Source organism: Capra hircus, chromosome 2 (assembly GCF_001704415.2).
Source record: "Capra hircus breed San Clemente chromosome 2, ASM170441v1, whole genome shotgun sequence".
NCBI lineage: Eukaryota > Metazoa > Chordata > Mammalia > Artiodactyla > Bovidae > Capra > Capra hircus.
In genome coordinates, this window is record NC_030809.1 from 120,604,568 (window position 1) to 120,748,746 (window position 144,179).

At 39.6% G+C, this 144,179-nt stretch overlaps 1 protein-coding gene and 1 long non-coding RNA gene across 5 annotated transcripts; both read left to right on the forward strand.

Annotated features, from left to right (window-relative positions):
* On the forward strand, nucleotides 5,222-99,758 carry UBE2E3 (ubiquitin conjugating enzyme E2 E3). Of its 3 annotated transcripts, none has more exons than XM_018065310.1 (6): nucleotides 5,222-5,611; nucleotides 6,639-6,857; nucleotides 8,629-8,679; nucleotides 92,950-93,082; nucleotides 96,886-97,033; nucleotides 98,985-99,758. In XM_018065310.1, the coding sequence occupies exons 2-6, from the start codon at nucleotides 6,664-6,666 to the stop codon at nucleotides 99,080-99,082; spliced, it is 624 nt and encodes a 207-aa protein (XP_017920799.1). In that variant the 5' UTR covers nucleotides 5,222-5,611; nucleotides 6,639-6,663; the 3' UTR covers nucleotides 99,083-99,758. The 3 variants fall into 3 exon arrangements, with proteins under 3 accessions (XP_017920799.1, XP_017920805.1, XP_013823979.2); XM_018065316.1 differs by lacking the exon at nucleotides 5,222-5,611 and adding an exon at nucleotides 5,877-6,012 and having other exon boundaries at nucleotides 98,985-99,626; XM_013968525.2 differs by lacking the exon at nucleotides 5,222-5,611 and adding an exon at nucleotides 6,042-6,196 and having other exon boundaries at nucleotides 98,985-99,626.
* Nucleotides 106,541-113,620, forward strand: LOC108638309. 2 transcript variants are annotated; one of them, XR_001919764.1, is made up of 2 exons: nucleotides 106,541-111,051; nucleotides 111,386-113,620. It is a non-coding gene; the product is annotated as an uncharacterized LOC108638309 (long non-coding RNA). The 2 variants fall into 2 exon arrangements; XR_001919765.1 differs by having other exon boundaries at nucleotides 111,389-113,620.

The window sequence follows — 144,179 nt, forward strand, 5'->3', positions numbered from 1 at the left end:
ATGGGACCGGATGCCATGATCTTCATTTTCTGAATGTTGAGCTTTAAGCCAACTTTTTCACTCTCCTCTCTCACTTTCATCAAGAGGCTCTTTAGTTCTTTGTTTTCTGCCCTAAGGGTGGTGTCATCTGCATATCTGAGTTTATTGATATTTCTCCTGGAAATCTTGATTCTAGCTTGTGCTTCCTCCAGCCCAGCATTTCTCTTGATGTACTCTGTATATAAGTTAAATAAGCAGGGTGACAATATATAGCCTCGATGTACTCCTTTTCCTATTTGGAACCAGTCTGTTGTTCCATGTCCATTTCTAACTGTTGCTTCCTGACCTGTATACAGGTTTATAATAAAAATAGTTCCTGCTTATTTAAAAGAAGAAAATTACTGAATAAAAAAAGAGTTAAAAAGATTTTTCAGAGTTGCTCTAAAATAGCATAGTTAACCTTTTAGAGTACTTTCCTTTTAGATATTTTGGTCTTGCTAGTTATAAAGATATGGTACAAATTCATTTTTGTGCCATATTTTGCACAGATAGTTACTGAGCACTTATTTTGCCAGTTTCTTCCTAGACATTGAGTCAAGCTCTGGTTTCACAAAATAAAGAAATCCTGCCTTCATTTATTATAATAATAAATGATGTCATCATAATCTGTTTTTGTAGTTTTGCATAATCTTCATATGCATTACTGTAATAACTGCAAATTTCATTGGGTGAATCAGTTTCTATAGTCATTTTCTTATAGTTGTGTGTTAGTTGCTCAGTTGTGTCCAACTCTGTGATCCCATGGACTGTAGCCTGCCAGATTCCTCTGTCCATGGAATGCTTCAGGTAAGAATTCTGGAGTGGGTTGCATTCCCACCTCCAGGGGATCTTCCTGATCCAGGGATTGAACCCAGGTCTCCTGCACTGCAGGCAGATTCTTTACCAACTGAATCACCAGGGAACTCCCAATTTTTCAATGTTATTTTTTCTGTAGTTAGAGTACCTTTTAAGACACATTTCTTGAAATGGAGTAATTTGGCTAAAGGACATGGACATATTTAAGACTCGATACAAACTTTGAAGTTGTTTTTCAAACAGCTAGTACCAACTCTCATGCCACTGAAAATGGACAATGGGAAATTTTTTTTTTATGAATCTGTCAGCAATGATTGTAAACACTGAAAATTTTTGTCATTATTTTGGTAGGTACTTCATTTTAATTTTCCCCTTTTTTGCTGCCTAGCAAGGTTGAGGCCATGGGATCGCAGAGTCGGACACAACTGAGCCACTGAACTGAACTGAGCAAGATTGAGTTGTATATGTGTGTTTTATTGGAGGACAATTACTTTACAATGTTGTGGTGGTGTGTGTGTGTGTGTTTTAAGTAAGGTTAAATAAATGTATTTCTTTTTAAAATTTATCTGTTTAGGAAATTCCTTGGTGGTCCAGTGGTCAGGACTCTGAGCTTCCATTGCAGGGGGCCGAGGTTTGATCCCTGGTCTGGAAACTAGAATCCCACAAGCCCCATGGTGTGGCAAAAGGGAAAAAAAAAATTATCTGTTCATGCCTTTTGCTTTATTAAGGTGCTTATGCTTTCATTTCATGTGGACAAGCTCTTTATGGAATAAAGACATAGAGGATATATATTCCACATATTCTATATGGAATAAAGACCGTTTTGGTATATACTCTCCCTCAGACTTATGTCAAAGGAGAAAAGGAGAAAATGATAACTGAGCTTTGTGCCCTAAGGTCAAATAGAGGTTTAAGCCATCTTCCCATTTCCAGGTTCCAGCCCAGCCTATGGCACATGGCAGGTTTTGTACACACGACACAATGGAGGCACACTGGATACCAATCGGCAGATTGGACTCTGGAGGTCCAGAGACACTGAGAGTAATAGCAATCTTGGCTTCTTAAACTAAGCCTGGGCCAAGAAATGACTTCCTAATAAACCAAAATCTGTTTTATTTTTTTTTTAATGGATAGAGAAAGATAATTTTATAGCCAGAGGACAAATGGGTGCACGTAATTGGATAACATCTGAAACAGCCTAAAAAAAAGAAAGGTAAAAGGAAAGGATGTTGAGAAAGGTTGTTGTGTGGAAGGAAATAAATGAAAGCAACAAAGCAAAGTAACAAGTATTCTACATCCATTGTGTATAAGGTATGTTGTTGGCCGTGGTGGGTGATTTTAAAAGATCTGTGGCCCCTCTATAGTTTATATACTCACTTCAGAAACTTAAGCAAATCAAATGTGTATTCCTATAGAATTCTTGGTTATACACACACATACTTATGTACACATATAACACTAAGACCTATTGAAAAGCATGGGAAAAAGCAATTCCCAAATCAGGGAAGTCTAAAGGATTCTGGAACCTGCCTCGTCTCTCCTCGTAATGACCAGTTACTTTAGGTCACGGCATTTGTGAGAAGAAGGGAAGAAGAGGTCTTCATGGCAATATTGAATTTTGTATCTTTCCCTCTTACTTCTGACTTTCTCAAAGCTGTGAGCCAGAAGCTGGCAGGACCCCATACCAAGAAGAGAAAAACAGGAAACCAAGAGGGAATGATCTTCTTGCAGTAGCTGAAGTCTACTTTGTGGTACTATTTTGAGGGGTCATATGGGAAAATGTTTATTGCATACTTTATAGAATAATTTGCGTTAGGCAAATTCTGTATGCCAACATGAATGCATATAAGACATGGTTCCTATTTTCAAGGGTAAAAGTAGCTGCTTACCTACTATTGTAGGGGCATGCCCCTAATGTCCCTAACCTCGACAGAACCATTCATTTTCTTTCTGGTGACTCTAACAATTTTGTGTAGGCATGCATGCTCAGTTGCTTCAGTCCTGCCCGACTCTTCGCGGCCCTATGGACTGTAGCCCGCCAGGCTCCTCTGTCCATGGGATTCTCCAAGCAAGAATACTGGAGTGGGTTGCCATTTCCTGAGTACTATTTATTGAACACTTATGTCCTAGATAATTTGCCCAGAGCACTGGTTATATTATTACTTAATGATCCTTTCAGGCCCAGTTCGTTGTTGCTTTTATTGACCCGTACATAACCTCAAGTTTAATTAATAATTTATTCCATGACTAATTTTAATTGATAATTATTAATACATCACTCATTCTGTTCACTCCTTTAATGCAGCACTTCTCATTCTGTAGTCTACATTCCCGGCTGTCCCACTATACATTGAGCTCAGTAAGGGCAGTGTATTTCACTCCAATTTCTTAGCGTTTGGTAGTTCCTAAGTATTCTGTTGTGTGAATATTGTGTGGAACTCCATGACTTCAAACACATTGAAGAATCATGAAATTTTTGAGCCAAGAGAGGAGAAAGATTTGACTGGAAAATGTAACTTGCCTGAGGTCACATGAATCTGGTAAAATGAGATTAGAATCTAGTTGCCTTGCTTTTCAGTTCACTATTGTTTCTTCTATCATGGAAAATGCTACCAAAACATAACTAAATATCTTTTATCTCCCAGTCTCCCAGCTCCACCCAAACCTCTTCAGTTCATGGCCTTTGGGCCTTCAGTCTGCTTCTTTGATATTAGATTTCCTAAAACAATGGTTTTTTTTTTTTTTTTTTTTTAAATATATAGCTTTCCTTTCACAACTTCACATTCCAAACAGACAAAAATCCAAACTCCAAATTGGCTGGCTTTTGCTAGCAGTGTAAAAGTTGGGAGAACCTTCTGCTGGTATTCTCACTAACAAGCTCTTTCCACAAGTACACTTTAATCCAGCCCAATCAAACTGCTTGTCAACACACACACTGCGCTCTGTCTTCAACATCTGAGACTTCACATTCGTTCTGACTAGTGTCCTTCCTTCTAACCAACCTGGTGCACTTTAATTACCTGTTCCCCTTCTGGATTGGTTGCTTCTAATACATAGTAGAGAGATGTGGCTTTAGTCATGCAGTAGTTGAACTGAATTTTGCAGTCCAACACCTGGGGCATAGACCTCCAAAATGTGCACTGAATGATTGTGTCTTAGGAAAAATCACAGAAATGTAACTTACTCATTAGAATTGTAAGCAATCCTGTACCAAAACTTTTCTATTTGGAGGAAAAATAAGCATATTGGCTCACTCAGCCTTTTTTTCTTTCTTCCTTTAATTCTATTTCATCTGTTATGACTCTGCCATTCTCTGTGAACTCCACATTCTCCCAGCACCCCTGCCCCTGACACTTGTGGGAGAGGAATCCACAAATTCCTTTGGGGCTCCATCACTGGAGCAAGTTCTCAGGAGCTGGAGAAGGTCTGGGCTGCAAACAGGAAGTGTCTGTACTTCTGGCCACTTTGTCTCCTGGGGCAAAAGCTGCAGAGTCCACCTGGAGACAGAATGACAGAACAAGACTAACCTTCACTATCCCCCATCTGCAGCTTTTCTGTGTGGACATTCTGACCCAGTGCCACTTAGGGGTTTCGCTCTCCACAACTGGTATCTAGCATGCACATCAGAAGAGCACCCAGCAAAGCATCAGGTATGAACCCTCCTTACGTTCCCCTTCACTTTAATCGTTTTGAATTTTTAAGTTTTGAAAGCATCCATAGGAACTTTCTCTTTGGAAGGCCGAGGGCCAAAGACAAACAGAGGCTGGCCACCTGGTCTCGAAATCCTTTTTTCTTCCCTCAGTGTCCAAGACCTCATCTTGCCCCCTGAGCTCTCAAGAGGGGCAGGTGGCAGCTTTCCTCTGCCTCCGTACCTGGCCTCGTCAACGACACCCATTAGTCTCCAATCTTCCAGGGCAGTGGGGGACTACCGGCCACGCGCCCCAGGCCCTTGCCCAGGCACGGGGACCCCGTGGACTACGCTGGCCAGTGCGTTGGAAGAGGGGAGTGGGCCAGCCCGGGCATGACCCCAGCTCCAGCCAGTGGGGGCGGGTAGTGCAATGGGCAGCCTCGCTCCGGAGGCGGGCTCAGGCCGGAAGCCACCCCGCGGCACAGCGGCCCCGCGAGACGGCGCCCGCGCCCCCGCCTTCTCCGGCAAGGGCTCCGCGGCCAAGGGCGGCAGGGGCCAGTCCGCCGGGTCCCCGCCGCGCTCTTTGTCCGGGCCGCGCGCGGGCGGACGCGTGCGCCCCCCGGGTGAAGGGAGGCGCGGAGAGACCGCGCGGGAGCGCGCAGGAGCGCGCGGGAGCAGCTCGCGCCCGCCGGCCGCCGGCGGCGCGCGCCCCTCCGCCAGGCAAGCAGCGAGCGAGAGCGCGCGCCGTCGCCGCGCCCGCCCCTCCCCCCGCGCTCGCCTCGGAACTTGCTGACTGCGCGGCCGGGAGGAGCCGAGCCGGGCGGCGGCGGCGGGAGGCCACAGCGCGCGGGGGTCTCCCGCGTCCCCTCAGCCTCGCCGGGAGCTCGCGCCCTCGCCCAGCCGGGCTCCCACCCCCCCTTTTTTCCGAAGGCGCTGGGCGGCGCCACCCTCCGGCCGGAGCCCGGCACTGCACAACCCCCTCCGACTTTCAATGTTCCACACTCCCCGGCCAGAGCCTCCTCGGCTTCTTTTTTTCCCTCCCCCCCCTTTCCCCCCCCCAGCTGCCTCCATTTCCTTAAGGAAGGGTTTTTTTCTCTCTCCCTCCCCCACACCGTAGCGGCGCGCGAGCGGGCCGGGCGGGCGGCCGAGGTAAGGCGGCGGGGCCGGGGGGCCGCGTGGGGGGCGGCCGGGGCGGCGGCGGTGGGGGAGGGGGCGGGGGCGGGCAGCTTTGTTCGCGCCGGGCGCCCGCGCCGCCGGTGTCCGCGAGCCGCCGCGGGGCCGGCCGGGCTGCTCGCATCACTTGGCGCCCGGCGCGGCGAGCGCTGCCCGCGGCCCCCGCGCGGCCCTCCCCACAAAGGGCCGCCGAGCTGCGTGGCCGCCGCCGGCCGCGGCTCGCCTCGGCGGGCGCGGAAATTTGTTGCACTTCTTGAGGCTTTGTTTGTTTGTTTTTGCTCTGAAAATTTTTTTTTGTTGTTATTTTGGACAAAATGTCGGTCCGTGATGTAAAAATTGAGCGAGGAACCTTGATGGCATGGGGAGCTTTGCAGAAGGTGCAGTTTGAATTGTGCTTTTCCCAGGGTGGCAGCTTGGTCTTGGCCGGATGAATCTTCGCTGCTGGCCGTGGCCAGAACAGCTTGTTAGTTGATTTTTAAAATTCCTAAGTGTTGTATTTAAAGGCTTACGTGCACAGAGGAGGAATCACCACCTTAAATAAGCATATGGGCGATTAACAGGGTATGTTTTCCTCTCGGAAAAGGAATTTGGTAGCTTTGACCAATGTCAGTGTGTAAATATTTAGACGTTATTAGTGACTTTTTAACATTTTTCAGCGAGATCTGTTATTTACACCGTGTCATATGTTATTAATGCTCGTTCCCTAAGTTCCCTGGCAAATCTGTTTCATGCCTTCTGAGAAAGTAGACAATTGATAGATTGTCCAAGGGATGGAAAAAAATGTGAGTGGGTTTTCTAACTTGAGTTCGGTAAATCCCTGAACGCTGCCGTTGTGAGACACATCACCTCCCCTGTAACCTTGCTGTACGATGAGATAAGTGTGAACACTTTTGAAGCATTTTCACTAAAACACGATTTTAGGTGAAGATTAAGAGAAGAAAATGCTATTGGTTTATTTCTTTAGACTTACATTTCCTTTCTTTCCCCGTTTTTTCCTGAAAAGTTTTCCAAGAAATAACTTCACCAAGATGTCCAGTGATCGGCAGAGGTCCGATGATGAGAGCCCCAGCACCAGCAGTGGTAGTTCAGATGCAGACCAGCGAGACCCCGCCGCTCCAGAGCCTGAAGAACAAGAAGAAAGAAAACCTTCTGCCACCCAGCAGAAGAAAAACACCAAACTCTCTAGCAAAACCACTGCTAAATTATCCACTAGTGCTAAAAGGTAACGTGTGAAAAAAGGATTAAGCACGTTGTCAGTTTGTCTTCCAAATGGACGCTTTTGTTGATTTAACATCAGCAGCAATAGTTCAAAAATATTTCCTTGGCTGTCGGTTTTGTCTGGACTTGAATGAGTTGTCATTCTGCTTAGGTGGTATATAAGCCACCTCCCTGGAATGAGACTTTTAAGCAAACTTGTTCTGTGCTTTGGTAACTTCAGAGAGTGTCCTTGAGTAGAGACTGGAGTAACATCTGACAGATTCAGGAGTTGGCAAGGAAAATTTGGTGATCCCAGATTAGCTGGTACATTTGAGGATGTTGTCTTTTTATCAGTAATATTCATCTTCATTGAAGGTGACACTTGGAGAGATCAGTGCCTCTCTTCATGAAACTTAATGATCAGAAATGGTCATGTTTGCTAGAAAATTTTTAAAGTCGGGGCCTTGGCTGTATTTGAAGGCAGATTTTAAAATTGTACTTCAAGTGTGTTTTCAGTTTTTACAAGCGTGACCTTAAGTCATTCATCTCAGGTTTTACTTTTTCTAATTAAGCTATGGTCATACCTCCGTGTCCTTGTGAGAGTAGGTAAAACTGAAAAGTAGCCGTTTACATGTTAGGTGGCACTTGGTGATTGAGAAGTTTGCCATTACGCCTCTTCACTCTAAAATTTGTGGATATGCTTGACATGTTAATACTCAACAGCAGGAGAAGCATATTTTGTTGGATATAAGTGAAAGATCATTTGTTTTCTGTTGATTTATATTTCTGTGATAGTGAAAAAAAAAGATGCTGTCAGTGGGACTCCAATCAATGGTAGTAGTAAGTGAATACCTGTGAATTTTAGTAATTACACATCAGGTGTTCCTATAGCATTAGCCGATATCGACATTTTATTGATTTTTGTTGATCTCAACCAAAAGAAAAAGAAAATATAAAAGCTGATCAAATGTTGGCGTTCTGTTAGTGATAGTCTGTGGATTTTCACCTCTATTGTATCAATAATCAAGTGTTAATAACTAGAATATTTTATGAAATAACAGCAGTCCATGAGATAATTTAAAATCCTTCTCAGTTTCTTACAATCTTGTTGATGAACATACTAAACATATCTTAAGTTTTGAAAGCATTGTAAATTTGAATAAAATAAGAACTGCTCTTTTTTCTCTTACCTCAAGGCTGTCTATCTTTTCTCCCAAATTTATTAAATTTAAGTGCTGTACTTAAGGTCAGGGGAAACAGATTTACTTAAATACAAATATCAGAATTGTTTGAAAGTTTTTCACTGGTAAGAATATTTGTAAATTTCAAACTTTTTTCTGACAGGTAAAATATTGTCAGAATTATTAGTGTGCACTTGCAGTAGCTTGTTCGTTTTTACCTTGGTAAAGTGTCTTGGAGTCATTGTCAAATATTCTAGTGCTTTCCCTCCTCCCTTGTTGTCTCATTTGCATATAAGCTTGAAAAGAGAATTTATCTGGTAAAAAGTGCTTTAAAATACATTTTACATCCTTTTCTGAGTACAAGTGGAGGGCTAGTTCTCAAATCAGGTGTGAATGTCTTCCTTACTTACAGTAGCAAGTGAGAAAAAAAGCTGCGAAGTTTCTGTTAAGGGATTTGGGTTATGCCTCTGAGAACAAAGAGGGAGCAGCCATGTTAGCATTACTGAGGGCGAAGCCAGCCTTGCATTTAACTGCATGGTGGTAGAGGGCAGTGTAATTCCCCGGTTATTCTGTAGACTCTCAAATCCTTTTTGTCTGCTCTCATTTCACTAACAGAATTCAGAAGGAGCTAGCTGAAATAACCCTTGATCCTCCTCCTAACTGCAGGTAAGAAACAAATGGTGTTGTTTTAATTTCAAACTGTGGAAAAATATCCAGAGATTCATGTATCGTTGTTGGATATTTGTGCTGCAGAAGAGGCTACATTTGCTTCTTTCAGCTTTGCAAGTGGATTGAACAAAAAATTGCCTTGGGTGAATCAAATAAATTTGGGAGGAAAAAAACCTTTTTAGAGTGTCTCATACATTTTGAACTTATGAATATATTGATTTTTGCTTCTTGCTGGGATTAGTATGAACGGTGCTGATTTTTATTCTGTTGTAATAGTTCTGTAGTGTGTTTATTCAGAAGTATATTGCAGAAACTTCTAAAATTTTGCTAAGCTTTAAAGTTACTGCTTGTGTGCAGTCTGAACTGACCTTCCAAATTTAGAAATTGCTGAATGTGGTGATACAAAAATGTGAATGCAGTAAACAGGAGTATAGTTATTTCTGTTTGATTTATTCAGTAACTTGCCTTTAGGACAGAGTTTATGTGCTAAGCTAATGGTTTTAGTTGCTGTTTTCTAGAGAATGCATTGTTGGAATTATTTACATTTTAATCAGATGGTTTAATTACTTGGGAAAATCCTTAGTATTTTTGGCACTAGAAATATGTGTATAAAAGACAGTGAATGAGTTGGAATTTGTGGGAAGAAGTCATTTCAGTGAAACTCATGTAGAATGATTTAAGATTGTTGGTTGGTATAAGGTGCATTAAAAGTAACTGGTTTGTAATTTTTTCCCTGAAACATTTTTTAAATTCCTCTTTGCACTCAGTTTTTCATCTGTGACTGTATGACTTCTAAAATTCATCAAACTTAGAAAAACTGTCTTGTAGATAATTTGCATGGAGATAGGTACTCAGAAACCAGAATGGCTACTAGAAATAAAGCAGTGTTACAGTTTGATATGAAAGTGTTTTCTTGTCTTACCTATATTTTTCTACAAGTGGTGTTCACTAGTGGTGATCAGACCTATTTCTGAAATCTACTTGAGATATAATAGGATGTAATCCAACCGCTTCTTATTGTGTATGTTAACTGGGTCCTCTGATAAGGTGATCTGATGTTTATTTGCTTATATTAATATTTATAATCAGACATTTCAATTCAAAATGGAAACATGAATGTAAGCTAATTTTAAACAGATAGTAGTATGTCAGATATCAAAGTAGTACTTAGGAGCTATCTGTGCTGTCCAGTAATGTAGCCACTAACCACTTGTGGCTATTGAGCGCTTCGGTTGTAGTCCAAAATGAGATGTTCTGTAAGTGTAAAATACACATCAGAATTTGAAAACAATATGAAGAAAAGAATGCAAAATATTTTTACTGATTTTCAAAAAATATTTATTACATGTTGAAATACTGATATTTTGATACGTTGGGTTTGGGTTATTACGGTATGTAAAACGTTTTTAAATTCTTTTTTCCTGTTTTAATACGGTTACTAGACAATTTAAAATTACATATATGGCTCATGTTGTATTTCTGTTGAACAGCACTGCTTTAGAGAATAAATAAATCAGTATTTCCTTTCAGGCTTCTAAATGGTGTGTCAAATCTGTAGCCATTTAAGGAGGTCAGGTTAAATTTGCTCTCTGGAAGAATTACTTAACATGGAGAGTGTATTCTGGTATTTCTCATTATAGAACATGTAAAGATCTATCGGTTTAAAAGTCTTTATTGTTTTAAAATTGCATATGAGGTCAAACATTTTTTAAAGGTTTTTGTTGATTTTCTGCAAATGGCACAAACTATTAAATAGTGTTCGTGTGTGAATCTAGTAAGCCCAATAGACACGTGCTGGATGCCCTGAGAACAATATGTTGCAGTTGCTGAAGAAATGTACTCTGCCTGTTTAACCCAGGAATGTTTCCACAAGGTCACTGACGATTATTGTAGAGGAAGTATAGTCTGTCTTAGAGATAGAAAGTTTAGTTTAATTTGCTTTTATTTTTCTCTTCATATACCAGATTTCCTTTCAGTCCATGAAATAATGCTTCACATTTAGTGATTAGACTGGTGCACTGGTGATCCTTTGGGCTTGCTCATTGAGCAGTAACTTGGCATACGTACATCATCTGTGCTTTCTCTCCTCACAACTTGTGATCACTGTCAACTGCCGCAAATGACACTGTTCAGTTCTCTGCTTTTTTTAATGTATGAGTTCTTTTGTGACTGTGTGAGTGATTAATAGAGGGGAAAAAAAAAACGAGAAAACATCAGTCTTAGTAGGAGACTGGGGTAGTTGTTTTTGTTTTTATTAGTTTAGGGACAGTCTTCTTTCGTATGCTGGACAAGTGAAACATTCACATATTTTTATGTGTTTTTCTGTAAGTCTTCAGATTCTTTTGGGTGGAAGAACATCTAGGTCTTGTTCTTGAGCGGGAATTTGGAATAGTAAGGGTTACTGGAGATATTTTTAGGATTTTTGACAGCTAATTTAAAATTTGTATTTTTACCTTTGTGTCAAATACGTATTCGTGGTGTTCTTGTAATTCACAGGTGAGAATTTTAGCTTTATGGTGATTGTACAGTTTAGATTTGTTAATTTATGTTATAATTAATAGTGGGACTCTATTAATAAATTCTAGAAAATATGTGAATTCATATTGTCTGAAATCTATGAAACCTAATTATTTTGACTTTCACGTGTAGTTAATTAATCAGAATTCCATTATGGTTTTGAATATGATTTTTACAAGCTTGTCAAAGTATGTGATACATTTAATTTTTCAGAGAAGAATGTAAAGTATGTCTGTGTACATTGAAAAGAAAACTTGAATGAAACACAAGAAAACACAACAAAATCAAAATTACTGACTTAAGATTTTTTCTTAAATCTTTTCCTATGTTTAATTAATAAAATATTTTTTAGTTATTTATATAGCTGTGTCAAATATGTATACACCCAGGGTGATAATAGGATAGACTTAATTATCCAATTAAGTGTGTGGCTTTAAACCTATCTGAATATATTTGGGTAGTATTGATATTTCTTTTCCTGATAGTATAAACGTGTGATAAAATGTTATTTCCAGTGATTCGATGGCATTTCAATTTTCAGGTATTGGAATGCTTTAGGCCAAAGCATTTACAGATATAACACTTAGTGGCTTCAATTTGTATTCTTTATTCTAGATTAGAGTGTGAAGAGTTGATGTGCCAGTGAGAATGAAGGGAGATGGTATTATGTGCAGTTCCTTACCTGTTTTAGAGAAAGTTATTAAGTAGAATTGAGTGATGTGCTATAAGACATTTATGTTCCATCTGTTCCCCAGAGGGTGTCCTCTCAGGACTTGACAGGTGGTGGAACTTTAGAAAGGTGCTGGATTTTTAACTCAGTCTCTTTAATTCTTTTCATATCTGAGACAGTACAAAAATATGCTCTAAAAATATCCTTTAATATGTTCAGGTTGAACCTATATTAAAGTAGACATTCAGGGACATTGTAAATAGTTTTTGGATGTTAGAAAGGCCTTATTGAGAGGGAGGCGTTACAGTACCAAGTTATTGTATTAACATACGAAAACCTGAAAGTGGGTGCTATGATGCTTGCAAATTTTGCTCATTTCCTTCTTTCTAAAAAATGAACAAAAGCAATTAAGTTTTAAACCAGTAGTTGGGAAGCCCTGATTTACTCATAAGCCAACTGTCTGTGGATGAGCTCTGCCTCCTTTTGCGGATTACTACCGCCTTGCACCATTTCTAGGCAAGATAGAACTTTGGTGCTCAGGGGTGGTCTTCAGACCAGTAGCATCTGCATCACAGGTGAGATTTTAGAACTGTAGAATCTTTTAGAAATGTAGAATCTTGCCTACCCGCCCTGCAAAAGTACTGAATCAGGATCTGAATTTCAACTAGATTTCCAGATGGATTGAATGTATTTTAAGGTTTGGAATAACTGGTACTTGAGCTGGACTGAGTACAAGCCCCTGCTCTGGCACTTAATAGCTGTGTTGCCTTAGATAAGCTATGGAATATTCCTGTCTTTCTGTTTCTCATCTCTGTAATAAGAGATTAAAATTATACCCCCTTTATAAATTTGTTGTGAAGATTAGATGAATTTATATGTTTAGAAATTCCTTAATGTGAATTGCGTCAATAAAGTGGTTGAGGCGTGGTTAAAGAGCTAGCTTAGCAGTATGCCTTCACTTTTGGTGGCATTTTCTCCAGTGCATCAGCATCCAGCTATCGGAATAATTTTATCTTAATCAGCTCTGCACCTATTGGGAATGTCAGGCAGCTAGTTAAAAGCAGTTCCTTGGAACTTGAGTAAAAAAGAAAATAAACCTAGGAACACTGGACACGGTTGAACAAATAGTATATCCTCTTTAAAGAAATATGCTAATGGTTAATGAAACCTAATTCAGCAGAGAATGCTCTGTCCAGTGGATTATAATAAACTACTTTTAAATAGTGGTGATATGTTTTCCCTTTTAGTATTCCACTGAGAATGAGATTATATCAATAATTTTATAAAATTGATTCTGAATTGATATAATTTGCTAGTTATCTGAACATAGCATTCTTTCCTTCACTGTGATCTAAGGAGAGATTTTGGAAGCTTTCTCTAGTTGACATATAAAGGCAGGTCATGAAAGTGACATGTGAATCTACATAGATTGGTTGCTTATATAATGGTTTTAAATCCTCCCACACATATGGATAGATTGCTTTTTCTTTTTTATGTATACATTTGATTGTTGTTTATGTTAACCGAAATGTGCTATGTGAAGGTATGCCATTTCATAAAACAAAATTGTTTCATTAATCATCTAGCCCTTTTGTTTTCAACTCTTGAAAAAAATCCTGTAATGGCCTTTTTATAAAAATTAAATCTTGGTTGGATGCTCAGTTTGTAAAATAGATAAGAACAGAACTACTCTGACTGAAGGTGTTTTCCAATTGGTCTGTCAAATTGACAGAAATAGAAATTCTAGACAAAATAATGACTTTGGATTAGAGATCTATGAAGTATCCCATATGTTCTTTACTTTTTCATAATTGTGTGTGTTTTAATTTTTGGCTTCACACTGAAGCATATGAGATCTTAGTTTCTCAACCAAAGATTGAACTTGCACACTCTGCATTGGAAGGCAGAGTCTTAACCACTGAACCACTGGGGAAGTCCCCATAATTGTTATTTTTAATATGATTGTTCAGAGGTGTTTGGCTACCATTTGTATTATTAAAAAGAAATTGGTTTGCAGTGAAGCTAGTTATTTCCCTCATACATGCTGGTGTAGCAGAAAGATTCGGTACTTTGTGACTGAAAAGTTTTTCCAAAGGAATGGTATAATTGAAAATAATATTTTCCCCCTCAACAGGTCACATTTTTATTAGGGATCTGTTAAGTTCAGTGCAGATAATGTAATCAGAAAGTGGGTGAAAACTGTGCATTTAAAAAGTTACGTGGTTACTTTGCAGCTGCATGCAAGACTCAGATTGTTTTGTTCTTTTCTATAGCTAACCAGCTGGTACCTTATTCCATCCTTGAATGAGTAGCTGTAACAACAGATGGATATGTTTAGTTATAAGAAGATCAACAAGTCATTGTTCCTTAGAGTACAGGGGTGCTCCAGTGGATTCTCGTCTTTCATATAAAATTAAGATTAAAAACAGAATAAAACCACCTGTAGATCTAGAGAACTAGAAAGATTTCTTTCCCCTTTCTATACTGCTCTAACAGGGTAGCTTATTTGGCATTTTAGAATCTAGAAGAAGAAACATCTTTAAATCTTTAATATTTCTCTTTCTCCAGTTCTCATCTGGGGGCGATTTTTGCCTTCTTATTCTCACACCCCACTCCAGTTGTCCTGTGGAACAATTGGCAACGCCTAGAGACTTTTCACAACTGGGGAAGAGGAGCTGCTATTAATAATTTAGTGAATAGAGAGAGGTCAGGGATGCTCTTAAATACCCTGTAATGCCTAGGTCACCCCCTCCAACAAAGATTTTATCTGGCCTAAAATGTCGGTAGAGGTTGAGAAATCCTGCTGTAGATGTTAACTCCAATACCTTTGCCTCTTTAAGTTTTATGTAGTTCATTTATTATTATTTTCCTATCTCAGTAGTGATGCCTAGTGAATATACATTCTCCTGTACTTTCCTCAGAGCTGGTATCCCCATCTTCCCCTACTCTTGTGCTGTAGTTTACTATCTGATACATGTCTTTTTTTTTTTTTTTTTAATGTGAACCTACAGGAATGGCTATGTTGAGTACCTTTTAAATTATGGTCTACTGAGGCCAGAAATACTTACAGCAATATTTTAAATTAATTAACTAGTTCCCTACTAGTTCATTATACCCTCTTCATTTTTTAGGTTTAGGCTGGTTATATCTGTATGCTACTAGAAATACTGAAGTATCATCGAGTGTAAATAACCATTGGGAAATCATCAAAATTCAGTTTGATTCAGTACATTGAACTGCAAACGGTTTAGAAAGCCATGCTGTTCATCTGATCTTGATTTTTATCATTAAGACAATGCAGAGATTATCCTATTATTGTTACAAGTCCCCAGTCCTTTATTTCTAACCTGTGGGGCCAGTAACATTTCAGAATGTGAAAGTTTTCAGGTTTTAGAAAGGGAATGTGATGTAGTTTATATAACACTGCCAGTGGGATCCGGGTCAGCACTCCATAATCAAACACATTCATATTTCTACACCCACACTGTACGAATGCTCTCACTAAGTGGGATACATCGGCACTACAGATAGTTTCAGGTTAGTTCATGTTTGGTGTTGCTGCCAAATTATTTTTCAGTCTTTGATTTTTAGAGCTTTTGGGATATTCCAGAATGTGGGTGGGCAGCCGTGGCCCTGTACTACTGCCGTGACAGTGGCAGGTGACGCCAGCTGTTTCACTACATGGTGCACGGGTATTTAAAGTCTTGTTCTGCTTTTCTTTCTTTTACCTGTTTCCTCATAGCTGTTTTTAGTTTCTCAGCTTTTATTTTTGGAGCGTTGCTTTTTTTTTTTTTTTTTAATTGTCTAACCTGTGATTAAAAGAGTTTAGATTCTTGATTTTAGAGTTTTTTTCTCCTTTTCTTTTGAGGTGAAACTATAAGCATCAGTTTCTAAGTTATTCTGTGTATGTTGGATTACTTTTCTGCTTTGCTATCAGTATTCTCTCTCAATTATTCTGTTCATTCTGGGCATACCAAATTACACAGAAAGAAAGATACCTCTAATACCTAAGCATGCATGCCTACTAAGTTGCTTCAGTTGTGTCTGACTCTTTTGAGACTCCATGGACTATAGGCTCCTCTGTCCATGGGATTTCCCAGGCAGGAATACTGGTGTGGGCTACCATTTCCTTCTCCAGGGGATTTTCCCCACCTAGGGATCAAACCTAGGCCTCCTGCATTGTAGGCAGATTCTTTACCACTGAACCACTGGGGAATCCTATGATACCTAAGCATAGGACTTGCCGTCTTTATGTATGCATTTGAGTGCAGTTAGGCTATAAAAGGAGACATTAAATTTTGCTAAGCTGTTTTGTGTTGCATTAACTTCAACATATAAATGTTGGACTCCTGGGTGGCTCTTCCATGTGTTGGCTGGGGTCTGTGCAGCTTACAACTAACTTGTAGCTCTGCCATTTTCAACATGTCCAGGCAGGATAACTAGAGGGTCATGTGCTGTCTGTAAGTACATTGGTCTGAAAGTAAGATACGGATTTAATCACATGACCTCAAGGTGGAAAATGTTGGGGAGCATATGGATATTTAGAGAGAAATTTCTCTGCCTATATTTTGTACAAAGTGTATGTGGTTCATGAATAGGCAACTTTCATTCTCACTTCAGAAAAGGAAAGAGGAAATAATTGAGCACCCAGCCTGATACTCTACTGGATTTCCATACTATAGTGTCTATTAATATGCTGTTTTATTTAATTCCCAAAACAATTCTATGAAGTATCATTCTTGTTAAGGTTTCAAAAGGTAATCTGAGAGTTGTCACACATGTAGTGCATATATATACATAACAGCTCCAGGGCAAAAATCTAGGCTTAGTTTTGATGTAAATGTAAGCACTTGCTTCTGTACACTGCTGGTTGAGAAATCTGGTAAAAGCATTCAGAGCTGTTTTCATGGTCTGTAGGTGCGTTCTTAGTGTGAGTGTATCCCATCTGTTTGCTTATAGTCTCTTGAAGGATCCAGCATACTCTTTGGTTTTAGAACCTGGCAAGTGAGGTTCAGTTGGTGAATTGGAGAAAGAAGAGTTTTCTTTTTTGCCTTGGGGGTGCTAGGCTTGCATTAGTGTTTTGTTGTTTTTTTTTTTTTTTAATCATTCAGACAGAATCATTTTCTTTTTTAGGGAGCATTCCCCAAGTTGCCAGCTCAGCTCTCTTCTCTCTTTCCTTGTAAGGAAGAAGGTCAGGGAATGAAGATGATCATAACAGAGAAGGCAGATCTTTGTTTTCTGACTTGTAGCTCCTTAGCAAAGGAATGACTTTAAATCTACCTCTCTTTTTCTCGGCCTATTTTGGAGGGATCTGGACCAGTTCTGCCAGTCTGAAGTTTCTTTCCTGCTTCACTGTCCCAGAGTAAATATACTTTGTCATTCTGTTTAACTTCTAGCTTGTCTGGGGAAAAATAAAGACATCTCTAGTCTGAAATTGCTTTTGGGAGTATAGCTCCACATATTTTGGTCTGAGTGAAGGGCCTAGGGAAACATGAATTTTGTTACCTTTTTATTTTATTTTCCTTTACTTATAAATCATCATGATGATTCTCCCTTTACATCCATGGGACTTGCTTTTTATAAACACCATTCATTCCCTTTCTAAGGGTGGTTATTTGTAGTGTGTTTGCCATTTACAATCTTATGGGTCCTTTACAAATGGACCATTTTTTTACATTAAATTTTAGTAGGTCAAGAATCCATTTATTTAGGGTCCCCAAGAGAATCCATCTCAGAAGATTGTGGCTACATGTTTTTTATGGCTTCCTGCTGCTTTCTGTAGTCTTCTCAATTTAAACAGTAGTAACAACAAAATTTAGAGGGCATCTTAAGGCCTTGGCTTTACGGTTTTCTTTTTGTTTCACACTTGTTTCTAAGGAGATTGGTGATATTTGTTGGATTTGTAATATATATACTTGTAGTAAATTTACCTTCAATCACAAAGAGGGAAAAAGGCAGCATTTGAATGGTTTGAGCAACTTTAGATGCATGTGACCACGTGGAATTCAATGACAGTTTTAACTAGTGCACCTTTAGATTTTCTTTATTTTATTTACACTAGTGTCTGTTTAAAATTTTTAAAGACCTCTCTGTTACATCCTCCCAGATGCTTTATATCCCCATATCCATTAGAGGACTATGCTAAGTATTCATTTTCTTTTATAAACCCTAAATAAACATGTTGCAAATGATTGCTTTTCCCTCCTGCTAAGGTTTCTTAATTTTTTAAAATTAACTTTTATTATGGAGAACTTGGAACATCTACAGAAGTAAACAGGCTAGTGTGATAAATAGCCATGTAGCCTTCACCTAGTTTCAATTGTTAACAACTCTGAGCCAATCTTATGTCACCTATAACCCCAATCATTTCACCCTCCTATATCATGCTGAAGCAAATCTCAGACATCATTTAATCTGCATTTTTAAAGAACAGATATTTCAGGTGCATTTCCAAAAGATAAAGACTTTTAACTTAACCCAGTATCACTAACACATCTAAAAATACCAAAATTCTTAAATCAGTCATGTTCAAATTTACAAATGTCTTAAGAATTGTCTACCTTCCTTCTTCAAAGGTAATTGGAATCAGTGTCCGAATAGACACATTGTAATTGGTTGATGTGTTTTATATATCATCCAATCTTTAATTTCTTTCTGTTTTTGTTTTTGTCTTTCCCTTTTTCATTTTTGCAGATTATTTAAATGAAACAGGGCTGAGTTTTTAAGTCTAGATTTTGCTTGTTGCACTCTGATGGCTAAGTTTAGTATCTTTTTGTTCAGTGTTTCCTGTAAATTTGGGAGTTAGGTCAGTAGGCTTGTTAATATTCAGGATTGATTACCATCCCCCCCTCTTTTTTTCTTTTGACAAAACTGCTTCATAGGTGGTAGTGAACTATTTCTTCAGGAAACACCTAAAAATCTGGTTGTCTTTTTGTGATGCTGGTAGCTACTGGAATACTTGTCTAAACAGAAACTTGCCCACATCTTCTATTTGGTTACCAGTCTGGTAAGTTCCATAGTGAAGGCAGAGTAAGTGCGTAATTCTTCCTCTTGTTTATCAGATTAATTTTTTTCCTCCTTTTCAAAATAGTGAGTTGGTTACCTATCCTTTTCTGATTCGTGAACTTGTATTTGTTTTCTTTCATTCAATTGCAGTCCTTCGGTATATGGCCACTGTTAGGAGACTTTGCATGCATAAAAGTTGCCTGGACATATTTGGTGGTAACATAATGCAAAGGCCTGTTATTCAACTCAGCCATTGCCCTAGGTATTATTTTGGAAACTGAATACTTTTTTTTTTTTTGAATACTTCTTGAAGCTGTCGCTTTAAACATAAGATGTTCTCCTCACCATATCTTAATTTGTGAAGGGATAATCAATGTCTTAGTAACTAAAATTCTTATATTAGAACTATATGTCTGTTTTTAAGTTCTGAATTAAAATAGATTAAGGTGGAATGCAGAGACCTTTATCAGAATCAAATTAATCACAAGAAAATGAACTTTATTTTATCTAAATCTACAAGAAAAGCAACGTTCTCTGTCCATCTACAGTGTTTCTTACCAGCGTCCCCTTCGGCATTTTGGACTGCATTGTGCTTTGCCTTGGGCTTCCCAGGTGGCACTAGTGGTAAAGAACATGCCTGCTAACGCAGGAGATGTAAGAGATCCAGGGAGATCCCTTAGAAAAGGAAATGGCAACCCACTCGAGTATTCTTGCCCGGAAAATCCTGCAGACAGAGGATCTCGGTGGGCTGCAGTCCGTGGGGTTGGACAGAGTCAGACACAACTGGAGCGACTTGGTGCGCAGCAGCACGTGCTTTCTTTAGAAGACACTGAGCGCTTTTGGGCTTCATGCTGGCAGGGCCTCTCCCAGTTACTGTGGGCCCCAGGATGCAGCTGCTGCTCCCTTCTCCAAATGTCCAGGGGGTGACTGCGACCATGAAGTTAAAAGACGTCTGCTCTTTGGAAGGAAAGCTATGACACACCTAGGCAGCGTATTAAAAAGCAGAGACATCACTTGGCTGACAAAGGTCTGTGTAGTCAAAGCTATGGTTTTTCCAGTAGTCGTGTAAAGATGTGAGAGTTGGACCATAAAGGAGGCTCATAGCCAAATAATTCATGCTTGTGGACTGTGGCACTGGAGAAGACTCTTGAGAGTCCCTTGGACTGCAAGGAGATCAAACCAGTCAATCCTAAAGGAAATCACCCCTGAATATTCATTGGAAGGACTGATGCTCTGATACTTTGGCCACCTGATGGGAAGAAATCAACTCACTGGAAAAGGCCTTGATGCTGGGAAGGATTGCAGGCAGGAGGAGAAGGGGGTAACAGAGGATGAGATGGTTGGCTGGCATCACCAACTCAGTGGGCATGAATTTGAGCAAACTCTGGGAGATAATGAAGGACAGGGAAGCCTGGCATGCTGCATGGGGTCACAAAGAGTCGGAGACAACTTAGAGACTGAACGACAGCAGCGGGAAAGGATGGACACTTCCAGTTGCAAATTACTGCTCTAGATCCCACACTGTAATGGTGTCCAATCATAGGATTCTAATAAAAATATTGTTGTGTGGCATTGCTTCCAGTAATGTATAATTTGTAATAGATTTCTTATGTAAAATCCCTTATGACCAAATATGTATGATTTTACTACATATGAAATTGTTTTTTATGCAAAAATTATTTTCTTCCTGTAGCATTTTACTTTTTGATATTTCCCCTAAACTCTGAAATCTTATACTAAATTTAAGCTTTTTGTATGATCTTAACATGTACCTATACACATTCTCTGGCAAATACGTTTCTTTACATATTCTTTTGATCTTTTTATTATTAGTGAGTTTAGTTTTATTTACAGGAAAATCTGAAAATAAAAATGGGATTTTTCTGCTAGCCCATTGCCTCAAACTGGGCCTTTTCATTTATCTTGTGTCTCTAATTATTAGCCTCATGCTGTTTCTGAGGGGTTTTTTTTTTTTTTAAAGCCCATTTAATTCTGTCATCTTTTCTTATCCACTATCTGTCTGCCCATTTATGTTTAGTTTACTGAGCCATGTCTCCCACTTTTCTGTCTTTTTTTGTATTTCTTTCATCTTTTTGTAATCTGTCTTTTCCTCTTCTATTTTACTTCTAAGGCTATTTGATAATCTAGCTGCCAGTGTTTTCTTCATGTGACTTATTTTCGATTTATTTTCAAGTGCCTGCCTTCTTACATTTCTTTACTTTCAGCTTCTTGTTGGCATTCCTGAGGTGTTTCTTCTTTCTCCTAATGACTCTTCTTTCCATTTATTATTATTTCCTTTTAGAAATGTATGGCGTGAATGTGCTGGTGTAGTGTGTATTCTTTTTTCACCCTCGTTTCTTTTTTTCCCTTCTCATCTCCCCTGGGCACTCTTTGCTCTCTCTAGTTGCGGTGAATGGGGGCTACTCTGCAGGCGCGGTGTGCGGGCTTCTCACTGTGGTAACTTCTCTTGTTGTGGTGCCTGGGCTCTAGGGCGTGCGGTCTTCAGTAGTTGCAACTGGCTGGCTCCAGAGCTCCAGCTCAGGACTTGTAGCCCACAGACTTAGGTGCCCTGCTGCATGTGAAATCTTCCCAAACCAGGGATCGAACCCCTGTCCCCTGCGTTGGCAGGCAGGTTTTTAACCACTGGACCATCAGGGAAGTCCCACAGCTGCTTTTTGATCATGGAATTCCCTCAGGAATTTTAGTGGGTGTCCATCAAAATGTTCTTCATTTGGTTCCTAACTTATCTTTATCTTCTGTTATGTATAAAGGCTGGGCTCCAGCAGAAGTGGTCTGCTTCCCATCCCCTGGCCATAACAGGGGCTTCTAGGCTCTGCATCTTTGTTTAGCTTCTCAAGGTCTCGAGTGATTTTCACCCACCAATCAATAGTGCTCCTTTAAGACCCATTTTAAATCCTACATCTTGTAAAGCTTTTGGTGCACCTCTGTCTTTTGAGAGACTTGGATTTATTCTCTGGTGCTTCGCGCCTCTTGTCACATCCCCTTTCTTCCCAGCTGAACCGGGCACCAGGACTGGGTGTGGATCTTGCGTTTCTTTATATTTTCAACTCTTAGTGTAATACTCTTGTACTGCACTTCAGGACAGTGTTCGTGAGCTCCTAAGTTGAAAGTAGTACTGAAACTAGCCACGTTTTCAAAGGTGCGGCGTAACACAGGAACCTAGTTTGACCGTACATCCTGGCTTTTATCTTTTGTCTTAGTGTCATTGTCAGTGGCATTTCCTTTCACTTTCAGAAATACCCCAGTTAGTATGATAAATTGCAGGGTCACCTTCACCCTGATAGTGTATATGTGGGTGGTGTTCTGGTTAGACTTGGTGAATCAGGAGATTTTTTGTAATCAGCCCTTATCCAAAGCAGAGATTCTAATTCTTGGTCCAAGGGTGTTCTGAGAATGTGCATTTTGAGAAGCATGTCTTAGTATTAGGTACTAGCTGCACTCTAATCAGTGTTTTTGAGAAGTGGTGCTCTGAGGCTTAGGGTCATTGTTGGAATGAGGAGAATTGGGAAGGGGCAGAGGAGATAGTGAAATACCATTTAATCTATGAGGCTAGAGGAGAACAGTTAAGATCGTGTTCTTGATTTTTAGTGACTGGCTGTTTCTTAATGTAAGTACCCTCTATACTTTCGATTGCTGTGTCATAGTGCAAGAGATTAATAAAGCCTGTGGGAGGCGTGTGCAAAATCAGGGCCATGTGTGTATGTATGTGTGTGTAGCTAGTGACTTAATGAGGGCATGACGTTTTAATGCAAACAGCTGAAACTAGAAGTAAATCAGAACTTGGTAAGTTACAACTTTGGAGGAAGATACCTTGAGCTAAAAGTACCAGAGACATCCCTAAATCTTACTAGGTGTTTTTACTTTAAAAAAGGAAAAAACTTCAACAGCAGCCCCTTAAACTAATTGACAGAGGATGATTCATTTGAAAACATGGATTAGATTGTTTTAGAAAAAAACTTAAAAAAATTTAAAATTAAAAAATACTTGATACTTTTAATAAATTTCTCTGTAGATTTGTACGTAAGATGTTTTAAACCTCCAAATGGCATCTGTTTACCCTGGTTAGGGCACAGGAAAAGAAGATAAACTACCTTAGACGTGTTTGGAGGCAAATATCTAAATGACACCAATACTGCCAAAATGACAGTGCTCTAATTTCATTGATGAACAGAGTATTAAAATTATAAAAACCGGTAGAATTCACTTATTAGAAGAGAATACCCTGGAGAGGGAAGAGGCTACCCACGCCAGTATTCTGGCCTGGAGAATACCATGGGCTGGGTAGCCTCCATGGGGTCTCAAAGAGTCAGACACCGCTGAGCAACTTTCGCTTTCACTTTCAGTACCCCTCAAATAAAGGAAGTTTGTTGCAAAACTGAAGAATGTTCCCAGCCCTCTGACATCACAACAGTAGGCTAAAGAGGAAAAGTTATTGAGCATTTCAAGAAATGCATAGTGTGACATAACCAAAGCAAGGAAAAGAAACAGCCTGACTGGTAATGGGGAACAAATGAATGGCTACGGAGCAGGGGCAGCAAGGGTAGGGGGTCAAGAGGTACGAGCTGTGAAACGAGCTGTAAGGATGTATTGTGCATGCAGGGAATATGGCCAGCATTTAAACCTGTACATGGAGTATATAGCCTTCAAAAATCGTCAGTTACTGTATCGTACACCTTTAATTTATAGAATATTTTATATCAACTGTAATTCAGTTTTTTGAAAAAGAAACACACGATATGAAATAAAAGCACTTGGTACATTTTCTCCACTCATCAGTTATGGACGTTTTGGTTGTTTGAACATTTCGCCTGTTGTGAACAGTGTTTCTGGCCTTGTGTGTCCAGGCATTTGTTTAAATATGTTTTGAGTTCTTTAGGGTATTCCTAGGAGTGAAACTGCGATGTCTTGCACTTGGCAAACTGCTTTCACAAAGTCTTTGCCACTTTACTGTCTCACCAATAATGTATGAGGGCTCAAATTTCTCCACATCCTTGCCATACTTAATTTCTGTTTGTTTATGAGAGCCATTCCAGTGGGTGTGAAGTGGCATCTCATGGTAGTTTGGATTTGCCTTCATTTGTGATGTTGAGCACCATCTGGTGTATTTTAACTGATTCTCAGTGAGGTAGAAGAGAGTTCTTCCTTAAAAAAATAAAATATGCTCCCCATTAACAAAAAGCCAATATTCTATTTGTTGAAAATACTTGTGAACCGTTCTTTTAAATTTAGGAGTGAGGGGAACCAAGGTACCTGAATTGTAATTAGGTAACTAACTGTGACTATAATACAAAGTTCCGTACTGGAAAAGCAGAGCTGGATCACCACCACCCCAGCGCCTTGCCCCCAACACAGAGGAGGCAAGCTCACACTGTCCTTGTATATCGCCAGGGAGTCCAGCTGACCCAGGTAAAAGGCTTTGCAGTTAGACAAATATGAGTTCAAGTCCCAGCTCCGCAAATTAACTGTGAGGTTTTGAGCAAGTTATCTAACTCCTCAGAATGCGGATAATAATGCAATTTCATCTTTTTTTTTTCTTTTTAGTGAGCTAGATATTATATAACTTATATGTTACATGTAATGGTAAGTAGTAGTTTTATGGAAAAATAAACAGGTGTGTTTATGAAAGGACATTCTGATAAAATGAAGTATTAGAACCAATTAGTGTAACAAAAAATAGTGCTAGTCCACAAACAGCAATGATGAGTAGAACAGAATAAGAAAATACACAGCATGGTAATTGACTTATTTCTCTGGTAAGACTAAGATTTTTTTTGTTCAGCGATCATCTTTTGCAATCTTCATTATCCGCATTTAGCCCAGTTTCTGGCACACGGGATATATATATATGTATTTTTTAAAGTGTTGTTGAACAGACACTCAGATTGACAGTGAGTTTAACAGATACCTTAAAAAAATCTGTTAAACTTTCCAAAACATGAAATTACAATTACTTACTAAGTGAAGTTCGGATAAATGAGTCGTGATTTTTTAAATTGTCAATCACAACTTCATAAGCTCCAGATGGGTGAAAATCTTAAATATGTCATGAAAAGTCAAACTGTTTTTACTTTGGAAAATGGGCATCTGTATTGGTGGTTGAACCAGAACATCCACGTTGTACCACTCCAGGGGGACCATTCACACTGTACTACTCTGTATTTAGGATAAATGGAAAGCTCTGGGGCTATATAGTGCAGTGGCTGTGATTAGACCTGAAAATTAACTTCCTTTTTTTTTTTTTAATTTGTTGAAGTATAGTTGATTTATAAGGATTAATTTTGAATCCATTAGCAAAAGTGTAAAGGAGATGATTGAAATTACAGTATGTTAAGTAAAAACTTTTGTGCTGTGAAAAGGAATGAAACTTTAAACACACAGGGAAAATGTTTACCTCAGCATTACAGGCTAGGTATTTATTCATAAAGAGATCATATCAGTAATAAAAATATCAAAAGTAGAAATCATACTGATACAAAGCAAGGTTTACAATGGTTAGGTGAAAGATACGAGCTTAAGCTCTTAAAGAAGCGAAAACTAGAAACGTTGTTAGAGGGCTTGCCTCCTTGTGCACGCGTGCATGCTCAGTCCGTCAGTTGTGTCCAGCTCTTCATGACCCCAGGGACTAGCCTGCCAGGCTCCTCTGTCCACGGGGTTTCCCAAACAAGAATACTGAAGTGGGTTGCCATTTACTCCTCCAGGGGATCTTCCTGACCCAGGGATCAAACCATGTCTCCTGTGTCTTCAGTGTTGGCAGGCAGATTCTTTACCACTGAGTCACCTGGGAAGCCCTTTTGGGCTGCTTCAAAGATGTGCTGAAAGCCTGCAGGAAAATACTTAATGCATAACCTTTCAGGAGGAACATTTCATGAAGTTTGGGGACCACAGAGTTCTTTCCAAACTTCAGAGTTTTAGAAATGAATTATTGCATTTAATGTAAATTAGTATGAAGAAACATATGTTACTTATTCAGGAAAGATAGTTGGATGAGAAATAACTTTATACCCTTTTGAAAGTTGAGAGCTTGCATGTTGAAAGTTGAATTTAAAGAGCTTCTTAAATAGCTGGGGAAAAGAAAAATAAAATCGTGTTTTGTCTTGAGTCGTGTAAATCTCTTTCCCCATTATGAATGTGTGGGGGAACAGGAAGTAGAAATACAATAAAAGAGAAGATTTGGAGAAGGGGTGGGTTAAAGCAGCACCAGATAAAAGTAGGTTTGTTCAAGCACAATGGAATGAAGTAGGCAGAAAAGTAGAGAAGAAAATAGAGATTAGCCTGATGAGACTCAACTGAAGGTAAGGATCCTGACCTGCAGTGGCAGTAGGAAATCTCTGCAGTGTTGAAAGGAGGGGTTGGTGTTTAGAGGTGTAGCAGATGAGCCCGTAATGTGAATTGTAGTGGTTAAAGAAACTTAGAACTAATCGACAAATGGATAGTTCTAGGGGGAAATGATCTGGATGCAGTTCATCCTTCAAACCTATTAATATATTACTTTCAAATATGAATGAGGAAATTTTATAATTTTACCTTTTTAACCTTCTAGTAGGACAGTGCTCGTCTCACTTTTGTATATCCAGTGACTAGAAAAAGTGATATTTGTCTTAAGTCTTTGTGTTTTAATAATGGAAGTTTACAAGGAAGCTGTAATTTTCTAGCTGTTGCACTTTGGGGATTCAAAGGCTTTGAATATCACAAGCAACAGGCATTAATTACAGTATCATAGAAGCCCAGTTGTCATTAGCTGGAACCACATGTGGCCTTCCATACCTAGCTGGTGAATAAAATTCTAGGAATTAGGTTGACTTTATGATTGGCTTATTAACCACTTCTTGAATTGGATTTGTATTAATGGATTTCTGTTTTAATGTGTGCGTTACAAAGCACTAATGTATTAGTAACAGCATAATGTTCAAGTGTAATCTATATTATATATTAATATGTTTACTCTGATTTGTATTGTTCACTGGTATTAACAAGTCCTGAGAGATTGTATGAGAAGTATGGAGGTGTGACAGGAAATGTAGGTTATGTAAATCGGCAGATGCTTATCTCTTTTAGGAATGGTTTCAAATGAAGAAAATGCTCTAAACTCCGATTTAAAAGCTATGACTTAGAACAGTGCTGTCCAATAAAAATGTAATGCAGGCTACAAATGTAATTTTCAATTTTCTAGTAGCAATACTAATAATTAAAAAGCAATGTGAAATTAATTTTGAAGTTTATATTAATGCAGATATATAAAATTATTATTTCAACATGTAAATGATATATGCTGTATCTTTTAAATTCGGTCTGTGTTTTACACTTCCAGCGTAGTTCAGACTAGCCACTTTGTCAGTACTTAATAGCCACATATAACTAATGGCTACTGTATTGGGCAGCGTGGATTTAGAATGTTTGCCATGTCTTTCTATCTGTCGTGGGTTTACTTGTCTTTTACTCCCTCTCACCACTTTTTATTGTGCATAGATTTCAAGAACTGGGGCACACCCCACTTTGTAAAAGGAAGATTAAAAACCCTTCTTGGCTGGAGGTAATTAGATGTGAAAGGTCCTAAAGAAAGCTCAGTACCCAGTGTATAAATACAGGCTGTTTTCCAAGGGATTCTGCCTTGAAATATATCTTGCTGCCTGTGATTCTTCACTATTGCTGTCTTATGTTAGTATGTGCATACTTTTTGCTTGAGAAGGGATCTTTTTGAGAATGGGGAGTTTATCTTTTTTTTTTTTAATTTTACTTTATTTTACTTTACAATATTGTGTTGGTTTTGCCATACATCAACATGAATCCACCACGGATGTACAGGAGTTCCCAATCCTGAACACCCCTCCCACCTCCCTCCCCATACCATCCCTCTGGGTCATCCCAGTGCACCAGCCCCCAGCATCCTGTATCCTGCATCGAACCTAGACTGGCGATTCGTTTCTTATATGATATTATACATGTTTCAATGCCATTCTCCCAAATTATCCCACCCTCTCCCTCTCCCACAGAGTCCAAAAGTGTTCTATACATCCGTCTCTTTTGCTGTCTCGCATACAGGGTTATCGTTACCATCTTTCTAAATTCCATATATATGTGTTAGTATACTGTATTGGCTTGAATATCACTTTTGTAACAGGAAGCATATTTGATTTAGTTAGGATTCCTAGGTGGAGGAGTTTATTTAGTAAGGAGGTTACAGAGTACTTAAAATGTATTTTTATTGCCCTTCTAAGTTGAAATGTCATTTGTTATGAGTTTAATTTTTTACATTAACACCTTTTTTTTTTTTTTTTTACTTTTTTCATATCGGGAGTTGACTTTGATTTATTTTTTTTTTTCAAATAGTAAAAGGTATATGCTCAGTACTTTACATTGATACCTATTTTGCCTTGTGTCATATGTGTTTCTTTTTTTTTTAATTTTATTTTATTTATTTATTTTTTTAAAAATTTTAAAATCTTTAATTTTTACATGTGTTCCCAAACATGAACCCCCCACCCACCTCCCTCCCCATAACATCTCTCTGGGTCATCCCCATGCACCAGCTCCAAGCATTATGTATCCTGCATCAGACATAGACTGGCGAGTCAATTCTTACATGATAGTATACATGTTAGAATGTCATTCTCCCTTTAAAGCAAGGGTGAGTGTATGGGGCTGGCGAAAAAGTTTGTTCGGGTTTCCCTTATCTATGTATCTTATACAGTGAAAACCAAGGCTGCTGCTTCTTGGCCTTCTGCTACATGTAGTCTTGAAGGTTAGTACTGGTTACTAAATGTTAAGATATACTGTGTCTTACAATGAAAATATTGTGTAAAGAATATAAATAAAACCAAAGGGCTGGCATTTGCGTCTGCTTGTACACTGGCAGCCTGTAAGCCAGTCGCAGCACTGTGTGTTTGTGTGAACTGTTTTAGAAAACGGATTTTGAATGCCTGTGTTAGGACTCACTTGGTTGCAGTAGTAGAAACTTTAAAAAAATTAATGCTTGAGAAAAGCATTAATTTGTTGGTATTAACTGAATAATGGCACAACTAAATAAGTTGTCTTGCAAAACTGAAAAGTTCATAGTCGAGTTGGCCTTGGCATGACCTCAGCATCTGACCTAGCGCTCCATCTGCTAGCTCTGCTTCCTTTCAGTTAACTCCAGCACTGGACACACTTTCTCGTGGTTGTAGGATAGCTGCCGGGACCTCCCTGTTGCATCCTGTAGGTTCAGGTGCAGTAGGAAGTGGAGTGAGATTCCTGGCTGGAGTTGTTCTGTCAGAGGTCCAGCTGCATCTCCTTAATCAATTGAAATCATCGTTGAATCAGTCACAGTGGGGTGAGTGGAGTAAGTGTGGAATGTTATGCACTTACGGTTCATGCCTATCCCTGATATATCGGGGTTGGTGTATAGGTTATGAGAAAAGTTGCAAATGTTAAGTGGCTTACCACAAATCAGGTGAGTGGGGTTGAGTTGCAAAACCAGGGTTTATCAGTTTTGGGGTGATAGATATTTATTTCACCATAACACTCTTTCCAATGTTGGTGGCTCATTAAGTAATTTACATTACCTGCTTGGTACTTGAGAGTATTTGGTTTTAATTCTTCTGGTTTATATCTTCCCATTATCAGAAATTATTGAAGAATATGTTAATATTTATGTAAATGTGTATTTTTCCCTATTTCTTAGAATCCAGTTTTAACTGGAATTCAGTTTAACAGGTCTATTTTTATAGTTTTAATCTTTGAGATATCTGTGACTAAAAGTTTTTGAATAGGAAAATACATTTGAGTTTGAGTTATGGAATGGCAAAGCTGTTTACAAATGTTAATTTTTTAAAATGACTACCAGAACCAGTTTTTAAACCTCAGCTAGATAACCTTGAGCTGCTTATAGCAGTTGTTTTAGAAGACCGTAATGCCAAGGCTTATGTGATAGAACTAAACCAGGCACTGCTCATCTGAACAGTGGATGGGCTGCCGCAGTTGGAAGGAAGAGGTTCAGAGTGTAGTCCTTCTGTAGGAACAGAATCAGAGGCGTTTCTCGAGCCCCTCACTCAGAGCAAGCCAGAACCCAGCAGGGTGCAGAGGCTCAAGTCTGTGGCACAGTTTGGGATTTGTGTCAACAGGTTAAAATTAACAGGCTGGGATCTAGAATTGAGTACAATTAATGTAGAAAACTCTTCTGACGAGATTCTCTTGCACTCTCAGAGCCTTAAGGTTTGCTCTCAGGCATGCCTTTACATGTTTTACAGGCACACCTCTCCACCCATTGTCTATATTTACTCTCTCCATATTGATTGTGGTTTCAGATTTCGAGGACTTCCACTCGTTGCCTTTCCAGATGCCATTAAGGCTAATCCTTTGGTGTCTAGGGTGACCAGATAAAATGCAAGGCATCTAATTAAATCTGAATTTAAGATAAACAACAAATAACTTGTTAGTGTATGTCCCACATATACATGGGCTATACTAAATATTTCTTGTTTATGTGAAATTCAATTTTAACTGGGTATCCTGGGTTTTTCTTCACATAAACTTTTATTTTGAGATAATTATAGATTCGTATGCAGTTGTGAAAAATAATTCTGAGAGACCATTCTGCATTTTTACTTGCTAAATCTGACAACTCTCTCTGGGTCTCTTTTTATCATAAAGCTACCTGACCTCAGAATAGTTGTGTTTTGCTAATAATAAATACTAGTTAAAAATCTTTGGGGGCCCTCTAATACTTCAGAGAAGATTGATTTTTGAAGGAATAATGTTTGATGTATGATACTAGTACTAAAAGTACTTGAACATTTTCAAAACTGCAGAATAAAATTACTTTAAAAGTTATGCAGGATACTGCTTTGGAAATGTTAGGAAACAGTGAAACTAATTTAGCTTGAGGCATCTCTGAACAGGTCATATTTTGAGCCAGGAATTCTCAGGTCTCTTTCATAGCTCAGTCCTTTAAAGTTGTTACAACTCCCTTGACCCAGATTTGGCAAGAGAGTTTATAGTTCTGTCTTTTCTAATCGTTTGTGGTGATTTCATAACTGTGGAATTATAATTTGCCTGCCACACCTTTGAATAAAATGAGAAAGAGAAAAGAAGGGACCCTTCCGAATTTCAGAGTTCTTGGGTCAGATTGGAGCAGCTAGGTTCCTTGTCCTTTTTCCTCGTCTTGACAGTCTCGCATGGGGAGAACCACGGCCAGCTTGCTTGTCACAGAGCTACTTCGTAAATCCCAGCTGTTAGTCGCCATTGGGAAGCAAACTTCCTAGTACCTTTATTTTAGAATAGACTGAACTGAGGGAAAGGAGAGGACGTGGAATGTGAAGTAAAACTGTGTACTAAGTAAAGCTGTTAACTTAGTAAAAATTGATCATCTCCTCTTTGCTTTATGCTTAAAACTACTTGGGCTAATAGCTGTAGAAAATTATTCTCTGATGAGGAGATGGAAATTGGAACTGGAATTAATTAGTCTGCTGGACCTTGCGTGGGGTCAGCTCTGGTCTCCGGCTTTCCCTCTCCTGGAGGTGCGCTGGGTTAATATGTTTGTGCCATAGTGATGAGTGGAGCGTCATAAAATGGGGAGCTGAGGCCATTGCAGCGGTGGTGCTGCTGTGGGGCTCTCGCTGTACCGGCATTGTCCGGGGAAAGAGCTTCCTACAGAGGTTAAAGTACTTAATCTTCCACATATGGAAACTGTGTTTCAAAGATGACGTGTAAGAGAGAGGAACTGAAGTTGTAACTTAATTTTACTTCATTTTTTAATTGAAGTGTAGTTGATTTACACTGTTTTCCAGTGTACAGCAAAGTGATTCTTTTATACACACACACACACACACACTCTTTCTTTTTCAGATTCTTTTCCTTTATAGAATATTAAAAGATATTAAATATAGTTCCCTGTGCTATACAGTACAACCTTGTTTATCTTTTTTATATAAAGTAATGTGTATCTGTTAAACCCGAATTCTTAATTTATTCCTCCTTCAGTTCAGTTCAGTCGCTCAGTCGTGTCCGACTCTTTGCGACCCCATGAATCATGGCATGCCAGGCTTCCCTGTCCATTACCAACTCCCGGAGTTCACTCAAACTCATGTCCATCGAGTTGGTGATGCCATCCAGCCATGTCATCCTCTGTATCCCCTTCTCCTCCTGCCCCCAATCCCTCCCAGCATCAGGGTCTTTTCCGATGAGTCAGCTCTTCTCATGAGGTGGCCAAAGTATTGGAGTTTCAGCCTCAGCATCAGTCCTTCCAACGAACACCCAGGACTGGTCTCCTTTAGGATGGACTGGTTGGATCTCCTTGCAGTCCAAGGCACTCTCAAGAGTCTTCTCCAACACCACAGTTCAGAAGCATCAATTCTTCGGCGCTCAGCCTTCTTCACAGTCCAACTCTCACATCCATACATGACCACTGGAAAAGCCATAGCCTTGACTAGATGAACCTTTGTTGGCAAAGTAATGTCTCTGCTTTTCAATGTGCTCTCTAGGTTGATCATAACTTTTCTTCCAAGGAGTAAGCATCTTTTAATTTCAGGGCTTCAGTCGTCATCTGCAGTGATTTTGGAGCCCCCCAAAATAAAGTCTGACACTGTTTCCACTGTTTCCCTATCTATTTCCCATGAAGTGATGGGACCAGATGCCATGATCTTCGTTTTCTGAATGTTGAGCTTTAAGCCAACTTTTTCACTCTCCTCTTTCACTTTCATCAAGAGGCTTTTTAGTTCCTCTTCACTTTCTGCCATAAGGGTGGTGTCATCTGCATATCTGAGGTTATTGATGTTTCTCCTGGCAATCTTGATTCCAGCTTGTGCTTCTTCCAGCCCAGCGTTTCTCATGATGTACTCTGCATATAAGTTAAATAAACAGGGTGACAATATACAGCCTTGATGTACTCCTTTTCCTATTTGGAACCAGTCTGTTGTTCCATGTCCAGTTCTAACTGTTGCTTCCTGACCTGCATACAGGTTTCTCAAGAGGCAGGTCAGGTGGTCTGGTATTCCCATCTCTTTCAGAATTTTCCGCAGTTTATTATGATCCACACAGTGAAAGGCTTTGGCATAGTCATATCCCTCCTTGCTGCTGCTAAGTCACTTCAGTCGTGTCCGACTCTGTGCGATCCCATAGATGGCAGCCCACCAGGCTCCCCCGTCCCTGGGATACTCCAGGCAAGAACACTGGAGTGGGTTGCCATTTCCTTCTCCAATGTGTGAAAGTGAAAAGTGAAAGTGAAGTTGCTCAGTTGTGTCCGACTCTCAGCAACCCCATGGACTGCAGCCTTCCAGGCTCCTCCATCCATAGGATTTTCCAGGCAAGAGTACTGGAGTAGGGTGCCATTGCCTTCTCCGATATCCCTCCTTAGTTTTTCTTATTTTTAATTTTAGTAACCGCATGTAGCTAGTGGCTACCATAGTGAAAGGGGTCTTAAATCTTTAAGTTTCTTCAGGAATAGACATGTCAGTTTGTGTTTGTTCCCCAAGCATATCCTGAAAATAAAATACAGTGTGTGTTTAGTCTCTAGTCTGGCTTTTTAAAGTAGGGGTTGACAGGTCAAGATATAATCAATTTAAACTTTGGCCTTAGTGATAAAATCACCAGTTGTGACATCATGGGTCTCTACAGTATAGATACATATGATTGCTGTACCAGTCAGGCAGTTATTTTGTATCAGGGTTTTGTTTTTCAACGTGAGATTTGGCTGGATTTCTTGAACAATTACTATTGCTGTGCATTATTCCAAGTCTCGCAAAAGTCTTATGGATGTTATTATCACTTTAAGAAAACTGAGGCAGAGAGAGAAAATAATTGTCTAGGATTACACAGTTGATAAAAGATGGAACCAAGATTTGGACTCAGGCATGCTCGCTCCAGAGTTCATGCTCTTTAACTGCTGTGCGGCACTGCTCTTGTAATTTGTTAAAGTGGCTGTAGATGTTTTAGTTGTGTGTGTGGAAATTGAGTACTGTTAGAAAATGCGTTCTTAGTTCCAGCTGAGGTTCAGGTATGTGTACTGCAAACCTGATTGTGTAAGGAGAGGTATCCCAGAGCTCAGCCATTGAGGGGAATGAATACTGGGGCAGCTCTGGGTTCTGACCAAGTGGTAGCTTGGGCCTGGCTTGTGTGGTGAGGAGGGCAGTGCAGTGGGAAGGGGATTCCTCGTGGCTTTAAGTTGGGGAAAGTGTACTTAAAGCAGGTCAAAGGGCACTGAGCATTTTTAAGGCAAGTCGGCTTCTTACAGGAGACATTAAATAGTTACTGGGAGGTGGCAGCTTAACCTCTTGAAAGCTAAACTTGAAATAACAATTTGATGGATTATGACCATATATCTTTGACAAGTCATTTAGTCTTATATTATTTGTTCCTCAGAGCAGGCCATAATTTGATTTATTTTACAATGGAAATGTAAAATTAGTTGAATAGAACAACATTGGGTCTTGATGCATTAAATACTATGGCAATGAAAAAAAATACCATAGCAGTGTTAAAGGTGGTTGTTCTACAACAGTATATTTTATACTATTCGTATAAAATGAAGGAAGAAGTTATTTCTCTTAGCTAACTTTTTTTTTTTGCCATACCTCGTGGGTTCTGCACAGCTTGTGAGATCTTAGTTCTTCTAGACGGGATGAAACCCATGCCCTCAGCAGTGAAAATGCAGAGTCCTAATCTTTGGACCACGAGGGAATTCCCTTTTTTAGCCAACTCTTGACTTTTTTGTCACCTGTCTACTCCTTTTGAAAGAATGCTTTATCTAATTCCTGATTTTCCTCAGTGATTAATACTAATGTGATATTTTTCCTAGGCATGTAATATTTTTAATGTTGAGTCATTGAGCACATTATAAAATAAGTGAATGAAAAATGAATTATCTTTTCCTCCATTTATCTTCAAGGCCACTCTAAATTACTATCATATTGCCTTAGTCTATTGTATGTAGTATATAACTGCCTGAATTCATGAACAAATATAAATTACTTCCTTTCAGTGTTTCTCTTTTCAAGTGTTGATTGTGAACGTTCCTTCTGACTCCGGTACTGTAAAGTATGTGCTAATACTCATTTATTTAGGAAATGTAAGAAACACTATTTTAAGGATTTGCAAGGTGGTATTTCAGTTTAGTTCAGTTCAGTTCAGTCACTCAGTCGTGTCCTACTCTTTGCAACCCCATGAATCGCAGCACGCCAGGCCTCCCTGTCCATCACCAACTCCTGGAGTTCACTCAGACTCACGTCCATCGAGTCCGTGATGCCATCCAGCCATCTCATCCTCTGTCGTCCCCTTCTCCTCCTGCCCCCAATCCCTCCCAGCATCAGAGTCTTTTCCACTGAGTCAACTCTTCACATGAGGTGGCCAAAGTACTGGAGTTTCAGCTTTAGCATCATTCCTTCCAAAGAAATCCCAGGGTTGATCTCCTTCAGAAGGGACTGGCTGCAAGGTGGTATTAATAAAGGAAATTGGCATTTAGCTATGTTATAAATGCTTTTTTATCATAAAAATACAGTTTACGATTTTTAATGAGCTTTCCAGCTCCTTTGATACATTTTTGTTCATCAGCTGTCCTCTCAACGCGTTTGCATTTTCAAGTCGTCAATACTGTTTTTGTTCTCTTCTAGACAGATACATGGTTGAAATGGGTTCCAGTCACATTCATTTTTTTTTTTTTTTTTAGTTCTATGCTTTTTGAATCTTGGTAAGGTGAAAGTCTGCTGAAGTATTAATTCTGGCATGGTGCTGGTACAGTAATTAGAGGATATGTATTTGTGGTAGACAATATTCTTGTATATTATTACTTTATGTTTCTCTGTATAGTTGTAATTTTCATTCAGAGAGCAGTAGAAGGGTCAGTACCCTAGAGCTGTTAATGGCTTAGTTGCTAAGTTGTGTGCAGCTCTTCCGACACCATGGACTGTAGCCCACCAGGCTCCTCTGTCCATGAGATTTCCCAGGCAAGACTACTGGGGTGGGTTGCCATGTCCTCCTCCAGCGGATCTTCATGACTCAGGGATCAAACCCACGACTCCTGCATTACAGGTGGATTCTTCACCACCAAGTCACCAGGGAAGCCCCTAGAGCTGTTGACTAGCATATTATTATACTACTGTTTTTTGTTTGTCCTATCCTTTGTCATATTGAAGGATTATTTTTTGAGGTAGTTGCTTTTAGATGCTTTCTTTTTAAAATAAAGAGATGAGGGTAGTGGCTGATATTCTTGGCTGTCAAAGAAGTCAGAGGGGTGTTCACGTATTTCCAGGTGTGCCTGCCTGCCTTCTCTGAATCTTTCCGTGTGCTCCTCAGGAATAACACTGCTGTTACTGCTAAAAGGGAGATCCTCTGCAGGAGCTATGCAGGTTTTTAATATTTCTATCAGATTGAAAATCTTCCTCACTTTGGTGTAAAAGTGCTATTAGGATTGGCATTGTTTTAGGTTTTGATCATTGTTTTGTGGCTCCCAAGAATGGTTTCAGAAGTTGTATGTGAACTTGATTTTCACAGTTAGACATAAAAGGAAAACAGTAGCTACTAGAATTTTTCTCAATATCATGTTCTATTTTTCCTTTTTCTCTGTTTGGATAAATAGTACTTCCTAGTGGGACTTAAGAATAAAACTGCCTGTGACTGTTAGAGGGGGAAAACGGCCCTTTCTGATAAAAAGTGTGATGTTACAGAGGGTTGACTATGTACCTGCTGTGTGTAGTTTTTGTTGTATTCTCTTCTTTTTGCATTTTACATGGATGCACTTACTGGCAATATTCATATCCTTCTCAGACTGCGTGTGTCTTGGGTGCCTCTACAGAAGTGAGCCTACTGATTTCTTTATTAGTGAGTGCCCTGAGTTAGGACTTGCTACTGAAGACTTGGTACTTCAACTGCACATCATAAAAGACAGGGCCTTGGTGGACTTACCTACTATTAGCCCCCAGTGTTGTTAGTAAGTAGAATCAAGGAGTGATTTAGTGACTTGGCATGAGGTCTCCTTTTTTGATCAGAGCCAGAACAAAAGCTCTAGACCAGTGTTCTTTCTAGTGCTCCTCAAGCAAAATATTCTTTTAGCAAGATAACCCAGTAGCTGCAAAGAAAACATGATACAGAAACGTCATTTCTCCCTGTATTAGTTGCCAGGTAATGTTCTTCCATTCTTTAGCTTTCATCTTAATGCCAGCTTTGTATGAGCTATAACAGTTTAATCACTGAGATCCTCTGGCAAGTAGTGTTATAAAAATTGTATCATACCATTATTTATTGTTTTATTTGTTTGAAGTGAATGAGCCATGTATCTTACTTTTAACTGCTTTTAGGAAGAACAAATAATAAAGATTGGCTATAACATTTTTTCCAACTATTTAATTTCACAATATGAACAGTGATTTCTGTTTATTTGTTCTTAAATTCCCTGAGGGTTTTATTAGGAAAGCTGGACTCCATAGAATACATCATGTTTTCCTGTTCCTTTAGTATTTTCAGAATTAAACTTTGATTTTATGTGTAAGGGCAGCTCTGTTTTGTTCCACTCTGAGGTAAAGGACTCAGTTATTAGGTTGGAGGGGAGAAATTAATTATTGTCTTCTTTTGAAAGAAAGTAGTGTGATTACCAGCTACAGATTTGTTTTGTCCTTTGCCAAGAATGACCGTTTTTAATAGTATATGTATTCCTTTTTTGTGAGGCAATCCTGATTAGATTAACAACATCAATTAGATTGGGTTTTTAACATTATGTTACATATAATAGTGTGTGCTGGGAATTTTCAGACACAAGTCCGGCATATATTTTGTCTTATTGAGTAGATAGAGCACCACGATGTTTGTCCCTTATAGTTGTCATTTGAATCAGTATTGTCTGCTGATTAACATTATTTCCTAAGTAGTTTTCTGTATATTTAGGTACTTCACTAACCTTTAAACAAACAGTCATGGTTATGGTAGGGGGAGGGGTGGGTGTGTTTGTATACACAAACATACATGTGTGTGTGCACTCTCATGGATTCATGCTTATGTGTGTATAATTGATTTTAAGTCATTTGTCTTACAACTACACATTGTCAGATAAGTGCACAGAGGTTTTAACGTTTAACAGCACAAAAATATCTTTGTTATGCCTGAAGACAGTTTGGAAGATCTGACCAGTTAAAAAAAAAATGCAGTATATTCTATGTATACTAATAGTTTGATAAACACACATGTATACCCCATATCATATGTATGTTTTATATACATATGTATATAATTAATATCTCCATTTTGGATTAAGGTCTTAAGTCATTTGATGATGTCACACTTTAGAATAAAGTTTTATTATTATCTAATAACAGATTTGTAGTCATGAATTTAGAGATATTGATTAACATTGGCCTTTCTCATATTGAATATTTCTGGAGTGCCTGATATGGTATTAGACATCACTTGGTGTTGAGAATATAGTAGTGAACAAGTCAGGCTTTGTTTCTGTGCGTATGCTTCTTCCTGTATAGTCAGGAAGACATATATATTAATTTTTCATTGTAAATGTGTTAAGCGCAATAAAGGAAAAATATGAGACATGCCATAAGGCGTTTTGTTGGCTATGTATTGCTGCTTAATAAATTACCCCACAACTCAGTGGTTAAAATAGCAAACATGATTATCTCATACTTTCTAGTCAAGAATTTAGAGAGGATTAGCTGAGTGATTCTGGGCGGTTAAAAATCTTCCATGAAGTTGCAGTATCAGCAGGCTGTAGTTGTTTGCAGGCTTGATTAGATTGGAGGACCCATTTTCGAGATGGCTCAGTCATATAGCTGTTGGCAGGAGGCCTTAGTTCTTTACCACACAGGCCTCTCTATAGGCTGCTTAAATTCCTTATAACATAGCAGCTCACTGCCTGCAGCATACGCGATGGGGGGAGGGAGTTGGAGTGTGGCTTCTCCATGTGGCCTGGGTTTCCTTAAAACATAAAGGCTGAGTTTCAAGAGCAAGCATTCTGAGAGAGGCAGAGAGAGAGAACTCTAGATGGAAGCTACATTGCCTTTTCTGACCTAGTCTTAGAAGTCATCCAGCATTATTTCTGCTGCATTCTGCTCATCAAGGTAGTTTCAAAATCCTACCCAAATTCGAGAGAAGAGAAACAGACCATACCTCTTAATGGGGAACAGGAGGGTTCTGGAAAAAGTATTTGGACCACAGCACCGATGGAGGCATTTTTGAAAAATACAGTCTACTGCAGAAGGGAGAGGAGGGGAGGACACTGAGAGATCAGTGACGTCACTTCCAGGAGGGAGATGATAGTAGTGGCAGTGTGGGTGGGAAGAAGTGAGTACATGTAAGAGGTATGCCAGAAGGATGGACAGCACCTAGTGATTGAAAAGCTATGGGTGGTAAAGACGGGCTGTTAAAGAGGTTCCTGTGTTCAGACGTAAACAGTCAAGTGGATATGGTGCTGTATTCTGGGATGGGAAATCTTGTATGAAGACCAAAGCGGGGGTTTGGAAATTCTGTTTTCAGGGGTTGTGGTTGTGATGGACTGAGTTGGGAAGATTCTAGGTTCATTTCTAAACATTCTGAGTTTGAGTGGTAAGATGAGGGACATTCATCAGGAATGGAATGCTGCAAGTCTAGCTCAGAGAAGCAGTTTGGGCTGGAAATAAATATTTGAGAATTTCAGGTATATAGATTGCAAAAGGTATGGGTAAGTTCACGTGGGTAAATGTAAACTGAGAAGATAAAAAGGCTTCTAAGGAATGTCATCTTTAAATGACTGATTAGAGACAGCATCAGCGAATGGACTGAAAAGAACTTGCCTGAGAGAGAGGAAGAAGACAAGAAGCATATGAGTATGTTAAGGATGTCTAAGGAAGATAGTATTTCAAGAGTGCATAAAGGTCAAGTAACTTGAGGGTTGAATGTGTTTTGTGGATTTGGCCTCTCGGAGGTGACATTAGCAGAATTGCTTTTGGAGAGGAGTGGAAGTGAAGACGCTTTAAGCGGTGTAAGAAGTGAATGGAAGGGCAGCGTGGAGATGTCTGGTGAGGCGGCTCTTTTAAGAAGGACGGTTAGGAGGAGGGGAGAGGGGCTGAGGCCAGTAGCTGTAGAGGAAAATGAAGGAAAGAGTTTCTGTGTTTTTTGTTTTAATTAAAAAATTTCCCTTTTAAATGGAAAGGGCTTGACACTTTGAATGTTTATTTAGTAATCTAGAGAGGTGTATAAAAGATAGGATGAACCAAGGGCCCAGAGAGAAAGAAATCTCTTTGTGTTAGAGGCCTGAGCCTGGAAATACCAGGACAGTTTAGAGAAGAGGTGGGTTTGGGACTAGTGACTTGGATCCCATCTTAGGACTTTATCATAAACAAGAAGATGAGGGAGAGAGTGAGGAACACCTGGGTCTGATTTAAGAGAGCTTAGAGTGGAAGACCGAATTAAACCATGGATCAGTTCGATTCAGTTCAGTCGCTCAGTCGTGTCCAACTCTTTGCGGCCCCATGAATTGCAGCATGCCAGGCCTCCCTGTCCATCACCAACTCCTGGAGTTCACTCAAACTCACGTCCATTGAGTCGGTGATGCCATCCAGCCATCTCATCCTGGGTTGTCCCCTTCTCCTCCTGCCCCCAATCCCTCCCAGCATCAGAGTCTTTTCCAATGAGTCAACTCTTCACATGAGGTGGTCACAGTATTGGAGTTTCAGCCTTAGTATCAGTCCTTCCAAAGAAATCCCAGGGCTGATCTCCTTTAGGATGGACTGGTTGGATCTCCTTGCAGTCCAAGGGACTCTCAAGAGTCTTCTCCAACACCACAGTTCAAAAACGCTGATAATAGGAAAGCCTAGAACTGAGGGTAGAACACTCCCTGGGACAGGGAGAAAGAGCATAGAGCCTAAAGGAGGGCCAGAGGAATTGGGAAATCTGGAAGAAGCATAGTAGTGGGAGCTCAGATTAGAGCAGGGCAGTGGCCAGGACTCTCAAGAGATTGAGGAAGCATTCAGGTGAAGTCTGAGGCCCAAGGGGGTCCCATGGAACGAGTAAGGGTAGGACCAGTGAGGGCAGCTCAGAAATAAAAGTTTAGAGGTGGATACATCAGATTGGGACATGTCGGGGCCTAGGATGGGAAACCAAGTATGAGTCTCTCTTGTATGAGGCCAAGAGTTTTCCACTAAGACTGGACCATGGATTCTGCAGTTTGGGCAGTTTTCTCCAAGGGGAGATAGTTGGCATGTTGTTCAGTTGCTAAGTCATGTCTGACCCCTTAAGACCCCATGGACTGCAGCACACCAGGCTTCCCTGTCCTTCACTGTCTCCCAGAGTTTGCTCAGACTCATGCCCATTGGATCGGTGATGCCATCCAAACATCCCAACCTCTGTCTCCCCTTCTCCTCCTGCCTTCAGTCTTACACAGCATCAGAGTCTTTTCCAGTGAGTCAGCTCAGGTGGTCAGAGTATTGGAGCCTCAGCTTCAGTGTCAGTCCTTCCAATGACTATCCAGGGTTGATTTCCTTTGAGGTTGATTGGTTTCATCTCCTTGTTGTCCAAGGGACTCTCAAGAGTCTTCTCCCACATGACAGCACAAAAGTGTTAATCCTTTGGCATGGATACCGTCCAGAATTATCACTTATATATGTAGTAGTATATACACTACCCTTTTGGTAGTGGTGACTGATTCTAGATTTGTCTATCATCTGTCCCTTTCAGCTCTGGGTTCTTTCTTGGTCTGTTTTGTGTAGAAATACTTATGCTTTTGTTTCATATATTACTTACTTAAAAAGTGGTAAGTAAAAAAGTTTTTTTTTTTTTTTAATCTTGTTTAAATAATACTTATATCCAGGAGTGAAAGAGGAGAGTGAAAAGGTTGGTTTAAAGTTCAACATTCAGAAAACTAAGATCATGGCATCTGGCCCCATCACTTCATGGGAAATAGATGGGGAAACAGTGGAAACAGTGTCAGACTTTATTTTTGGGGGCTCCAAAATCACTGTAGATGGTGGTTGCAGCCATGAAATTAAAAGACGCTTACTCCTTGGAAGGAAAGTTATGACCAACCTAGATAGCATATTGAAAAGCAGAGATACTGCCAACAAAGGTCCGTCTAGTCAAGGCTATGGTTTACCCTCTGGTCATGTATGGATGTGAGAGTTGGACGGTGAAGAAGGCTGAGCGCTGAAGAATTGATGCTTTTGAACTGTGGTGTTGGAGAAGACTCTTGAGAGTGCCTTGGACTGCAAGGAGATCCAACCAGTCCATCCTAAAGGAGATCAGTCCTGGGTGTTCTTTGGAAGGACTGATGCTAAAGCTGAAACTCCAGTACTTTGGCCACCTCATGTGAAGAGTTGACTCATTGGAAAAGACTCTGATGCTGGGAGGGATTGGGGGCAGGAGGAGAAGGGGATGACAGAGGATGAGATGGCTGGATGGCATCACGGACTCAATGGACTTGAGTATGAGTGAACTCCGGGAGTTGGTGATGGACAAGGAGGCCTAGCGTTCATGGGGTTGCAAAGAGTCGGATACGACTGAGCAGCTAAACTGAACTGATATCCAGGATACTCCTTCAACCTGCCCCATCTTTCAGCTCCCAGCTAGAAATGGGGCTTTGATAGCTAGAGAATATGGGACCTGGGCTGCCTTGTTAAGAGCAGTTGAGTCCTCCTGATTGCTCCTGACTGCTGATTTTCTTGGTTATAGAAATCCCATCTTTCATGTTGTCAGATATCGTCTTCCAGCTTGCAAGCTGGGTTTACTTTTTTCTCCATTTCCTTTCAGCAGTATCTGTGCTTTCTGGTTTCTCTTTGTACCTGGAAGATCACCCTAGTTGGTTTTGTTGTTCATAATGAGACTGCCACAGTGGCTTTGCTTTGGTTTCATTCATGCCTGTTGGACTTTCATTTGCTTTGCTATTGGTACAGGTTGGTTATCTCTAAAATGAATATTCTTAAATAACTAATAAAAAAGGTTATATTACACTAGTGCTTTATGTCAGTAACATCTAAAGAACACTGTTTATATTTAAAGATTCTGTCCCTCAAAGGGCTGTGATGTACATGCATGACGTACTTGCAGATGTGATGTTCACGCATATGGAAACACACAAGCACCCACGGTTACACATGTGGTTAATATTTTCACCTGTGCACATGCATATTTTACCTGTAGGAAGACATAGTGTTTATACTGTGTGTCTTTGGGGTTGGATGTGGGTATGTGTGCACCTGTATCCACATGCACATATTTCAGTGTGGGTGATCCACTCATTATTAACTTTTTTGCTGAAGGACCCAGGGGAGTGTAGACAGTTAAAACTGTGTGCCTGTCTTACGTGCTGACAGCTTTGTATTTTGTTTCAGTTTTTTAATGTTTGTTCTTTTAGTAGATCTTTCGATAAGAAGGTTCTGAACAGCTTGAAGGAAGTCTTTTTAATTGCAGGAGTTAGGGCTTTTCCATTCTGATATTCCCTTTTGTTCGGTTTCTTCATCTTTGATTTGATAACAATGGTAATCAATTAACGGACATAGTGTAGTAATACAACATATATAATTTTTTCCCCCAGTATCTGGAGGATCTGGAAAAGCTCATGCCTCTTGCATAGGGGAGAATCATTTTCCAGATAGACGATTATCTGGGCTAATTAGGAGCAGGAGAGATCTGGGTTCTCTGGTCTCAGATTTTTTCATTGTAAAATGAGGAGATTGGAAAATTAAAACTCTGAAGTTTCTTTGTAGCTCTGAAATGTACGAGTATATGGGTTTGTGTGAAATTCTTAGTTGACAGACATTAAATCATTGGAACATGTTCAGCTGTTGCTCAAAATTTACTCCCGGTAAATGTTAGTCAGAAGCATATTTACTTTTCATTAATCTCTCTTTCTTGTCTACAGTATATACTTTCATACTTTGAAAATGCACTGTGCAGTGGCCTTTTTAACTTCTTGTTTCTGGTTGTTACTTTAGAAAGCACAGCATGGGTTTTATTTTCATTTTGCATTTTGAAGGAATCATAGTAGCTACAGAACTTTTAGTAGTAGGGAGCTTCATTTATAATTACAGAAAAATTTATTTTCATCTGAGGGTGCAGTGTACCTTTTTTTTATTAGGTTTTTTTTTTAAAAGTTGATATATTAGTTTCTTTGGGCTGCTGTAACAAAAATATCAGAAACTGGGTGACTTTACACACAGATTTATTGTCTAACAGAGACAATAGAGACTAGAAGTTCTTGAAAACAAGAAGTAGGCAAGACCATGCTCCCTCTGAAACCCGTAGGAGAGACTCTTTCCTTGCCTAGCCTAGTCTCTGCTGTTTGCAGGCCATCCTTGGCATTCCTTGCCTTGATTTTATAGATGCATCATTTCAATCTCTGCCTCCATTATCACATGGCCAGCTTTTCCTTGAGTGTCTCTGTATCTCTTCTCTTCTCAAAACGCTAGAAGCCCTATGGAATTAAGGGTCCATTATTCTCCAGTATGACTTTGTCTTAACTAATTACTTCTGCAGTGACTATTTTTTTTTTTAGTATCATTTTTTCTAGATTCCATGTATATGCATTAGAATACAGTATTTACCTTTCTCTTTCTGACTTCACTCTGAATAATAGATTCTAGGTTCATCCACCTCATTAGAGCTGACTCAAAGTGTTCCTTTTTATGGCCGAGTAATATTCCTTTGTACGTACCACAACTTCCCTGTCCGTTCATCTGTCGACAGACATCTAGGTTGCTTCAACGTTATAGCTGTTGTAAATAGCGCTGCAGTGAACAGTGGGATACATGTGTCTTTCTCAGTTTTGCTTTCCTCAGGGTGTATGCCTAGGAGTGGGATTCCTGGGCACATGGTGGTTTTATTCCTAGTTTTTTAAAGAGTCTTCATACCATCTTCCATAGTGGCTGTATCAATTTACGTTCCCACCAACAGTGCAAGAGCATTCCCTTTTTTCCACACCCTCTCCAGCATTTATTGTTTGTAGACTTTTCTTTGATGCCCATTCTGACTGGTGTGAGGTGATATCTTATTGTAGTTTTGATTTGCATTTCTCTAATAATGAGTGATGTTGAGCAGCTTTTCATCTGTATGTCTTTGGAGAAATGTCTGTTTAGGTCTTCTCCCACTGTTTGACTGGGTTGTTTGTTTTCTTGTTTTGAGTTGTATGTATATTTTGAGCTGCTGTATATTTTGGAGATTACTCCTTTGTCAGTTGTTTCCTTTGCTACTATTTTCTCCCACTCTGAGGGCTGTTGCTGATTATGGTCGCATTCTGTGGTACTGTAGGTTAGGACTTCAACTTAGAGGGGATGGGGACAAAGTTCAACACATAATAGTTGATAAGATTATGATTGTAAGTACCAATGTGCTAAAGCCAGACTATTGTTGTCTTGCTCCTTATTTCATAAATCTTTCGACATTACCACTACCACCTTTCCATCTGCTGAGCAAATGTTACTGAATTCCCTTTGGTTCTGGTATCTAAGAACAAGTAAAAGGCTTAACTGTAGATTCAGAGAAATGCTAAAACCAGTTTTCATATAAAGTTAACAGAAGGTGAATAGTTAGAAGTAAATAACGCACAAGAAAACAATATTAGGTAGTTATAGGAAGTAGAACGCTTTAAATTCATCTTAACATATCCAGGAATTCTTAATATATCCAGGTATCCTTAACATATCAGGAATCCTTTGATGTGAGTATAAAATCTAGTGATACGGTTGTAGCTGACAGGGTAGATTACAATCCTAACTAAAATTGTAGATTCAGAGAGTGATAAAATGTGGAAAAGAAAAAGGGGACTTTATCCTTCCTGTTTCATAATATTTTATTTGGGAATGTTTCAGTATTTGAATGTATAAGCATTTGAAACTAATGAAAGGGTTATTGTATACTCTGTGTCAATAATTTTATAGACTTCTGTGCATAGAAAGCAGTAATTATTTCAGGAAAGGTGGTTTAATGGGTACGACAATATGGAGTAGTTAATTGCTACAGCAGTATACCACTCTGTGGATGTACACGTATAATAACATCATCAGAATTTAAAAACCATGAGATTGGTTAAGATTGTGGTGTTTACTGGCAGCAGGCTATTAATTCCAGTGGAGTGGTGTTCTCCCTCTTGAAATTATTTATTCATTTAAAGTACATTTTTCTGTCCTTATTCAAGTTCTTAAAGTTAATTATTCACGTAATTGCAAACCCCAACCACCCCCTAGTTACAATTTTTCTTCTTAGATGTGCTGTTTCTACTGTATCTGTGGTCGTGGAACCAAATAAAGGAATTCAGTAATGTTTTGTTTTAAATTCAGTAGTATTTGAGGCTGTGGGTTTCTTCTTGCAGACTAATTATCTGCTTCTATTAGTTTATACTTTTTTTTTTTTTCAAGGTTCATATGTAGGTTGGGAAATGTTTTTTGGATTTTTTTTTAACCTAAATGATTTCTAAGTGTATCTGCAGGTTCAGAGTAACAGTCCTGAGAATCCATGACCTTGGTCTTCCCTAATGCGTGAAATCACTAGTTTTTCTCTTTTGATCACTTCTTTCGTTAAGAGTAAAAGCTACCCTGTGTCACTCACACAGGGTAAAAAATAAAATAATAGTGTGTGTATCATTTTGGAAATTGTATAACATAGTAAGATGTTGTTAATGATATTAGAACTTAAATGAGAATGTCCTGTGTGATGTCCTGTGATTAAGGTTTGTTATGGTGTAAATATACTGTAAATCTAGGAATTATGGACTGCTTTTTAAAAAAATGAGTATTTAATACTTACATGATGATTGTGAAATTTTAACATTTTCATTAAGATCGTCTTTAAAATAAGGCTAAGTTTACCAGTTCCATCATTTGAGGATGATTTATCAGATGGTTTGAAAATGAAATTTGGTCGGTTTCCAGCATTTGCAGTGGTTATATTCTTTAGCATTGCCACAAACACTGAATTAGTGAATAGTGAACCACTGTTCCTGAAGTAAATACAATGTTAGGTTCCTGCAAACCTCTGGTAACATTTTCATCAACAGATGAATGGGTGACTTTGTATTTTTATTTAAAGATAACCTTATCTATAGTGTTAATCCATTAACCTTGAACCTGTGGCCAGTAGCCCTGCAACTCATGCCTGAAGCGAGCGTATGTAACACATATATTTTCTTAGGGCATTTTAGAGCCTTCTTGTATTTAGGGATAGACACTAGATGGACTTTGGTACTGTGTTTGGGGACCATTTCAAACAGCAAGGGCACCCCCCCAGAAAGCGCAAAAAATGGGAAAAATAGGTGCTAAATAGACCATGAAAAGAGCACTTGTTTACAGTATGAGAGCTGAAGCAGGAAGGCAGGGTGTTCTCTTGTTTTGTCTTAGCTGAAACAATCTTTTTGCTACTGCACATGCCTTGATTGACTGCAGAAGCACAGCTAGTATAGATTTTGGGGAGTAGGTGAATTCAGATACAGAATCCATGAATAAATGAGCATCTGTCTTAATTGCTAAAATTAAGAAATTAAAATCATTTGTCTTAATTTCTAAAATTTATGTTTAAAGGTAAATATTACATCTTCTGTCTTTGTCTCCTGATTTCTCAAACGATATAGCCACAAAATATCCATTACCAACGGTATTATATTAAATAATATAATGTTTCACCTTTTCATTTGATGCTAAATCTGACAGAGGGCTCTGGCCCCGTGGCTAGTGTGGGCGTCCCTTACACTGCTCCACTCGGCAGTAGCTAAGCAACTCCACTCTGATACCCTCTGGGTAATTGTGGGCATAAGCATCAGAGACATCCATTGCGGATTAAGAGCACGGACTCTCTCTCGGAAGGATCAACTACTAGATGTGTGACTTTAGTTCTGTGAAGTTTTTGTGTCTCAGTTTCTTTTTTAAAATGAGAATAATAATACAATCATGATTTAGGTGTGAGAATTAAACAGACCAGTACATATTATTGTTGTGTAGTCTCTAAGTTGTGTTCGACTCTCCTGCGACCCCAGGGACTGTAGCCCGCCAGGCTCCTTCGTCCATGGGGTTTCCCAGGCAAGAACAGTGGAGTGCCTTGCCATTTGCTTCTCCAGGGGATCTTTCTGACCCAAGGACCAAACCTGCATCCGCTGCACTGGCAGGCGGATTCGTTACCGCCCCCAGGGAAGCCCCGAACTAACACATAGAACATACTTAAAAATAGTGCCTATCATTTAAGTTACTGCTCAGTAAATGTTAGCTGTCATCGCATCATGATTACTATTATCATCCTTAATTTAAGGACACCCTTTTTATCCCTTGCTGCCCCTCACTGTCATGAGTGATATATATAGAGCAATTGGAAATCTCCTTTGTAGATAATTTGTCATACTTGTAACCTCTCCCAGCACTCCTGTTTATCATCCATCTGATTAGTCACTCCCTACTCTTTTAACCTCTTTCTGTAAGAGGTTAGGAAGGGGAAGAGAGAAAGATGTATGTTCAGTCCTCCATTATGAGCCAGAAGTTGATATGGGGACTTTAGCAATGAGTCACCAAAAGATTATTTAAATATATATATTTATTAATATGTTCATCTTTCTTCTCCCAAGAGTAGTGTTTTGACTGACTTGTTCTTAGAAAATGGTTGACAGTGTATAAAAGATTGACTCTTAAAGTGAATAAATAATGGCTTATATGTTAAGAGTTGATCAGGGAGGAGTGAGAGACTGCATCCTTCTATCCTGCCATCCTACAGTCATTTAGCATGTATGAAAAATAATGCAGAGAAGTTTTCAATAGGAAGGAACATTTAATGAAGTATTTTAGAGACTAAGTTTCAGCCATGAAATGAACAGGCAATAACGAAATTAGGTAAAGCGCCAATAAAATAGAGTTATAAAACTATAAATTATACTTTGACTTTTTTCCCTCAGTTTATTTTTAGACTTCACATCATATATACACACAATATTATTGTGTATAAAATATTATAAAGTTGTAATTGTGATATGCTACAGTGTAAATAGGAGTCAGTGTAACATCCAGTTTTTCTCAGCATTTTATTATGAAAATGTTTAAATGTACAGCAAAGCTAAAATTCTGTAGTAACTTCTTGTATGCCCACCACTTAAAGGTGTCTATTTATTTTTACTTAGGATTCAGTTCAGTTCAGTCGCTCAGTCGTGTCTGACTCTTCGCGACCCCATGAATCACAGCACGCCAGGCCTCTCTGTCCATCACCAACTCCCAGAGTTTACTCAAACTCATGTCCATCGAGTCGATGATGCCATTCAGCCATCTCATCCTCTGTCATCCCCTTTTCCTTCTGCCCCCGATCCCCCCCAGCATCAGGGTCTTTTCCAATGAGTCAACTCTTTGCATGAGGTGGCCAAAGTATTGGAGTTTCAGCTTCAGCATCAATCCTTCCAGTGAACACCCAGGACTGATCTCCTTCAGAATGGACTGGTTGGATCTCCTTGCAGTCCAAGGGACTCTCAAGAATCTTCTCCAACACCACAGTTCAAAAGCATCAATTGTTCGGCACTCAGCTTTCTTTGCCATCCAACTCTCACATCCATACATGACCACTGGAAAAACCATAGCCTTGACTAGACAGACCTTTGTTGGCTAACTCATGTCTCTGCTTTTTAATGTGCTATCTAGGTTACTTAGGGTAATTTGCTTAAATTATACTAATTCAGATGGAGTAATTTCTGATGTGTGTTATCTTTCAAAAGTAGGTCTTTCTGATGTGTGTTATCATATTATTTTATATCAGCTCCACTAGTAAAAACAGAAAAATAGCAAAATAATTCTCATGATTCCATTGACAGGATAGCCAATTTTTAAAAATTGCTAATAAAAATTTTTAGTAGAGTCCAGCATAATCATTTTTTGTGGCTTTTGTAACACGTGGATGGGTTCTGGGATCAAAGTTGGAAGTATTCAGAGTTAAAAACATCAAGTAATTTTTAGAATCAACAGTATTTTGAGGTGCAGTTTTGGCTTTAAGGTGGGTCTAGGCATTAGTCTGGAGAAGGCAATGGCACCCCACTCCAGTGTTCTTGCCTGGAAAATCCCATGGACGGAGGAGCCTGGTGGGCTGCAGTCCATGGGGTCACACAGAGTCGGACATGACTGAGCGACTTCACTTTCATGTGTTGGAGAAGGAAATGGCAACCTACTCCAGTGTTCTTGGCTGGAGATTCCCAGGGACAGGGGAGCCTGGTGGTCTCCGTCTCTGGGGTCGCACAGAGTTGGACACGACTAAAGCGGCTTAGCAGCAGCAGGCATTAATTTATAGAGATCAGACCACTTTGCTCAATATGCTCAACACTCTCTGAAGTAAATGTGAGAGTTAGACCATAAAGAAGGCTGAGGACCGAAGAATTGATGCTTTCGAACTGTGGTGTTGGAGAAGACTCTTGAGAGTCCCTTGGACTGCAAGGAGATCAAATCAGTCAGTCTTGAAGGAAATCAGTCCTGAATATTCATTGGAAGGACTGATGCTGAAGCTGAAGCTCCAGTACTTTGGCCACCTAATGCAAAGAGTTGACTCATTGAAAAAGACCCTGATGCTGGGCAAGACTGAAGGTAGGAGGAGAAAGGGATGACAGAGGATAAGATGGTTGGATGGCATCACTGACTCAATAGCCATGAGTTTGAGCAAGCTGCGGGAGATGGTGAAGGACGGGAAGGCCTGGCATGCTGCAGTCCATGGGGTCTCAAAGAGTCGAACATGATTGAGTGACTAAATAACAACTCCTAAGTAGACCAGAAACCTTACACTTAATAGTATATAAAACAGTGTAGTAAGTTTACTGTTTGAAAATGTTTTCATTTTTGTTAGTATTTTATTTACAAATAAGTACAGTTTGCACGGTATCATTGTGCTGATCTTCGTCGCTGAGGATGTTCCCAGTTTTTTGCCCCTGATAGCAGATGTTCATTTGTGTTCAGCCTTGTTGGGCAAGATAACGTCAATAGTTTCCTTCAGTATTTATTGTGAAAACAGATATAATTGCCTGGAATGTATGCATTTAAAGATTATTAAACAGTTATCTAAGAGGTACCTTTAATCATAGTTGTTAAATGCCACTAGTCACTTTTTTCCGGTTTTAAGTGACTTACATGCTGTGTGACTGAACTTGTCTCAGAAATGATAGAAATATAGGGTCATCATATTAAATTAATTCTGGATTTGAATCATATTATTGTCTGTTATACTCTTCCAGAGTCACATCTACGTAAGTTACCAGTAAAGAATTATTTTAGTGACAATCTGTTAGACTTAATAATAAAGAGAAAAAAAAAATCAAGTTTACAATTTATCTTCTGTAAATAGCTCTAAAGTCAATGTACAGCTCTTCTTTATTTTTAAAACTCTAAGATATTTCAAGAGAGCAGGAAATGGATTAAGGAAAGTTGTACTTAATGTATAAAAATTATTTTTAATATTCAAAACTGTTAAAATTTGAATAATACTAGGAAGTAGTTTTATTTTATGTAGAGGATCAACAGAGTAGTTAATAAAAGAGACTTTTGCTATAGGATCAAGTGTGGTGGTATAATGAATAGCTTTAATTAAAATGGCAGAAAAACTGAAATAGCAAACTTATATTCTTTGTGAGATTCAGTCAAAAATTGTGAGTAATAATTTGAGGCTAATACTTTAGATGTTTTCATAGAAACAGAAAGACAAGTTTTTAAGGATAGCAAATGTAGATCATATATTCTATAGATTGTTTTGGCAATCTCTTGTAAACGGATTTTAAGATGACATGAAATAAACCTAAGTAACTTTTTTCAGTTAAATTCTGTGAAAAGACGCCTGTGGGCTCTCATAGGAAATTTTTGTTTCTGGTACTTTCTCTATCTTGTTTGTCTGAAGATAAGAAAGAGGCACCTCTGTGGGTATGTATTTTCTGTAAGGTGGATATTGGATCTTTCAACCATTGTTTGATAATCCTGGGGAAATGCCCTCCAAAAGTTGAGAAAAGAGAAAGAGATGGGGGTAAAGCTGCATATCAAAGGGGTTAGATGGGATAGATTTTTGTTTAATAAGCCATTAATTTAAATGTGTGTGTATGACATTTGTTTCATCACCACTTCAGGTAGATAACCTTACCTTGATTGGACTGCCTGTATCTTTTGTGTTGATGAATCTGGTTATGTTTAATTAACTCTGTGGCAGTACTAGGGTTGGACCTGCTGTATCTATCAATAAACTGTCACTGAACTTGTATTTGATATTGATTGAAATTCCTGTCCAGCTTGAGTCTGTTGACCATGTAACATTTTGTATAATTTCTGTGGTTATTATAAACATAAAATTGATAACTAGTTACTTAGGAAATTGTGTTTTATCCAAATGTTTTCATTTGGATTTTACTAACCAGTCAGAAGGACTTCCCAGGTGGAGACCGGCCTGCCAATGCACGAGGCACAGGAGCCTAGGGTTCCATCCCTGGGCCGGTAAGATGCCCTGGAATGGGGCTTGGCAGCCTACTCCAGCAGTCTTGCCCAGAGAAGCCCATGGATAGAGGAACCTAGTGGGCTACAGTCCGTAGAGTCACAGAGTCGGACACGACTGAGGCAACTTAGCACACACGTATGCAATCAGTCAGAAATCTCTCATTTATGAAATCTTTCATTGTTTTTTTTAAAACTTTATTCAGAACTTCTTAGGTAATCTGTACTCCTTTAAATGTTAACTGCTACCTTTGAAATTAAAGATCATATATTTTTATAAGTCACATTAATTTCACATTTATAGCAAATATACATGTGTGTATATTTACATATGTACATATGTGTACAAATTAAATCTTAATGTATAAGATGGACTACAACAAAAAGTGTAGGCAAGTTTTATATGAACAGTATCTTGCTTTTTGCTTCTCTGGTTAAGATGTTCATATATGCCTCCTGGCTAGCCAAACCTCTTATTTGAAATGATAGTCATGGTTAACCATGATTTAAAATACTAAATAAATTTGAAAATAGAACTGTCCAACCCAATAAGTGAAAAGACCTTACTAGGAATTCTTAGATGTAAAACCATTTAATTCTGAGATTTGACTTAAAAAAACAGTTCTTTTATGGATAGACTTAAAAAGGTTTGTCAGTGGAACATTATGTAGGCCACACTTTTTTTTTTAAGGTCTGGGAGGGGGAAGTGTTATATAATTAAGAGATGAAAGACAAGTTTTAGCATATTGTATGTTTTAAAGGCTTTTAGAGTGACTTAAAAGCCCAAATTCTCTCCTAGTATCACTTTTTAAATAAATTTTTACAGCTGAATGTAGTTCAGCTAGGTTTTGTTTGTAGTTTCCTACTCTAACATTGCTGTAACTCTGCTTTCCTAGTCATGTTTCTGCAGAAAAAGTATCCTCTTCCATTTTGCTTGTTTAAGTATACTGTAATTGAGTATTCATACACATAATGCATGGAAAAAAGTTTCCCCTTACTCTGAGATTTTTAAAAATTATTGCCTTACTACCTTAAAAATACAGGTTCTCTGTATATTCCTAAAAACAGTACGAGCGCTCAGTCACTTCAGTCATGTCTGACTCTGCGACTGTGTGTACTGTAGCCTGTCAGGCCCCTCTGTCTGTGGGATTCTCCAGGAAAGAGTACAGCCATTCCCTTCTCCAGGGAGTCTTCCCCACCCAGGGATCAAACCCAGGTCTCCTGCATTGCAAGCAGGTTCTCTACTGCTGAGCCGTATCTTTTGCTTATTCTTGAGCATTATATTTTGTTACTGTTTAGTCACTAAATCATATCTCAGTCTTTGTGACCCATGGATTGCAGCACACCAAGCTTCCTTGTCCTTGACTGTCTCCCAGAGTTTGCTCAAATTCATATCCATTGAGCCTGTGATGAGATCCAATGATCTTAACCTCTGTTGCCTGCATTTTGGTTATATACTTGGTACCATAACATAATTCAGTTCAGTTCAGTCGCTCAGTTCTGTCCGACTCTTTGTGACCCCATGGACTGCAGCACGCCAGGCCTCCCTGTCCATCATCAACTCCAGGAGTTTAACCAAACTCATGTCCATTGAGTCGGTGATGCCATCCAACCATCTCATCCTCTGTTGTCCCCTTCTCCTCCCACCTTCAATCTTTCCCAGCATCAAAGTCTTTTCAGATGAGTCAGCTCTTCACATCAGGTGGCCAAAGTATTGGAGTTTCAGCTTCAGTATCAGTCCTTCCAATAAACACTCAGGACCGATCTCCTTTAGGATGGACTGGTTGGATCTCCTTGCAGTCCAAGGGAGTCTCAAGAGTCTTCTCCAACACCACAATTCAAACGCATCAGTTCTTCGGCGCTCAGCTTACTTCACAGTCCAGCTCTCACATTCATACGTGACTACTGGAAAAACCATAGCCTTGACTAGATGGACCTTTGTTGGCAAAGTAATGTCTCTGCTTTTTAATATGCTCTCTAGGTTGGTCATAACGTTCCTTCCAAGGAGTAAGTGTCTTTTAATTTCATGGCTGCAGTCACCATCTGCAGTGATTTTGGAGCCCCCCAAAATAAAGTCAGCCACTGTTTCCACTGTTTCCCCATCTATTTGCCATCAAGTGATGGGACCAGATGCCATGATCTTCATTTTCTGAATGTTGAGTTTTAAGCCAACTTTTTCACTCTCCTCTTTCACTTTCAATAAGATACTCTTTAGTCCTTCTTCATTTTCTGCCACAAGGGTGGTGTCATCTGCATATCTGAGGTTATTGATATTTCTCCCAGCAATCTTGATTCCAGCTTGTGCTTCATCCAGCCCAGCATCTCTCATGCTGTACTCTGCATATAAGTTAAATAAGCAGGGTGACAATACACAGCCTTGACGTACTCCTTTCCCGATTTGGAACCAGTCCGCTGTACCATGTGCAGTTCTAACTGTTGCTCCCTGATCATGACGCAGGTCAGGTGCTGTGATATTCCCATCTCTTTAAGAATTTTTCACAGTTTGTTGTGATGCACACAGTCAAAGGCTTTGGCATAGTCAATAAAGGAGAAGGATATCTTTTTCTGAAACTTTCTTGCTTATTCAGTGGTCCAGTGGATGTTGGCAGTTAGATCTTTGGTTCCTCTCCCTTTTCTAAAACCAGCTTGAATATCTGGTTCACGGTTCACATATTGTTGAAGCCCGGTTTGGAGAATTTTAAGCATTATTTTACTAGCGTGTGAGGTGGGTGCAATTGTGCGGTAGTTTGAGCATTCTTTGGCATTGCCTTTCTTAGGGATTGGAATGAAAACTGACCTTTTCCAGTCCTGTGGCCACTGCTGAGTTTTCCAAATTTGCTGGCATATTGTGTGCAGCACTTTCATAGCATCGTCTTTTAGGATTTGAAATAGCTCAACTGAAATACCATCACCTCCACTAGCTTTGTTCATAGTGATGCTTTCCAAGGCCCACTTGACTTCCCATTCCAGGATGTCTGGCTCTAGGTGAGTTGATCATGCCATCATGATTATCTGCGTCATGAAGATCTTTTTTGTACAGTTCTGTGTATTCTTGCCACCTCTTCTTAATATCTTCTGCTTCTGTTAGGTCCATACCATTTCTTTCCTTATTGAGCCCATCTTTGCATGAAAAGTTCCCTTGGTATCTGATTTTCTTGAAGAGATCTCTAGTCTTTCCCATTCTATTGTTTTCTTCTATTTCTTTGCACTGAATACTTTGTACTGAGGAAGGCTTTCTTATCTCTCCTTGGTATTCTTTGGAACTCTCCATTCAAATGGGTATATCTTTTCTTTTCTCCTTTGCCTTTCGCTTCTCTTCTTTTCATGGCTGTTTGTAAGGGCTCCTCAGACAACCATTTTGCTTTTTTTGCATTTCCTTTTCTTGGGGATGGTCTTGATCCCTGTCTCCTGTACAATGTCATGAACCTCTGTCCATAGTTCATCAGGCACTTTGTCAATCAGATCTATTCCCTTAAATCTATGTCTCACTTCCACTGTATATCCTAAGGGATTTTATTTAAGTCATACCTGAATGGTCTAGTGGTTTTCCCTACTTTCTTCAATTTAAGTCTGATTAGACTTCTACAATCTTGTGTTTCTGTTTTGTTGATACTTTGAAAAAACTTTTTAGTGTGATATAATTGAGGGTTAACATATTAGCTTTGGGTGTATAACAGTGATTTGAGTTATGTATATATAGATAGTATGAAAGATCACTGCAATAAGTCTAGTTAACATCTGTAACTACACATACTTAAAGTTTTTTTCCTCCTGATGATAACTTGTAAGATTTACTGTCTCAGCAACTTCTAAATATAAAATACAATATGACTGTAGTTAACATGCTATGCATTAAATATAACTGAAAGTTTGAATTTATTGACCACTTTCAGCCATTTAGCCCACTCTCCATCCCTTCTGCCTCCAGCAACAACCAATCTAGTCTCTATCATTTTTTTTAAAATTTCACCTGTGAGATCATTCAGTGTTTGTCATTCTGTGTCTGACTTATTTCACTTGACTTATAAACACCTTCAAGTTCCCTCCATTGCAAGATGTCATTCTTGTCTGTGGCTGAGTAATAGTCCACTTATATATTTATATATATATAAAATAATGGTCCATTTATATATTTATAGTAATATATGTAATTATATATAAATTATATTAAATTACATACAAAATTATATATATAATATATATTTAAAATAAATATAATATATTATATTATATTATATATGGACTTCCCTGGTGGCTCAGATGGTAAAGTGTCTGTCTACAGTGTGAGAGACCTAGGTTCAGTCTCTACGTTGGGAAGATCCCCTGGAGAAGGAAATGGCACTCCACTCCAGTATATTGCCTGGAAAATCCCATGGACAGAGGAGCCTGGAAGGCTACAGTCCATGGGGTTGCAAAGATTCGGACACGACTGAGCGACTTCACTTCACTTATATATTATATATTATATTATATTATACTATATTATTATAGTATTATAAAACTATAATATAAAAATTATAAAATCATAAAATTTTAAAAATCTAAAAAATTATAAAATTATATAAAAATTTAAAATTATATTTTAATAACATTATTTTATTTAATTTTAAATTATTTTAAAAATATTAAAAACAACTTAAATATTTAATTTAACAATAATTAAATATATTAATAATTTAATAATTAATAATTTAAAATTATAAAGTAAAATTTTAATATAAAATGTAAAATTATAATTTTGTAATATATAGTATAATATATAATATGTATTATATATTATGTGTTATATAATAAATAACATTTATATATATAATCATACATAAATAGTCCATTTACGTACTTATATACCATGTCTTCTCCACATACTTCCCCATCAGTGGACATTTCGGGTGCTCCCATATCTGGTTACTGTAAATGATGCTGCAGCGTGCATCCTGCTGCGTATGTCTTTCTGAGTTGGCATTTCCATTTCCTTCAGATACATATTCGGAGGTGGAAATGCTTTATCACGTGGAAGTTCTGCTCTGAATTTCTGAGGGTCTGCCGTGCTGTTCTCTGCTGTTGCTGCACCCATTTGCTTTGCCGGCAGTGGTGCATAAGTCTTCCTCTTGCTTGACGTCCATGCCAGCAATCGTCATCCCTTGTCTTATTGACAGTAGACGCTCTAGCAGGTGTGTGATGGTAGCTTATTGTAGTTTTGAATTGCATTTCCCTGATGATTGGTGGCAATGTGCACTTTTTCTTGTATCTCTTTGCCAAGTATATGACTTCTTTGGGAAAATATTTACTTAGATCCTTTACCCATACTTAAATCATATTTTTTTTTTGGCTGTTGAATCATATGTGTTTTAAAGTATATTTTGGATGTGAACCTTTTGTCAGATATGTGATTGGCACATATTTTGTCCCATTCGGTAGGTTGCCTTTTCGTTTTGTTGATGGTTTCTTTGTGCAGAACTCCCTGTCAGTTTGATGTAGTCCTACTTGTTTCCTTTTGCTTTGGATGCAAATCCACTTGTTTGTTTTTACTTTTGGTGATCCGCTGGAGGAGCTTCCTGCCTGTGTTTTCTTCTGGGCTTTTTATGGTTCCAGGTCTTCTGTTAAGACTTTAATCCACTTTGAGTTGGTTTTTGTATTTAGTGTAAGATAGTGGTCCAGTTGCATTCTTTCGCATGGGACTGTCCAGGTTTCCCATCACCATTTTGAACAGACTGTCCTTTCCCCCATGACTCCTGTGTTGCATATTAAATGACCATATGCGTATGGGTTTATTTCTGGCTCCCTATTCAGATCCATGGCAGAGCCATACTGGTTTAATTACTGTAGTTTAGTAATGAGGTTTGAAATCAGGAAGTGTGATGACTCCAGCTTTCTTTTTTCTTTTTCAAGAGTGTTTTGGCTATTCAGGGTCTTTTGTGGTTACATAACAAATCTTAGGATTGTTCTGTTTCTGTGAAAAATGTCATTGGAATTTTGAAAGGAATTGTGTGGAATCTTTACGTTGCTTTGGACTATATAGACTTTTAAACTATTAATTTTCCAATCTGTGAGCACAGAATACCTTTCTGTTTGTTTCTTCAGTTCATTTCATTAGTGTTACAGATTTCATTGTATAGGTCTTCACCTCCTTAGTTAATTCTTATATATTTTATGCTTTTTGGTGCAATTTGAAATTGAATTTTTTAAAATGTCCTCTTCCTGATAATATATAGAAATGAAACATTTCTGTTAGCCATTATTTCTTCAAAAAAGTTTTCTGTCTGTCTGTCTCTCTCTCTGTCCCCCTGTGATATTTATAGTGACCCTCTTGATTATCTCCTGTAAGTCCCATAAGCTACTCTCACTCTTTCATATTGTCACTGTTTTGTATTCCTCTTTTCTCCTTTCTGCTGCTCTGATTGGACGGGCTTCAGTGCTTCCTTTTGAGTTTGCTCATCCTCCTCCTTCATTTAGTCTGTTGTTGAAACCCATCTATTGTATTTTTCAGTCAGTTGTATTCTTCAGCTCTGTGATTTCTGGTAGCAAAGCTCAAAATCTTCCAAGGTAGGCTTCAACAGTACATGAACCAAGAACTTCCAGATGTACAAGCTGGATTTAGAAAAGGCAGAGGAACCAGAGATCAAATTGTGAACATCTGTTGGATCATTGAAAAAGCAAGAGAATTCCATAAAAACATCTGCTTCTGTTTCATTGACTGTGCTAAAGCCTTTTACGGTGTGGATCAAAATAAACTGGAAAATTCTTAAAGAGATGGGAACACCAGACCACCTGATCTGCCTCCTGCAAAATTTGTGTGCAGGGCACGAAGCACCAGTTAGAATGGGATATGAAACAACAGACTGATTTCAAATTGTCAAAGGAGTACGTCACGGCTGTATATTATCATGCTGCTTATTTAACTTATATGCAGAACACATCATGCGAAATGGCAGTCTGGTTGAAGCACAAGCTGGAATCAAGATTTCTGGGAGAAATATCAATAACCTCAGATATGCAGATGACACCACCCGTATAGCAGAAAGAGAAGAGGAACTGAAGAGCCTCTTGATGAAGGTGAAAGAGGAGAGTGAAAAAGCTGGCTTGAAATTCAGCATTCAAAAAGTGAAGATCATGGCACCCAGTCCCATCACTTCATGGCAGTAGATGGGGGAACAATGGAAACAGTGACAGACTTTATTTTCTTGGACTCCAAAATCACTGCAGATAATGACTGCAGCTGTGAAATTAAAAGACGCTTACTCCTTGGAAGGAAAGCTATGACAAACTTGGTGTATTAAAAAGCAGAAACATTACTTTGCCTACAAAGGTTCGTATAGTCAAAGCTATGGCTTTTCCAGTAGTTCTGTATAGATGTGAGAGTTGAACCATAAAAAAGGCTGAGTAGCAAAGAATTGATGGCTTCGAACTGTGGTGCTGGAGAAGACTTGTGAGAGTCCCTGGACAGCCAGGCGATCAAGGAAATCAAACCAGTCAATCCGAAAGGAACTCTACTCTGAATATTCATTGGAAGTACTGATACTGAAGCTTCAGCTTCAGTACTTTGGCCCCCTGTTTGGAAGAGCTGACTCATTGGAAAAGACCCTGAAGCTGGAAAAGATTGAGGGCAAGGGGAGAAGAGGGTGACAGATGACGATGAGATGATTGGATGGCGTCACTGACTCGATGGACAGGAGTTTGAGCAAGCTCCGGGAGCTGGTGATAGACAGGGAAGCCTGGCGTGCTGCAGGCCATGGAGTCACAAAGAGTTGGATAATGACTGAATGGCTGAACTACAAATTGATTTCCCCATGGTATTTTCTTATATTTTCTATCTCTGTTGAAATTCCTGCTTTGTTTATAAGTTGTTCTGATTTCCATGAGCATCTTTATGCCAGCTATTTTGAACTCTGTCAGGTAAGTCAGTTACCTCTTTTTCATTAAGGCCTTTTTCTGACATCTTATTCTTCTGTTTGGAATATGTTCCTTTGTTTCTTCATTTCCTTGACTTTGTGTTGGTTTCTATGCTTTAGATTACTCAGCCATCTCTTAAAGGAGTAGTGACCTAGTGTAGTAGATAAACTTTATTGAATATTGTTAAACTCTCTCATAACTCTTCAGTTCAGTTCAGTTCAGTTGCTCAGTCGCGTCCGACTCTTCGCGACCCCATGAGTTGCAGCATGCGAGGCCTCCATGTCCATCACCATCTCCCGGAGTTCACTCAGACTCACGTCCATCAAGTCCGTGATGCCATCCAGCCATCTCATCTTGGGTCATCCCCTTCTCCTCCTGCCCCAAATCTCTCCCAGCATCAGAGTCTTTTCCAATGAGTCAACTCTTCACATGAGGTGTCCAAATTACTAGAGCTTCAGCTTTAGCATCATTCCTTCCAAAGAAATCCCAGGGTTGATCTCCTTCAGAATGGACTGGTTGGATCTCCTTGCAGTCCAGGGGACCCACAAGAGTCTTCTCCAACACCACAGTTCAAATGCATCAATTATTTGGTGCTCAGCCTTCTTCACAGTCCAACTCTCACATCCATACATGACCACAGGAAAAACCATAGCCTTGACTAGACGGACCTTAGTCGGCAAAGTAATGTCTCTGCTTTTGAATATGCTATCTAGGTTGGTCATAACTTTTCTTCCAAGGAGTAAGCGTCTTTTAATTTCATGGCTGCAGTCACCATCTGCAGTGATTTTGGAGCCCCCAAAAATAAAGTCTGACACTGTTTCCACTGTTTCCCCATCTATTTCCTATGAAGTGATGGGACCAGATGCCATGATCTTCGTTTTTTGAATGTTGAGCTTTAAGCCAACTTTTTCACTGTCCTCTTTCACTTTCATCAAGAGGCTTTTTAGCTCCTCTTCACTTTCTGCCATAAGGGTGGTGTCATCTGCATATCTGAGGTTATTGATACTTCTCTTGGCAATCTTGATTCCAGCTTGTGTTTCTTCCAGTCCAGCGTTTCTCATGATGTACTCTGCATATAAGTTAAATAAGCAGGGTGACAATATACAGTCTTAACGTACTCCTTTTCCTATTTGGAACCAGTCTGTTGTTCCATGTCCAGTTCTAACTGTTGCTTCCTGACCTGCATACAGATTTCTCAAGAGGTAGGTTAGGTGGTTTGGTATTCCATCTCTTTCACAATTTTCCACAGTTTATTGTGATCCACACAGTCAAAGGCTTTGGCATAGTCAGTAAAGCAGAAATAGATGTTTTTCTGGAACTCTCTTGCTTTTTCCATGATCCAGCGGATGTTGGTAATTTGATCTTTGGTTCCTCTGCCTTTTCTAAAACCACCTTGAACATCAGGAAGTTCATGGTTCACGTATTGCTGAAGCCTGGCTTGGAGAATTTTGAGCATTACTTTACTAGCATGTGAGATGAGTGCAATTGTGCAGTAGGTTGAGCATTCTTTGGCATTGCCTTTCTTTGGAATTGGAATGAAAACTGACCTTTTCCAATCCTGTGGCCACTGCTGAGTTTTACAAATTTGCTGGCATATTGAGTGCAGCACTTTCACAGCATCGTCTTTTAGGATTTGAAACAGCTCCACTGGAATTCCATCACCTCCACTAGCTTTGTTCATAGTGATGCTTTCTAAGGCCCACTTGACTTCACATTCCAAGATGTCTGGCTCTAGATTAGTGATCACATCATCATGATTATCTGGGTCGTGAAGATCTTTTTTGTACAGATCTTCCGTGTATTCTTGCCACCTCTTCATAATATCTTCTGCTTCTGTTAGGTCCATACCATTTCTGTCCTTTATCGAGCCCATCTTTGCACGAAATGTTCCCTTGGTATCTCTAATTTTCTTGAAGAGATCTCTAGTCTTTCCCATTCTGTTGTTTTCCTCTATTTCTTTGCATTGATCACTGAAGAAGGCTTTCTTATCTCTCCTTGCTATTCTTTGGAACTCTGCATTCAGATGCTTATATCTTTCCTTTTCTCCTTTGCTTTTCGCGTTCTTTTCACAGCTATTTTTAAGGCCTCCCCTGACAGCCATTTTGCTTTTTTGCATTTCTTTTCCATGGGGATTGTCTTGACCCCTGTCTCCTGTACAATGTCACGAACCTCATTCCATAGTTCATCAGGCACTCTATCTATCAGATCTAGACCCTTAAATCTATTTCTCACTTCCACTGTATAATCATAAGGGATTTGATTTAGGTCATACCTGAATGGTCTAGTGGTTTTCCCTACTTTCTTCAATTTGAGTCTGAATTTGGCAATAAGGAGTTCATGATCTGAGCCACAGTCACCTCCCAGTCTTGTTTTTGTTGACTGCATAGAGCTTCTCCATCTTTGGCTGCAAAGAATATAATCAGTCTAATTTCGGTGTTGACCATCTGGTGGTGTCCATGTGTAGAGTCTTCTCTTGTGTTGTTGGAAGAGGGTGTTTGCTATGACCAGTGCATTTTCTTGGCAAAACTCTATTAGTCTTTACCCTGCTTCATTCTGCATTCCAAGGCCAAATTTGCCTGTTACTCCAGGTGTTTCTTGACTTCCTACTTTTGCATTCCAGTCCCCTGTAATGAAAAGGACATCTTTTTTGGGTGTTAGTTCCAAAAGATCTTGTAGGTCTTCATAAAACCGTTCAGCTTCAGCTTCTTCAGTGTTACTGGTTGGGGCATAGACTTGGATAACCGTGATATTGAATGGTTTGCCTTGGAGATGAACAGAGATCATTCTGTCATTTTTGAGATTGCATCCAAGTACTGCATTTCAGACTCTTTTGACCATGATGGCTACTCCATTTCTTCTGAGGGATTCCTGCCCACAGTAGTAGATGTAATGGTCATCTGAGTTAAATTCACCCATTTCAGTCCATTTTAGTTTGCTGATTCCTAGAATGTCGACATTCGCTCTTGCCGTCTCTTATTTGACCACTTCCAATTTGCCTTGATTCATGGACCTGACATTCCAGGTTCGTATGCAGTATTGCTCTTTACAGCATCGGATCTTGCTTCTGTCACCAGTCACATCCACAACTGGGTATTGTTTTTGCTGTGGCTCCATCCCTTCATTCTTTCTGGAGTTATTTCTCCACTGATCTCCAGTAGCGTATTGGGCACCTAATGACCTGGGGAGTTCTTCTTTTGGTATCCTATCATTTTGCCTTTTCCTACTGTTCATGGGGTTCTTAAGGCAAGAATACTGAAGTGGCTTGCCATTCCCTTCTCCAGTGGACCACATTCTGTCAGGCCTCTCTACCATGACCCGCCCGTCTTGGGTTGCCCTGCAGGCATGGCTTGGTTTCATTGAGTTAGACAAGGCTGTGGTCCTAGTGTGATAAGATTGACTAGTTTTCTGTGAGTATGGTTTCAGTGTGTCTGCCCTCTGATGCCCTCTTGCAACACTTACCATCTTACTTGGGTTTCTCTTACCTTGGGCGTGGGGTTTCTCTTCACGGCTACTCCAGCAAAGCACAGCCACTGTTCCTTACCTTGGATGAGGGCTATCTCCTTACCGCCACCGTTCCTGACCTTCAACGTGGGATAGCTCCTCTAGGCCCTCCTTTGCCTGCGCAGCCACCACCCCTTGGGTTGCTTCTCCCAGCTGCCGGCCCTGGCCTCGGTTGTAGGTGGCTCCTCCCAGCTGCCGTCCCTGACCTCGGGCTTGGGGTGGCTCCTCAAGGTCACCGCCCCAGGCCTGGGGTGCCAGGTGGCTTCTCCTGGCCACCCCTGATCTGGGACACGGGGAGAGTCCTCCTGGCTGCCACTGGCGTAGGACTCGGGGTAGCTCCTCCTACAACTCTTAGTTGTCTTTTAAACCTTGAGATAGTACCAGGCAGCCTTCTTTGTTCTTAGGTGCTCCAGGTAATTCAGGGTCTGTCAGTGTCTCAAAAGGAAGGCTCTTAATCAGCACGTCAGTCAGGTCAGTTCCTCTGTCCTGTCTGACTCTTTGTGACCCCATGGACTGCAGCATGCCAGGCCTCCCTGTCCATCACCAACTCCCAGAGCTTGCTCAGACTCATGTCCATCAAGTCGGTGATGCCATCCAACCATCTCATCCTCTGTCATCCCCTTCTCCCGCCCTCAATCTTTCCCAGCCTCAGGGTCTTTTCCAGTGAGTCAGTTCTTCGCATCAGGTGGCCAAAATATTGGAGTTTCAGCTTCAGCATCAGTCCTTCTAATGAATATTCAGGACTGATATCTGTTAGGATTGACTGGTTGGATCTCCTTGCAGTCCAAGTGACTCTCAAGAGTCCTCTCCAACACCGCAGTTCAAGGATATCAGTTCTTCGGCACTCAGCTTTGTTTATAGTCCAACTCTCACATTCATACATGACTACTGGAAAAAACATAGCTTTGACAAAACGGACTTTCGTTGGCAAAGTAATGTCTCTGCTTTTTAGTATGATGTCTAGGGTTGTCATAGCTTTTCTTCCAAAGAGCAAGCATCTTTTAATTACATGGCTGCAGTCACCATCTGCAGTGATTTTGGAGCCCCCAAAATAGTCTCTCACTACTTGCATTATTTCCCCATCTGTTTGCCACGAAGTGATGGGACTGGATGCCATGATGTTAGTTTTTTGAATGTTGAGTTTTAAGCCAGCGTTTTCACTCTCCACTTTCGCTTTCATCAAGAAGCTCCTTAGTTCCTCTTCTCTTTCTGCCATAGGGTGATGTCATCTGCATATCTGAGGTTATTGATATTTCTCCCAACAATCTTGATTCCAGCTTGTGCTTTATCCAGCCTGGCATTTCTTGTGATGTGCTCTGCATATAAGTTAAATAAGCATGTTGAATCAGCACCTCGGTTCAGGCAAATTGGAAGCTAAATTCTCAGGTAGTATCTTTTAAAGTATTCAAAGGAAGACTGAGTGTTTCTGTGTGCTTTCTCTGAACTGAACCCTGGGATGAAAGCCAGTTAAGAACCGTTTTCCATCTGTTGAACCCAAGCCCTGCTGGCCATCAGAACCAGGGCATGAGAGGGGCACCAGATTTGTGCACAAGTTTCTTGTAGACTGGCGATGCCAACAACTTGGAGTCCAGTAGAAAGAGAGTGAAGATGATGGCCTGTTGACTTCCTGTTTGCAGATAACTTCTGTAGGCCCTTAGATATGCCTTAAATTAGAGGCTTGCCCTCAGGCAGAAGCTTTCAAGATAAGCAGATGACCTCTTCTATGGAAAGGCAAGTTATTTCAGTCAGCCTGTCTTTGCTGGGCCCTATGGAATAGCCTTGGTGAGTCTGTTTAAACCCTGATTTTCATTTCAGTATAGCCTTGTGGTTCTAACAGCCATATGCCCCACTGTCTTACAAAGCTGATGTTTAGTGGGCCTGTCTCTTAGGTACAGGCCTTAAATGTTACCATCTCAAATTGAAACTCGTTTTTCTCTTAAATCATGTGTCAAGATTTATATGAGTCTTGGCATGTAGTTATAGTTCATTACATTTCAGTCTTACATACTATTTCATTATGTGAAAATACCCTGATGGGCTTCCCACGTGGTGCTAATGGTTAGGAACCTGCCTGCCAATTCAGGAGACACAAGAGACATTGGTTTGATCTCTGGGTGGCAGGATCCCCAGAGGAGTGCATGGTGACCCCACTCCAGTATTCTTGCCTGGAGAAGCCTGGTGGGCTACAGTCTATAGGGTCTCAAAGAGTCAGACACTACAGAAGCGACCTCGCACGCACGCATGCACCTTGATATTCTGCTAGTAGTGGGGAGTGTGGGTGTTCAGGTTTTGTCATGAACACTTTTAATTCAGTGCTTATTTAACATGTGTTCTGGTATGTGTGAGTAATTTCTTTATGTATGTGTATAGGAGCGGAATTAGGATGACAGGGTGTGTGTGTGTTCATCTGTGGAAGATAATGCTAAGTTGGTCATGCACCATTATATACTGGTCCCATCAGCAGAGTGCTGTAATGCTCTTTGCTATAAATGCTTATCAGTACTGACGCTTTGCAGAGTCTTTGATTTTTTTTTTTCCTAGTTCATTTGTATCATTCTCTTGTATAGTTAGAACTTTTTATATCATGGTTAAGAACCCTCTACCTTGTATAATATCGTAAATATACTATCAGTATTTTATTTTTAAAGGCTTGTCTTTCGTGTTTATTTTGAATCTGTTTGGAGTTGGTTCTTTGGATGGTGTAAGTTCTTGGGCCAGTTGCATCTTTCCCCCCTTGTGGGTAACTGTTCTAGTTCCATTTATTGAATAACCTCTCCATTGACTGGAGAGCCACCTCTGTCATTTCATGATTCTCTGCATGGTTCCAGGCTGGGCTTTTCTCTTTTATTGATGAGATTTTCTGTCTCTACAGAGATACTACATGGGACTGTTTTAACTGTGCTGTGCTGTGCTAAGTCACTTCAGTCATGTCTGACTCTTGGCAAACCTATGGACTGTAGCCTGCCAAGCAAGAGTACTGGAGTAGGTTGCCGTGCCCTCCTCCAGGGGATCTTCCCGATCCAGGGTTCGAACCCACGTCTCTTGTGTCTCCTGCATGGGCAGGCGGGTTCTTTACCAGTAGTGTTAGCTGGGAATCCCTGCTGTTTTAACTACTAAAATTCTGATGAATCTTTATCTGGTATGGCAAGAATCTATACCTTCTTCATCAGGAGCTGTTGACTGATCCATATAATTTGAGAATCTGTTTATCAAATTCTTGAAAAATTCTCTTTGTGGTCTTGATTGAAATTTTGTTGAATGTCAAGTCAGAAGTGAATTCTTAAAAGTATTGAGTCTCTTTGTCCATTAATATATATACTACCCCATTAATTTAGAACTTATTTGATTTCTGTTATGTTTCATAATTTGGTCAATGTAAGTATTGTACATCTTTTGATAGGTTTGTTTCTAAGAGTTTAGTATTTTTGATATTATAAATTATATCATCTAAACATTTCAGTTTGTTCTTGTTCTTCCATATAGAAATTAAGTTGATCGTTTTTTTCTGTTCTTGTATTTAGTAACCTTACCTAAACTCTTATCAAATCTAATAACTTTCTTCTATGTTTTTTAAGCTTTATATTTATTCATTTTTATTATCTCTAAAGGATGATTTTCTTTCTTTTTTAAAAAATATTCCCTTTCCTTTTAGTTCTTTATCTCACTGTAATATCCACTTTATCCACTGTAATGTCCACTAGGTCATAATGTGGGTTTACTATCTTAATCGAGACATTGAAGTGTTGCAAATTTTAATCTTTAAAAATGGCATTTAGCTGTATATATAAATATGTAATTATGGCTGATTCACATTGTAGTACAGTACCAACACAACATTGTGTGGCAGTTTTCCTCCAATTAAAAAATTAAAAAATGATGTTTGATGTATATGTTTGAAAGATTACTGTTGATCATATCAGTTAATAAAATCCTTTTTTCTAATTTCTAAGATGATATTTTTGTTGTTTGTGGTATTCTTAGGTAAACTCTTCATTGGGTATTAACATTTTCATCAAATGCTTATCTGCTTTATGCTTCAAAAAAAGTTGTGTTTTTTCTCTAATCTGTTAATATGAGAAATGGCATTTGTATGTTTTTCTAATGTCACACTAGCTTTGCATTCCCAACTTGGTCATGATAGAAACACTTTTGAAGATGGTTTGTTATGAGGAGTTTTGCATCTATGTTCATTGGTGAGATTAGCTTTTAACTTTAAAAAAATTCTACTTTATCAGCCTAATTTTAATACCAAGTTTATATTGGCCTCAGAAGAAAGTTTTTTGGTTCTTTAAAAAGTTTTAAAGTTGGAATGAGTTTAATAAAACTCTTCCATAAAGCAATATTTCCACCTGGTAGTCTTATATTTGCAGTGGCTTGGCATAGCAGAAAGGTGGAGATTACCTCTTACAGTCTCATAGTCTGCTCCTTTCAATAATTCATGTTTTGCTAGGAGTAGGGCCATTTGTTCAGGTTTTCCCCCAGTGCTTATTGTTTGTGCCCCTTTTTTCAGTCTCATCAGAGACGTTTATATTTCGCTGCTGCCGTTGCTGCTGCGTCGCGTCAGTCACGTCCGACTCTGTGCGACCCCATGTTTTTTGCTAGTCTTGTCCAAAACTTTTTTTTTTTTTTTTTCAAATTATTTGTTTGTCTGCATCGGGTGTTAGTTGTGGCATGCCAGGGAATTCCCTGAAGCATTTATCCTTACAGCTTTTGGGTTTTGTCTTTTAAAAATACCTTATTTCTCTGTGTGGTGTGTGTGAGAGAGAAAATTCAGTTTGACGATCTCTGAAAAGTAATTCATTTATATTGATTGGATTGGGATTTGTTTCTACCGTTTACTTAGGACTTTCCATTTTTCTATCCTTTCCTGTCCCTGTCTCACTATTACCTCTTGTACTTCTTTCTCCCTTTTTAAATTTGTTGAAGGTTCTTTACAGGCTTATTAGTTTCTCTTTTTCTTCATCAGTTCGGTTGCTCAGTCTTGTCTGACTCTGCAACCCCATGGGCTGCATGCAGCGCCCCCTCAGGGAGCCTTCAACCTTTCCCAGCATCAGGGTCTTTTCCAGTGAGTCAGTTTTCCTCATATTTTGCCTCTTTATCTATTTTTGGAAGATACACACATTATTTTCTTATGGTTCCCTTGAAACGTTACCATGTCTACTTAAAGAAGTAGACAGCCTCTCATATAGTACAAGGATTGTGGAACATTTTAACTCCTATCAGCTCCTTTTCAGATTCAAAATGGTTCCAGACTTAAAGATTTTAAAAACTCCATTGTTTCCAACTCAAAGTTTGCCAGGCTCACAAATGCAACTTTTTAACCTGTGCTTATCATCCAAGAGTTATTTTCTGCTTTGGGAAACCTGCACCAGGGAAGAGAGTCCATTAGCAAATCTGGAAACCCAACATTGCTGATCATCAGTGTCCTGAGGTTTTTTGCCTCTGAAGCAGCAGAAGCTTCCAGTGCTGCTTCGAGCAAGTACCTTGTCCAGTTTTCTTTGGGAGACGTCTCTGACAAAGTGACCTCTCCTATTGAAGAAATACCTTACCAAAGCTAAAGCAAACCTCATTTCAAAGGAAAAGAAAAATAGAACATGACCTTACTTATTCATCTAGTAGCAGTTGTATGAAATAACATATTAAACATTAATTTTTAATTGGTGACATTTATTTCTCTGCAGAGTCAGCTTCTGCTATCTGATAAAGATTATATTATTCTTTCATATGTAGAGACTACAGATAAAGCCATTTAACTAACTTATTCAAATGACCCCAAACAAAGGAAACCTCTGTAACAGATAATATAAATAGGATAATGACGTTCCAAAAAGTATTGGAGGGGGAATCATTTGCTGTTTTTGAATATGTTTTCTGCATCTTCGAATTTTCTCATTTGTGTGCATTTCTTTATTAACTCTCTCAGTCTTCTTTATCAGGTATTTCTTTTTCAGTCTCTGAAAATGTGAAAGAAAAAATTTCAAATGTATCATCATAATCTGGATATGCAAAAGAAATGAGATTGAAACAATATAATTTTTAAGTGCGCTTCCTTATTCTCAACTATGATTCAGAAACACTGTAATTTATAGGCAGATGTTTCACGTAATTTTAGGACTATCTAACACTATCTGAAATCTCTTGGAGGTAGCATGTCTCAATATTATTTTATGCCCTTCTCAAATTTTAGTATGTATTAGAACTGTATTTCATTTTTATTCATGTTGAAGTTTCAAAGCAGGTACTGAGAGGGACAAAATGTGGCCTTTAACTGGGGAAAGGATTTTAGTACTAGAAATATAACTTTATCATTGTCACGGAAATTTTTACTAAATTTAGAGGATGTATAATAATACCCCGTTTGAGAGTTGTCATTTATGAAAAGTAGAGAAAGGGGTAGGAAAACACTAGTATTTTATATAAATCCAGGTAAATACATTTTATTTAGATAAATGACAAAATCGCGAGTTAGTATTCCGAACTTTTAATCTGTGTTTATTATAGCAAAAGAGCTATTTCATTTCAGTATTTGTGTGTACATTATTTCAGGGACAGAACTATTTTCAGGAGTTAAAAGTGAAGCCTGCAAGTGAAAAATTTCTAAGATACTTGCTATTCTGTGATTTGTATGATGTAAGGAGATATATATTTATATATATATGGAGATAGACATAGATTGTTGTTCAGTTGCTCAGTCATGTACAACTCTCGGTGACCCTATGGTTTGCAGCAAGCCAGGCTTCCTTGTCCTTCACCATCTCCAGAGGTTGCTCAAATTCATGTCCGGTGAGTCAGTGATGCCATCCAACTATTTCATTCTGGGTCGTCCCCTTCTCCTCCAGCCTTCAATCTTTCCCAGCATCAGGGTCTTTTCTAATGAGTTGGTTCTTCACATCAGGTGGCCAAAGTATTGGAGCTTTAGCTTCATCATCAGTCCTTTCAATGAATATTCAGGATTGATTTCCTTTAGGATTGACTGGTTTGATCTCCTTGAAGTCCAAGGACTCTCAAGAGTCTTCTCCAACATCACAGTTCAAAAGCATAAATTATTCAGTGCTCAGCTTTCTTTATGGTCCAACTCTCACATACATACATGACTACTGGAAAAACCATAGCCTTGACTAGATGGACCTTTGTTGGCAAAGTAATGTCTCTGCTTTTTAATATGCTGTCTAGGTTTGTCATAACTTTTCTTCCAAGGAGAAGCGTCTTTTAATTTCATGGCTGCAGTCACCATCTGCAGTGATTTTGGAGTCCAGAAAAATAAAGTCTGTTACTGTTTCCGTCGTTTCCCCATCTATTTGCCATGAAATGATGGACCAGATGCCATGGTCTTAGTTTTTTGAATGTTGAGTTTTAAGCCAGAGTGAAACTCTCCTCTTTCATCTCCATCAATAAGCTCTTTAGTTCTTCTTTGCTTTCTGACATATGGATAGTGTCATCTGCATATCTGAGGTTGTTGATATATCTCCCGGCAATCTTGATTCCAGCTTGTGCTTCATCCAACCTGGCATTTTGCATGACATACTCCTTTCCCTATTTTGTACCAGTCTGTTGTTCCATGTCCGGTTCTAACTATTGCTTCTTGACCTGCATACAGGTTTCACAGGAAGAAGATCAGGTGGTCTGGTATTCCTGTCTCTTGAAGAATTTTTCCAGTTTGTTGTGATCCATACAGTCAAAGGCTTCAGTGTAGTCAATGAAGCAGAAGCAGATGTTATTCTAGAATTATCTTGCTTTTTATATGGTCATCAGTTTGATGTTCACAATTTGATCTCTGGTTCCTCTGCCTTTTCTAAATCCAGCTTGAACATCTGAAAGTTCTCAGTTCACGTACTCTTGTTGGAGCCTAGCTTGGAGAATTCTGAGCATTGCTTTGCTCCATGTGAAATGAATGCAGTTGTGTAGTAGTTTGAGCATTTTTGGCATTGGGATGAAAACTGATCATTTTCAGACCTGTGGCCACTTCTGAGTTTTCCAAATTTGTTGGCATATTGAGTGCAGCACTTTAACAGCATCATATTTTAGGATTTGAAATAGCTCAGCTAGAATTCCATGACCTCCTCTACCTTTAACTTTATTCATAATGATGCTTCCTAAGGCCCACTTTGCACTCCAAGATGTCTGGCTCTAGGTGAGTGATCACACCATCGTATTTATCTGAGTCCTTAACTGTTTTTAAGTCGTTATATCTTTTTTTTTTTTTGTATAGTTCTTCTGTGTATTCTTGCCACCTTTTCTTAGTATCTTCTGCTTGTTAGGTCCATAGTGTTTCTGTCCTTTCTTGTGCCCCTTTTGCATGAAATCTTGGTATCTCTAATTTTCTTAAAGAGATCTCTAGTCTTTCCACTTGAGTAATAGTTTGGCAATTGGTTGTTATAAACATACACTTACCGTATGACTCTTTGTTGAGGTTTGAACTGTGCCCACTCCCACCCCTTCCCATCCAAAAGTATGTCTCAGTGCTCAGTCTTAGTACATCAGAATCTGACCTTATTTAGAAATAGTCATTGCAGCTTAATACAAGGCCTCCCTTGAGTCAGTTCAGTTCAGTTCAGTCACTCAGTCGTGTCCGACTCTTTTGTGACCCCATGGACTCCAGCATGCCAGGACTCCCTGTCCATCACCAACTCCCGGAGTTTACTCAAACTCATGTCCATCAAGTCGGTGATGCCATGCAGCCATCTCATCCTCTGCCTTCCCCTTCTGCATTCAGTCTTTCCCAGCATCAGGGTCTTTTCAGATGAGTCAGTTCTTCACATCACTTGGCCAACGGATTGGAATTTCAGCTTCAGCATCAGTCCTTCCAGTGAATATTCAGGACTGATTTCCTTTAGGAGGAACTGGTTGCATCTCCTTGAAGTCCAAGGGACTCTAAAGAGTCTTCTCCAACACCACAGTTCAAAAGCATCAATTCTTCAGTGCTCAGGTTTGTTTATAGTCCAAGTCTCACATCCATACGTAACAACTGGAAAAATGATAGCCTTGACTAGACGGACCTTTGTTGGCAAAGTAAGGTCTTTGCTTTTTAATATGCTGTCTAGGTTGGTCATAACTTTTCTTCCAAGGAGCAAGCATCTTTTAATTTCATGGCTGCAGTCACCATCTGCACTGATTTTTGAAGCCCCCCAAAATAAAGTCCGTCACTGTTTCCAGTGTTTCCCCATCTATTTGCCATCAAGTGATGGGACTGGATGCCATGATCTTAGTTTTCTCCATGCTGAGTTTTAAGCCAACTTTTTCACTTTCCTCTTTCACTTTCATCAAGAGGTTCTTTAGTTCTTTACTTTCTGCGATAGGGTGATGTTATCTGCATATCTGAGGTTATTGATATTTCTCCTGGCAATCTTGATTCCAGCTTGTGTTTCTTCCAGCCCAGCATTTCTCATGATGTACTCTGTATAGAAGTTAAATAAGCAGGGTGACAATATACGGCCTTGACGTACTCCTTTCCTGATTGTAAACAGTCTGTTGTTCCATGTCCAGTTTTAACTGTTGCTTCTTGCCCTGCATACAGATTTCTCAGGAGGCAGGTAAGGTAGTGTGATATTCCCATCTCTTGAAGATGTTTCCACAGTTTGTTGTGATCCACACAGTCAAAGGCTTTGGCATAGTCAATAAAGCAGAAGTAGCTGTTTCTCTGGAACTCTCTTGCTTTTTTGATGATCCAGCGGATGTTAGCAATTTGATCTCTGGTTCCTCTGCCTTTTCTAAATCCAGCTTGAACATCTGGAAGTTCACAGTCCATGTACTGTTGAAGCCTGGCTTGGAGAATTTTGAACATTACTTGAGTAGGGAGTTCTTAATCCAACATGACTTAGTCTAGTATGAATCCAGCACTTCTCCCAAGAAGAGGAGAGAGACAGGGAGCATAGAGGGAAGAGGGGGTAGTTCTGACGATTACAGACACATCAGCTAAGTAAAAGACATGGCAGGTTCTTTCCTAGCAGCTTCAAGAGAGCATGGCCCTACCAATACCTTGATTTTACACTTCCAGCCTCCGGAGCTGGAAGAGAATAAATTTCAGTTTTTTTTAAGCCACTCAGTTTATGATACTTTGTTACGGCAATTCTAGGAAACGAGTACACCCACCAATATCACTTACTGGCATTTACTTAAGGGAAATGAGAACGTTTTTACAGAGATGTACTTTGAATGTTTATAGTGGTTTTAGTCCTAATAGCCAAAAGCTGAAAACAACCCATTGTCTACAAACTGGGTGAGTGAATAAAAACTGTGATATATCTGTATAGTAGAAGGAACTATTGATTCACACCAAAACATGAATGAGTCTGAAGAGATTATGCTGAATGTATGAACTCAGTCACAAAGCTCGGTGTACTCTCTATTTCTACTGATACAACATTCTAGAAAAGGAAAAACTATGACAACAGAAAGCAAAACAGTTGTTCTTAGGGGATAGGGGTGAGGAGAGATTAACTGCGAGAAGTATGAGGCAACTTTTTTGGGGTGGTGGAAATGTTCGCCATGGTGATTGTGGTGATACTACAAGGATATATATATTGATATATATATGTATGTATGTTGCAACCTAACCAGTTATCCACTTCAAATTGTGACATTGTGTTATAAATTATAACTCAACAGACAGCAAGAAGCTCAAACCAGCCAGTCCTAAAGGAAATCAACTTCCAGTATTCATTGGAAGGTCTGGTGCTGAAGCTGAAGTTTCAATACTTTGGCCACCTGGTGTGAAGAGCCAACTCATTGGAAAAGACTCTGATGCTGGGAGAGGTTGAGGGCAAGAGGAGAAGGGGGTGACGGAGGACGAGATGGTAGGATGTCATCACTGACTCAGTGGACGTGAGTTTGTTCAAACTCCGGGAGATAGTGAAAGACAGGGAAGCCGGGCGTGCTGCAGTCCATGCGGTCACAAAGAGTCAGACACAACTTGGTGATGCAAGAAAGCGGATTAATACATTTAAGAAGGAATATAATGAATGGTTCCATTGAGTCTATAGTGAATATGTCTTTTTAGGTTGAATGAAAAAAAATATTTAAAATCATACAGATGGTACTTTTGGCCAGCATAAAATTTCTGAGAGCAGTGTCAGTTGTACAATCAAGAAGAGCTGTATCTCAATAACTTAAAAATGAGTTCATGTCCTCTAGAGAAGGGTTCTGGTGATGATGAAGACCGTGGTGTCAAGGAGTTGAATAAAATTTTAACTAAATATGAGAGTGAAGAAAAGCATTATTTGCAAATTAATTTCTTATTGGGTGATTTAAATATCTGTAAGCTAGGAAATTGTTTTAATGATCTAATTATTTTAAGTGATCTTTTAACAGTTTCCTTGACTTTCCTAAAAATTGATATGTTTAGATTGGAAGCAAAAAAATTTTGTGTCTCTTTGTACTGGGAAAATGGTGGATTGCCTTATATTCAGGCATGCATTGAGCCTTCTGTTCTACACAGTTAAGCAGAGTTGATACATCCTCCTTCATCCTTCCATGGGACATTGAAGCTTCCATGAGACACAGCTTTGCACATTATGCTATTTGGCATATAACCATTATGTAAATCTAGATGTATGATGTTTTATTTCTCTTTATTTTTGTCTCTACCACGGTCTACAGTGCCTGACTTTTGATGTTCGTAAAATATTTTTAGGTGGATAGAACAAAAATATTTTTGTAAAGAATCAGTCTTGTGCCATGATGCCTTTTATCATGGTTGACATTTACTCAGCAAGCATTTATTAAGTGTTATGTGAAAGCATTGTACTGGCTGCTTTGGGACATATAAAAGTGCTGTGACATCTAAGCTTTCATGGTTGGAAGAAGTTGTAGGCTCTCTTTGGTGTAAAGTATGGAATAAAGGATGAGGACGGGAAATCACTAGTGCTTTCATGTCTGCCTGTGTGCCCAGCCGCTTGGTTCATAGGTTAAAATACTGGAAAAATACTTAGTTTAATGATAAAGGAAATCACTTTTCAGCAGCTGTAATATTCAAAGTAATCATAGAGTAAATGTTTAACAAAACAGTTCTGAGATTTTTATAAAACTATTCTCCTTATTGTTATGTTGTTAGGTTAATCAAAAGAGTTGGACTGTGCAGTGAATGAAATAGTCTTTACCTTGGAAGAACGTGGAGGCTTGAATTTTCATAAGCAGACTCGTAGAGGCTCCTTCTGGTGCTTCAGCACATCTCCTTTTGTTTATAAAGAAGTACAGTGAAAAGTAATGCTTCAGAGATTCACTGGCATTTTTTTTTTTCTTTTTAAAGTAGATGGTAGAGTGCTTAATAGCACTTGAGACAAAGGCCTTTACCTCTCATAGGAGCACTGAACAGTAATAGAAGCTTAGTATGAAATATCTTTTATATCAGTAATTGGTATAGCTCAATACTGGCTATTAAAATAGATGTAGGGTTTTCTGTGAGTGCCGTGTCACACAAAGATTCTTACTAGTGCAAATTGTGGTGGGTTTTGTCTGTCTGTAGAGTAGACTTATTATATGTCCTCTCCATGACTGGCGCTCTCACTCGGTGGGTTGAGTGGCAACCAGGACTTGAACATGAGGCAGTGTAGTTAGGAGAGCGTTGGAATGTGAGGCAGAAGACCTCATCTCTCATCTGGGCAGACCTTACCGCTGTTGGCTTAGCACTATTAATATTAGGTGCCTATCCCTTAGGCAAGAAAAAGCACTCGGAAATGAAAAACATTTGTGAAGTCTTCTGTAATATCTGTCAAAGCTAAAAAGATTAATACTAACTGAACTGTGGGCTTTATTCAAATTTTTTCCCACTAATACTCTTTTTTTTTTTTTTTATTTTTTGGTGCCATGGTCCTTTCCAGGATACCACAGAGCATTTAGTTGTTATATGTCTTTGTTCTAACATACCAGTTTAAAAGAATGGTTTAGTTTTTTCAGATGTTTAACAATTAATGTTTGTTCGCCTGTTTTAGGAAGCAGAGAGCGTGTACTGAGCATCACTCAGGCTTGTCAGCTCAAGGCTGTTATTGTGAACATGTTACCATTTGGTGCCTTGAGGAGCTGTTCAGTGTTTTTATCTGCCTGACCTCAGGCTTCTCTGCTCTCCTCCAGGTGGTCCCCCATCTGTGTAACCCAACCAAAAAACTGAACAGCAGTGGGTATTAGATGACTTCAACGGGGAGAAGTCGCTATAGCATTAGGGAGGCCTTTCTATTAATTAGTTCTAATAAAGTATATTGAAAGAGTCAGGGATGATCATGGAGGTAGGAGAAATGGCATGCTCAAAGTCATTAGAAATTTTTTCAAGGATTCCAGAGGATTTCTGAACCTTCCCAGTACAATTAGTTGGCTACTTCCATTCTTGTGTTATCAGAACAATTGCTTAAAAGGGTTTGTTGAATGATTAGATATGCGGCCTGGAGAAGAAGGAAGCTTAAAACTCAAGTCTGTGTAACTGAAATGATAAGTGAAATTGCTGTATTGTAAAATAACATTATTTTCTGATTTTCAAAGTATAATTATTACAGAATATTTGATAAGACACAAAAGCAAAAATACACATAATAAAAATCAACTATGATTCCACTGTAGACATAACCACTTTAAATATTTTCATCTAGCTTATTTAAAATATATATACACATATTTTTTATATATTTTGATTACCACTAATACAGTTTTGTGACACTTCTCCACATTAATCTGTTATGAGCATTTCTCCATGTCAGTAAATAATCTTCAGGATCATGATTTTTAGTGACAATTTTATAGTTCATTGAAAACCTCATCATTTAACTGTTACCATTTTGTTAGACGTTTGAGTTTCATTGTTAATTTGCTTTGAGCCTCGTTATACAAGTCTTTATCCACATCTCTGTTTATTCTCTTAGGACAGCTTCTTAGAAGTGGGATTACTTGACCAAATGGCTCTTGACACTTGTGGCTAAAGAACTTTTAAAAGTTTCACTCCTCTCTCCATCCATCAGTATTGTGTGAGCATGACTGTTCCGCCCACACTTTTGCTATCAAGTACTATAATTTTTGGTCTTTAGAAGGGCCAGGTTTTGTTTTGAAGATTATTTTGACCTTGTTGAGTTTGAGGTGACAGTTGGACAGATAATTATGACATTCAGTAAATGCAGAATATACAGTACTACAGTTCTAGACTTAGAAGCAGTCTCTATGTAGTTTCTGTGAAATGTTACCTCAAAGCTATATATATATATAGAGAGAGAGAGAGGGAGTGTGTATATGTAATGATATCTGTGATATCAAAAAGGTAGGGTATGTGAGACTGAACTTTAGGGTAAATCCAGATAATAAGAGATGGAAGTGGGGGAAAAAAGGATCTTTCAAGGGGACAGAATGCAAGTGTTCACCAGTAGGAGGTTGTGGTTTCTGTAAGGTCTTATCCTAAGGAGTGTTTGCTTTTAGCTTACTGTGCAGCAGCTGCTTTTGCAGTTTCACATTTCTAACCGGGTTTCAGTATGCAGTGTTACGCCAGTAGAACTGTTCTGTGTCACATAGATTAATGTATTCTTCATTGTTTTAGTAAATCTTTTACTGTTTTATATTCTTTTAGATGATATTACTAAAGTCCCTGAATGATAGTTGCAGGTGTTAAACTATTTAGGTCTGTTTTAAAAGTGTTTTATAGCTTGATGGTCATAATAATATCTGGTGATGTTACTGGCTAATGTTCCAGATTTAATAATCATTATAATTAATAATGTTTTCCCAAATTATGTGGAATTTTCTGTGTGTCACAAGGTGAACTGAGAGAAATTACTAAATATAAATAGGATTTAGAATACTCTTTTACCCATCTGTGATTGCTCTACCTGATACTTACAAGTCACCCTCTGCTTTGTAATCGGAGAAGGAGAAGGAAATGGTAAGAAAGCAGAGAAGAGGAAGAGCAGGGATCTTAACCAATGATAAGACATTTTACTTTTTAGAGACAAATGTATAGGCAAAATTACTTATGCGTTGTATGAGTAAGAATGTTTTTGAGGCAGTTTCTCATTTGACTACACTTTTAAAAATTGTTGTATTCTGTTGGTTGATAACTCAGATGGTAAAGAATTCTTCCAGGAATGTAGGAGACCTAGGTTTGATCCCTGGGTTGGGAAGATCCCCTGGAGAAGGGAATGGCAACCCACTCCAGTATTCTTGCCTGGAGTATTCCATGGACAGAGGAGTCTGGCACGCTGCAATCCATGAGATCGCAAAGAGTCAGACACGACTGAGCAACTAACATTGCTTGCCTGGAAAAGGACAGAGGAACCTGGTGGGCTACAGTCCATGGGGTCGCAGGGTTGGACACGACTGAGCAACTAGCACCCATGTTGCCGCTTATCATTGTAGCTTTGGGAGGTGGTGATGGAGGAGTTGTCCAGGGAGGCTATCATTCCCCTGGCTGAGCCCAACAGAGCAGCATCACTTCACGAATTCACTATAATCCAAGGTGATAATGAGTTTTGGCGAGAAGTTACTGTGGCGCATTAACATCTGTCTACACAATAGGAGTACAGAGCCTAGGTAACTGTGTCATAGCTGAGTATTTTCCCATTCTTCCTGCATATCAGCTCCCCCCCTCCCCCAAGTCCTTTTGAATGTTTTTGGCTACACTTTATATCACCTGATGACCTTTTAAATCTCTCTAAAGCTCAGTCCACACCCTACACTTCACACTGATTAAGTCAAAATCTCTCAGGGCTACAGCCTAAGGATCAGTAATTTTTAAAGCTCCATGGTTGATTCCACTTGGCAGCCAAGGTTGCAACCCATGGCTTCAGATATAGTAATACCATCGGTGAATTTAGTAGTTCTTAAGAGTGTTGCTTATTAAAGTCACCTGGGAGATTTAATCCACAATGTTCTTCCCCTCTCTCTCCCCTTATTATTTGAGTGAACCAGTGTTAACTGAAAGGAATATAGTCCATTCCCTAGATTTGTTAGGACGAAACAAAACGTAAAACAAAGGATTAGTTCATTAAGTACTCTTTTGGGGAGAAATCCTGCTTATGTAAGTGACTTTGCATTTAACTAGCGTTATTTCATGTTTCATATTTCAAGACTTCCCTGGTAGCTCAGATGGTAAAGTGTCTGCCTACAATGTGGGAGACCTGGGTTCAGTCCCTGAGTCAGGAAGATCTCCTGGAGAAGGAAATGGCAACTCGCTCCAGTATTCTTGCCTGGAAAATCCCATGGATGGAGGAGCCTGGTAGGCTACAGTCCAAGGGGTCGCAAAGAGTTGGACCCGACTGAGCGACTTCACTTTCACTTTTCCTTTCATGTTCATAATTTTGTGATATTTGGGCAGTATTTGTACAGCCTCTGTGAGGGCAAAGATTTTTCTGTTCATCACTCTGCTTTCAGTACCTAACAGCGCCCAGCAAATAGTGGCTGCTCGGTAAATGTTACAAGAATGGGCCATTAGCACTGAATTTTGAAAGTACCTTGCTTACTGTTTTATATCTATATGTACTACCTGTGTTATGAAGCTTTATAATTACGTTATCCACTAAGGAAAAAGCTCTTTCATAAAACAGAACATGAGCAGGAAATAGATTTATTTAATTTTGAAAACTTTTTGCAGGTCAGGGATTCAGTGTGGGCCTCATAAAGTTTTGAACGAAAATGGAGCGTACAGCAGAAACAGTTCATACTTGGCGCTCAAACTTTAAAACAAAACATACAGAAAAACTAAAAGACAGATCTGTGCTTAATTTAACATTCATGATAAACTAGACAAGAGTTTGGCACATTTATCAACTTGTTAGTTGTATTTTATCCAGTCATAGTCTGTCCTAAAGTATTAATAGAGGATGGTAAATTAAAATGAGATGATCCTGTTAAATATGATTAACACATGATACAGATTTACAGTATACTGGCAAAGCTTAAACTTTGGACAAATTAACATAAATTAATTTTGGACGTTAATCTCTCTCTTTTGCTTTGCTCCAGACTTTATAATGTGCAAGGAATGGGGGCAAGGATGCTACTTAAGAAAAGATAATTCATTCTACCCAAGACATCTAAAAGCTTTTATTAAATCTTTGTTATTCCAGAATTAGGGTGCCCAAGTGCTAGGATTGAGGAAAACAAACATATCATACAAATTCACTCTGCCTGTTTAAAATCCTGTGTGGTTTAGATTTGCTCCTGTGGTCTTGGTACTTTAGTCACATAAAACTCACTGGGTTGTTTTTTTTCCCCCTTATTTTTTTAATTAAGTTTTAAAAAAAAAGGCAAAACTTTTTTTTTTTTTGGTACATAGGAAACAATTTAGAATAGAATAGAAGAGAGTATACAGTGAAAAGTAGGTTTCCTTTGTACTACAGAGCACCAGATCTTCTTAGAGGAAAGCATATTAGCATTTTCTTGTATATCTTTCCGGAAAGAGTCTGTTTATATTGCCAACATGCACATGCAGATAGCCATTGCAGTTTATACCTGTAATAGTGGTATTTGTATCCATTGCTCTGTACTCTCCGTTTTCTTTTTTGTTCCCCCACCCACCCTATTTAACATGTCTTACAGATCTTTCCGAATTACGTTTTCATTTTCCTCACTATGAGTTGGTGTGGTCCCCATATTCTTAGCAGATGAAGTCTTCTCTAGTCTAACATGCTTTTCAAAGCCACATTTCCCCCCATAACTCTTCATGTAATTAATCTCTTTTGCTTTGCTCCCATTTACTTTTTTGTCATTCTATTACATACTTGTCATGGTCTGCTATATATTGTCATGATTTATATGTGGTTTTCTAACTGTCATCTCCTCATCCCTGTGTTTTTCCGTAATCTGGTTTATGCTCATCTGCAGGACCTTAGTTACCACCTGTGCACTCAGGTCTCAGAAATTTGTATCTACTCTGAGTTGTAGATATTTAACACAGACAAGGCTTTGACATTGTGATACATCTGTTTCTTGTGTATTTCCTGTGTATCTCAAAGGCGTCTTAATCCTAGCATGTCCAAAGCCATCTTCTTTTCCATCGTCTCTATCCTAGTATCTGAGTGCATCTCAGTTGTACATCCAGAAAACTGAACTATTCTTGCTATCTTGTTCTGCCGTACCTCCTATATTCCAGAAAACACAAGTTTGGTTGATTTTTACTCCCTAAATCTCTCTCGGATCCATTGTCTTCTCCTTACCTCTAATACGACCTTAGTGCAGTCTGCCTTCATCTTCACCTGGATTATGACAGCAGTCCACTGACATAGCCTTTCTGGTTCTCTTCTAGACCATTTTCCATATAGCAATATGAAGAATGTTTTCAAAACATAAATAGTAGTATGACAGCCCTGCCCCTGCTTAAAATATTTTGATGTCAGGATCTATAATGCAGCTCAACAGGGTCCTGCTCCCTCTTCAGTTCACCTCTCACCGCACTCTGCCCTGTTCTCTCCGCGTCTGCCACACTAGACTTGTTTCCAGGCCCTGCCGGTCACCTTGCTCCTCACCCCTCTGGGCATTTACCTATGCTGTGTAGTGTTCCCCAGCTCTTTCCTTTAGCCTTTTCCTAGTTAACCCCCACTGAGTGTTTCAAATAGCATCTCAAACATTGGTTACTCTGCGAATCTCCCCTGTGCTTCCTAACTAGGTTACATCCTCCTGTCACTCAGCAAATATACTTGTCCTTTGTAGCACGTTCTCTGCTCCTGTGTGTGTGTGTGTGTGTGTGTGTGTGTGTGTTTGTGTTTATTTGGTTACTCACTATATTCCCAGATAGGCAGTAATTTCCCTGAAGGCAGTGCCCTTTATATCTTGAGTTTTCTGTATAAGTGCTCAGCACAGAATAGAAGATGCTCAAATCTTTAATGAATAAATGAATGACTTTGTTTCCATATTCTCCATTGAGTCAGCTGTGGTGAAGTGTGCAAACTTTTGCAAAAGCTCAAGCACATACTTCAGGTTCAAAGTGAATTCATATACTCAGCAAGACACAGTATGGCTTAATAAGCAATACTGCAGACTTCCCAAGGCTTTAAATTTACCAGAAAGAGGCAAACTTTCTGGGGATGGAGAATGAGAAGATAGTTGTGAACTGCTGACAGACTGCTAGGTCTATATGTTAGTTTTCTAAGACATTTCCCGTCTCCCATTGTCTTATATCATTTCTCCCTAACAGTAAACTCATAGTTACTTTCCATCTAGAGACATATGACTTTTCCCAGAGCAGTCAGGAGTAGCACCTGTTCACTTATAAAACAAATGGTTCAAGTTTGAAAAGAAATACAAAGGTATGGTTAAGATTGTATTCTCTCTAGATAAACTCATTGTGTCTGTCTCCATACTAGCCATGGAGAATTTGGGCAGAGCTACTTACCTGCTGTGAGCCTTGGTTTTCTCATTTGGGAGGCTGGGATCTTACCTCACAGGATTGTTGCGAGGCTTAGGTGAGATACACAGCATTTAATGTAGTGACCCTGGGCTGTATCGGCGACATCCAAATGCTCAGTCAGTGCGTGTGGTTACTGTTGTTGCTGCAGCAGCTCTTCCTTTGGGGACGTAATTTCCCAATACAAAGGTTGCTTGGTCTACTTCACACATATCCATTTAGCATTTGATGTACTTAATGTGATTAAATTTTTTCTACATGCCAGGACTATCCCAAAGCCCTGACCGCCATAGATAACCTTGTTAAAGTGAGTTTCTCATTGATCACTGAGATTACCTTCTCGCCCACACTCCACTTTCGTGTCCCAGGGAAGGTGGAACTCTACAGTCTTCAGCCAACAGAGTGGAAGGGACTAGGAGGAGAAAAGGTGCTGAGTGTTTGCCTTAACAACTTGGAGAGGATAATAGACATTCTTGGTGTCTTCATTAGTAAAAGTCTGGGATCTTCACATATATAGTACTTCATTTAAAGTTATGGGGAAATTGTTTAAACTGACGTATGAACCAGCATTGAAACTACCAGTTGTATTAATGTGGTTAAAATGTGACCCAAGTTCCAAATTAAGTGATTTTAAAACAGATTTGGAGGGTATGCATCCCTTTTTAAGTCTGAAACTTTTCATAAACCAACAGTTAAAGAAATGGTTACTAACTTGCTTTAATATGGAAACGTTTACTTGTTCTTAACTTTATTTGCATTTTTTTAATCAGTAAACTTTATTTTTAGAGCAGTTTTAGGTTCACAGCAAAATTGAGTAGAAAGTACGGAGAGTTCCCATAACACCTGCTGTCCGCACATACACAGCTTCCTCACTACCATCTCGTGACACACTGGTACATTTGTTAATGATGAGCCTGTGTTTGACACCTGGTCATCGCTCAGTGTCTTTAGCTTACATTAGGGTTCACTCTGGGGTTCACTGTGAGTCTGAATTAATGTATAATGGCGTGTGTTCACCACGTATTGGAGGCAGTAGTGTTATAGAACCCACCTGCCCATGCAGGAAACACAAGAGACTCGGGTTCAGTTCTTGGGTTGGGAAGATCGCTAGAGAAGGAAATGGCAACCTGTTCCCATGTTCTTGCCTGGGAAATCCCATGGACAGAGAAGCTTGCCGGGGGTCCATGGGGTCACAAAGAGTCGGACATGACTGAGCGCCCACCCAGTCAGTACAGAATAGTTACACTGTCCTGAAGGTCCTCTGTGTTCATCCTGTCCTTCCCATTAAACCCTATCCACCACTGATCTTTTTACAAACTCCACAGTTTTGATTTTTTCCAGGACATCGTATATTTGGAATCATACGACATGTATGAGTCAGATTGGCTTCTTCCACTGAGAATATGCACTTAAGTTTCCTCTATGTCTTTTCATGACTTGATAGCTTACTTCTTTTGAACACTGAATAATGTTCTACCCTCTGAATATATTAATACCAATTTATTTATCCATTCACTGACTAACAGCGATCTTGGTTGCCTCAAAGTTTTGGCCATTATGAAGAAAGCTGCTCTAAACATCCATCTGCAGGTTTTTGTATAGACATAAGGTTTCAGCTCATTAAGTACCAAGGTGCACAGTTGCTGGATTGTGTGGTAAGAGTATATGCTTAGTTTTGTAAGAAATCGGTCAGACTGCCTTCTGAAGAGGCTGTAGCATTTTGCAGCCCCACCAGCAGTTAATAAAGTTCCTGTTGGCCACATCTTCGCCAGTATTTGTTGTTGTCAGTGATTGGGATTTTGGCCACTGATAGAGGTGTGCAGTGGTTTCTTGTTTTAATTCAGAATTTCCTAATGATGTCTTTACATTTAATATTAGATCTGTGATCCATTTTGAGTTTGTGTTTGTGAAGGGTGTAAGGTTTGTGTCCAGATTTTATTTTTTTTTACCATATGGATGTCCAGTTGCTGGTGGCAGCATTTTTTGAAAAACAGTCTCTGTTGCATTGTGTTACCTTCATTCCTTTGTCAGGGGTCACTCGACTTTATGTGGGTCTGTTTCTGGCTTCTGTTTCTGTCCAGTTGGTCCATTTGTCTATTCTTTTGCCAGTTCCCCAGTGTCTGGGTTACCCTTGCTGTACAGTAAGTCTTGAAGTTGGATAGTGTCAGTCCTCTGACTTCATCCTCCTTTGATGCTGTTTTGGCTTTCCTGGGTCTTTGTCTCTCATGTAAACTTCATGATCAGTTTGTTGATATCCACAGAGTAATGTGCTGTAGATGCAAAGAACTCACGTCTTGACAGTATTGAGTTTTCTTACTCATGAACATAGCGTATTCTCCGTTTATTTAGTTCTTCTTTGGTTTTATTTGTATTGGTAATAGATTTTGTATTAATGTAGTGTTTTAAAATTTAGTCATGGTGGATAAGGTCTATTCAGGTCTATGATGAATAGGGTATATGAACGTGTTATCTTAGTTCAAGCTCTTTCATTCTTGTACACGTAAAATTAAACCCATGCTTAAGTAAGAACTTGTATTAATAATTTTTAAACTTTAAATGTGTACTACATGCAGGTATATTTATTTTAGCAGTTTAATGGTTTAAAATGGGACGCTCACCATTGTACTAGTTTTCATAGTTATGTCCGTCTTCTGTCATTGCTGATAGTCTTATCTCCTTGAATTTAATTCAGCCTATTTTAAGATTGCCATAGGGATAGAAACCATACAGATTTTAGTGCAGATCTTTGCATTTGGCTTTGTATGGAATTAAAAAGCTGTGTGGATAAAAGAATTGTGTTTTTTAAAAAAGGATATGTATAAAATTGAATCTGATATTAAGCATTTGAAATTTCTTCTGGGACACTCCAGTTCTGTGAAAGGCTACTACTGTTTATGACCCTTGTAGTAACAGTAGTTGCTGAATTAATACTCAAGCGATGAGGAAATGGATTTTGCTAAGATCAGTCTTCCTGCTGCTAATGTTTAAAATAATGTCAGTCGTTAACGGTAAGAACAGCTGGCGACAGAACATTCCCAGGTGCGAGCTCGTCACGCTGTCTTAGCTTTCTACCTGCTTTTTACTTGTGTTTGTTTTGTGTAGGAGATGTAGTAACTTATGGGAAACCTGGTATTTAAAGGGAGGAAAGGAGAAACACAGTGAAATAAAAGTACTTCTCATTTTCTTAATAGTATTTAAACAAGTTTAAGTCCTTAATTATGGAATTTAACAATTCATCTTTCTTTTTCGGTGTTAGCAAATAGTGAGGTTTCAGTAAACAAAGTTCCGGTTAATTTTGTCTCTACTTTTGCACAATTCGACTCAGAACTGAAATGGATTTTACTTTCGCTGTGTCAGTAAATTACTTAAGTAAATGAACCCTTTCTTCTGAACTTAATTCAGGTTTACCCCACTATCTGAAAGCAGAGTGCTCCTAGGAAACCTTTGGTAAGCCTAAATGACGTCAAGTGAAGAAGCAGTCACCTTAGGACACGTCTTGCTCACAGTGCACAAAATAAATAACAACGAAGCACAGGTGCCCACAGACACGCAGGTCAGAGCCGCGGCAGCTTGGCGCTGAGACGCAGGGTGCGGTTCCCGGGGAGGAGGCTGTTGGTGCTGCTCTCTCGCTCAGGACGCGCCGCCTCCGTGTTAAATGCCAGTGAAGGCTGGTCGCTATTTTCACCTCTCACCTTCTTTTGCAGAAGCAAAGATCTTCTTCATGTCTCTTTTGGTCGATGAAAACAAGCAGGTCTTCCATAAGAGCAGGCGTAAAGTGGCATGAGAATGGCATAAAGTGAATTTTTAAAAAGCAGGGGACACCTGTATAAAGAAAAAGCTCCTTTTTCACTTTCTCCTTTCCCTTGCCATTAAACACGCTCTAAGATCTCCCTTTCATCTCCGTTTGGGCAGATCGCATAACACTCTAGTCACTTTGAATGATTAAAATACATCCGCTTTTCAGGGCATAAACAGCCCAGCCCACTGTAAGTTAAAGAGCCTGGTTCACATCTTGCAGCCTCATGGAGCTTATATTCTAGTGGGAGACAGACCAATAAATAGTAAGTGAGAGGAATAGATAAAATACACGTTAGAGGCTGGTTGGTGCTATGGGAAAAAATAGGAAGAGGATGACATGTGTGATTGTGTGTGGCGTTTAGATGAGAGCGGCCAAGAAAAGCCTCACTGAGAAGGTGGGGTTTGAGTCAACAAAGACCTTGAGGTGGTGGAGCACAAACCATGTGCCTATTTGAGGAAGAGCGTTCCAGGCAGAGGGACACTGGTGCAGAGGCCCCAAGGTGGATATGTACAGTATATGTTGAAGAAAGTTGTATAGCCAGCTGAACAGGGAAAAGAGGAGCAGATGAAAAGGATAGCAGCAAGTGATACAGTGCCTTTAGGTCATAGAACTTTAACACAGAATAAGAAGGGAAGCCTTATTATCATGGAGGGTTTTGACCACAGTTATGTGAGCTGATTTACTATCACACTGTCTGGTTGTCTTTGACAGTAGACTACCGTGGTGGGGTTAGGGTCCCACAGGGAAACAAGGAGGCTACTGTAGTTAAGCTGCCAAAGGATGCTGGTGTTTTCAGTCAAGGTGGAGGTGATCGGGAGAAGTAGTAGAATTTGAGGTATGTTTTGAAGATAAACCCAGTGGAATTTACAGATGTGGGATAGAGATGAGTGCTGTCAAGGGTGAGGTCTAGGCGTTTGCTCTGAGTAGGCAAAAGTAGGGAAACTTGTAAGAGGAATCGGGATCAGGGATTCAATTTGGGGCATGTTAAACTTTTCAGAATTATTGGATTCAAAATATTAGATTTCAAAGTAAAGACTGTTCAGTAGGCATTTAAATTTATAGCCCTGAAAATCAGTATAGAAATGTTCAGAGCTTACTGTTGCTATTGGAAGCCATAAAATAGCAGGAGATCAACCAAAGAGTATACGTTCGTAGAAAGGAGAAGAAGTTTAAGGACTGAGCTCTGAAGGACTGGCAATATTTAGAAGTTAGGGAGACAAGGAATGGCAGTAGTGATTGCCATAGTGATAATGGCATTTAGTGATTGAGAAGGAGGGGCCAAGAAAGTTAGGAGGAAAACCAGTAAGTACAATGAAGCAGAGAAAGCATATCAAGGAGGAAGAAATGACTGACTGTGTCTATAAGATGAAGATTGAGAAATGAGCAATCAGAGCAGGGATGAGGTCACTAGTGACCTTGGATGAGAGCTGTTCCAGTGGGGTGGTGGTGGTGGGATAAGAGCCTGTTAGGGGTGACTGAAACGAGAGCTGGAAGCGGTAGAGGAATCAGGGTTAGCTCAAAGATTCAGGAAGTGGCATCTTAGTCTTCTTGTGGGCATGATTCACCAGAGGGAAAAACTGATGCTCCAGGATGGAGTATAGAATTGTTGGAGTGTTGTTCTTTTTGGAAAAGAGAGACTAAGAACTAGTGGACCTGTCTTGCGATGGCCAGCGTTTAGCACCCCTTATCTACTCAGTTATGACACCTCGGTGGCAGGTCAGCTACTAGCCTGTAAAATGTTGTGGTTGAATTAGATTGAAGTCAGTCGTATATCCAGCACGCCCCCGCCACCTCCCTCCCACCCCCCGTCCATCTACCTCCCCGCTAACCCACATCTTGGTTAGCAGGTAGCATCTTTGAGAAAGTTATTCCAGATAGGGCAGCCAACAAGGGCTAAACTTTAGCCCTAACTTACCTTGTGCTGTGCTAAGTTGCTGCAGTTGTATCTGACTGTTTGTGACCTTATGGACTGTAGCCCACCAGGCTCCTTTGTCCATGGGGTTCTCAGGGAAATACTGGAGTAGGTTGCCCTTTCCTTTTCCAGGGGATCTTCCTAACCCAGAGATCGAACCCACATCTCTTCTAAGTCCTGCACCTTAGGCTAGGTGTTCTTAGAACACAACCATGTGCTACAGCCCTGCTAGGTCTACTCCAAGACAGTGCCTGCTGCTGCTGCTAAGTCCCTTCAGTCGTGTCCGACTCTGTGCAACCCCATAGACGGCAGCCCACCAGGCTCCCCCGTCCCTGGGATTCTCCAGGCAAGAACACGGGAGTGGGTTGCCATTTCCTTCTCCACCAAGACAGTGGGGAAAACCACATTTCATATCCTGCTGTCATAGCCAGATCCTTAGTGTCTTGTAGCAGAAATAGCGCAACTGAGAAGAAAGCAAATTTAAGAACCAAGAATTTGCTGTGGGAGTCCCAGCTCTTCCACCACCTGGAAGAGAGGATTTGAGATGGATGACTTTACTTTCTGTGAATTGGTTTCTTCAAATGTAAAAGGAGGGGTTGCGCGTCAACCAGATCCTTTTCATGCTGAAATTCTGTGAATCGCTAAAGTATAGTAATCCCCAGCCATCTCCAGCATAACATAATTCTGCCAAAAACCAGAGTATCACTGAGGATATTCATTCAGTTTCTTTGGAGAATAGCTTTTCTTATATTGCTCCCCAAATATTTGGGAAATTTGACTGAAGATCAAATCACACACCGTAGCACAGAAACGGTAAGAAGAAATATACGTGTAGCAGAACGCATAGCTGGCACTGCAGGGGTCTTCTCTGGCCCAGAGTCGCGGGAGAGCGGAGGCTCAGCTTGGAAGTCTGTGTGGGGAGAATGAGTGTCTGCGAAAAGCAAGAGCGCGCGACAGCGACGCAGGAAGAGCCAAGTGCCAAGTCGTAGGCGACCAAACTGAAACCACTGGAAAACTAGAAGAAGTTTGGCGTTTTAGTTCAGGAAAGGCTCACCGGGAAAGTGTGAAAATGTGGGCACCAAAGTACCTAATAAATATGTGTCTCAATGAATCCTAAAAAAAAAAAAAAAAAAAAAACAAAACCATCGAGGTCAATAGAGATTTATTCAGATTTCGTCCAAATTCTATCAGAATGTTTTGTAGCTGTGGGATATATGGAAAGTTATTTAACTCTCTGAACTTTAGTTTCCTCATCTAAAAAATAGTGATCTAATAGTAGTATGTTTTATGGATTCTTACGAATTCAGAGAGATGTGTACTGTGGTGCTTTGAAAAATGCTTGGCTTCTTATGAAGTGAACCTTAGTTGCTGCTTTTATCATTGTGATTATCGTTGTCAGTGTGTGGAGGACTTGTATGGTTTAGAAGCAGCTTAGTAAAGCAGCTATACTGTAAAAGTCTCACACTATAGTTTTATAATGATTACTTTGAGTCATCAAGGGAAAAATTAACTTAGAAAAGGAAATGTCATTGAATCAGGTTAAACTGTTTTCTTTTTATAAACAAAACTGGTACTTCATTTTGTATCTTTTTAGTTAGAGCGAAAATTCCCTTAGGGAGTATACCTGATTCTCAAATGATTACCGAACAATGAGCCATTACTGTAATTAGTTTCAGTTGTTCTGTAAATAGGCCATAATAGTAAGATTTTATAGTTCATGTATATCTACCTTTAAAATAGGTTTTTGAAACATACAATAAACATTTTGTTTGTACCATCAAGTTTTCTACACTCTTTCTGTATAAACTGTTTTCAGAGTGAGCATTGATAGCATTGCTTGCTTAATGTTTACAGTCTACAGTGTATGTTTTACCGAGTTAAGAATGGCACCCCACTCCAGTACTCTTGCCTGGAAAATCCCATGGACGAAGGAGCCTGGTGGGCTGCAGTCCATAGGGTCGCTAAGAGTTGGCCACGACTGAGAGACTTCACACTTTTCACTTTCATGCATTGGAGAAGGAAATGGCAACCCACTCCAGTGTTCTTGCCTGGAGAATCCCGGGGCGGGGGGAGAGGGGCAGAGCCTGGTGCGCTGCCGTCTGTGGGGTCACACAGAGTCGGACATGACTGAAGTGACTTAGCAGCAGCAGCAGATCATTTAACGTATGTTTGAATGTCCTAACGGCATTGCTTTATCAGTGTTGGTTTGCACTTATTTTAAATCAAACATGTGGATTATTTCTAAACTGACAGTCGCTAAAAGAAGAAAAGCATATATACTTCAGAGCAGAAAAGTTAAGTTAGTCTGTAATGTTAGAGAGAAATAGAAGTCTGTAAGGTAAATTTGAAAACTACTGTGAGTTTAGATTTTATTTGAATTATCTGTCATTGTAGTTTATAAATGAAATGATGGTATTGAACACAATGTAGTGTACTCGGGATTTAACACCACCTAGCACTCAGGCCTTGAGATACATTCTCACTAAAGGGAACCAGAGCCCCTTGAAGAAGTAGCAGATTCCAAGGATGGAGCCTGGAACATACTGTAATGCTAAAACGTAAGAAAATGCTTCCCCCAAAATGATGGTGGCGTATAGTAAGGATACAGGGGTCATTTTGAAGATGTTCCCATTGGCCAAATCTGGGATAATTTGAGCATCAAAATAATTAAATGCAGTAGGAATGATGCTAAAGCTGAAACTCCAGTACTTTGGCCACCTCATGCGAAGAGTTGACTCATTGGAAGACTCTGATGCTGCGAGGGATTGGGGGCATGAGGCAAAGGGGACGACAGAGGATGAGATGGCTGAATGGCATCATCGACTCAATGGACGTGAGTTTTAGTGAACTCCGGAGTTGGTGATGGACAGGGAGGCCTGGCGTGCTGTGATTCATGGGGTCGCAAAGAGTCGGACACAACTGAGCGACTGAACTGAACTGAACTGAAGAATTCTAAATGGTTAGGAAAAAAGATAGGAATCCATGAGACCTCACCAGTAATACACATGTTCATACAGATAAGAGAAGAGAGGGTTCAAGCACCAACTGGTAAATGTGAAGGAAATGCTGACATTGGAAAACTATGATTTTATCAGTGTCATAGTAAAGTTCACTTAGCCAGGAATCTCAAGTCGATGTTACATCTAGGGTAGACATGCTATGAAGAGTGGGGTACTTGCACGGTCTTAGGCTTCCCTCCTGTTGGTTCAAGCAGTAAAGAATCCGCCTGCAACGCAGGAGACACAGGAGACTCGAGTTCAGTCCCTGGGTCAGAAAGATTGCCTAGAGGAGAGCATGGTGAACCACTCCAGTATTCTTGCTGGGAAAAATCCCATGAACAGAGGAGCCTTGCAGGCTCTGGTCCATGGGGTCACAGAGTCGGACATGCCTGAAGCAACTGAGCACACACACACTGAGTTTCCAAAGACTGCTTCTTGGTTGCAGTCGCATAGTTCTTGATCTGGATGATGAAAATTAACATCACCAGTGTGCCTCTGGGTATGACACCCTGGGAAGAACACAGCATCACTTATGTTGTCTTCTAGCCAGGAATGTACTACCTGCATGTAATCGTAAGGAAACACCAGACAAGTTCACAGTGATGAGCATTCTGTTAAAATAAGAACTGTATTCTTCAAAAATGCTAAATGTTATAGTAGGCAAAGGAAGGCTGAAAGGCTCTGTGTTAAAGGAGACTAAAGACACTGGACATGTGCAATATTGTATTGGTTTTGCCACACTTGAAAAAAAAAAGACACTGGACATAGATGGTTGATCTCAAGACTGGGATTCTGCATCTGGAGGAAAACTGAGGTTTTCTCTAAGGCATAATTGGGTCAGTTGACATTATTTTGCAGATTGTAGGTATTGTACAGATTTTACTTTTATTGAAGTTGTACTATATTGCAGTTATATTAGGTTGTTTTAGGAAATGATACTGAAATACTTAATGAGGAAAGGACTATGATAGATTGAACTTGGCTTAGAAAAAAAGCATGGGGTGTGTGTGTGTGTGTGTGTGTGTGTGTGTGTATTTTAGAAATGGGAGATGGAGAAAGAGAAAAGGAGTTGACTAAAGCAAATGAGCAAAGTGGAATTCTGGATAAAGTTTCTTCGTTCTTGTGATTTTTCTATGAGTTAGAACTATTTCCAAATATGTTTATTCACACATTCCTGCACAAGTTGGTTGAGGGTTGTTTTTTTTTATATTTATCTTGTACAAATTTACCTTTGATACTTAATTGGTTTAAGATGCTAATGATCATAGATCACAGATACACACATTGATTTTTAATTTCTTTTAAATAGTGCTGGGCCTAAAGGAGATAACATTTATGAATGGAGATCGACTATACTTGGTCCACCAGGTTCTGTATATGAAGGTGGTGTGTTTTTTCTGGATATCACATTTTCATCCGATTATCCATTTAAGCCACCAAAGGTAAGAACCTAGAATTGCGTTCTTTAATACTTATTCTTTTCCAGAATCAGGTATAATAAGAGTTAATGTGTGGATGAAGTCACTGTTTTTCATGGATTATGTGGAAACTCTTGTAACCAACGATTTTTAAAATGTGGTAGTAATTGACTTCTGTTTTACAAATAGCTTTGTATACAGTCAGTGGAGAGTGTGTTAAATGTAAATAAAGGTATGCCACTTCGCATATCAATAAGCAAATAAATTATGGTGTGAGAGAAAATATCATATGAACCTTACTAAAGAAATCTGTTGGGATAAAAGGTAAATTTGACAGCTTCCGGAAATAAGGAAATTTTTTGCTGAATACCCTATCGTTATAGATGGAAAAAAAACTAGAAACCGATAGCAAAGAAGAGGGAACTAATACTATTTAATACATTTATTTCGTGCCCACTGTAAGTATGCTGCATTAATGAGAAGGAGAGAGGCTGAGTGAGAATTATGTGGATAACAGTGAAAAGGGTTGAGTTGTGTCTTGTAATGACTGACAGTTATTTTTAAAGTCTTAAACATAGCAGTTACTTCATGCTTCTTCCTCGGACTTCTCCCTGTAAAATGGTCCAGCCAGCAGTTACTACCATCAGTATTAAGTGTGAGTCTAATTATGCTCTAGTTAGACTTGCAAGATGTTGTAGAGAAATGTTAAGCCAGCTTTCATGAAATGTTTTTCTTTTCAATGTAGTTCCTTACATTCCTTCCATTATTTAAAATATGTATAGCGATTTAGAGCCTGTGCTCACATGGCTGCGTGTTATGTGTGTGTGTAAAAATAATTTTTTTAAAATTCCCTCACTGAATAAGGTAACAACAGTTCCACCTAGTGGTATGTACCTCAAATTGCAGATAGCAGGGTTCCTTATCAACTACAGGTATTTGCTCACAACTATAGCTGTCAGTTTTTGAGTGCTTTCCTAAGTGGTCCCATCAGCATCTAAGATTTTTAACTGATTGTTTTATTTAATGTTCTCCAGTATGTTGAGTAGCTCTTGATAGATCAAAGAAAGTGACAAAACCCTCATGTTAATAAAACTGAAGATTGTATTCATACTCAGAATGGCACATGTTAAATTCCAGCATATCATTAACTATTTAGTTTGCCTTAAGTCCTTAAGTTTCCTGTATGATACAGGAAAGCAAAACCTTAGCAAAATAGTTCATGACTGTATCTATAGTGATACTTATTTCTACTTGCCTCATTTTTCATATAGGAAATTGGTTTTAACATGGTAGAAAAATTAGCAGAAAAAGATTTACAAGATTTCATTTTTATGAAATTGTCTTTATATTTGAGGGATAATTTGTTAAAGGAAAACACATTTTTCGTAGCATCTTTTAATGAAAATAGAAATTGGCTATCATAGTTACGTATATATGACTTGTCATCATTGTTTTGGTTAATACGGTGTTTATTAACTTAGCATGTTAATTTTTTTTGTTAAAGTCTCAATATTTTTATTTTCTAGCCCTTTAATGTTGATTCCTTCCTCTTCCCTAAGAAGTCTTATATAGTATTTTGAAGCGTTCTTCAGGTCTATAGTTGGACGAGTGAGAAAGAATAAAACTTCTATTGTTATCTTGGTTTAGGTATAATTGCTTCTCTACAGTTTTGCTTATTTTTGAAGTTCAGATAAGGTGTTGAACTTCTTGAAGAATAATAGAAATTTAATTCTTTTCTATTCATTGGTTTAAAAGCTGAAAGTATTCAAAATATTAATCATGTTTTGTAAGCTCTGTATTGAATAGTCAGCTGTCAATGACACGAACATACGTTATTCCCATATTCTAGAGCAGAACCAATAGAAATATAATGCAGGATACATGTGTCATTTTTTATAGAAACAGTGAAGTTAATTTTAATAACATTTTACTTAATCCAGCATGTCCCAAAACATTGTCATTTCAACATGTCATCAGTAGGATTATCGTGAATGCCCTATTTTGCATTCTCTGTTTGGTATTGAGCCTCTGAAATCTAGTGTGTATTTTATACTTTTAGCCCATCCTATTTCTTACCAGCCACATTTTAGGAGTTCTGTGTAACTAGCATGTACTGTGTTAGAACAGTTGTAGAATTATATGCAGTAGTTTCTTCTTATCCTCAGAAGCTGAATTCCAAGAGCCTCAGTGGATGCCTGAAATCACAGATAATACCAGACTCTTTATAATGCTGTTTTTTCCTATGCATAAATACCAGTGATAAAGTTTAATTTATAAATTAGGCACAGTAAGAAATTAACAATAACTAGTAATAAAATTAGAGCAATTAAAGCAGTCTACTATAATAAATGTTACGAGATTGTGGTCCCTCTCAAAATATCTTGCACGCATCGGATGCCTTTTCCGTTGTAACTAAGCACCTGTGGCTGGAGCTTTTGCGGCTTGAGGTGCAACAGCAAAACTGGCACAAGTTCCCCCGACTCCTCCCCCGCTTTTTTTTTTTTTGCAATTTCATGGATATAAGTCTCATTCTTACCATAGATCTTAGCAACCTCAGAGTAGAATTTGTTTTCCTGCCCTTACTACATTGAACACTTTCATCTTTTCACTCAACACAAGAACTTCATGGCTTCTCTTTCCAGATCTGAATTGCCAGCATCACTGCTCTTGAGCTTTGGAGCAATTATGAAATAAAGTAAGGGTGACTTGAATGCAAGCACTGCAGTACTGCAGCAGTTGAGCTAATAGCCAGGATGCTACTTAGTAGCCTGTGACTGGGCAGGATTATGCTGGACACCCAGGCAGGGCAGGACAGTGCAGGATTTCATCATGCCACTCAAAACAGCACAGTTTAAAACTTATAAATTGTTCATTTCTGAACTTTTGCGTTTAATATCTTTGGATCCCAGTTGACCTGAGGGGTCTAAAACTGGAACCATGGAGGGTAAAAGCGTGGATACAATGGGTACGACTGTGGTCTCTTCCTCCCCCTTGCCCGCCACACCAGTGGTGGCTTTCTTGTTTTTAATTATGCATCCTTATCGGAAATACACGTTTGAGGGCTTTGCCCATTTTCTTCCCAGACTCCACTTGGGAGATTACCAGTTCCAAGGGTTGGGAACTGTCTTTTCTATTTTGCAGTTCTAAATTAAGAATTAACCACTGAATTTGTGTTTGTGATTGTTTTGAAATTTGCCAGTATTTGTTTCTATGATTTATTCTCTTTTTTTCCCACATGTTTCAATGATATAATGGTTTCCTTTATTCAGTAGTTTAAGACCTTACTTGTTTTATTTGACTGTCTTATTCTAACAAGACAGTGAGCCAAGTCTGAGAAATAGAAACACTGGTGATTTCACCAACCTTCTGCAGTATTTTTTGACGCATGGTGAGAGATTAGTGATGAGTTGATGGCCTTTTTTTACTAATGTAACTTTAGTTTTATGTTTAAAATATTCTTCACTACTTTCTGTCACCTTTGGCACCAAAACATTTCTGTTCTCCCTCATTTCCTATTTTTAAACAGGGGTGTATGTGTACATGCCCACACATACATATATTGAATTACTGTATCATTTACTTAAACAATTCTGTACCTCGCTTTGTTTTAAAAGCAATGTAGTTCCTGCTATACTGGATAAAAACAAAATTTCCTGCAACTGAATTAAATAAAATAATTTAATTTTGCTATTACAAAAACTAGTGTTTGATTAGCTTTTCAGTTATATGCTATTTGCTGTGATCTGTAATATGTTCCACTTCATTTTTGCTGGTGAGAGTTTTGGTTGGTAATAAAGCTTATCTGTTTTTAATGTCGCTGCCCTTAGGTTACTTTCCGCACCAGAATCTATCACTGCAACATCAATAGTCAGGGAGTCATCTGCCTGGACATCCTTAAAGACAACTGGAGTCCTGCTTTGACTATTTCAAAGGTTTTGCTGTCAATTTGTTCTCTTTTGACAGACTGCAACCCTGGTAAGTAGATTTTTATTAACACATTCAGTGAGGCTCCAAAAATCGGTGCATTTTTCTCAGCTTAAGTCCTAAGGTGAATTTGAGAAGTAAATTCTATTGGTAGAAAGATCAGCAAAAAACACTTTTTGAGAAGCTTATCAATGCCATTTCAATTAGAATAGACCAAAAGTTTCACAATAACTTCCTTTAGTTTGTTAATGGCCTAAGTAAGTGTTAGTCACTCAGTCGTGCCCAGTCGTGCCCCGTCGTGCCCGACTCTTTGTGACCCCATGGACTGCAGCCCACCAGGCTCCTCTGTCCATGAGATTTTCCAGGCAAGGATACTGGAGTGGGTAGCCATTTCCTTCTCCAGGGGATCTTCCTGACCCAGGGATCGAACCCAGGTCTCCTGCACTGTAGGCAGATTCTTTACCCACTGAGCTACAAGGGAGGCCCTTGTTAATGGCGTAAAGTAAGTGAGTAAGTGAAGTCACTCAGTCGTGTCCGACTCTTTGCGACCCCATGGACTGCAGCCCACCAGGCTCCTCTGTCCATGGGACTTTCCACCCTGTAATCCTTTTCTCCCTCCCTGTTACTGCTGAACTCCGTCTGCTGAATTATGGAGCTGTGCAGACCCCTCTGCTGAGAGCGATGTCTCTGACGCCAGGGCCCCTCTCTTGCCCCCTCCCTGCTGTCGTGTGCTTGCATGCAGCCAGCTGCTCAGCGGTGAAGGGCTCTTGCTCTCCCTTCCATCCTTCTTGGATTATGGTCAGTTTTATTAGATGTGGTAATAGTGGATATTATGATGATAACTGATGAGAGAGTTAGACTAGATTATGATTATTAAAATTCAGGGATAAAGTCATTAGTGTGTAACTTTTAAGAAATGCTTAACTGCCACACACAATCTTTCATGTGGGTAGCTGACTTGAGAAAGTAATGTTTAGGCGTGGGATTTCGCATGTGATATCTTACTAAGAGGTCATTTTGTAAAGAAATTGACTTATTTTTTCCTAAATGTTTAATCAACCAGCAAAGGTTATTACTGTTATCTTAGACCCAGCAGTTGCATATGTGCCGTAGATAGAGCGATAGTATGGGGATGCGTAGAAGGATATTCATTGTGGCATCATTTATTAAAGCAAAAGATGGTAAACAACCTACGTGGCCATTAATAGAGGATGTGGCTTAAAGAGGTAGCTCTGTGTGAATTAATGGAGAAAACTCTCGAAGATACGTTAAACTGAAAAAGCACAGCACTGAAAAATAGGCAATAATATTCTAAATGCTTATAAATATATATAATGTCTCTGGGTAGAGATGCTATAAATCGTTTGCCAGGAAGAGAAACTTCTAAATAGTTGGAGGCAGGAAGGAAGAGAGCTTTTTTTACATTTTACTGGCTGTTGTTTGATGTGCCTCAAATTTTGTACCACATGTACATAGTGGACCTTCTTGAAAAACAAGCTCAAAATAAAATTTACATCTCAGATTCAATTTCCTGCTCAGACAATTATTTAAAACAAAATGGCAAGTAAGTCTTCAAATGGAGGTAAGGATGATGATTTGAATCATATTATTGTATAGAATGAAAGAAATATTTCATTTCGAAAAGCCTTGCATCATAGGATCTGCAGTTGGAAAAATTAATTTTTAAGTATCCATAGAAAGACAAATACTGGTGCACTTACTTTTCAGTACAGTTCTAATGGTGAAAAATAGTTTTTATATATTAAAGATGTACACATTTTTAAAAAATCACACATTTTAAAAGCTTTATTAACTGTTTTAAAGAGGCTTTTCTAATTTGAATATTAAAATATAAAGATGATTTTAAGCATTTTTCTTTTTGAGAAATTAGCCATTATATATCAAGATGCTGCTGAAAAATCAACATTTCAGTTCCAAACTGCTAGAACTGAACTGTTAAGACACTGTATAATATCTTCTAATGTTCTTTCCACTTTTCCAGCGGATCCTCTGGTTGGAAGCATAGCCACTCAGTATTTGACCAACAGAGCAGAACATGACAGGATAGCCAGACAGTGGACCAAGCGATACGCAACATAATTCACATAATTTGTATGCAGTGTGAAGGAGCAGAAGGCCTCTTCCCACTGTGCTGCAGATCTTTATAGCCTTTACAATACGGACTTCTGTGTATATGTTATACTGATTCTACTCTCTGCTTTTATCCTTTGGAGACTGGGAGACTCCCCAAAAAGGTAAATGCTATCAAGAGTAGAACTTTGTAGCTGTAGATTAGTTCTGTTTAAAACGCCTACTTGCAAGTCTTGCTTCTTTGGGATATCAAAATGTATTTTGTGATGTACTAAGGATACTGGTCCTGAAGTCTACCAAATATTATAGTGCATTTTAGCCTAATTCATTATCTGTATGAAGTTATAAAAGTAGCCGTAGATGATTAGGAATTATGTCATTTGTATTAAACCCAGATCTATTTCTGAGTATGTGGTTCATGCTGTTGTGAAAAATGTTTTACCTTTTACCTTTGTCAGTTTGTAACGAGAGGATTTCCTTTTACCCTTTGTAGCTCAGAGAGCACCTGATGTATCATCTCAAACACAATAAACATGCTCCTGAAGGCATAGTTTCCTGTCGTAATATTTTAAGTCAGTTTTGTTAGAAGGCGTGTCTGAGATGATTGTTGTTGAAATAAAAATGTGAATATGAAGATTGACTACGAAGGACTAGTACAAATAAATCATTTATTAAATGGAAAACATTTGAAATCTTATAAATGTGTAGAGTTTTCTTCCTCTAAGTCCTAATGAGAGAATACATGAGCTTAAATATACAGAAATACATTTTTAACCATTGGTCTCAAAAACACATAAAGCTCTACTTTGATGATGTGATGTCAAAATAACATAAAATCCTGGCTTAAAAGATTTTATATCCAAAATGGTGACTTCTGTCCACTATTGGGCAATATTGTCAAATAACTTTAATCTGGTATTCCTTCTGTGTCTTTCATGTGTTGTTTTTTTTTTTTTTAACTTATCCTGTTCCTGAGTTTTCATGGTGTTTTTTGGTATGTATTATCATACTTATTATGGCACTTGCCAAGCAGAGATAGCTGGTTGAACACAAACTTTCATCTATCCTGAAGGTAGAATAGAACTCCAGATTACTTCTCAGTTGAAAAAATAGAGAATTTTAAGGGTTTACAGGTTATATGGATTTTTTCTTTCTAGTTACAATTAAATACTAGATTTCTTACAGGAGTTAATTTACTTTTCAATATTTAGATTGGTCAGCAGAGTATAAATGTTTTCCTCTGGCTGGGATAGTTGTTAATTCCCTGGTCATGCTGCAGGTTTGTGGAATATGGGGATATGTCTTGTCCAGTCCAAAAGTTGGAAATAGAGTACCATCTTAAAACGTGTAGAGTAAAACTCTTAGCATAGAAGTACATTGCTCCAAGATAATAAAGCAAAGCATTTCGAGCTGTACATACCCTTACAAAAAATGATGGACTCTTGCTAGAGTACTTATCAGTAGAAGTCTTAAACCAGGGTAAAATAAAATTATACTTTCACTTAACACCCCTACTCTCCAAATATCTCCTCGTTACAAAAGTACACCAAACAGGCTTAGGCCCATGAAAACCTCTGAGCCTTGAATATTAAAAGCAGTGCCTAATAATATGAACCGGAGTCAAGTCAGTGTGATGAGAATGGGGATCTTTTCTGTAAGCTCTGAGGATTTCTATGTAGGTGAAGGGCAGAAAGTAGTTTTTACCCACTTCCACCATTGTACATCCTGCACCCTAGATTAATAAACTCTCTTGATGCCAGAAAAGTGTTCATCATACTGAATGTCAGGATATTTGGGGGATGCAGTACTTGTGCTTCCTTCGTTTGCTATGAGCCTGTTTACCGCCATCAACCTACTTACTTGCAGGCTTTGTCCAGGACTCACCTGGGACAGAGTGGAGAGAATTGGTGACATAAAAACATTTGTGGCTCTCCCACAAACTACCTTTGTGGCCTTAAATAAGACACTTTCAACTTTTTTGTAAAACGCAAGTTAATTTGATTATTTCCCTGTTCTCTCTTAGTCTTTAAACTCAGTCATTCTAATCTTATAAAATTTTGTTATGCATGTTCTGCTTTCTTTTGCAGGGAACAGGCCACAGTTTCAAGTGGACTGAAAAATAAGTCATCACTTGGGTTCCTTAAAATTCTGAATTTGTAAAAATCTTTTCTACTTCTGATCCACTTCCCAGCTACATAGGTGTCCATCCATGTATACTACAAATAGGGGATTTTTTTTTTTTTTCCTCATAAAACTTTGCTCTGGAGGTGAATGTGATATTTTAAAACCTAGGTTTTTTTCTCATTCATTAAGAGCAAGTTTTACAAGTTACAGGTCCAGTGTAATAGTATTCAAGAATAGCCATGGCACCGTATGCCTGTTGAGCCTGGAGTGTTCTCATCTTCATTGTGTGCCCTCAGAGGGCCTACCCGTGCAGCACACGCCAGGCTCCGTGTAGTCACTGAGGTGCCTTATCTCGTTCAGTATCACCCCAGAAAGCTTTAAGAGAGAGGTGCTTTGATGATCCTCAGTTGACAGAATAAAACTGATAGATGAACAGGTTTAATACTTGCTGCAGATTAAACAGCCAGCATGATGTGAATGTTGGTACAATCCCCATTCTTCACCAGTAGGCTTAAGTGCTTTTGTTCATAGCGTTACAGTTAATACTGAAATATATGTGTATATGTAAAAGCAGGTATACGTAGATTAATTGAAAACTTCTGAAAGGTAATGTATTAGTACAGTTTTGCATTTTAGTCAATCCTTATTTTAATCTTCTATTTTAGTCTCAAATGGAACCTTACAAAATAGCACTTTATTAATTGATTCCAGTGAATATGAGGTATGTTTATTTATCTTCTTAGATATTTGTCATAAGAATACTTTTAATATCACTGGTTTCCGTTTTTTAATTTGGAAAATGAGATAAGTGATGATATTTTAAATTCATTTAACTATGCCATCACATAGCCACATGAAAAAATTTATATTGATAAATTTATCATTTAATGATGAGCTTTTTCAAAATAATAAGATGTATTAGTTATCTAGACATTGTCTTTTTTTTGTTTAAATTTAATCAGGATATTCTCAGGTATCGTGGGGATAAAATTTAGAGGTTTGACTTGACCTGTGTATACCTTACTCTTTCTAACAAGAACCATGAGGTGGTGTGTACTTGGGGTCAGTCCACTATTTCCCCCAGTGTATTCTTATAACAATACAAGAATGATTATAAAATTCAAGCCAGTTTCAATCCTGTGTGTGGCTTCACCTATTAACTGGCATCATAGTCAAGTTAATGCCGTACACAATTTCAGTTGACATTTATGTTGTGGTCTTTGAATAGAATTATGGCGTGATTTTAAGCATTATTTTCATAAAACTATTGCAGGTTATTTGAAGAGGCTGAGATCATGATTCTACAATAATTATCCTCTTGTGTTTCAGTATTTCTGTAGATAAATAGAATATATGAATGAACCCGTTGCTTCCTGTCTAAATTACCAAGTTTTTCAAGTAATGCCCAAATAATAGAAAATAATTCATTATTTTAATAGGCAGGTGTTATTTGAAACATCAGTTTTTGGTAACTATTTTGTTAACTTTTGGGGGGTAAAGTTATTCTGTGATTTAAATGTACTGCTCCAGTGTGTAATGGGATATTTCTACACAGTGGAATGATAGTCCTTTCAAAGTGGTTATGAAAGGAATTTGGGGGACTGGTTTATAAACTCTGTTGCCAACAGTGATTAAGTGATGTTAAAACCTCGTCAGACAGAATGAACCTAGATATTACTGATGAGTACATGTAGAGAAATATACATTTAGTTTACATCTATAGGTTATCTTGCTGAAGTTCAATGAGGCTAAAGCCAGTTAATTATTCAGGCCTTATAACACAGAACATAAAAAGCAAATTTTCCCCCAAATCTAGTTCCCTAAAGTTTTTCTCGAGTTCAGCTCTTCTGATGAAACCTTTCCATTTTACTGTTGTGTAGCTTTAGTCCGTCAGTGTGTTTCTCGTTTTCTTTCTTTCCCTTTCGATGGGGTGGGGTGGGGGTGGGTGGTGGTGGTGGTTATGCTGTATACCACCTCAGCTGGCCTCCATTGCAAGTTTATTCTATAAATTGTTTGCTTATTGAAGGTCTTTTCAGGCACTGTAATACATGCAGAGATGAATGCATCCTTAAATAGTTTATCCTTTTTCTGTCCAAATAGATTTTTTTCCCTCTTCTTAGCAGAGGAGAACATATCTTTGTTAACATGGATTCATTTTCTACTGTACAAGAAATTAAAACAAATGTCTCAGCTGATTTAGCTGTGAAAATATTAGTATAATAATTTGGTTTTATCTAATCTATATGATGTTAAACATTCTTAATACTATTTGATGCTTTGAAAATAATTACTCCCTGTCTTTCAAACTACTGTGAATACCCAATATCTCTAGCATGCGTTTTGGTATTATATTCGGTTTAACACCTTGTATGTTTCTGGATAGTGAGCTTTTGGAGGATAGTATCTGTAGTCCTTGTCTCTGTATCTGTTGTACCATGATAGATGTTTACGGAACGAATGCATGTGATATCATGGGTGTAATCTCTGTAAGGTTGTTCAGGGACCATGTGAAGCATGTCAGTCCTGTCGTCCTTAATCCCCTGTCATGCTGATTCACTGCTTTATACTTGGTAGGTACTGGATATTCTGTTAACTTGAAGTGTGAGAAGTAGCAATGGGTTATTTTCATAACTTACTTAGTATCTACTTGTTTAAAATGGAGAATGAATTAATCTTACAATTTTAAAAGTCCTTAATTATACCAAAATGCTCTCTGCCCTACAGAATGTTCATTTCCCATTATCATTACTATCTTATTTGGTATATTTCTCGCGCTCCTTTTTACTGGTAAGAAGAAAAAGGACACAGTGAAATATATGTATCTGCTTACAGTAATTCTGTTACAGAAATCTAGTAAGAAAAATGAAAAGTGGTAACTTTTGAAAAAATTCCTTTTAAGAGAAATAATTTAGGGAAAAGGAACAAGTGTACCCATATAGTAGTATGGAGAGGGGCAGTCCTAGAGTGTTGAAAGTTAGTCATTGGAATATTATCCAAATCTTTTCATTTTGTTTTTCTTTCCCATTTCTGTCTTCTGTGAGAAAAGAATAGAATAGGATAAAGAATCAAATGAGTCACTTTTTTTCTTTATTGCCCTAATTTTTTCCTTGTTGCCCTATGCTTATTGCTCTGTGTGTGGATTGGGTAAAAGATCCCTTGATTCCAGAAGTGTAATTCCAGTTTCTCGTTGTAACATGTGAGTATTTCGTAAGTCGGCTGAGCAAATTCAGGTATGTTGTCTGCTTACTGCTCCAGGCCCATCTCACACCCAGAGTGGAGAATGAACCCAGGGAGAAACAGGTTACTGAGCACTGTTGATCACCAAGGGAAGTCCTGATACTCAAGGGGCAAGTGTGTGAGGAATGTCAGAGATTCTCTAAGACTGAGACAGGCATGCTTATAGCAAGTCAGTGTATGAGCATCTCATGCTATGTAGTGATGAAGAGGAGCTGTGAGGGCGGGGGCGGGGGCGGTTGCAGGGTATTAGTGGCACCCCTTGCCTGACTCTGACATTATTTTTTAGGAGCGTGTGAGTCCACTGCTAAACTCTTGCCCTGGCTACACAACCCCCAAATGGTAAAGGTCATTTTGAGTCATGTGGGACAGCTTTTTTCTTTTGTAATTTTTTTTAATGACACCCATTTTATTTGTATGTTACCTTTTACTTGATCATGAGCCCCTAGAAATCAGGGATCGAGTTCATTTCACTCAGTAAGTTAGTAGTTGTGTATTCTGGCCAACATTGGTTTAAGTGCTCAGGATTAGCATTGCAAAAAGCACATGAAAATCCCCATCCTAGGTCGTTCACTTTCCAGTTCAAGGTGACAGACAGGTATTTTTTTGCGGGGGAGTGTTGAACATATATAATATGTGCTAAGTCACTTTAGTCGTGTCCAACTCTTAGTGACCCTGTGGACTGTAGCCAGCCGGGCTCCTCTGTCCATGGAATTCTCCAGGCAAGAATACTCTAGTGGGTTGCTATTTGCTTCTCCAGGGGATCTTCCCAACCCAGGGATCGAATCCACATCTCATGTCTCCTGCATTAGCAAGCAGGTTCTTTACCACTAATGTCACCTGTGAAGCCCTGTTATTATATAATGTGTATATGATGGTAAGTGCTATGTCAAAAACTAAAGCAGGCAATGTGCCGTGAGGGAGAAAGGGGAGGGTGTAGGCCAGTTGTAAAAGGGTTATCAGAGAAGGCTTAACCAAAAATGTCAGCCAAGAGCTGAAGATGATAAAGGATAAGGGGGGAGGAGTGTGGGAATTCCAGGCAAAGGAAATAGCAAATGAAAAGAGCCAGGAGCCAGGAGCATGCTCAGTGCTTGCAGAAAACAGCAAGACCCTGGAGAGGCTGGGGTAGAGTGAGCAACTAGAAGATAAGAGGCAGAGTCAAGACTGACTGCTGACAAGTCACACGGGGCCGTTTAGTGTGTTAATAGTGCCGTGTAAGGAGTTTGTGTATTCTAAATAAGATGAAAGCCACTGGAGTGTTGTAGTCAAACAGTGATGAGATCACGACATGTTTTAGAATTTCTGATTACTGTTAGGGAAAAGATTTGGTGGCTTAGAGCTGGCTTAGAGATGCTGATGACATCAACCTGGGTAGCATTAGTGCAGGTAGTAGGAAATGATCAGATTCTGGTTGAAGGTAGCTGATGAGTTTTGCTGATAGACTTAGCTGTGGTGTGAAAAGTCAAAGTTTAGCCCCTGAGAAAACCAGAAGGCTGGAATTGTAGTTAATTAAGATGAGTCTGGAGGTGGAGCAGGAATGGAGAAAGATGAAGAGCTTCACGTTAACAGGTTAAGTCTGAAGTGCCTATGAAACGTCCACAGGGAGACTTCAGAGTAGCGGATATCCAGATCTGAGATTTGGGAGTGAGTTCTGGTCATTCACATACATTTGGGGTTCATGAGTGGATAGGCGATGTTTATAGCTATGGGACTGAATGAGATCATCAAGGAAATGAGTGCTGCCAGAAAAGAAAGCAGTCTGGGCACTCCAGTTTCAGAAGCCAAGGACACACAGAATCAGCAGAAGAACCCAGCAAGTGGAAGGAAATCCCCAGGAGAGCATGGGGAGCCGAAAAGAAAGTGAAGAGTTTCCTGGAGATGGGAATGATCTGCAGCTTCAAATGGGACTGAGGATCCAGCTAAGATGCTGCTGCTGCTGCTGCTAAGTCACTTCAGTTGTGTCCGACTCTGTGCGACCCCATAGATGGCAGCCCACCTGGCTCCCCCATCCCTGGGATTCTCCAGGCAAGAACACTGGAGTGGGTTGCCATTGCCTTCTCCAATGCATGAAAGGGAAAAGTGAAAGTGAAGTTGCTCAGTCGTGTCTGACTCTAGCGACCCCATGGACTGCAGCCTACCAGGCTCCTTCGTCCATGGGATTTTCCAGGCAAGAGTACTGGAGTGGGCTGCCATTGCCTTCTCTGAACTAAGATGCAGATGTGACTTATTTCCCACCTGATGAGCAGTGGTCATCAGTGGCTTATAAAAGGGGCAAGATCAAAAGCTCTGTTGGAGTAGGTGCCGAAGGTAACGAACCGTAGACTTCTGGCAGTTTTGCAATAGAGAAATGGAGGGTAGTTCCCTTTTTTAAGATGGGGGAATTCCACTGTATGTTGATAAGGAAGATGAACAGGGAGAAATGGGTGAGTAGGGCAGAGAAGCAGTGTCCTAGAGAAGACTGCACTGTTTTCAGGGTGTTTCCAAAGCTCTCTGCACTCCCCTTGGATCTCTCTCTCTTCCTGACAAGACTGGGAGCTCTTGAGGCGGGTATCCCCACTTAAAGCAGTATTGGCCTTCACCAAACTCGAGCGCTCCTACTTAGGCAGAAGGAGATGGGATCTAGCATAGGCGTGAAGTGGCTGTTCTTTGCTGGGAACCTAACATCTCATACCACCCATAGTTAGGAGAACAAGCAGAAGGCAAGAGGAGAGGGCCAGGCTGGAGGTAGATGTGATAGTGGGAAGCTCCCTGTGAGTTCTGCGCCTCTATTAAGTAGGAAGTGGCTGTTGGCTGAAAGAGGATGGGGTGACCAAAGCGCATGTGTCTGTATGAGTCCTCCATGCCCAGGAGAGGGGTCATGTATTTTTGAGAGAATAAATGAATGGTTAAGTGACTTGTCTGTCTAGATGAGCCTGTGATTTTATAGTTACATGTTAACAGTGAAGAAGTAATCAAAATTTCCTTAGCATCCGGAATGGCCCTTCTTTTTAGCTGAGTTGAATCTTCAGCATCTAAATATTTTCTTTCCTTCAGGTGATTTTCCTTGTCATTGAAGAATCTTACCTTGACACCAAATTTAACTACATTTAGAAATTCAGGTCAACAGATTTAAGTATTTATAACTAATGCTGCTTAAATGCTGGAAGTGGAAGAAAATACATTGCCTAAAGAGCTCATCAAAGCCTAGTCAGGAAAAGAAATGTCCTAGGTAAGCATGGAGAGCTTTCAGGAAGATGGCTTGTCAAAAATCCTTTCTTGCCCATTCAGATGATTCTAGGAAATAGAGCAAGTCTACTTTGTAGACATAGTGTTGGGAGAAGGACATAGAGATGCCAACTCCTATTACTCTCACTTCTCGCCGTGGTTCCATGGAAGGACACTCCCAGTTCCAGGCCTTCTGTCTGTTTACGTTACTCTTGGCAGTGGGAAGTTTGAAGGGCAGATTTCATTTCCAGAGAACCCATGGGGCAGTGAGCTAAGGACCAGGGCTCATGCCCTCTCTGTTTGCCTTTCCCTGCTCCTGTCCTGACTTCCTGCTTCCCAAGAGTCATACAGAAGAAATGGAGCATATTTAGCTTATTTTTTCTGAAAACCTGGTCAGTGACAGACCTAATTGGCTCACCACTGGATTTTGCCTAGAGAGTCAGGAAGTAAGAGATACTTTGTCAATTTTTCTCTTTATTGAGTCTTGCTAAACAGTACTCTTGCTGTGTGATGATTGCACATTTATAAATCCAGCTCTACTAATTACCTGAACTTAAGTAGGGTGTGACTCTTTAACCTGAATTAATCATAATAATATTCTTTAGAATCCCTTACACTTTTACAGGCTGATCTTTGCTGTCTTTTTTCCTTGTTTCTGACAGATGTCATTTTTGGGTTCTGTTTTCTCCTTTCCAGTCCTAGGTCTAATTCAGGCCCTTATCTTCAGGAGCCTTTTAAGTTGTCCTCTCATCCATCCAAAGGACTCCTACTCATTCTTCATGCTGCTCTCACATTAATCTCCTTAGAGTAAGCACATCCCTTGCTCTTAGACTTGAGTGGCTGCCCACTGTTTTCAGAATCAAGTCCAAACTCCTCTGAAGCCCAGCTTTCTGTCATGACGTCAGTATGCTCCCATGATGAAGCAGCATTTATTTCAGTAGTGGGTTCAGATGCGCTTGTTTTTAGTGAAATACCAGAATCATTCTTGCCAATGGCAGCCGTTCTATAACTTAAAAATATTTTGTCAGAGAAATAGCAATAGTGACTCATTGAGAAAACTTCCTTAATCTTCTGACTCTTCTTGAAGACTTTCTGCTCAGGGGACTATAACTCTCTGATGCTCTGACATTTTTATAATTTCTTTCACTACAAGCAGTTCAAAGTATTGATGCATATAACCTTGTTGCTGGCTGTGGTAAGTCTCAAGCATCAGAAAATGGATAGCTTCAGATACTTTGCTAGGCACACCAGTATTTTAAATCCGAATTGATATACTTGGTGCTTTAAGACAGATGGTTCATTGCTTGTGAGGCTAAGAGCATTTGGCAGTACTGAAATTGAGCCTTCTGTTCAATCCAGAATAATTCAGTGATGAGTGGGCAACTTTGTACTTTTTTCTTTTTTTTTTTGCTGGATTTGAATATTTGGAAGTGTTTTAGCTTACATATTAACTATATGTGAGTGCCTTCATAAAATGACATTCCAAGCATAGGCAAATACATAATCAGTGGGTAAGCACTATATCAGTTTGGCATATGGCACCACTTGTTTTTATTTTCATTATAGGGATGTTCCTAGTAAGATTAGCAAGTATTCGGCCACATTTAAACATGGGCACAAAACTTTCCAGGTTTAAAGTTAACTGTTAGGTAGGCTCAGGTTAGTTAACATCCAAGGGGAGGATTTTTGAATGTGATTGAAGTGAGTCTGAAGAAGCAGAGGTTTTTAGGTCTCATGTTGGTCATCTCTCCTCAGTTTCATGTGATCCCTCAGGTAACACCTCTCCTCAGGTACCTTGCTGAGACAGCGTTTCCTTCTTTAAGGCCTGGCTAGAGGAATGCAAAGAAAAGCATCTTTAAAGCCCTGTGTTTTGTTACTTAAATTAGAAATCATTTTGTATTCTTTTTGATTTGTAGCTTGTTAGAGCTTTCTTAGTAATTAGCTGGAGATGTCTTTTCTCCATGTGTTTTCAAAGTAGGACTTACATAATTCTGTGGTCATTAGGGGCGATTGGGTGTTGGGAAGACAGCAGCCCTAGTAGCCCAGAACACAGGAACAGCCCGTGGGCCGTCTACAGGGCAACAGCAGTAGCACTGTCACTCTGCAGTCGGCCCTGGGTTTGGGGTTTTGATGGGTGGAGGATGTTGATGGTTAATTTAGCAGAGGGTGCTATGATGTGGAGAAAATATCCACCTCATTTAAGCTTTGGGAAAAGGTTAACTCGTTTGAGCTGAAGTTAAAAATACTGTTTTGCCTGCTCTCTTAATGCTGAAAGGATAAAGAGATCAATAAAAAGTTTCCTTGGATTCTGTAAGTCAGACTTGTCTCTATTTTTTCTACATTTCCAGGGAAGCCAAGATCACACATAAAGGGGCATTCTGTATTTTTATTGATTCTATAATGTAAATTCTTTTCTGACAATAAATGCATTGTGAAGGGTACTCTGACCGCTTTTCTAGATTCATTTCATATAACACATTCATGGACTGATCTCTGTAAGAGTCACTTCTTCACCATCTGCAGCTTTGAACACACCTGGAAGCCTTAGTTCCTGTCTGCTGGGCAGTGGCATACATGGGACAGTGGAACAAGAAGAGTGCTTTAGGAGGACATGTGCACAGCCAAGTGGCTCGTTGCGTCTCTAAGAATCACTGCCATCTGCTTATTTAACACAGGGACAGTAACCTTAGCTCTGAGGTCAGGTCCCCTCTAGACCAGAAATCTTTAAAATCATCATTTCTAGTAAAATGTTATCCTCAAATAAAACATTTTATCATTGAATAAAATATAAACTAATTACCAAGAGTTTCCACCTGACACATTTTGACACTTTTGAAAGAATAGATCACAACTTTTAAATTTTCATTGTATTATCATTTAGAGTAATTAAAGGTCATTGATATATTATGATAGTTTCTTTGTGAGTAATACATTCCAATAGTAATGACTTCAATTCTCCTGGATCTCCAGTTTTTGAACTCGGGGGCCAAAATAACTACCAGCCTGTGATGGAGTAACTGAACTCTCACATTTTCTGTGTACTGTCTTATTCTATAAGTAGAACTTTCTTTTCTTTTTTTTTTTAACTTCGCTGGGCCTGAATTTTCTCAATTATCTAAAAGAACGAAAAACTGAGCAACACTGCAGAAATGTAGTGATGGGGAAAATGTGTTTAGTAGCGAAACACTGGGTGGTATAAAGTATCTGGAAAGACTTCTTTTAAGCAGTAAAACAAGACAGTTGCAAATTGTATGGATAATCACATGTTTGAGTACAGCGTGAAGCTTCACTATTAGAACATTGTTTTTGCTCGTGCTAATAGGTTATGTCGCATCTTTCTTTGTTGTTTTTTTGTTTGTTTTTGTCTCTGGGCTCTGAAGATTGAAGTTTACTATTAATTGCCAAGAAGGACATAAGTGAGTACATTTCTTTTTTTATTAATTTAACAGACTGATGATACATATTTATATAAGTGTTCAATTATAATTTAAGTAATGTAGCTGCCGTAATTATCTAGATTTTACACTTGAGAAGTGGTCTGGTCTGATCATTTCTAGATGATTCTTCTGATTCTCAGACACAAAGAGAGGAGTTAAAAGAATTGAGAATCATTCTGGGTGTGGTGGGAACAAACTCATTCACATTCTTCTGTAGAGGAAAATCACACATGTCCTAATCCTTGAGGTTTCTTTTAATTACATTTTTCCTCCAGACCAACAGTAAGATGTTTTTACTTTTTTTTTTTTCCAGAAGAGGTGTGGTGGAAGGGTCTGCCAGAACCAGAGGCTAAGCACACAGCAGTGTAAAACAAATTCTTTATTCCAGCTTCCAGAATGCATCCTCTTCAGCCTTTCCTGTTCATTGGACTAAAGCTGTTAAGCAGTGGTGTCAAGAACCGTCACCCACTGGTTGAAGCTCAATAGAAAACGAGGAAGCAGGCGGGTTTAGATCCAGTGGGAACAACTTGACTCAGATCTTCGCACTTTCACTAAGGAGGGTCGGGGGTGAGGAGACAACATTTACATTTGTACTGAAGCTGATCTGATGTGATTGTGACAGTCTTCCAATCAGTATTTGTTTATCTTAATTTAGTCATGTGTTAAAAATGTGAGGGTCAAATTTACTTCCTCTCAAGGCCACTCGGCATACACTTCTTGTAGTCTTTGGAAGGGATGACAAGGAAACAGCCGTGCTTTAATGATGGTGCTAGATGTTTATGAAAGCTAGGTGTAATAGTAGAAACATTTTATTCTATATTTTTATTCCAAAGTAAATGCAGTGTATTATATTTAGATAAATGTTCAGTGATAAGCCAGAAATCTTACACATACATTGCTGAAAGACATTTTCCCTCTGGATTTAATAAAATTCTGGCACACAGAGGTACAAAATATAATTCACAGATGTAATGAAAAACCTAGAAAACTTCTTCCCACATGTTTTCCTTCCTTCCCCTCCCCTCCTGTCGCTTTCCTCCTCTTCTCCACCCCACCCTCCAGTCTTGCTTGCCTTCATTGCAGGGAAAAAAAAAAAAAAAAAAGAGCAGGTGAGCACATAATTAGATCGCCACTTTAAACTCTGGGTTAGTGGGAGATCCTGGAAGACCTTCCTCAACTGCAACAAATGACTTTTTCCACCCCCATCTGCATCCTCCCACTACTTTTGATTAAATGTTTTTGAGAATCCGCCAATATTTTTAATTGATCAAGTGAAAAATGCGCAGGAAGTATGCCTGTTTTTGTTTGTATATTGTCTTGATGCGTTGCATAAAGACCCAAAGGTGCTTTTGCTTCTCTCTGTCCTCACGAGAACTGTGGTTACTGTGGGGTGTGTGGTACTCTGTAGCACACCGTAAATCTCCACTAGGTGTCAGCGTGTCACCAAGTGAAACCAGCACACTCTGCTGCCCATTTAATGAGAATGCTACAGACAAGTTTTGGTATACAGGTTAATAAATTATATTTGTCAGTGAATAGTAATAAAAATGAAATCTTTAAAAAATTTAGTATCTTTCATCTGAGGTTTTCAAAATGTTTTACTTATATTTTGGTTTTTGCCGTAAGAGCCCCAAAGAGATAGAGTGCAAATATTCGTTTTACAGTAAAATAAAGCAAGAGGACAAAATGATTGGCTCAAGATCACATAGACGATGTCTGAATAAACCCAGGCTGGTATTTCTGCCGTCACAGAGTCCACTGTACCTGTGTGCTCAGATTTATTAAAAGTGGAATAATAGTTAAGAATTATCTAAGATTATTGATACGATTAGTATGGGGATGTTTCAGATGTAATTTTAAGGTTTTATAAAGACTGCACAAAGAAAATGTGCTGAACAACCTAGATGAAAACTAGAAATTCATAGCAATATTTTACCTGTGCTATTTTACAGATGGTGAACTCAGACCAGTGTGACCCTTGTCTTAGCTCATGTGCTCAAGTGCAGGAGGAGAAGCAATTATAATTTGGTCTGGAAGGTTGAAGCTCTTGGGTATGATAGGATTAATGGGCATAACTGCATATTATGGGTTTTTCACTGTATCATTTTCTTTAAGAGGAATATACATAAAATCCTGTATATTAAGACTTAAGTGATTTTCTCAAATCTGTATAAATACACGTTACAACTGTAAAAGTTATGTTTGTGGATAACAATTAAAAATACATAAATGGCAAGTTAGGGTGGTGTGATGATGGGTAAATTCAATTTTCTCTTTATGTGGTAATATTGTTTCTACAATAAATAAAAAGAGAAAACTTTTTTTTTTTTGTAAAAATTCACCACAGTCTCCACTTCAGAAAGGCTTATTTCCTATTAGTAGTGGTGCATTGTATACAGCTGAAATTCAAAAGGTATAGTTTGGTTTATTTACTTCAAATGTTTTAATCATAAAAACCAAGGTTAAACTGGCAGAAGAACATACTTTCAAACTTTACTGTGTATTTTAGGTGAAAATAAATGATTGCCCATCCCAGGAGGCTGTTTGCCGCAGTGTTCAGTGCATCGTCATATTCATACTGATGAAAAAATGTTTAATAAACGTAGCTGTCTTCAGTTTGTGTTTTCCTTTGAATGGTGCAGGGTTAAAAGAGTTGCCAGTAAAGTTCGAGATTTTCAAAATTAAAAATTACAGTAGCTATTGACTTTGCACAGTTAGAGATATGTTTTGGTTGAGAACCTGTATTTATCAAACCATGCATAGATCAAATTGAGGTATTAAATAACATTTCACATATGTGAAAGAAAACGTGCATTTATCATGTCTCATTTCTGTAATCACAGCATAGCCACCATTGAATTATGTGTAAAAGCTTAATGTGCAATAATAAAACTTAGACACCTGATCTCTGATTATCCATTGGCAAAGTCAGGCATGTGTATCAGAATTGCCTAGAAAACTTTGTAAAAACCGCATTTCCCAGCTACCATCCCCATCCTGTAGTCACAGATTTCCAGATTTGGTGGTGGAATGGGTGGGTGGAGGAGGCAAGCGTGCGCTGAATACCAGGACTTTTCAGGGTGCTGCAAAGTACTATGGCCTGTAGGGCCTTCAAAGTCACTCCCAACCCAGGTATGCCCTGAGTTCATTGTTTGGCCTCCTGGAGCCAGCGAAATGTAGCCTGAAACACCTTGAATACTTGACTCATGGTTGGCTAGAGTTATTAAATGGTTGTAACAAACCTAGGTGAATGGAGATGATTAGACTGCCATTTGGAGGTGAACTCTTTGTTCAATCAGTTCTTGTTAAATAGAAAGGTAAGGAATCCAGCGGGGAGACCTGACCAGCTCAGCCTCCCTCATACCTGATCTGTCCAGTTCAGTTAAGTTGCTCAGTCATGTCCACTTCTTTGTGACCCCATGGACTGCAGCACGCCAGGCTTCCCTGTCCATCACCAACTCCCAAAGCTTGCTCAAACTCATGTCCATTGAGTCATTGAGGCCATCCAACCATCTCATCCTCTGTCGTCCCCTTCTGCCAGCATCTTTCCCAGCATCAGGGTCTTTTTCAAGGAGTCAGATCTTTGCATCAGGTGACCAAAGTATTGGAGCGTCAGCTTCAGCATCAGTCCTTCCAATGAATCTTTAGGACTGATTGCGTTTAGGATTGACTGGTTTGATCTTGCAGTCCCAGGGACTCTCTCAGTAGTCTTCTCCAAATCATCAATTCTTCAGTGCTCAGCTTTCTTTATCATTCAGCTCTCACGTCCATACATGACTACTGGAAAGGCCATAGTTTTGACTAGATGGACCTTTGTCAGCAAAGTAATGTCTCTGCTTTTTAATATGCTGTCTCAGTTCAGTTCAGTTGCTCAGTTGTGTCCTGTCTGCAACCCCATGGACGCACGCCATGCATGGCATGCCAGGCCTCCCTGTCCGTCACCAACTCCCAGAGTTTACCCAAACCTGTTCATTGAGTGGATGATGCCATCCAACCATCTCATCCTCTGTCGTCCCCTTCTCTCACCTTCAGTCTTTCCCAGCATCAGTATCTTTTCAAATGAGTCAGTTCTTTGCATCAGGTGGCCAAAGTATTGGAGTTTCAGCTTCAACATCAGTCCTTCCAGTGACTAATTAGGACTGATTTCCTTTAGGATGGACTGGTTGCATCTCCTTGCAGTCCACAGGACTCTCAAGAGTCTTCTCCAACACCACAGTTCAAAAGGATCAATTCTTGGGTGCTCAGCTTTCTTTGTGGTCCAACTCTCACATCCATACATGACTACTGGAAAAACCATAGCCTTGACTAGATGGACCTTTGTTAGCAAAGTAATGTCTCTGCTTTTTAATGTGCTGTCTAGGCTGATCATAACTTTCCTGCCAAGGAGTAAGTGTCTCTTAACTTCATGGCTGCAGTCACCATCTTCAGTGATTTTGGAGCCCCCAAAAATAAAGTCTGCCACTGTTTCCATTGTTTCCCCATCTATTTGCCATGAAGTGATGGGACCAGATGCCATGATCTTTGTTTTCTAAATGTTGAGTTTTAAGCCAACTTTTTCACTCCTCTTTCACTTTCATCAAGAGGCTTTTTAGTTCTTTGCTTTCTACCATAAGGGTGGTGTCATCTCCATATCTGAGATTATTGCTATTTCTCCCAGCAATCTTGATTTCAGCTTGTGCTTCATCCAGCCCAGCATTTCTCATGATGTACTCTGCATATAAGTTAAACAAGCAGGGTGACAATATACGGTCTTGTCGTTCTTTCCCAATTTGAAACCAGTCCATTTTTCTGTGTCCAGTTCTAACTCTTGCTTCTTGACCTGCATACAGATTTCTCAGGAGTGTCCCACAAAACCTGTATCCTGTCTACCAGTTTCCCCCTGTGCCTAGAATCCTGCTATAAGTTTCATTCTTGGGCTTAAAACAGAGGCTTCTCCAGAAATCTTTCCTTTTCGTTACTGATAGTATAGGAATTGATAACACGTAGTTTTATTTCATTTTGTTTTGAATTTTTATCAGGAACTCTATAGCTTCTTAGCTCAAGAAAATCACTGCTCACCCCTGACACCTGGCTGAAGCAAGTTGTTGGGACTAAATGAGGATTTTGAGAAAGATCGAAAAGAAGCCCAGAACATTCTAGCTACTATTTGAGAGGCTGGGCAGGGAGGAGGGGGCGGGGGCTGATTGCCCAAGGCAGTACCCTTCAGAGAACAGAGGAAATCTAGTAACTGACATGCTGAGTCACTGAAGGGCTGGGCAGGAGCGTTTTCATTGCAAGCTCCCAAGGTGAGGCCCCAGCTGCCTGTGTGGAGGGACTTCATTCTTCTCCTGTTGGTCTCTAGCTGAAGTTCCACATCCAGCACACAGGGGTCCAAAAGTCGTTTTTGCTCTTCAGTGAGTGTGGGAATCACCTGGAGAGCTCCTTGAAGCCAATTCCTGGGCCCTACGTCAGAGATTCTGATTGGTGGAAGGCCACGAATTTGCTTTTCCAACTGCTGGCTGCCTGGCACTGACTTTGAGTGGTGAGCTTTAGACAACATATCTCCAGGCAGCATCTGCAACCCTGGCACAGCAGCCAATTTGATGTCCCAGCATAAGCTGAAGTCCTAAGATGTGGGTGTTTTCTGACATGCTGCAAAGATGAGCCCAGCAAACTCGTCTCCAAAACGTATCATCTAGGAATATCTGCTGTTCAGTCTCTCGTGGTGGTGTCCTTGTCTTTTTAAGCTTAGTCACACAGGAAGATCAAGATTTTTTATTGATGGCTGTGTGCCAACGTATCGGGAGGATAAAGAACAGAAATTCAGTAGGCACAGAACCTCAAAATCATTTTTGTCAGTTTCCTGGCCGTGGTGGGTTGAATTGGTTGAAATCCACAGTGTACTGGCGGACGGATGCTCAGCAGGAGTTAGGGATGATACTGTTTTAAATGTAGCAGGCTTTTCTTGGCAGAATCTCTTAAGAACTTTGATAGAGATATTTTAAGAACTTGGAAATTCTTAGGTTTTTTTGATTTGTTTTTTGTTTCTGGAATTAAGAATTAAACACTGAAAATACATTGAAAAAGCATTCATAGACTACTGGAAAAAACATCTTAAATTTCTTGTCTCCTTAAAACAATGCTTATTATATTATGGCTAAGGTAAAGGATAAAGATGAGGCTAATTATAAAACGGCTAATTATAAAGTGGTAAGGAATCTGCCTGCCAAGCAAGAGATGCGGGTTTGATCCCTGAATCGGGACGATCCCCTGGAGAAGGAAATGGCAACCTACTCCGGTATTCTTGCCTGAAGAATCCCATGGACCGAGGAGCCTGGCGGGCTACAGTCCATGGGTTCACAAGAGTCAGATGCAACTAAACAACAACATGTATAAAATATTTTAACTTGAAAGAGATTTCAGTCTTTATTATTGAAACAGCTTAAAATACAAAACTTAGATTATTGTTTGCAACCAGCAGCTCCCTTTCCATTTTAATCAGTTCTTTTTTCTCCAGTATCTTTGTGTCGTTATCCTTATGAGAAAATATGGTTACAGTTTTTAATAATCATTACTTCGGTATTTAATAATCATTACTTCAATTTAAGGATTATCAAAATTTGTCTCAAAAATTTTACTAAATATTAAAAATATTTTTAAAGCATGTTATAGAGGTTTTTTTCACCTTTAAGTCAGTTTTACTTTTATTAACATGTAGCTATTCTCTTTGAGCCATCGTGTGCTGTAACTTGTTGTTCTCAGCGGTCATGCGTTTAAGAGCATTAGCTTATTAGCTCATTGGAGATTTGTGAGAACTGATAAATAATAAAGTACCCTGTGCCACAGCTGAGTATTACAATTGGAAATAGCTAAGAAACTTTAGTTACATAACAACATGTATTATATGAAATGACAGTAATAAGATTTGTCAAATGTTGCTTGTTAAGAGTCTGGTCTGCTTAGCGCTGCTAATCTCAATAAATCTATCGAGAGCACATTTCTTTTCCTTCCATATTTATAGAAACCTCTAGGACATTTACTGTAGTGGATGGATTTCTTAGGTACCATTCAGTTTTAATAATTCAGTTACATTACCTACTGTTCTTTCACTATAAGATTTTCAAATGGGATAACTTTACCCAACAGCACAGGCCAATTTCCTTTGTTATATGCTGTCCATAAGCAGGCTTTTTTATTAGCAGAAATCACTGTAGTCCATAACTAAGGTATTTTCTTATTTGTGTGTCTGTTTGACTATACATCGTCACGTGTGCTTCTGAGTGCATGTGCACAAGGAGCATGCCTTACTTGCAACTCAAGAACTGCTTTTTATTAGTTGTAATTTACTATGAAAGAGTTTTCTAAACTCACAAGTAACAGATACTATTTCTCTAGGTCATCGGTCTCAGGGACCATTCAGAACGTGTGTTAATGGTTGTTAAATGTGTACTTTGGTCCCTCAAATGTCTCTAGTTCAAGTAAAAGAGAGGTGATTTCTAGCTGCTGTCTTCCTTCTGTTAAAATGTGGCTGCTTTGATTTTTTCTCTCTGAATTCCTACAATAAGCCTGGCAACCCATGGGCTGTGGCTGCTGCTGCCTCTGCCCCACAGCCCCCAAACCCCTGTCCTTGGAGCCATCACTTCACACAAAGCCTGGATCTTCCATGATGGAAGCTAGTATGTCTTGAGAAGCAACATCTCCTCCATATCATGAAACCATACTTTTCTGCTTACACTGCTGGTGAGCTTGGCAGCTCTCTGTAGCTGGAGACTATTGGAAATCTTGTTTGTCTCACCCTAGACTATGAGTAGGCTCCTTGGGAAACAGTCATCATTCTTCTGTAATCACAGTCTAACAACGATGGACACATTTTTGTGCCCTTAGTAAATCTTCGGAACGAAGCATATTTGAGGTTATTTTTCTACTTCTGTCCTAGGGACTTGAAGCTTCCATTTTGCTCCTCCTGGTAAAGTTGAACCTCTTCCCCACCCCTCTGCTGAAGGCCATCATCAAAGGAGCTTGCTAGCCAGGCTTCTGAAACTATGAGTTATCTCTTAGCATTCTCAACACAAGCCAGCCTGAGCGTTCTCTCCCAGCTCTTGCAGGGAGATGTGTGCTCATCAGCTAAGTTGTGTCCTAGCTATGTGGCCTTGCCAGCCACATGTCTCCCAGTTCTGGGCATAATTTCCTGTGAGAGAGGGTAAGCAGCTTTTTGACTTGAGAAATGTGCATTCCTTAAAATGCAACGTGAAGGAAATAAATATTTTGCGTCAAATTTCTTTCTACGTTTAACCTTATTGCTGTTTGAGGGAGGGGGTTGTAGATACAAAATGTTTCATGAGTTTTATGAACTTGAAATAAAAACCCTTGGGCTGTCTGCACCATTTCCATTTCTTTCTGTCTTTAATAGGAAAACTTTGTTTTAGACCTTAAGAGCATGCTTGGCTTCTCCTCACCCCAGTTTTCATCAAGATAGTACCTTTCTTTCCTCTGTCTTTATGGTATATTTTTTACAGTATTACCTTTTAATCTGGGTTAATTACATCTTTAGTTTTGTGACAGAACCAAACTTTGGTCACCTTGCCTGTGTGCAGTAAACCCATCTACTGACATTGGTTTGTGGCGAGGGGAATTACAGCATTTACTGCAGGGTCCAAGCGAGGAGTCCAGGACAGCTAGTGCTCAGAAACACTGACGTCCCCAAAAGCTGGCAGCAAAGCATTTATTCACTTACGTACAACATTTATTTTTGGCAGTGCTGGGTCTTTGTTGCTACACGCGGGCTTTCTCTAGCTGTGGTGAGTGGGGGCTCACATTGCAGTGGCTTCCCATTGCGGAGTGTTGGCTCTGGGGCACGTGGGCTTCAGCAGTGGTGGCACTTGGGCTTAGTTGCCCTACCACATGTGGGATCTTCCTAGACCAAAGATTAACTCATGTGCCCTGCTTTGGAAGGTGGATTCTTAACCACTGCACTGCCAGGAAAGTCCCAGCAAAACATTTTTAAAGGCAAGGTGAGGGAGGGGCATCCCAGGGTATGTGATCAGCTCATGGGCAATGCTCTGATATGTTGGCAGTGAGGTAACAGGGCAGTGTGTCACAGGGTAAGTGTGCCGCTTACCCCCTCTCACAAGAAATTATGCCCAGAAGTGGGAGACGTGGCTGGCAAGGCCACATAGCTAGGACACAACTTAGCTGATGAGCACACATCTCCCTGCAAGAGCTAGGAGAGAATGCTCAGGCTGGCTTGTGTTGAGAATGCTAAGAGATAACTCACAGTTTCAGAAGCCTGGCTAGCAAGCTCCTTTGATGATGGCCTTCAGCAGAGGGGTGGGGAAGAGGTTCAACTTTACCAGGAGGAGCAAAATGGAAGTGTTTCATTATCAATCCCTAGTCTTCAGTAGGCTGGGGAGGGGTGGGTGGGGGCTACATGGTGGGGGTTTCAGCGTCTAAAACAACTCAGGGAATGGGTATCAGATGCTCTTATATAGAAACTGCAGAGAGAAGCTAGAGAGCAGAGGATATGGGGTAGAGGTCTGTCCCTGGAAGGCTCCATAGGGTCCTACTTGGTTACAGTTTTATGCTCAGTAGAGAATTATGATTTGATTGTTACTCTAAAGCTTTTAACAAGGTTTTGTTTTTCTAGTTTATGGGGAGCAGACAAAATTTGATTAGTTAAGTTTATCAATATCACACAGTAAGACAGTCATGTAGTATGGCAGTTAATTACATGGGCTGTTTATCTAGAGTAAATTACTTCTCTGGTTTAAATTTTTCATCTATAAGATATACATTACAGTAATGCTTATTTTTTAAGGTTGCTGTAATGAGATTCAGGTTGTCAGAGATACTGAAAACGTAGCCTCTGTGTACCAATGCTGAATTGAATCTTGGAGGCAGAGTTTTGGATTCAGCAGGAAAGAATAGCTTTATTACTTTGCCAGGCAAAAGGGGACACGGTGAGCCCCTGCTCTCAAACTGTGTATCCCAACCTGGGAGAATTTGATACGGAGTTTTATAGCAGTGGGTGAAGTGAAGTTGCTCAGTCGTGTCTGACTCTTTGCGACCCCGTGGACGGTAGCCTACCAGGCTCCTCCCTCCATGGGATTTTCCAGGCAAGAGCACTGGAGTGGGTTGCCATTTCCTTCGGGCAGAGTTAATGATGAGAGTGTGTGTACAGGGCCTGCGCTCCTTTGATCTGGTCTCAGGGAAGCTCTTGATGAGTTTCTCTAGCTTTTTTAATCTGACCTCAGGTGGTCTTCTCTGGAATGAAGAATGCTGACTTCACTGGTTCTTGTGTTCGTTTGCTCTTGTTGAGTAGCTGAGCCTCACCAACTGTTTGGGACCACATGAGCTACAACATGCCACATCTCCATCCTTCACTATTTCCTGGAGTTTACTCAAGCTCAGGTCCATTAAGTCTGTGATGATATCCAACCGGCTGTCCTCTATCGACCCTTTCTCCTCCCGTGTTCTGTATCTCCCAGCATCAGGGTATCTTCTCATGAGTCATCTCTCCAAATCAGACGGCTAAATTATCGGAGCTTCAGCATCAGTCCTTCCAATGAAAATTCAGGGTTGATTTCCTTTAGGATGGACTGGTTTGATTCTCCTTACAGTCCAAGGGACTCTCAAGAGTCTTCTCCAGTACCACAGTTCAAAAGCATCAATTCTTCAATGCTCAGGTTTCTTTATAGTCCAACTCTCACATCCATACATGACTCCTGGAAAAACCATACCTTTGACTAAATGAACCTTTGTTGGCAAAGTGATGTCTCTGCTTTTTAACACTTTGTCTAGATTTGTCATAGCTTTTCTTCCAAGGAATAAGCATCGTTTAAATTTCATGGTTGTAGTCACCATCTGCAGTGATTAGGGAGCCCAAGAAAATAAAGTCTGCCACTGTTTCCATTGTTACCCCATCTATTTCACATTACGTGATGGGACCAGATGTCATAATCTTAGTTTTTTGAATGTTGAATTTTAAACCAGCTTTTTTTACTTTCCTCTTTCACCTGCATCAGGCGGCTCTTTAGTTCCTCTTTGCTTTCTGCCGTTAGAATGGTATTATCTGCATATCTGAGGCTCTTGATATTTCTCTCATCAATCTTGATTCCAGCTTGTGCTTCATCTATCCCAGCATTTTTCACAATGTGCTCTGCATAGAAGTTAATTAAGCAAAATATACAGCTTTGATGTACTCCTTTCCCAATTTTGAACCAAACCATTGTTGCATGTCCTGTTCTAACTGTTGCTTCTCAACCTGCATGCAGGTTTCTTAGGAGGCAGGTAAGGTGGTCTGGTATTCCTATGCCTTTAAGAATTTTTTATAGTTTGTTGTGATCCACACAGTGAAAGGCTTTAGCATAGTCAGTGAAGCAGAAGTAGATGTTTTTCTGAAATTCTTTTGCTTTTTCTATGATCCAACAGATATTGGCAATTTGATTTCTGGTTCCTCTGCCTTTTCTAAATCCAGTTTGTGCCATATGAAAATTCTCAGTTCACACACTGTTAAAGCCTAGCTTGAAGAATTTTGAGCATTATCTTGCTAGCCTGTGAAATGAGTACAATTATGCAGTACTTTGAACATTCTTTGGCATTACCCTTCCTTGGGATTGGAATGAAAACTGACCTTTTTCAGTCCTGTGGCCACAGCTGAGTTTTCTAAATTTGCTGGCATATTGAGTGCAGCACTTTCACAGCATCATCTTTTAGGATTTGAAATAGCTCAGCTGGAATTCCATCACCTCCATTAGCTTTGTTCATAGTAATACTTCCAAAGGCCCACTTAACTTCACATTTGAGGATGTTTGGCTCGAAGTGAGGGACCACACCATTGTGGTTTGGGGGGTCATTAAGACCTTTCTTTATACAGTTCTGTGTATTCTTGCCTCTTCTTAATCTTCTTAACCTCTTCTTAATCTCTTCTGTTTCTGTCAGGTATTTGCCATTTCAGTTCTTTATTGTGCCTGTGTTTGTATGAAATGTTCCCTTGCTATCTCCAATTTTCTCAAAGAGGTGTCTAGTCTTTTCCATTATAATCTTTTCCTCTGTTTCTTTGCATTGATCACTTAGGAAGGCTTTCTTATCTCTCCTTGCTGTTCTCTGGAACTCTGCATTCATTTGGGTATATTTTTCCCTTTCTCTGCCTTTTGCTTCACTCTTTTCTCTGCTGTTTGTAAGGCCTCCTCAGACAACCGTTTTGCATTCTTGTATTTATTTTTCTTGGGATGGTTTTGGTCACCACCTCTTGTACCATGTTGTTCTTCGGTCACTCAGTCATGTCCAACTCTGTGACCCCCATGGACTGCAGCACACCTTCCCTATCCTTCACCATCTCCCAGAGCTTGCTCAAGCTCATGTCCATTGAGTCATTGATGCCATCCAACCATCTTGTCCTCTGTCATCCCCTTCTCCTCTTACCTTCAGTGTTTGCTAGCATCAGAGTCTTTTCTGAGTCAGCTCATCACATCAGGTGGCCAAAATACTTCAGCTTCAACATCAGTCCTTCCAATGAATATTCAGGATTGATTTCCTTTGACATGACTGGCTTGATCTCCTTGCAGTCCAAAGAACTTTCAAGAGTCTTCTCCAACACTACAGTTCAAAAGCATCAATTCTTCGACACTTAGCCTTCTTTATGGTCCAACTCTCATATCCATGTGTGACTACTGGAAAAACAATAGCTTTGACTAGGTGGACCTTTGTTGGCAAAGTAATAATGTCTCTGCTTTTTAATATGCTGTCTAGGTTTATCATAGCTTTTCTTCCAGGGAGCAAGCATCTTTTAATTTCATGGCTGCAATCACCACCTGCAGTGATTTTAGAGCCCCCCCAAATAAAGTCTTTCACTGTTTCCATTGTTTTCCCATCTATTTGTCATGAAGTGATGGGACTGGATGCCATGATCTTTATTTTTGGAATGTTGAGTTTTAAGCCAGCTTTTTCACTCTTCTCTTTAACCTTCATCAAGAGGCTCTTTAGTTCCTCTTCACTTTCTGCCATACGGGTTATGTCATCTGCATATCTGAGGTCATTGATATTTCTCCCTGCAAACTTGATGCCAGTTTTTGCTTCATCCAGCCTGGCATTTTGCATGATATACTCTGCATATAAGTGAAATAAGGAGGGTGATAATATACAGTCTCATTTTGCATGATGTACTCTGCATATAGGTTAAATAAGCAGAGTGACAATATACAACCTAGTTTGGAAACCAGTCTGTTGTCCCGTATCTGGTTCTAACTGTTGCTTCTTGACCTGCAAGCAGATTTCTCCGGAGGCAGGTAAGGTGGTCTGGTAGTCCTGTATCTTTAAGAATTTTTCCACAGTTTGTTGTGATCCACAGAGTCAAAGGCTTTAGTGTAGTCAATGAAGCAGAAGTAGATGTCCATCTGGAGTTCTTGCTATTTCTATGATCAATTTGATGTTGATGATTTTATCTCTGGTTCCTCTGCCTTTTCTAAACTGAGCTGGTACATCTGGAAGTTCTCGGTTCATGTATTGTTGAAGCCTTGCTTGGAAAATTTTGAGCATTACTTTGCTAGCATGTGAAATGAGTGCAATTGTGCGATAGTTTGAACATTCTTTGGCATTGCCTTTCCTTGGGATTGGAATGAAAACTGACCATTTCCAGTCCTGTGGCCACTGCTGAGTTTTCCAAATTGCTGACATATTGAGCACAGCACCTTAACAGCATCATCTTTAAGGATTTGAAATAGCTCAGCTGGAATTTCATCGCTTCCACTAGCTTTGTTCGTAGTGATGTTTCCTAAGGTATACCATGCTAGGAACCTCCGTCTAAGCTCTTCAGACACTCTTATCAGATATGATCCCTTGAATCTATTTGTCACCTCCACTGCAAGGGATTTGATTTGGGTCATACCTGAATGGCCTAGTGGTTTTCCCTACTTTCTTCAATTTAAGCCTCTATTTAGCAATAAGGAGTTCATAATCTGTGCCATAGTCAGCTCCCAGTCTTGTTTTTGCTGACTGTATATAGCTTCTCCATCTTTGGCTGCAAAGAAGATAATCAATCTGATTTCAGTATTGACCATCTGATGATGTCCATGTGGAGCGTCATTTCCTGTGTTTGTTGGAAGAAGGTGTTTGCTATGACCAACTCGTTCTCTTAACAAAACTCTGTTAGCCTTTGCCCTGCTTCATTTTATACTCCAAGTGCAAATTTTCCTGTTATTCCTAGTATCTCTTGACTTCCTACTTTCCATTCCAGTCCCCTATGATGAAAAGGACATCTGTTTTGGTGTTAGTTATAGAAGGTCTTGGAGGTCTTTATAAAACCATGACTTCAGCTTCTTCAGCGTTAGTGGTTGGGGCACAGTCTTGGATTACTGTGATGTTGAATGGAAACAAACAGAGAACATTCTGTCATTTCTGAGACTGCACCCAAGTACTGCATTTCAGACATTTCTGTTAACCTGGGGCTACTCCATATCTTCTATGCGATTCTTGCCCACAGTAGTAGATATAGTGGTCACCTGAATCAAATTCACCCATTCCTGTCCATTTTGCTTCACTGATTTCTAAAATGTCAACATTCACCCTTGTCATCTCCTGCTTGACCATGTCCAATTTGCCTTAACTCTTGAACCTAATATTACAGGTTCCTATGCAATATTATTCTTTACAGCATTGGACTTTCCCACCAGACACATCCACAGCTGGGTGTTATTTCTGCTTTGGCCCAGCCTCTTCATAATTTCCGGAGTTATTTCACCACTCTTCCCCAGTAGTATAGTAGACATGTACTGACCTGGGGGGCTGATCTTCCAGAGTCATATCTTATTTCCTTCTCAGACTGTTCATGGTGTTCTCAAGGCAAGAATACTGAAGTGGTTTACCATTCCCTTCTCCACATTTTGTCAGAACTCTCCACCATGACTTGTTCATCTTGGATAGTCCAGCACGGCATGGGTTATTATTTCATTGAGTTACATAAGGCTGTGATCCATGTGATCATTTTTGGTTAGCTTCCTGTGATTGTTGTTTTTATTCTGGAGGTTCTGAGATTATAGATCTTGTAGAAGGCAAAGATATTATTATGAGTCTTCCTTAGTGCTGAAGCTGGAACCTGCCCCAAGGCTGCTCTATTATTTCTCGGCTGTTCCTCTCTTGTCTGCATGTCCCCTTCCTTCCCTGATTAACAACTGTTTGAATCTGCCCTTTGAGAATCAGGAAGGTCATGAAATCTGGAATCTGTTACCTACAAACTAGGAATGGGAGACTGAAAAGCTTCCATGCCCAGGATGCCCATAGGGTCCTGCTTGGTTTCATCAGTAGCATAACTCTACTTGAGCCTAGCATGAATTAGGTGCTCCATCAGGGTCAGTTACTGCGTTTTTGGAATGTATGATAAGTTCCTCACAATTTTTATTTTCAGAAAAGTTTCTGGACAACTTAACTAGTTCTTTTTCTATCTAATTTCCTGATTAACTGCACCTTCTTATAGGGGGCTTATTTCTTTATTTTGCATCAGCACTTCTGGCCACAGATGAATTTAAAAAAAAAAAGATGGAATAATAAAGCAGCAGGTAACTAGTATCACAGAAAGTCTCCTTGTCATGATGTTACAAAATATTCACGCCTCTGCCGGAATCCCAGAACACTTTCTTGTAGTAACTTCATGAGTCTATTTTGTATTTGGGAAATGTCTGAATAAATCTCTTCACTATTGTCTGGTCCTAAATATGTTTAACCCTATTGAGGACAGATTTCCTGACCATGTACAATGGAGAGGTCCCTAGGGCCTGTGTGCAACTGCTTTTCTTTTCCTGACGGTTCTAAGTTTGCCACCACTGAGTATTTAATTGTGCTCTCAATAAATGGCATCCAATCTTTCAGAACTTGGCTCTAGGAATTGGCAGCAACAAGAATAAGGCAACAACATTCTTGTTCTTTTTGATCATCACGTCCTATTTTGTATAATTGTACTCTTTGCTGTTTCGCTTTCAGGAACTGTTTGGAGGAACCAAGGTAGGGAGGCTTCCCTTACGCTTCCCGTGTGCTTTCTGGTGGCTCAGCTGGTACAGAATCCACCTGCAGTGCAGAAGACCTGGGTTTGATCCCTGGTTTGGGAAGATCCCCCGGAGAAGGGAAAGTATACTACCCACTCCAGTATTCTGGCCTGGAGAATTCCGTGGACTGTGTAGTCCATGGAGTCGCAAAGAGTTGGACACGACTGAGCGACTTTCACTCACTCACAAGGTAGGGAGGTGGAGTAGATATGCTTCAAGAGAAATCATTTGAAATGTTTTTCTTTCTTGAGTCCATAATTCAGGTTTCCCTACTTTCAGAGATTTTTTTTCTCTGTCAGTGTCTTTTGATTTTTTTCTACGCTGCCACATTCCTCATTAGCATGGGTGCTCTTTTTATCATGACTCCCTTTGGTATACACACAGGAAACTCCTTTAAGTCAAATAAAAATAATGCCTTCACTTTATCTGACCTAACATACCTGTGAAAGGGGTGATTCCTTTTTCCTTCCTCAGGGGTAAGCAGCAGGGTGCAGGCTGGCAGTGGGCACTGTTTTGTACAGGCTTTAGGAGTCTCAGGAGAGAGCAGGGGTAGTTAATAGATATATGAAGGATCATGACCATCTTCAAGACTCCACCCAGAGCTCGTGTTAAAAGGTCACTCTAACTCCTAGAGTCAGGATCCAAATGAAGAAAAAGCTGAACTATAGGGTCTAGTCGAGGTGTGCCGTGTTATTACCCATAGGAAGCCTGTGCAGCACTGAATGATCAAAAGTGTGTAGCACTGTAAAAGCAGGATACATCACCCTCCTACAGAGGCATAGAAGAGGGAGAACAATCTAGAGAGGGGAGGCATCAAGTATTAAAAGGGCTGATAGAGCAGATGGCATTGCTGAGATTCCTAGGAGCAGAGTTAATTGACTTACTGACTAATTGGATAAGAACCGAAGGGAGTGAATTTTTTTAAATGACCCTGAACCTTCTAGCTTGGATGACTTGCTACATAGTCACGCTGTCAATCAAGAAAGGAGAAACTAGGAAGGAAGAGAGGATGAGAACTCACCACAGCTGTGCCTTGCCATCTCCAAGTAGGATTTCTTTGATTCTTTAATAAACCTGAATACAGGAAATTTTATTGAAACTTAGGATCTTGCCCAAGTTTGCAAAGCTAAAGTGGCAGAGCCAAGATTCAAATTCAGAACCCAGCAACTTTAGAGTCAGTGGCCTTTCGTAACACCAAAGAGAATAGAACGTAAAGCACACTGTCTCAGGATGCTTCTTATCCCGCTAGCACTGCACCCCAATAATAAAAATGACCCTATGTTTTAGGATCATTTAGGAAATGCCCCCCGGCTAAAATTAATCATTGTAAGGACTCAATGTCTGCAACAACCTGCCCAGTCTGACTTTCTCAATTTACATCAAATGCAGTTTATTTAATTTAAACTTATCCACACAACTGAACCAGCAGACACACAGCACTGAAGTGTTTTCCTGTTTTGATGTAGCAAACCTCCTTTACTGGAAATTTTCAAATTAGAGCCTGTCCTTCCCTAGTGCAGGGTGCTGTTGCAGGCATGATTAACAGCCTCAGAACCCAGACTGGCTCAGGTCCTGAACAACATGGAGAGCATAGGCCCTATGTTGTTCAAGATCCAAGCAGTGTATCTTAAAGTGTGCGTGGTTCCTCAACTCTTCATCTGGGCTGAAGTTAATATAAGAATGCTTGTTGTTGTTCAGATGCTCAGTCATATCCAACTCTGTGACCCCATGGACTACAGCACACCAGTCTTTCCCGTCCTTCACCATCTCCCAGAGTCCCCTCTCATGTCCATTGAGTCGGTGATGCCATCCAACCGTCTCATCCTCTGTCGTCCCCTTCTCCTCCTGCCCTCAATCTTTCCCAGCATCAGGGTCTCTTCCAATGAGTAGGCTCTTCACATCAGGTGGCCAAAGTATTGGAGCTTCAGCTTCAGCATCAGTCCTTCCAATGAATATTCAGAGTTGATGTCCTTTAGGATGGACTGGTTGGATCTCCTTGCAGTCCAAGGGACTCCCAAGAGTCTTCTCCAGCACCGCAGTTCAAAGGCATCAGTTCTTCAGCGCTCAGCGTTTTTATTGTCCAGCTGTCACATCTGTACATGGCTACTTGAAAAACTCCAAATGCATTCACACAGATTATTGCAGAGTGATCCAAGAACCTGTATTTTAATGAACATCTAACATAATTTTCATATACTCTTAACGTTTTTAACAGCTGGTAGAGATGTGTGTAGACAGGCCACTGTTACAACTGTGTCCTAGACAGCAGAGGCTTTCTTTCCAGGAGAACAGGGAACAGGTTCTTAGAAATACTTTTTTCTACAACCGTATGTATTGTTCATTTGTTTTGTATGAAAGTAAAAGCGTTAGTTGCTCTGGCATGTCTGACTCTTTCTGACCACATGAACTGTAGCCCTGTCGGGGTGTTCTGTCCAGGCAAGAATACTGGAGTTGGTAGCCATTCTCTTCTCCAGGGGAATCTTCCCAACCCAGGGATCAAACCTGGGTCTCCCACACTGCAGGCACATTCTTTACCATCTGAGCTACCAGGGAAGCCCCCCGTTTTCTATAAGTGATGCCATAAACTTGGCTTCTGTGGATGCTCATGTTCAGTCACTTCAGTCGTGTCTGACTCTTTGCAGTCCCATGGATGATAGCCTGCCAGGCTCCCCTGTCCGTGAGCTTCTCCAGGCAAGAACACTGGAGTGGGTGGCCATTTCCTTCTCCAGTCTTCTGTGCACTGGTGCTGAATCGAATCTCAGAGTTTTGGGTGAAGTAGAAAAGAATTGCTTTGCCAGGCAAAGGGGGACATAGCCAGCTTGTGCCCTGAAAAACTATGTCCCCACCCAGGAGGGTTTGGTGAGGAATTTTATAGCAATGGTTGCTGATAAGGATCAGGGCACGTGCAGGGACTACAGTCTTTTAATCTGACTTCAGATGGTCTGCTGATGAGCTTCTCAAGGTTATTAAACTGATCTTCTTTGGAAATAGAATGCTAACATCTCCCATTTGTTAGATGTTTTTTTTCTATAACGAGCTCAAAAATATTATATGTATCCCTTGAGTTTGGAACCAGGACCCTGACCCAAAGCTGCATTATTGTTTGTTGACTGTTCCTTCTTTGTCTCTGCATCCCTTCCCTTTCCTGATTACCAATTCTTTGATACAGTCAAGATACCCAGGTGATAGCAACAACTTTCTAAAAAGCTGCCTTTTTCTGGTTAAAAATGTATGTGCTCTGGTGAGAGGGACATTTAATATTCTATAAAACACTGGTGTTTCATTTTCATGACATTGTCCTTTTTTAATTTATGTAGTAGTAATCTATGGTGATTTTTGTTGAAGTTGGCCAAGAATATTTTTCTTCCAAGTAATGCACTTATAAAATGTTGTGCTGGGCTATCCCCAAACAATGCTCAACCAGTGAAGCTAGAAGCAAAATGTGCCCCAGAGGGAGCATAGCTTGTCATCATCACTGATTTTTTTTTTTAAAGTATCGTATGAAACCAAGAGTGATCAAGAAAGAGCAAAGCCAAGTGTTTCTATGTACAAATTTGTGGCTTCAAAATATCATTGTTTCTATATTTATAGAACGATCAATAAAATAATTTGAGGGATGCACCCATCCTTGCTGTTAACTGTGAGAGGTATTGATTGAAGACGCTTAGCTAAAACCGTTATGTCCAGAAAACTATACTTATTATCAAAATGGAGTCCTTTTTGAGAGATATCTCAATAAATGTTTGATAAATAAGCACCAGAGATCTGTTCTACTCACTGGAGCCCAAGTCCTAACCTTCCAAAATGACATGTTTTGTAGCTTGTCATTATGATGAAGATTAATCTGAGAGTATCAGCCAAAGGATTGTGACACAAAATTAGTATAAAATCTCAAAAAAATGAGAATTAACCAGATTTTGTTATTCGTAAAACATAGCTGAAAAGTTGAGAGACTCAGCTTCCTTGTCATTTCTCTCTACAACATTAAACAATGACACTCTCTGGTGGTTTTGGTTTCTTGATAGCTCAGTTGGTAAAGAATCCACCTGCAATGCAGGAGACCCCAGGTCAATTCCTGGGTCAGGAAGATCTACTGGAAAAGGAATAGGCTACCCACTGCAGTATTCTTGGGCTTCCCTTGTGGCTCACTGTTAAAGAATTCTTCTGCAATGAGGGAGACCTGGGTTTGATCCCTGGGTTGGGAAGATCCGCTGGAGAAGGGAAAGGCTACCAACTCCAGTATTCTAACCTGGAGAATTCAATGGACTGTATAGTCCATGGGTCGCAAAGAGTTGGACACAACTGAGTGACTTTCACTTCATTAAGTTTACTGGCCCCTTCCCTGCAGTGGCCTAGAGACTAAGGTAAATGCATCTGAAAAGATAGGGACTAATCATCGATTCAAATCAGTTCAGTTCAGTTCACTTCAGTCGCTCAGTCATGTCCAACTCTTTGCGACCCCATGAATCACTGCACGCCAGGCCTCCCTGTCCATCACCAACTCCCGGAGTTCACTCAGACTCATGTCCATCGAGTCAGTGATGCCACTCAGCCATCTCATCCTCTGTTGTCCCGTTCTCCTCCTGCCCCCAATCCCTCCCAGCATCAGGATCTTTCCCAATGAGTCAACTCTTCACATGAGGTGGCCAAAGTATTGGATTTCAGCTTTAGCATCAGTCCTTCTAATGAACACCTATGACTGATCTCCTTTAGGATGGACTGGTTGGATCTCCTTGCAGTCCAAGGGACTCTCAAGAGTCTTCTCCAACACCACAGTTCAAAAGCATCAATTCTTTGGCACTTAGCTTTCTTCCCAGTCCAACTCTCACATCCATACATGACCACAGGAAAAACCATAGCCTTGACTAGATGGACCTTAGTTGGCAAAGTAATATCTCTGCTTTTCAATATACTATCTAGGTTGGTCATAACTTTCCTTGCAAGGAGTAAGCATCTTTTAATTTCATGGCTGCAGTCACCATCTACAGTGATTTTGAAGCCCCCAAAAATAAAGTCAGCCACTGCTTCCTCTGTTTCCCCATCTATCCCATGAAGTGATGGGACCAGATGCCAAACTTTTTCAGTCTCCTCTTTCACTTTCATCAAGAGGCTTTTTAGTTCCTCTTCATTTTCTGCCATCTGCATATCTGAAGTTATTGATATTTCTCCCGGCAGTCTTGATTCCAGCTGGTGCTTCTTTCAGCCCAGCGTTTCTCATGATGTACTCTGCATGTAAGTTAAATAATCAGGGTGACAATATACAGTCTTGACATACTCCTTTTCCTATTTGGATCCAGTCTGTTCCATGTCTAGTTTTAACTGTTTCTTCCTGACCTGCATACAGGTTTCTCAAGAGGCATGTCAGGTGGTCTGGTATTCCCATCTCTCTCAGAATTTTCCACAGTTTATTGTGATCCACACAGTCAAAGGCTTTGACATAGTCCATAAAGCAGAAATAGAGGTTTTTCTAGAACTCTCTTGCTTTTTTGATGATCCAGCGGATGTTGGCAATTTGATCTCTGGTTCCTCTGCCTTTTCTAAAACCAGCTTGAACATCTGGAAGTTCACAGTTCACATATTGCTGAAGCCTAGCTTGGAGAATTTTGAGCACTACTTTACTAGCGTGTGAGATGAATGCAGTTGTGCAGTAGTTTGAGCATTCTTTGGCATTGCCTTTCTTTGGGATTGGAATGAAAACTGACCTTTTCTAGTCCTGTGGCCACTGCTGGGTTTTCCAAATTTGCTGGCATATTGAGTGCAGCACTTTCACAGCATCATCTTTCAGGATTTGAAATAGCTCAACTGGAATTCCATCACCTCCACTAGCTTTGTTCTTAGTGATGCTTTCTAAGGCCCACTTGACTTCACATTCCAGGATGTCTGGCTCTAGGTGAGTGATCACACCATCGTGATTATCTGGGTCATGAAGATCTTTTTTTGTGCAGTTCTTCTGTATATTCTTGCCACCTCTTCTTAATATCTTCTGCTTCTGTTAGGTCCATATCATTTCTGTCCTTTATCGAGCCCATCTTTGAGTGAAATGTTCCCATTAATGTTGGAGAGTGGGGTGGGTAGAGAAGAGGCTGGATCTGGGCTGGACCAACCAGAAAGGTTTCCTGGATAAGTGGCTATTGAGCTGAATGAACCTTGATAGGAATTAAGTAGGGAGCAGAAAGTGAAAGCGGAGGTGAAAGTGAAGTCACTCAGTCGTGTCTGACCCTTAGCGACCCCATGGACTGCAGCCCACCAGGCTCCTCTGTCCATGGGATTTTCCAGGCAAGAGTACTGGAGTGGGGTGCCATTGCCTTCTCCAGAAGGTGGGAGGAAAGGACGGTAATACCTCCCATTATGATGAAAAAAGCATGTTTTGGTAGATGGTATGCTGAGAAATTAGAGAAGGAAATGGCAACCCACTCTAGTGTTCTTGCCTGGAGAATCCCAGGGACAGTGGAGCCTGGTGGGCTGCAGAGTATGGGGTCACACAGAGTCGGACATGACTGAAGTGACTTAGCAGCAGCAGCATGCTGAGAAAAAATTTTAGGAAAATACTTATTTTAAAAAAGGAATGAAAATAAGGTTGAAAAAGTGAATTTACTGAAAACAAGAAGTTCCTTGTGGATTGTGGGGTGCATGCAACATCTTCTGCCCTGAGGATTTCAAAATAGATTCTCCTGAGAGTAAAAGTACCAGCATACAGATGAAAGCCCCTCTTAGCATCCAACACACACTGAAGGCCAATGGGGAAACAGTGGCAATATGAATTTGCATCACAGCCAAGCAAATACCTTAAAGTAGCGCAGTCCTGTAGAATAGTCCTTCCCCAGCCCCACTGCCACCAAGGGTTTCATTGACTCCTCTCACCTTCCCAGTTTTCTTTCTATCTTGCTGGCTCTCCTCCCTCCTTCTCTCTGACCTTTACCCACGTTTGCCCCCTTTCATTTAGAGCTGGGAAAAACAAATGACAAATCCCTCTCTTCATCCCATGCTTAGCGGCTTCATGGTCCTCTGACATCTTGCTTCCCACAGTGCTTTGCACTAAGAGGGAATGAAGAGCACAGGTCAAAGGTGGTTCTCTCCCCAGAGCGATTCTGGTGCTAGCTGTGGAAGTCCTGAGGAAAAGTTAACTTCATTGCACAAACAAGGACTAGAGGAAAAAAGTATTTTCTCCAGGCTCTCTTAGCTTCCCCTGTAGCTCAAGCTCTAGGTCTCACTAACTTCAACACACTGCCTACACACCCTTTATAAATGGCAGCTGGTTTATTTCCTGGTGACCAGGCCCCTCCTCCCCCAACCCCTCCCTCTTCTCTCCCCCTTCTGTCCCCTGTGGTGACGAGAGAGAAATAGAACTCCCCTTGCCAAGAAAATTCACTTAGGACCTGGTGTCCTTTGCAATGCTCCCTGGAAGCAACTAATATTCATTACTGGTTAATGACATCTTGCCCAACATAATGTGGATTTTACATTCACATAGCTTCTCTTATGTAATTATCTCCATAACCTTGTAAGAGAGGGATAATTATCCCCATTTTTATAGAAGTGGGAACACAAGATTTGAGAAATGAAAGAACCTGTCCAAGACAACACAGCAAATTCAAGATAGAATAAAGACTTGAAACCAACTCTGTCTTTAGGGATTTAAGAATAAGCTAGTTGACTCCTTACTGTTTTCCACTATTTTGGCTTCTCTTCCAAATTTTTCTTCAGTTCGTGGCTTGGCTGAGAGAATTGCAGCTGTGTTCATTGAACACACCACCAGCATGTCATCCCTTAAATTACTATTAAAATTACAAAGATGTTTCATCTTAATGATCCTCTTTATGCATTTCCCTATGCTGCATTCACACAAAACACCTGTCAGTTTATCTCTGCTTTTTCATTCTCTGTGCTGAGGATTTCTTTAGAGCATGTCCTGTATTACGTAGTTCAGACTCATCCCTCTCAGCTTGCAACTCTACTCTCGGTATATCCCTAAAAACACTCTTATGCTAGTCAGATTCTCCAGAGAAACAGACCCAGTAGGATGTGTGTCTATAAACACAAGAGATGGTAAATATCAGTCAAAAGAGAGATGTATTTTAAGGAACAGGTCCTAATGACTATGGAAGCAAAGGCAAAATCTGCAAGGTGGGCTGGTAGGCTGAAGACCCTGGAAAAAATTTCAATTTGTGTTCAAAAACAGGCTCAGAGGCAAAATTTCTTCTTCCCTTAGGGCTTTTGGTCTTTTCCTTTACTGTCTTTAGCTGATTAGATGTGGCCCACCCACCATATGGAGCATTATCTGATTTACCCAAAGTGTAATGATTTAATATTAATCCCACCTCAAAAATTTCTTCACTGAAACATCTAGAATAGTGTTTAACCAAATATCTGGATACCGTGTCATACCCACGTTGACACAAAATTAAGCATAACAACTACTTACCCCCAAGCCATTTCTTTTACTTAGGTGCACTTTGCAAGTGTGGGGAAAAAGAAATGACCTGAAGTATATACACTGAACGACTGGAGAGGATACGTCACCTTGGGCAGTCGGGGATGGGAAGAAAATTACATGTTTTGTAGGACTGTTCTTCATTGCTTGAATTTTTTCAGAGTGCATCGTGATCACTGTTACTTATACAGTCATTCCTTGGTACCTGTGGGGGATTGGTTTCAAGACTGTCATGGATACCAAAATCCACAGATGCTCAAATATCATAGTCAGCCATCCATATCCATGGTTCTGCATCCACGGATTTAACCAACCATGGATCATGAGGTATTGGAGTATTATTTTTTAAAATACTGGCATATGAGTAGACCCAAGCAGTTCCAACCTGTTGCTCAATGGTTAGCTGCATTTTCAAATTAGTTTTTAATCAAAATAGAATATACCTACAGTTAAAGTAAAGCAGTAGTACAAAGCTTATGAGGAACTTCCTAGGCATCTGTTCCACCCCGCCCTACCTTCTGATTCTTATTTCCCTCAGGCTTTCACTTTTTATTCTTTACTTTTTTTTTCTGGTTTTAATCTCTGTTTTCAGTAGCACATTTTTACAGCTGCATCTTGCTATTCCAATTTGAGACACTATCTCTCTTTTTTTTAATTTTTATTTTACTTTATTTTACTTTACAATACTATATTGGTTTTGCCATATATTGACACTATCTCTTGACACAACACTACCAGGCAAGTTGGAGCTTTGCATTACCTCCTCCAGTACTTTCTCCACATTCCCCTTATTCCATTCCCTACAAGCCAGGCCAGATTTGGGTTAAATATATATTTCGTGTTACATTATTATGAGAGTGTAAGCAATATATTATTTTATAATTAAATTTATATTCTTATACAGCTTACTTCCCCCCATTGTCCAATTTGATTCTGTTTAGTTTTCTGTATTCTTATTGTTAATTTATTTCCATAATATTACATATCTAAAACTTGTCTTAATATAGTATAACACATAGCTAACCTATCAGTTTAAATGTTTTCCTCAAAGTCAGCACTTTGAAACTACTTCCATTCTAGTCCTAATCACATACTAGTAATTATTTAATAATTTATTTCCTGTTTATTTTATCTGAATTAGTTTTTGGAACTCTTATTAAGGGATATTGGGACTCATCTGATTCCATTATTTTCTTATTTTTTCTCTCCTATTTTCATGTTTTCTGGTTTTGTTTTGTTTAATTTCTAAGATATATCCTCAACATTGCCTTCCAAACTGTTATTGAATCTTTTATTCTGTTTCTGTATTTCAAGAGCTTGTTCTTATTCTCAGAATATACCTTTCTCTAATATCTTGCTCTTTTGGGGAGATATATATATATGTATATTATATATTATATATATATATTATATATTATATATATATTATATATATATATATTTTACTGAAGGAGAGTGAAAAAGCTGGTTTAAAATTCAACATTCAAAAAATGAAGGTCATGGCATCCAGTTCCATCACTTCATGGCAAATAGATGGTGAAACAATGGAAACAGTGATAGACTTTAGTTCCTTGGGTTCCAAAATCACTGCAGATGGTGATTGCAGCCATGAAATTAAAAGATGTTTGCTCCTTGGAAGAAAAGCTATGATAAACCTAGACAGCATATTAAAAAGCAGAGACATTGCTTTGCCAGCAAAGGTATGTATAGTCCAAGCTATGTTTTTTCCAGTAGTCATATATGGATGTAAGAGTTGGACCATAAAGAAAGCTGAGCACCAAAGAATCGATGCTTTTGAACTCTGACGCTGGAGAAGACTCCCAAGAGTCCCTTGGACTGCAAGGAGATGCAACCAGTCATTCCTAAAGGAAATCAGTCCTAAATATTCATTGGAAGGACTGATGCTGAAACTGAAGCTCCAATACTTTGTCCACCTGATGCAAAGAACTGACTCCTTGGAAAAGAACCTGATGCTGGGAAAGATTAAAGACAGGAGGAGAAGGGGACGACAGAGGATGAAATGGGTTGGATGGCATCACTGACTCTATGGACATGAGTTTAAGCAAGCTGTGAGAGTTGGTGATGGACAGGGAGGCCTGGTGTGCTACAGTCCATGGAGTCTCAAAGAGTTGGACATAACTGAGCGACGGAACTGAACTGATAGTTGACTTACATTGTTTCAGGCACATAGCAAGGTGGTTCCGTTATACAAATATACATATATTATTTTTGAAATTATTTTCCTTCATAAGTTATTACAAGATATTGCCTAGCGCTCCCTGTGCTATTCAGTAAACCTTGTTGCTTGTGGCATATCTATTTTTAAAGTAGAAATCTAGCATTCTATTCATAGAGTCCAACAAGTGGAATGAAAATGTCATAATATTTTTTAGTTAGGCAAAAATTCATGTTTCCTAAAATATATTTACACATTTACACATATGTATAGAAAAGCTATTCTACTACACTTGATAAAGACATCAAAAAAGGAAAAAGGAAGAGATAAGAAATTGGAAAACATAAACTAAATGAAACAGGCGCATTAAATATGAAATAGAAAAAATGAAACAAACTAGGTAAAAGTAAAAGATCATCATATAGGACAGTTGTTTTTAAACATGATTGCTCGTTAGAAACATCTGGAGCTCTGGGGAAAAAAGAAATACTAGGCATTTGTATTTTTCAAAAAATTTCAAGATAATTTGGATATGCATCTGGATTTTAAAAAGTGATTACAGGTTTTTCAATTAGATCCTAGTTTTGGTGATAATAGACTTCTATTAGTCTTATGTTGACCAATCATGATACAATGGTATTGCATTCATACATGCTAAATCACTTCAGTTGTGTCCAACTCTATGCGACCCTGCGGACAGCAACCCACCAGGCTCCTCTGTCCACAGGATTCTCTAGGCAAGAGTACTGGAGAGGGTTGCCATTTCCTGCTCCAACAATGGTATTAGGTGAGTAATAGTTACATAGTTACAGCAGTAAAAGATATCTTCACAATCAATGTGCGTGTGTTAGTCATTCATTCATGTCTGACTCTTTGCAACCCCGTGGATGGTAGCCTGCCGGGCTTCTCTGTCTTTGCCTGGAATTCACCAGGCCAGAATGCTGGAGTGGGTTGCCATTTCCTTCTCTGGGGATGTTCCCAACTCAGGGATTGAACCTGGATCTTCTGCATTGGAAGGCAGAGTCTTTACTGTCTAAGCCACAATTTTTGATACACAATCAATAGCCAGACCAAAAAAAAAAGAAAAGATAATTACTGCAAGCCATCAGAGAAAAGAAACAATTTAATCACATAGACCACAGCCTTGTAAACTCAATGAAACTATGAGCCATGCCATGTAGGGCCACCCAAGATGGACGGGTCATGATGGAGAGTTCTGACAAAATGAGGTCCAAAGGAGAAGGGAATGGCAAACCACTTCAGTATTCTTGCCTCAAGAACCCCATGAACAGTATGAAAAGGCAAAAAGATAAGACACTGAAAGACGAACTCCCCAGGTTGGTAGGTGCCCAATATTCTACTGCATATCAGTGGAGAAATAACTACAGAAAGAATGAAGAGACAGAGCCAAAACAAAAACAACACACAGTTGTGGATATGACTGGTGATAGAAACAAGGTCCAATGCTGTAAAGAGCAATATTGCATAGGAACCTGGAATGTCAGGTCCATGAATCAAGGCAAATTGGAAGTGGTCAAACAGGAGATGGCAAGAGTGAACATCGACATTTTAGGAATCATCGAACTAAAATGGAGTGGAATGGGTGAATTTAACTCAGATGACCATTATATCTACTACTGTGGCAAGAATCCATTAGAAGAAACGGAGTGGCCATCATAGTCAACAAAGAGTCCGAAATGTAGTACTTGGATGCAATCTCCAAAACAACAGAATGATCTCTTTTTGTTTCCAAGGCAAACCATTCAATATCACAGTAATCCAAGTCTATGCCCCAACCAGTAATGCTGAAGAAGCTAAAGTTGAATGGTTCTATGAAGACCTACAAGACCTTCTAGAACTAACACCCAGAAAAGATGTCCCTTTCATTATGGGTGACTGGAATGCAAAAGTAGGAATCCAAGAAACACCTGGAGTAACAGGCAAATTTGGCCTTGGAATACAGAATGAAGCAGGGCAAAGACTAATAGAGTTTTGTCAAGAGAATGCACTGGTCATAGCAAACACCCTCTTCCAACAACATGAAAGAAGATTCTACACATGGACATCACCAGATGGCCAACACTGAAATCAGATTGATTATATTCTTTGCAGCCAAAGATGGAGAAGCTCTATACAGTCAGCAAAAACAAGACTGGGAGCTGACTGTGGCTCAGATCATGAGCTCCTTTTTGCCAAATTCAGACTTAAATTGAAGAAAGTGGTGGAAAACCACTAGACCATTCAGGTATGACCTAAATCAAATCCCTTATGATTATACAGTGGAAGTGAGAAATAGATTTAAGAGACTAGATCTGATAGAGTGCCTGATAAACTATGGACAGAGGTTTGTGACATTGTACAAGAGACAGGGATCAAGACCTTCCCTAAGAAAAAGAAATGCAAAAAGGCAAAATGGCTGTCTGAGGAGCCCTTACAAATAGCTGTGAAAAGAAAAGAAGCCAAAAGCAAAAGAGAAAAGGAAAGATGTACCCAATTGAATGGTTAGTTCCAAAGAATAGTAAGGAGCTATAAGAAAGCCTTCCTGAGTGAGAAAGAAATAGAGGAAAACAATAGAATGGAAAAACTAGAGATTTCTTCAAGAAAATTAGAGATACCATGGGAACATGTCATGCAAAGATGGGCACAATAAAGGGTAGAAATGGTATGGGCCTAACAGAAGCAGAAGAGATTAAGAAGAGGTGGCAAGAATACACGGAAGAACTGTACAAAAAAAGATCTTCAAGACCCAGATAATCATGATGGTGTGATCACTCACCTAGAGTCAGACATCCTGGAAGACAAACTCAAGTAAGCCTTAGAAACCATCACTACAAACAAAGCTAGTTGACGGAATTCCAGTTGAGCTATTTCAAATCCTAAAAGATGATGCTATTAAAGTGCTGCACTCAATATGCCAGGAAATTTGGAAAACTCAGCAGTGGCCACAGGACTGGAAAAGGTCAGTTTTCATTCCAATCCCTAAGTAAGTCAATGCCAAAGAATGCTCAAACTACCGCACAATTGCACTCATCTCACATGCTAGTAAAGTAATGCTCAAAATTCTCCAAGCCAGGCTTCAGCAATACATGAACTGTGAACTTCCAGATGTTCAAGCTGGTTTTAGAAAAGGCAGAGGAACCAGAGATCAAATTGCCAATATCCGCTGGATCATGTAAAAAGCAAGAGAGTTCCAGAAAATATCTATTTCTGCTTTATTGACTATGTCAAAGCCTTTGACTGTGTGGATCACCACAAACTGTGGAAAATTCTGAAGGAGATGAAAATACCACACCACCTAACCTGCCTCCTGAGAAATCTGTGTGCAGGTCAGGAAGCAACAATTAGAACTGGACATGGAACAACATATTGGTTCCAAATAGGAAAAGGAGTATGTCAAGGCTTTATATTGACTGCTTATTTAACTTCTATGCAGAGTACATCATGAGAAACGCTGGGCTGGATGAAGACCTGGAATGACCTGGAATGCTGGACTGAAGAAACCTGAAATCAAGATTGCTGGGAGAAATATCAATAACCTCAGATATGCAGATGACACCACCCTTATGTCAGAAAGTGAAGAGGAACTAAAGAACTTCTTGATGACAGCGAAAGAGATGAAAAAGTTGGCTTAAAACTCACCATTCAAAAAAATGACGATCATGTCATCCAATCTCATCACTTCATGGCAAATAGATGTGGAAACAATGGAAACAGTGGCAGACTTTATTTTCTTGGGACCCATAATTGCTGCAGATGATGACTGCAACCATGAAATTAAAAGATGCTTGCTCCTTGGAAGAAAAGCTGTGACCAACCTTGACAGTATATTAAAAAGCAGAGACATTACTTTGCCAACAAAGGTCCATCTAGTCCAAGCTATGGGTTTTCCAGTAGTCATGTATGGATGTGAGAGTTGGACCATAAAGAAAGGTGAGTGCTGAAGAATTGATGCTTTTGAACTGTGTTGTTGGAGAAGACTCTTGAGAGTCCCTTGGACTGCAAGGAGAGCCAACCAGTCCATCCTAAAGGAAATCAGTCCTGAATATTCATTGACTGATGCTGAAGCTGAAACCCTACTTTGGACACCTGATGCAAAGAGCTAACTCATTGGAGAAGACTTTGAGGCTGGGAAAGAAATCAAAGGCGGTAGGAGACGGGGACAACAGAGGATGAGATGATTGGATGGCATCACCAACTCCATGGACATAAGTTTAGGTAAACTCCAGGAGTTGGTGATGGACAGGCTGGCCTGGCGTGGTACAGTCCATGATGTTGCAAAGAGTCGGACATGACAGCAATTGAACTGAAATGAACTGAACTGAACTGCAAGCCATAATGGGAATGTGATTAACTTAACAATGTAAAATAATCACATACAATTCTGATGTGAGGGAGTCAACCAGAGTGATGTGGTAAGAGGAAGTGCATACATGCACATATTTTTATCCACCCAGTCAGTCTATGTCTTTTGGTTGGTGCATTTAATCCATTTACATTTGATTAATTATCAATGTGTATGATCCTATTGCTATTTTCTTAATTGTTTTGGGTTTATTTTCTATAGATCTTTTTCTTCTCTTGTGTTTCCTGCCTAGAGAAGTTCCTTTAGCATTTGTTGTAAATCTGGTTTGGTGGTGCTGAATTTTCTTAACCTTTGCTTGTCTAGAAAGCTTTGATTTTTCCATCAAATCTGAAGAAGTGTCCTGCTGGGTAGAATATTCTTGGATTGTAGGTTCTTCCCTTTAAATATATCATGCCATTCCCTTCTGGCTTATAGAGTTTCTGTTGAGAAATCAGCTGATAGCCTGATGGGGGTTCCCTTGTATGGTTTTTTCATTTTTCCCTTCATGCTTTTAATATTTTATCTCTGTCTTTAATTTTTTTCAGTTTGATTACTATGTGTCTCAGTGTGTTCCTCCTTGGGTTTATCCTTCCTGGGACTCTCTGTGCTTCCTGGACTTGGCTGACTATTTCCTTTCCCATGTTAGGGAAGTTTTCAGTTATTATCTCTTTAAATATTTTCTCAGGTCCTTTCTCTCTTCTCGTTCTATGACCGCTATAATGTGAATGTTGATACGTTTAATGTTGTCCCAGAGGTCTCTGAGGCTGTCTTCATTTCTTTTCATTCTTTTTTCAATATTCTGTTTTATGGCAGTGATTTCCACCATTCTGTCCTCCAAGTCATTTATCCGTGCTTCTGCCTCAGTTATTCTGTTATTGATTCCTTCTAGTGTATTATTCTCGGAGAAGGCAATGGCACCCCACTCTAGTACTCTTGCATGGAAAATACCATGGATGGAGGAGCCTGGTAGGCTGCAGTCCATGGGGTCGCTAAGAGTCGGACACGACTGAGCGACTTCACTTTCACTTTTCACTTTCATGCATTGGAGAAGGAAATGGCAACCCACTCCAGTGTTCTTGCCTGGAGAATCCCAGGGATGGAGGAGCCTGGTGGGCTGCCGTCTATGGGGTCGCACAGAGTCGGACACGACTGAAGTGACTTAGCAGCAGCAGCAGCAGCAGTGTATTATTCATCTCCATTCTGGGACGCAATAGACAACTCTAGGACATAACAGACAGCTTTTTCATCGTGATTAACTTTCTATAATATGGTTTTTGATTTAGCTGCTGTGAGACTGTGCTTCTTGCTTCTGTCTGCCCTCTCATGGCTAAGGCTAAGAGGACTGTGTAAGCTTCTTGATGGGAAGGACTGTTGATGGGAAAAACTGAGTCTTTCTCTGGTGACAGGGCCTTGCTCATATAACTTTATTCCAATTATCTGCTGATGAGTGGGGTTGCACTCCCTCCCTGGTAGTTGTTTAGCCTGAGGCAACCCAGCCAGGGGGTCTACGGGCTCTGTGGTAGGATTAATGGCAAACTCCAAGAGGGTTTATGCCAAGGGGGGCCTGGGACCTTCCAGTGCCACCGTCCCTGTGTTGAGCCCCTGCCGACACATACCTTCACAGGAGGCCCTCCAACACTAGCAGGTGATTTTGGTTCAGTCTCCTGTGCGGTCACTCCTCCTCTTCTCTTGGTGCACGCAAAATTTTGTTTGTGCCCTCCGAGACTGGAGTCTGTTTCCCCTAGTCCTCTGGAAGGTCTATAATCAAATCCTGCTGGCCAGATTCCCCGGGGATTCCCAGTCCCTTTGTTGGATCCCCAGGCTGGCAAGCTGGGTGTGGGGTTGAGAACCTTCACAACAGTGGGAGAACTTATGTGGTATTGTTATTGTGCTCCAGTTTGTAGCTTACCCATCTGGTGGGTATGGGATTTGACTTTATTGTGATTGTGCCCCTCCTGCCATCTCGCTGCAGCCTCTTCTTTGTCTTTGGACATGTGGTATCTTTTTTTTTTTTTTTTTTTTTGTGGGTTCCAGCATCCTCCTGTTGATGATTGTTCAACAGCTGGTTGCAGTTTTTGTGCTCTTGCAGTAGGAGATAAGCTCACGTCCTTATTCTCCGTCATCTTGAACCAGAAGCCTTTATCTTAT

Coding starts and splice junctions, on each gene's coding strand:
- UBE2E3 (XM_018065310.1), top strand. CDS start 6,664: ATGTCCAGTGATCGGCAGAGGTCCGATGATGAGAGCCCCAGCACCAGC. Junction 8,680..92,949: donor GATCCTCCTCCTAACTGCAG/GTAAGAAACAAA, acceptor TCTTTTAAATAG/TGCTGGGCCTAAAGGAGATA. Junction 93,083..96,885: donor ATCCATTTAAGCCACCAAAG/GTAAGAACCTAG, acceptor CGCTGCCCTTAG/GTTACTTTCCGCACCAGAAT.